The following is a 137,290-nucleotide window of genomic DNA, read 5'->3' on the forward strand; positions in this document are numbered from 1 at the left end:
TCTCACATCCTTCAGGATAAGACCTAGATATGTTTGATGTCGTCAATCATGAATGTCTTCATCCAAAGTATGTTGTGACTAGAATCACGGAGAAAGTTAATATTACGAAAAGTGTCCCGCGGTAAACAAATCAAACCGCCATCTTTGGCTCAGTGAGTCATACTTATTAGTTTTGCAATTTCTCATTGGCCCGCACTGTTGTAAACACATGAAAAGTATGGAAATAAAAAAATATTATTATTATTATTTTTTTTTTGCAATCAAATCTAATCACTTCAGTTCAAAACACAGAAAGAGGAAAGGAAGACAAACACACTGATTGGTCATTACAGAGTAAAAGAGAGACAGGAGGCATCCATCCTACCATGCACCATGACCTGGCAGAGAAGTCATAACACAGCTGCCACCTTTCCCACGCCATTCCACGCTGCCACACTGCCTCCCGCGCCAGAATCCTCTTCTTGGGGCTTCGGATAAATATACGAAAATGTCAACAAAGTCAATAAGGGTGGTGAGGGTGAGGAGGGGGGGGGGTGGACTCTGTTTAGGAGCTGTGTTGGTAGGATGCTGCTACAGCTTAAGTGTTAGAGTGCGTGTGTATGTATGAGTATATACTATATGTATGCTGGGGTGTGTGTGTGTGTGTGTGTGTGTGTGTGTTTGGCGGGAGAAGGGTTACAGACACAGAAATGCAACAGAGCCCTCTCCAAGCAGCTGTGCCTCTCGCTTTGCTGGTCCAAATGCTTCTTCTGCCATGTGCTCTCTTGCCGAGACGCAAACCCTGAACAAACATTCTGAGGTTCCCTACTTGGATGTAAGCTGCAAGACATACTCTACAAGAAATATCTTTTGCAACTTTTAGATACTTCAGCGTAGGACACGGGAAATTGACGACTCACACAATTGTGGACAAAATTACAATTTGCCATGTCCTACGCTGATAGACTATAAATGCTCAAGAAGGCCTCTAGCCAAGCTCTCGTGCCAACAGGCGAACAAGCAGATTCTCCTGGAAACGTGTTCTGTAAAGAATGGAAGAAAAAAAATTTGATCAACCTATGTACGAGCGTATAATTAATTTTTGCGCACAAAAAAAAAAATATCCAACAAAACTTAAGACTCTTGACTCTTGTGTGTGCGACCTGGGCACTCTTCCGTCATCATCCCTCGGTCCTGATTCATAAAATAATCGTCCTGCATCGTCGTCCGTCCTTTTAAAGCGCTTCCATCCTTTCGCGAGTCCATAATCCCATTTAATTGCTTGGCAACCTGTTCAACTCTCAATTTGCGGCATCTCTTAAGTTTTCCATTCTGTGCACGGTATTCAAATTAAATTGCTTTTATTGGATTTATTAAAAAGTGAAGGCGAAATCACATGTTCCTTCAAAGTAGCCTGTATGAGCATCACTGGCGATAATTTACGCCTCAAGTTAATTTCACAATTAAAGTGTGCCATATTGGTATTCTCATGCCTGATAAAAAAACGCCATGATTCCTAAATTAGGGCCTCCCTCAGACTTTACGCCACTTTGATGGTTAAGCACATGTTTCCTGGGTACGCATGGTGGGTGTCAGAAGCTCAGGCGGGAGAATCGCTCCATCTTGAAAGTGCGCAAGAAACGCGGGTAAGGAATTGACTAAGCGCCAAAGGGAGAATATACCCCTAACTTTATAGTTTTCTTAATAAATGAAAAATAAATAAATAAATAGAAATAAATAAAAATGAATAAAAATAAATAAATAAACAAATAAATAAATAAATAATAAAAAAATAAACAAACATAAATAAAAATAAATAATAAATAATAAATAATAAATAATAAATAATAAATAATAAATAATAAATAATAAATAATAAATAATAAATAATAAATAATAAATAATAAATAATAAATAATAAATAATAAATAATAAATAATAAATAATAAATAATAAATAATAAATAATAAATAATAATAAAAATAAATAGATGAATAAATAAATAAATAAATAAATAAATAAATAAATAAATAAATAAATAAATACTTCATAAATGTAAGTAAGCATCTGCTAATGATGATATGCACATTTCAAATATAACAGACAGTTTTGACATTTTGGGTTTACAGCCCCTTAAAGAGTTAATTGATTTAACTTGGTTGTTAGTTTGTTTGTTTGTTTTTATGCTGCAATTATATAGACGCAAAATCACATTTACAGCCCAAGTTGATGAAACTCAGCCCTGAAGCTTCCAGTTTCCTCTCTCTTGCTTATATGCATTCAAAGCGGGAGGAAATCTGTTGCCGATAAAATAATAAAAACAAACAAAAAGTCATTTTCTACAGTGGTTGTAAACAGTTAGCGGCGGCACACATGGACTCCATTATTGTGGATTTGATTTAGTCAAGCTTGTTATAGAAAATAAAGAAGAATCGTCTGAATCGGTTGGCCCTTTTGTTTGTGTTCGTGTGCTCAATCCAACGGCTCGGCAGATTTTATCTAATGTGTTGTTTCGATTTGATCACGTCGCCTTTGTGCTTGCCAGCAGCGTGTGTGCCTCACTCTCTGACTTCACTCTTTAGTACCTTATTCCCTTTGCCTATGCCGACGCGCAGCTGTATGTTTATGTATGACTTCATTAACAAACAGCTTGTGAAGAGAGGGCTATTATCATCGTATGTATTCCCAAGTGATGAGTACATGTTGCACTCATCTCTGTGTTATACATCCGCGGCGGTTGAACCGAGGTGATGAAATGTGTGACGAGCGGCAATTAAAAATGACGGTTACAGCCCGATAGCCGGCTCAATGTGCCACTTTTGGCACGCATTACCCTTTTTAAAAGCGCAAGATGACCTATTGGGTGACCCAGCCCATTTCTCCGCCTTTTCCTTCCACACTTCCCATCAGTCTCTAGCTTCCAGCCATGATTCAGTGCTGTTTTTAATCTTGCTAGGCCTCAGCAGGGTCGAAACGCACCGGGTTTGGCGCTGTGCCCGGATGACCCGCGGTAATATGGAAATGGATGGAAGCAACCCCACTCACTGCCCCCCACGGACCCACTCACTCACACCAAGGCATATACCTACATTAGCGCACCATCAAACTCATTTGCAATCAGAGCAATTTCATCTCAAAATGTATGATTTCCATGGAGCAATTTTGTTCCTCAACATGCAGCTCGAGTTCTTGCTATAGTTATGTAACAGAACCAAAATGCTGTGTTCTTTTGGACTTGAATTAAGTTTGCACTTTGGGTTTCTGTGTTTATGATAGTTTTTTTTGCTTGCCGTGTCTGCCTGCAGCTCAAGCATGTGATCTGCCTTGTCCTCTTGTGTCCACTTCCAACCACTTGTTTTGTCTCTCTTTCATGCTCACTTGTGGCTGGCATTTAACCCTTGTCTGGCATCTCTAAATTATGTCTCCTTCAATCTGTGCCTTCTTTTCCCCTGTGTCCTGTGTACCTGTTAATAGGCTAAGGCACGTGCACAGATAGACTCCAGCACCACCCCTTACATCCTGGGTGAGAGTTTGTGATGTCAGATAATCAGATTTATGGTGCCCATCTGCTGATACGCAGTGCCCAGAAGCCCCTGCGATTTGACCAGGGGTGTGTAGACTTTTTATATCCACTGTAGCTTACCTTCACATCCTTTCTAAATTGGTTTAACATCAAGGAGTTGTTGAAATGTTTGAAGAGATGGCATGAAGATGACAAATCTCATGGCCAAATTATTAGTAATCAAACATCTTTTCACGTTATGCATTATGTTTCAAGTCCAATTAAAATGACCATTTAGAGCAGAACAATCAGCACAGGCTTTCCAAGTGTTTGATTATTATTATTAGGAACAAACCTAATTGGAATTTAACACTTTTTCACAAATAGGCGGACTACAAAAGATTTATGGGGCTGTTATTGTTCAAATTTGACACGTGGGCAAGCAAGTATTCCAGAGTACGAATTCATGGCATTTCAATTAATTTCCATGAGGAAAACTGATATGGTATCGGAAGAAAATTGAGTACCTCACATGGTCATGGTACAAATTCAATTTAAAAGTTTAAGGGGAAGTCAACCAAAGAAAATATTTGCAATATTATGTTCTATGGCATTCTGATGAATATTGCGTTTATGGAATATGGTCGCAGGTAATATTGGTCGTTACCTGAGCTCCGATCAACTGTGATGTGATTTATAGTTGACAGCAAGTGTCAAAATGGCCGCCCCTGAGCTGTAAAAATAACCCAGAAACAACCGCGTTTATCAAGTGTGGCGGCATTGAACATATTCTTGTTAAGAATTTTTTGGGAGTTGACATCCCCTTTAAGGTACTCCTGGAATTGTACACACAGAGTCCATTTTCCATTAAGTGTCCACTTTGATTAAACAACTTTTTCTGCATAATTGCAAAACTTTGTAGAATCATCAAAAGCTTCTATCAGCAATTTTTATTTTCTTGATTGTTGTATTTGACAATTTATTTTGACATCCTTATTAAAGACTTTTATGGCGTAGTAACGATGATATGGTGGTAAAAATTTCATTTCATCATTTCTGAATGAAATATTGCCCCAAACAAAATAAGTACTAAAAACTAAAATAAAGAAAATAAAGAAAATAAAGAAAATTAATAAATATAAAATCATCATAAAAGTCCAGCTCCACTTAAACTGTCCTTACTGTTTTTTAAGTCACTACTGAAGAGTTAAAAGAACAAAGGATACATTGTTTCCTGAGTGGGGCATCCACTGCCTTCACTTCTCAGTGCGCATTTAACTGAGATGCCGTCCAAACGACCTCGGGGTCACAGCCGAAGCATCGAGAAGTGAAGAGAGTTGCAAATACTGTAAGACACATGTGAGTGACCCAAGGTAGCCTTGTGATCAGGCTTCAGTGCATTTGTTTTTATTATCAGCAGCATCCACGCTGCTAATAAGACTAAAATGCGTGTCTGTGGGAATTTCATTTTAGTTACTTTTGTTTCTTCATACAGACAATCATGGCTGTCGTGACAAAGTGGTTAAGATCATAAATTTAAGTGTAATTTCGTTCAGTAGTCATCTTGAAATTTAAGTGGACAACATTAGCAAGCTATTGGAACACATTGTACATGTAGCATAAAAGTGTAGCCAACGTTGGCTACCGCTACGCAATAATGCTATCTAGCGCTGCAATGTTATGTAAAATGCTCAGTGTCTATTTCTTTCTTATTTGGAATATGGGCATTATATAGGTCAACAAAAGAGAGAAAATACTTTCGTACATTGAAAGTTTAGCTAGCATGTTACGATAGGTGTTGTGCATCTGTATACGATTGTGTTCCTTTAGGTTTTTGCCAAAGTTAACGGCACACACTTCATAACACAGTGAAAAGAGAAGCACATAGATTTGTTGTTAGTTTTCTCTAGCATTAGCATCTTAAGACCACAGAACTTGAAGTGCCTTCTTCTTGATTTGTTTTGACAGCTGGCAAGAGTTTGAAATCGCGCTAGCGTCACAAACAGGAAGTGGAACAGCAATGTTTCAAACATACAGTGTGAGCTGTCGAGTCGTGACTCTTAGTCCGTCTGGCTAGTGTGAGCACATGTTAGTTCGCTTTGACTTTAGCTAACAGGCAAATCACTCATACAGTGCGGCTGGGAATTTCATTGTATAAAATTGTGTTTTGTAGTGTGTGTGCCGTGAAAGATCAACACAGGACTTAATACACTTAATTGCTTCTAAAATGTTTTTTTATTACAAATATAGAAGGTTAAGGAGACTATTTTACGACGTGTGTACCTCTTTTTTGTCCAAATAGTGTATATTTACCACAGTTGCATTCCAACAGCAAGAGTATTCAAATGTATTTTTTTTTTTGTTTTTTTAATTTTTTTTGTAATAAAGTTACACAGCCATGCAGTGTTTGAATACATTAAAATTCACTCAAGACTTCATTTATACCGGGTTGTTCCAAGGTGCAAAGTTTACGTTCTTCTCTGCTCTTCCTCACACACACCCGTCGTAATTTGTCTACCCACTGGTTTCACTTATTAACTTTCAAAAGGTTTCTGGGCAACGTGGCTGGAGAAAGGGAAAATAAGGCACCATGGCATTTTTTTGGCACACATTTCGGTCTGTCTTGCCCAGAACGAGGAGGTTACCATGGCATCGGTGGGCACCTCATAAAGCAGACCATTGTTGGCTCTCCTGTGTGTGTGCGTGTGTGTGTGAATGTGTGTGTGCGTGCGTGTGTGCCAGATAGAGTTGCATGGCAACAACTTCTGGGCATCACCACCAATAGCAAGAAGCTCAAATCCTGCACAGGGCAGTCAGACTTCCACACACATTAGATTAGCTCTATTTGGATAACCTGTCCGCGCAAACATTCTATTTTCGGATCAATGACCAATTATTCCCAAATACAAAAATCAGACAGATGTTAGCAAATGAGGAATTACTTGGTGTGACTTTATGCTGTGCATGATTAAAGTGAACACAGATTTTCTCTGGGGCTCAACAAATGACTGTTCGGCAACGCATCCAACAAACATGGTCCCCACAATTAGGAAATGAGGCCACAAAAATAACCTTGGGGAAGAAAACGAAGTCCTTTTATTTTATTTCATTGAACTAGTCGAATCCATTAGCTGGGAAAGAGAGTCATGCATGTTTATTTGTAATTGTTTCAATTCCAAATATTGGGGGCCGAATCACCACGTTGGCTTGCATGCAAATCTGAGTACAATTTATGGTTACTGTCCAGGGGCTGAAAAAAAGGAGCAGTAGAGCAGGAGTTGTTTTTTTTTTGTTTTGTTTTTTTGGGGGTGAAATGCGTGGGTGACAACACATTTTGACAAGTGTACAATCAGGCTTGCTGCAACCTTTGTGTTGGCGTATGGCTTGAATGAGTGCAGTCTTGCTGAACGGATCCAAAGGCCAGACATGTGGGTCCTCTGGTACACTCTGCTGGTGCCTTTTGGAACACACACACACACACAGTCAGGCGCCTTTCTTTCTTTCTCTCTTTTTTTTTTTCACAATTTAATCTTGTCATGGGAAAACAAAACCCAGTCTTAACAGATGGATAACTAATGAATGACCTCTGATGATTCATGAGAGCTTCATGAAATTAATTACACAGACATGGAGCCATTGTGGCTGTGTGATTAGTTTACATGTAATGCATAATCAATCAATGATAATTAAAGCACAGTTATACGATATATTAATAATCTCACAAAATTGACTGGGATGCAGAGAATCTGGACAGATCATCATTGGGTTACAAATGAAGTTAAGGTTGGGGCCCCACATAGGAGACGGACTCTTATAATCTGTTGTGACAAAAGAAACAACAGAAAACAAATAAAGTTAAGAAAGTGGAAACCCTTTTGCCCAAGTCAGCTGAGATGGGTTCCAACTGAAGCGCTAGGAAATGGAAGCATGGATATTTAAAAGTAACTTTTTTTTGTAATTTCTTTTTTTTTTAATCAAATCGAATATCTAGAGTATTTTTTCTTTGTTTTAATATGATCACATTCCAAGATGATTAGATTGAAAAATTCACATTTAGTCCCCATAAATTAACATTTGATTTGAGTCCTTGCACAACATGCACATTATTTCTTCTGAGATATTTTTAAGTTGTGCCCTCTCACTTTTCCACTCCACTCCATGTGGCTTTTAATTTCAGTTGTACTTTTTTTTCTCCTTCTTCATTTCCCCCCCCACTTCTTGTCTCTTACACAATGACTTTTCCTACAATTTTTTTTATCTGTCTTACATTTTCCCATGTTTTTACCACTGCCACGTGGTTTTGGTGTCTTTTTTCCTTTGTGGCACCATCCATTATTCAGAAAATGACCAAAACTTCACACTCACCCAGACCAATGCCAATTTTTCTTTAAATTGTATTTAATTATATGTATATGTAATAATATGCACTAATTCTATCAGGATGATTGTGGAATGTGTTGTTGTAAGATTTGACTTGAGTATTTTAAAGCCCTGGACTGGATGCCCATCATCTGTATGGATAAACAAACATTCACATTTATATTCACATTTATTTTTTTTTGTTAGGTTTTTTTTTTTTTAGTTAAAGACAAATATTACTTTAATATCAGATGTGGCAAGTGTTTTGTGAGATCAGAAATGTTTCATCCTCAACAAGCCTTCAAATACATGAGAAGCACGGTATTAGAAAATATAATATCACTATTTTATTTATTTATTTATTTTTTTTTTGCTCATTCAGTTATTTTTTTTGATGAAGAATGAATGTGCCATGATCGTCGTAATTCACAATTGCTTATAATAAACGTGCCCGAGAACATATTGTTCCACACGATGTTACTGATTACAGACTCAGGCCACTTTCAATTTGTATTTCATTATTTTCAGTTTATGACTCTTTTCGGAATATATTTGATTGGACAACTAGGCATATTGAACAGTAATAGTAACAAACAACAATCAACTCACGATTGGCTGTCAACATGCAAGGACGTGAAAGAAATCATCGGGACATGATAATGCAATTACATGAGTCTGCAGCCTAGTAAAAAAAAAAAAAAAAATCACGAATGCAACAAAGTGATCCAGAGGACGTTCTCTGTGAAGCATTACCCCTCCTATAGGACCTACTGTCGCTCCTGTATAGCCCACAGAAAGAGAAGCACAGAAAAAAAAAACATGAATGAATCATGGAGTGCTTTGCAAAACTCTATCGGCAATAATGTCAAACAGTTGTACTGTGCGCTAAATGCACAGTAACGTGAAAAACAGTGACTACAGCTGTCGCGAAGCGCTTCTCGTGATCCATCGTACTGCAAGGAAGCAGCTACCTGGAAGAGACACCCTCGCTTGCCAAATATAGGCCACGTTTAACCTCGGCCTGGCTTGACTGCTGTGAATGTGATGCCTTAGTTGTGGGCTATTGTGTCCCACAGATTAACACTTTAAATGAGACACTTTTCTGTTGTGAATGCCCCCTCTGTTTGCTTACACGAGCCTGGTGAGACAAAGTCGACGTGGTTGTTTTTGTATCCTCTCCGGTTCAGATGGGCGCATCCTATTATGTCTGAAAAGCTGAAGGAAGGCATAGTCACAAAAGGTTAAAACCTGAGAGTATCTTATTTTGGCTTCATGTGAACTATAGGCTTCCCCCCCCCCCCTTTCTAGAGACATGTGGAAAATGGCCCCAAACAGATTTGAAAGTAAAACAGGTGCCAGCTCCGCCATCTGTTTTCAGTTTTACCTCCCTCTCTGTCTGCTTACAGCCAATCTTTGAATGATCCCAATTCATCCTGCTCTTATTTTCCACTTTCCACCAATCAGACCAGTGTGACACTATCATGTGCTGACACGCACTCTTTAAGTACCAGTAAAAAAAAAAAAAAAAAAAAGGGTCAAAAAATGAAAAAGAGATGGATATTAACTGTAGGTATGACATCTTTATAGAACATTCGGGATTAACTGTGATGGCAGATGGATTGATGAAGTGGCCAAAAAAAAGTCCAAGTCTAAGGGGAAAAGGGGTCAAGGAGTTCCAGGACGAGACTTTGAAGAGGCTGCCAACAAGATCAGCTCAGGCCTCATCAACTCTTCCTGCTCTTTATAGCTGCATGAGCCTAGTTTTCCACAGTAACTTATCTTAAGACACGCACTGAAATTAATATAAATCAATATAGCCTGTATAAATTTCAAAAATAAAATTAAACGGGTCTGCTTAAATTTTTTACTACCATACTGTAAAATGAATCAAACATCTTTAAAATAATTGTTACCATGCTGCCATAATTATCCATTGCACCAGCACACTCCGGAGACAATTTCCAACGTGATGGGGAAAAAAATGAGATAATATACAAAAATATTATTGTCATAACATGGAAAAACAATATTAAATTGCATCACAAGAGAAAATACACACATTTACTTAATAAATATTTTCTATTTAGTGAAACTAAAGTGGACGGTTTTCTAAGTGAAAAAAAATGTGAAAAATATAAATATGTTATTATCCTTGAGAAATATATTTAATTTAATCACCTCAAATAATTCCATTGCATGACATGTATCCTACTGTTGTAATACTTTGCATATCAATGTAGTATACTAATATATATTTTGTTAACTATCAATGCGCAGAAATAAAGCGGTTTCGGGACAGGCTGCCAAGTGACTGTAAAGCTTCAAGCATTTATATTAAGTTACATACTAAATGCTCGTAAATATACATGCTTTCACGGTATTTCACAATGAAATATAGACCTAGCATGATACTGGACATATTTGGTCCTGAAAAACATGATTTATGAATGTCTCAAATTTTCAAACGCATCTGTGACTGACGACAACCATAGCAAATAACACAACAGAAATAAATTTTCAAATTCAGAAACAGCTGCAGTAAAAAACACACACATTTAATCGCAAATATATTGCGCTATGGAAGAATTACTGTACATAAAAGTGAAAACATACTGTTGGCTGGTCTTGATGCATCATCCCTACAAAAAAAAAAAAAAAAAAAAAAAAAAACAGCAAGGCCTCATTTAAAAACGTGGCCGAGGCGTCAGACCCGCTCGTCTTCGAAATGTGGGCCTTTAACCTGGTGGTGCCGGGACGAGCTCTAGTGAGCTCATTAGGAAAAAGATATATTTGAACGGAACGGAAAGAAAAGTAAACAAGTCAGCGACAAATCGCTAGCGTCGGGGGTCCTGTCCATGACTTGGAATTTGTTTTTTTATCCTGTCAAGCGGAGGCAGTAAAGGTTGTAAAGAGTTGTTGAGACTGGAGTTTGAGACTCTTATAGCATGCAGGTGCTCTTTTCAATGGAGGGTTCGCTCCGCCAGACACTTCTTGGCCCGTGCTGAATGCTCTCAGGGTGTTTGTTTGCCTTCTTTTTTTTTTTTTTTGTATACACTCCGTCTAAGGCAGCTTGATACCTATTGCCCTTTTCCAAACACTCTAAATTAGTGTCTCTATCATTTTTCTTTCACGCTGATGCAGCATTTAAATCTTTTCTTCTTGTGTTGGCGTGCAATCTTTCGGCGCATGTGTGTGCACATCCATCAGTGTGTCAGATGGTTGCGCCAGGCAACAGTGGTGTGTGGTCAGTGCACAGTGTGTCCTCTCAGCTGTTGTTTTCCAATACACAACTAATTCACCCAAGCAGATGGTGGTGAGCTTCCTATATGTGAATGTGTTTTTTTTGTTTTTTTTCTGCTTAAGTGTGTGTCCACTTCATTGGAGAGGCAGCTGTGGCAAAGCAGAATCCAGCTTCCTTCCAGTAACAAAAAAGAACTACCCCGTGTACAACTCACCAGTGTGAAAGATCAGAAGGTTGCGAAGCTTCGTGGAAAAAAAAATAAATAAAAACCAACAATGCAAACAGTTAGTTTCATCAGTGTATAATCCTTGAGATTATACCCACGCATGATGGACAATGAACATATTGTTGTGATTTTGTTGTCGTAATCCAGCTCAGCACCATGTGCAATACACAGCAACACTACAATGCTGACATTACGTGGACAGCTCTTTGCAAAACTGTCCACTTGCTTCCAACTAATTGAGGCTGAACGTATGACAAAAGTATTGGGATGCGACGGTTACGACTATAGTAATTGAAAATGCAAGAAAATAAGGAGTTCAGATTCAGTGGAAAGCTTCGGCACATTTTGATGGGACACGATGCATAAACTCCCTTCATAGCTCCACATTTGGGGGGGGGAGTTATTTAAGTTTCCTGTCATCTTGTGGAAGCAAAAACGTCCAAGGTCAACCTTCCACAAGGCCGCAGCATTCAAGTTGGAGAAAAAAAAAAACGGCAAAAGGCTTCAAAGAAGAGCAGACATATTTTACCTCTGCAGTGTGAAGCCATCGTGCTCACCAGTTGTCCTTGACGAAATTAAATTGAGTAAATTAAAAAAAAAAAAAAAAAAGAAAATCAGTAGGTGTCATTTCCCTGGGCATTCAAAGACTTCAAATAAGCCAACATGGATGTTTTGGTAGCACAAGGAACAAAAAAAAATAAAAACCAGAACCTCAGAACATTAGCCGTAAACCACTGCCCCAATTCAAAAGTAAAATACTGCAGTTGTGAAATATGTAAAAAAAAATGGTAAAATGCCAACTCCAACCGCATATGCAAACTGTAGGTATTAAAAAACAGGATTGAGTTAAGACCTCTTTTTTTTTTGCAGCAATTCAAGCATGAAGCAGGCAAAAGAAAAAAGCCATAGAAGCCAAAGGACGACCAACAGAGGGCAAATGATTATTTGGTTATTGGAAGACATGATGACAATGTTGCCGGAGGAAGTAACTCTCATATCTAATATGGCTCTGCAATCCAACTGATTCACCACAACACCATCCGTCTAATTGGTTTTGTTCTGGTGAATCACTCCAGGTTTCCTTAATAGAAAAAGCAAACATACTGCTGTAACATTGGGTGACAAGGGCACCTTGGGTGTGCAGATGTTCACGCAGATGACAGATGGTGGTGGCACGGCGACGGGAGCAACGGAAGGATGCCTGCGCCAGGCTAGTGCCACATGCACCCCCTACCTTTTAATTTCCCCCGTTGTACCCAACACACAGTCTCCAAACGCAGGGTGGTGTGATGTCTTTATCTGTGTGATGTAAACATACTGTGACTCAGCACCTGGTGGTCATGAAAGTCTGGACATCATTTCATTTTATACAAGAAAAAAAACAGAAAGAGACCATATATATATATATATATATATATATGTACACATAAAAAAATTATATACCCTTCAAATATATTTCTGTCCAATAAATACCATTTGTTACGATATAATTTTAAATGGAATGATTTTTTTTTTTTTTTGCGACAAATATGCAAATATGGGCATTTTTGGATTGCAAAATAAAAGCCGTCCAAAAGCAGGGACCAAGGAAATAAATTTCAGTAATCATTATTAGATTGTTATTTTGTTTTGGGCAGGGGAGGGGACGACTATTACACTTCACTCTTCACTCAATGAAATACAAAACAAGTGATCAAATTATTGATAAAAATGTATCTATTATTTAATATAAGTCCATTATCTAATTATTATATAATATTAAATGATGTTTAAAGATGTTAAATGGGAATCAGACCCAATCACGGGAAGGCCCTCTGTCAACGTTATTATTATTATTATTATTATTAGTAGTAGTATTATTATGTTGTTTTTCCCCCCATTTATTTATGTATTTATTTATTTTGTTGTTGTTTTTTTTGTCACAGTTACTGGGTTAAGTGTCATGAGACATGCATTAGAACAACACATTACGGGTGGTCTCCTCGGTCTGATTCCAATTACTATTAGGAGTTTGTTTCATATGTTACCCCCCCCCCCAAAAAAAAAAAAAATAATAATAATAATAATAACACAACAATGCATTGGACCAAGTGCGTTAGTCTCTTCGCGAGGCATTTTTAACATGACAAAAACAATTGTGTTGAATTTGTTCAGAAATAGGTGCAAATTCATCTGGTTGTAGTATTAAAAAAAAAAAAAAAAAAAAAAGTCTGCATTTTGTGCGGACTGCAATCAAGGCTGGATGCCCAGGAAGCTGGAGAGAAGAAGAGGATTCTTATAGCCAGGTAGAGGCGATAATTACCTCCATTCATCTTCACCGGACCCCGGCATTGTTTTATGATGGTGCATGTGAGGACAGACCCACTTTGATGAATTTCCCCTTGAATTTAGCGGTCACCAGTGGATCTGGAGCCTCCGTCACTCTGTATGCTCTCATTCATCATCTCATTAGGACCCTGCGCTGGGCTGCATGGGTCTGTGGACTCCCAGGGAGAATGGAGACACTCTTAGCTCCATCATAAACATTATAGGGATGCAATCATCACTGTTTACTAGGCTGTCTAATTGGGCAAATATCCGTTCTTTAATTGCAATCTGTTCGATTCCCTGAGCCGTTGGATCATTCACAGGCTAAAATGTTAATACAGTATACGTTATTATTAGCAGCGAGTTGTTTCATTCCGCGGGACTCTCAATTGCCATTACTGCGTAGAAACCAAATATCAATACTTACTTGTGATAACATTTCCACTTATGGTGTTTACAAATGAAGATTTGTGATGCTAGATAATTGTGTTAAAGTGTTACAGCTATTACATCAGTGCCTTTGGGAACCCACAACGTCCCACTCTAAAAGGTCTCGCACGTCCCCAAATTCCATCTCACTTTGCCATCATCCCTCATTGCTATCGTGGTTAAATCTTCCAGAGAGCAAATTTTGGGCCACTTTTGCCAAAATATCACAAAGCAGATCCATTAGTATACAAAACCAGCCCAAATCCATCCTGCCTGGCTCCAGCCTCCATACAGCTTTGAATTGGGCCGAGTCCAAGTTGAACATTAGTTGGCATCAGTTTGGGCAAGCTGCGTGAATGAGCGCAGCTGAACCTTACAGGGCGGTAAGAAAAAAAATAAATAAAAAAAATCAACACGATGATTCACAGCGATTTTTTGTGATGTTTTATTTTTTTTTTCGGTCGACCGCAAATGGAGCTTCAGTAATCCCTTACAAAGCTTCTATTTTTACATGTTTGAAGACAAGCTCACATTGTCTGTGGGTAATTAAGGGGATGAAGGCCTACCTGTTGCCAAGGACAACGTTTGTTTGGAATATTGATTTCTGGGTGATGAGAAAACTGTAATCTATCACAAGTGCTGCGTGGACCACAAGTTTCTGTCATTACCAGGAAATTCTGATATTTTAGGCCTCAGCACTCTTTTAGTTGGATTTTGTCCTCATCCCCTTTTCTGGGTGTCAAAAATCATATAGTCCCTGCCAAATTGTGAGTAAAACATCGATTCAGGCCAAGAAGAGTGTTCAAAATTAGACTGGATTTATTATCATTTCTTCTTTGCGTCAGCAAATCGTAATGCTGGCCTGGCTAAATTCTTCATTGACTTGGCTTGCTCTCGCTGTGTGCAGGGTGTGAGGGTGTTAGGGGGGGTATTGTAGTACAATCATAAAATTGGAAAAAGCTGGAATGGTACTAAAAATGTTTCATAAAAACCAGTGTGTATTACCGCCCTAAAGCTCAAACCAAGAAAGTTCCGAAATTTTGCTGGGTAAAAAGTAAGCAAGCAAATTTACTGATTTACCAATATCTCTTCTTGTTTTGACTTCACACATGAACACACACTAAAATGTTCATAAGAAAGACTGAGTGGTCAAATTATTATTCAAGTTGTTAACATCTTAATTCTAAAATCGTCAAACAACTCCCAATTCCAACAGTATTTTTGAATGAAGGGGGAAAAGAAATGAACTATTGGAAATTATTCCACCCAACTAAAATCATTGATTTTATTTTTATTTCTGTTGCGGATAATAATTTGGTACAGCACATTTCATGTTTTTTTGTTTGGTTTTTTTTTACAAAATAATATTTTTAGCATCGGGCGCTTTGTTACAAAACATTTAAATTACGTTTTAATATTTCATTTGCATCATCTACCAACCTCAGAGGAAAATATTATTTGCATAAAATTTTTGAACATGAGTTGAATCTTACTCTGTGTGCATGCGAAGGCTTTTATTAAAATGGGGAAGTTGAACAATACAAATAAATGCTGCTTGAGTTACACCGCCTTTTACTTATAAATTATACTGGATGACAGCCGATAGTATCACTACGTATTTATATATTTGCGGTCAATAAATATTTCATTTTTGGACCAATTAAGTGACTCTGGATAAATTCACTTGGCACACGTGATACTCTCACAGCACACTAATGTGCCGCAGCACAGTGGTTGGGAATTCCTGGATTAATTGAAGACTCTAAATTGTCCATAGGTATGACAGTGTGAAAGGTTGTTCATCTCGACAGCACGTGCCCTTTGATTGGCTGGCGGCCAGTCGAGTGTTTTTACTCTGCCTCTGACCCAAGTCAGCTGACACCTAATGAGGACAAGCAGTTTCGAAAATGTATGGCTGGATTATTTTGTAGAACTTTGCAAAATGTGTTCAACACAGCACACAAACCTCCGATTTAAGCACCCAGAAATAGATCTGTCATGTTGCCACTATCCTCCCTCTGTCTAAACTGCTAAGGAGCCTTTTTGCCTTTGACTGACATTGATATGAGCCCTTAAGCCCCAAGCTTGGCACCAGATCGCTCCTAAAACAAATTAAGCCTGTGTCATGCCCACTCCCACCTTCAGCCTCCCGCTACACCCAGACCCAAGGAACCTTAAATCTTTAATGGAGCTTTTTAAAAACTATTTTATTTGTTTGCTCCCAGGACACAAAAGTGATAACAGCTGCGTCGCTATGAGCAGTTCAAAGTTTTTTAGGTGGTGGCTTCTCAAGGAAGATGAAAGTGGAGCAGACAGGGGGGGGGGGAATAAATCAATTATTTTCAGGTCATATTTTTTGTTGTCGGAGCCTTGACTTGTGGCCTTTATTCATGTCACTTGTATTCACATATACACGACTATTTTTTCCAAATCAAAAATGTCAATAGTAAGAGTCAAACACTGCCTTCCCTTTACTTCAGGTGACCCCCTTGACTGCACAACACTTGACCTCCTCCCATCCCTTGTGATTTACTGTAGTTCATGTTCAGCCACAAGCAGAAGGATACAATGTTAAAAGCTTCCTCTCTGTGATTTAATTTAGTCCTTAAACCTCGGGGATTCAAGCAGAAATGTTCACGTTTTTTTTTCCAGGCCAAATCATTTTTTCCCAGCAGGGAAGGCCAAACATTCAGTCACTTTCTTATACTGGGTAGTCTTTTCCCACATGTTTTCATGTCAAAAATATTATCTTGGCAGCTGAGAATTAATTAATTTTCTGTTTACGTTTCAAATGTTTCAATCAAATCAGGCACATTTTTTTGCTCTCTCACATTCATAACCTCTATAAAATACTTTGATCAGACCAAATTATAATTTAGGTTTTCACGTGTTTATTCTTTCTACGGTAGGTCAGTAATTCCCATCCACTGTGTAATGACATGTTAGTGTGCCTCAAGAGATCACAAGGTCTGCCAAAAGTCTCAAACAAAAATGTTTGTTTGTTCATCTATCTATGCCAGCGACATGACAAGCAGAACAATTAAATGCTCTTCCACTTGATGGCAAAGGGTGCAATTCATTTTAAGTACCGGATGCCATTCATACGACAGAGAAAAAAACATTGTTTTTAATTAAACAGTCCAATATTTCACAGTGCATTTGTGAATAAATTGAAATGTGATCATCATTATGTCAGTATACATACTTTTACTAACATTTTGGTCTGATGTGATACTTTTCAAAAGATGAATATTGTTTTTGCTCAAAATTGTGGACACTGTTCTACAATGTAGTTTCATTGCACAAAATTAGCTATGAATATTCAAAAAGTAATTTTTCAATATTTACTGTCCTTAAATACTAAAATTTTCACTGAGTAATTCTATTCAATCAATTAAATGTAGGAATGGCAATGGAGCACATCTGGAAGGTCTTTTGAAATAATTGTATAGTATTTTATTAATTTTTATTAAACTAAGTTGATTAAAATAGCAAGGACATTTTTAACTGTTACACAATAGAACAAGTTTGAATTTTTATATAAATTATTTCCTTTCTGAGATTTCATGTTGTATTCAATGTCCTGCAGTCGGCCATATAATGTATTAAAATCGTGCGGTAAAAAAAGTCTGTGGAAACAGGCACTTTGAAAGCCACCTATCAGGGGTCCTTTGTGAGGTTACAGCAAAATGGCCGCGTCCGTTCTCTGCAGGAGGACGCGAGTGGTCTGTAGCACATTTAAGTGGATTTCAGCACCTAAAACCCTCAATTCCGCACGCTATCCGAGCGGGATTATACTACAGACGGCATCGTACAACCCAAAACCTCTTAAATTGAATATTAGCCGTCCTTACATTCCAGACAAGAGCAGCGAGGAGACGCCGGAATGGCAGAAGACGAGCAAATACGACGCGAAGCTGTACGGTCGCTACGGCTCGGTGTCCGGTATCGACCCCGCCTCGCTGTGGCCCAGCCACGCAGAGCTGGACAAGATAATCGCCAATGAAACGGAGTGGCATCCTCCGTTAGAAGTCATGTTGAAGAATATTGCGGCCAAGCAAAAAGAAGAGGCTGAAAAACGCATGGCAAAGTGAGTGATACTAAGCGGAGGCAGTACTTCTATTATCGGACAGTGGATAAGCGCAGTCCTTATAATTGCTCTCTTCCTGTCACTTTAATTGATAGTTAGCCTCAGGGAAATGCCAAAATGATCGCATTCCTATGCATTACCTGCAGGCAGCTCTTGTGAATGTTGAAGGTAAAAAAATATTTACAGAAACGTACAAAAATCTCACCGAGTATGGCTCTTTGAATCACAACACTTTTGTAATTTGGGTGTTGTCTTTCAAAATGTGTTTACATGTATTGATGAACTCAAAAATGCTGCTATGACAGGATGCTGTTAAGGGCATTGGCGCAATTCATCAAAGAGCAATTGCTATCATCCAATAGTTGGATACATTTACTACTCTGAGATTGTTTGGTTGACTGTCGATCAAACGAGGACCTCCAGTAACGTCTGTTCTAATGATCGTTTCTGTACCCCGTCACAGGGAGAAGCTCATCGCCGAAAACATGGCCAAAATGCCCAAGTTGATCGCAGACTGGCGCAGAGAGAAGCGTGAAGCTAAACAGAAGCTAAAAGAGGAGAAGGCACGTCGTGATAGGTTGCTGGCTGAGGCCAAAGAGCGTTTTGGCTACTCAGTGGACCCCCGCAGCCCCAAATTCTTGGAAATGGTCGCCGAAATTGAGAAAGAGGAGAAGAAAAAGCGGAAACTAATGAAACGCAGACTGAGAGAAGAACAGGCGAGAGTCCCTGTCACTCCTGTTGCCTCCTCGTAAACTTGGACTCAGTATAGATGTAATTAAAACATTTTAGTGTGTATACCTAATGAGCCCACTTAAATTCTCATTTTGTTTTCTGATGCCATTTGGAATTACAAAGAGCTCATTTTCTCAATTGAGGAGTTACTTTCAAGTTTATTCTCCTTTCTCGTCTAACTGTCATTGTAATAAATATTTCTGTGCAGACCGCATTTTGTTTTAAAGAAAGGAGTTTTTTAGTGAGGCGTTAGTGGACCTCAAAAGTCTGGATGCGCAGTCCACACCCACAGGAGAAATGGTGCTTTTCTCACGGACTTCTCTTGCCTGCCTAAATATATACAATGATCTATTATGAGTAGAACAAATTGAAAAAATAATGAGTTACAGAAGGCGGCGGCGGCAGCTGAGGGAAACTGGGCACGTCCGCCTCACAGCACAGAGGTGCAGGTTTCAGTTCCGGACTCCAGCCTTCCTGTGTGGAGTTTGCATGGTTGTGCGGGTTTTCCCCGGGTACTCCGGTTTCCTCCCACATTCCAAATACATGCATGGTAGGTTAGAGGAACACTCTAAATTGGCCCTCGGTGCGATTGTGAGTGGTTGTTTGTCTATGTGTGCCCTGCAATTGGCTGGCAACCAGTCCAGGATGGATGAGTTCAAACCAAAATAAATAAATAAAACATATATTTTAAAAACACTTCCATTGTGGACTCTTGCAATTGTCACCACAGCTTTTTAGTGTTTCACATTTGGTAATACCTTCTAACACCATAACACATTTTGACCTCAGATTATGTCGATGTACAATACTTCTCTGATGTTAATCCAACAGAAAAATAAATTATCCACTTAGAGTGGCTTTAATCACCAAATGAGGCATGTTATGTAAACATGGTCCACTAAATGAAATGTCTTTATACATAAGTAGTGCATTTCTATTCCAAACTATACAACAATTTTCTTTTTGATGGCAATCGGGTCTTACCTTCATCAAATGTCAAAAAAAGACAACCCGACTATAAACCCAGCATTTACTTGATGAAAAGGTACAGAAGTATAAAACTGGGCGTTGGCTAAAACGACTGAAGTGCCACCACGACGGCAGTTGAAGAGTGTCTCCAGAGATAAAACGTCTGTCTCCCTATGGATGAGTTTGGTCTTCATCAACAGAGCCTGCTTTCAATTTGGCCAGAGCGGCATGGATCCTGAACTGCGTACGAGATTCCATAGAGTATTCTTTGTAGTTGTTTCTAAAAGTCAAAAGAAAGACTTATAAGTGAAATGGTTACCATCACTTCATTTCAAGTCTCACATAAGTAGAGCAACATGGCATTTATGGCTTGTCTTAAACAATTGCAACTTTTAAATCCTCCCTGGCTGAAAAAAAAAAACTGCATAGACAAGCATGGTTTTGTTGTGTTTTGGGGCTGATGTCGCCAGCAGCAAAGCAAAACATCCAGAGTTCAAACAGCTGAACCTTTATCACTGGGCAACCCGCTTTTTGAACAGCGCCAGAGCCGCCCAACAGTTGTAGCGTGTCGCTGGGGTCCTGTAAGAACTGGTGATATGGTGACCAAGACAAGCACGAAAACACAAGAAAGCCATGCTGGTCTATGCTTTTTTATTTTTTTATTTTTATTTTTAATTCTTTCATGCAGGGCTGCCACAACACCTTTTCGACTCTTTATTGTAGTTTTTCCAAAAGTGTCTCAATGCAGCAGAGGTCTGAGTTAATTTAGGGTCATTAATGCAAATGTCTCCTCATACAAAATGTGTAACATAATAATCCGTGCTCCTATAGCAACAACTTTTTCTGTTCCAAGGAGTTACTCCGATAAAAATGTGTCAGGCAGACACTGCCCTCTACTGTTCACTAGTGGAACTGTGGAACCGCAAAGCACAGCCCAAAGCGGCAAACACGCTCATTTTGGAAATACACTATCAGAATTAGTTTGTGAACCTTTAGTGGGTTGAGTTAAGTAGTTTTAGTTTTATCCATTTAATATTATTATAAGCCACTGTACATGTTTGAACATTTAATTCAGTGATTATTTTGTGCGTCACTAGAAGCATCCCACACTTAGCTAGTGGTACTCATAGCACACTTTAAAAAACACTGTTCTGAAAAGCATTGTGCTTATGACGATGTTATTCTAATAAACCGCAAAACTCGATAAACAAGAGTAACTTACTTGGCCTTGTGGAGCAGTTTGATGGCCTCGTCCCTTCGGCCTTGTTCAATGTGGAGAAGACCGAGCTCAACCATGGAGTTGGGAATGAGGTAGTGGTCGAACCTGAGCTTCTTCTCACTGAACAAAGTTTTAGATTCATTTGAACCCTTTTAAAAAATTGTGGCTAGCAAGCTTAAAAATCCAAAGGCTTTCTCTTAATGTGGTTCAACTCTTGTATGAAGCGCACTGGTTCACAACTTGATAAGAATTAATTGCCGGAGTATCTCAGGCTGGTTCAAGGCAACTTTCTGTGTGCCATACACTGCATACAATTCTCCACAGTACAGTTTGTTATTCTGTTCACAACAGAGATTAAAATAGCCCTCTCGTTACGGTTGTCTGGTTTCGTTTTATGTGGTGAGGGAGAGTTAATTACCTGCATTCGAAAGGAACGTAACAAACGCTCACCTGGAATAAACTTTATGAAAGCATTCTTCGGCACCCTGAAGGAGCCCCTGGTTTTTCAAACACATTCCCTTCAGCAGGTGGATTACACAACGGTCATCCGAGGAATACTCGTTCTCTGTGGAGGCGCGAGAAGACAAACAGCATTGATGTCATATTTGGTGTTCCACTTCAATTAAGGGCACATCTGAGGAACCTGGAGCCTCCAACAGGGTGCGCTCAGCTTCCACTAGAGTCTGGATGATGCCTTCAGTCAGCTCCGGTCGTTTTTTGATCATACTAAAACCATTCCACATGTACATCATCTCCTGGAATCAAGCAGTGGATACATGTAAGGGGATTTTTGGTGTCAGTTCCAGAATATGTGTTTTTGAAGTCTTACCAGGACTGGCACCAATAGCCTGACGGGGCAGTCGGCTTTGTAGCGACGAGCTTTGCGGATAGCAAATTTTTCTGTGGGGGGAGACTTCCCTGCTATCTTCTGCTTGAAGGCAGGCACTTGTCTAAACAGAAGAGGGCGCCATAAGCCGTGGGTTTGAGCCGAGCCAGCCCAAAGTATATGCAAAATAAGCAACCCCTCACTCTAGTGCCCCATTACCAAAACGAAAAAATAACCAGAGCTGAGCGCAGTCCGTCCCAGGGCGACAATTTTTATGACGGGTCGAGGCCGGAACCGTATCGCCATAACGGCCGGAGGGCGGGCGACTGACAAAAAAAAAGGGGCAAGTGCCCAGCTCTCTATGGCACAAGACTACTACTACTACATATGCAAATAAATGACTTTGCGGATCATAAATAAAATAAAATAAATAAATAAAGGTAAAAGTCTGGATTAAGGTAGATAATTTTTGCACATTGCTGTTGGATATATTTTTTTAAACGAATATAAAATAAAACAATTATATTTACAGTAAATGCATAGTATAATTTCTCATGTTTTTACCTTTAGAGCTTTATCACTTGTATTATTGTTTAGTTCAATCCCAGTTGTTTATGAAAACGTCATAATTAATCAAGACTGCCCGTGACACCACTGATCATCTCCCACATGCAACAGCACACTTAGGGTGGAAAGTCAACCTGGTTGGGAGTCACTAACCTAAATAGATCCACCTCATCCTCTCCAAAGGGACGTTCCTCTTCTTTTGGCAGCATGCTGAGACAAGCGGCTTTCATGTAGATGTACATAGCCTAGAAGAAACAAATTGGATTCTTATATATGCAGAACATCCCACTAGATGTGACAGTCACAAGCACAGGGGCCAACACGTGGTGCCCGCAGGTACCAGGTATGCCCGAAAAACCACCAGCAGCCTGATGGCCTGTTCTAAAAATAGCTCAACAGTGATGGGAAATTGTGATTTTTCTAAGAATGTTGTTTTAGTGATCATTTGAGAAAGTAAACACTGGCAAATATTAATAGTAGAAATATAGTACTCCATATCGATCGTTATTGAGTTCCTAATTATAACGGTCAAGAAAATTGTACATTCTTTAATTAACTCATTCACTACCAGCCGAGTAAAAAAAAAAAAAAAAAAAAAAAAAATGGATCTTTGACGTCTTTATCCGTCAATGGTAGTAAATGAGCAGGTAAACTTTAAAAAAAATTTTTTGCGCTGATTCTACCCTCATTTATTTCTCGAACACATCAGGTTTTAATAATAATAATAATAATAATAAAAACATTATAATACACATAATATAGTTAATATATATATTAGTTAATATTTGTGAATTGAGAGTTATGTTCAGCAACAGGTGGAATTTTTTTCAGAGACGTTCTCGCTAAAAATAAAAAGCACGGTAAAATCCATATTGCGCAAACTTTTATGGGTCAAACTTTAAAAAAGAAAACATCTCAAAAACCTTATGTTGACGAAAACATTAAATACATTACTGAAATAAGTGTTGAAAATATATTTAGGAACACAAATCCATCTCTGATGAAAATTTGCATTCGACCTGTGTTATTGTGAAAAATCAGTCTTCGCATCAATGAATATCAATAATTATGATAAATATTCCTGTCATTTCAAAATAATAGCTCATACCTGTCGAGCAGGTTATAGCAGGCTACAACATAACCCCAAAAACATATGCAGTTATAACATATGTTTAAAGGTAATTGGAGTAAATTTGTTATTTCAGAAGTGTTTACGAAACTGGTAGCCCTTTGCAAATCACAACAATCAGTATCCAAGAAGTAGCATAACTGGATAAGAACAGAAAATGTCATTTCCATTATGCACCTTGGACCAGCGGCTTTCCTTGCTCAGTAAGTCTGCATAGAAATAGGCCATCTTCCATGCTCGCTTATAAGTGAAGCACCACATCAACTCCCAGTAGCACATGTGGTGGAACTGCTTCCATGCTTGCTGGGCCTTGCAGCCCTCTTCGAATAGAGCCACGGCCTGGTGACACAATGACACCACCGTAAGGACACGCAACACTTGCAAAAAAAAAACCACAAAGTACGTTCAACTCATTAAAATATTCACGTTAGCCTTGAGCTGTGTGCGGCTCACATAATACCAGCACTCGAAAAGCTGACATTCATGTTTCATGTCTACCTTTACAAATAAATCATTAAACCATTCACGCCTACACATAAAGAGCCTTCAATTAGCCTACTATATTGTACATATTTTGGGGATGAAAGAGTACCTGCAGAAAAATCATGCAAACATGAGGAGAACCACTAGAGGCGGCACAGTCATTTTTTTTTTTTAATCATACTTCTCATACTTCCTAATGTGCCGGTTGATGACTGGATTACATAATGCAACAGTTGTGAGAACAACAGACTCTTCGCCACACAGGAAATGAACAAGAGGAAATGAATGCAAGCATTTTTTTTTTTCCCCCCAGAATTGTTCCTGGAAGATTTTATGACAAAAGCACACGTGTACACACACCTCATCGATGTTTCCTTTCATCTCCTCCGCCCTGCCAGCAAAGAACAGGAATATTGCTCCCTGCGCAGAAAAAGAGACGTATGTTTAGCAAGGCTGCTATTTTACTGCAAGCTCATTTCTATTTTATGGCATTCACAGGAATTTGTACACAGTGTGGTAAGTTTGTTCTGCGGGATGGGCAAACATGTATGCATTAGGTGGGAGCGGATACAAGGATTGTGAAGTCATGTGGCATGGAAGGTGTGGAAATGATGTCATGATGCTCATCATCCGACTACAACACATTAAAAAAAATAGAAAAATGTCAGTTTTGTGTATAATTATATTTATTACTTAATTTGGTCATTTGACAACTAGAAATGAGTAATATCATGCAAAAATCCTTTAAAAAAATAATTATTGAATTAATTGAATGGATAATAGAAGGACATGAAACAAATTCAGCAAAATTCTGATTGTATGTTTTATTTGGATATACACGCTCAGAAGTTGCAGAACTCTTCTTTGATCCAAAAGTGGATACTTTATGTTGATTATTGTTTTGTGGATCATTACAAATGAAGTTTGAAAGGTGCTAAAGTTCATTAAATCAGACACTGATGGCGTGTTTTAAGTCTTCTTCTTCTTATTATTATTATTTTTTTTTTTTCACCCAAAAATGCTTTGCGCTGGTTAAGGAGTACTTGGCTGAAAAAAAAAAAAATTCACCAGGGGTACAACGCTGAAAATAAGTTTAGAACCGCTGTATTAAACAATAAAAATATGATGTTTATTTATTAATTTTTTTGTGTGTCTCAAGCTTTTTGGAATTCTACAATCTACTCACCCGGGGATAGCGGAGCCGGAATATTTTCAGCAATCTTTCAGCTTCTACCACATGTCCCTCACCTGTTCCTGAGAAGTGAAAAACGAACAGATCACTCAACGGGAGTGAGTGATCAGTCGGATATATGTACAGAGAGGAGCCCTACCTAAAATGAACGTGAGAAAGGTGTAGTAACAAAGCAGGAGCAGCGCACACAGCATGGAGCGCAGATTCAAGGCTGTCGCTCCATCATCGAGTAGGGACAAACCGTAATCCTTAAACACGGATGTTGATGAGATCACTGTGCATAGTCATGAGATCTGAGACATGCGCTGGACTTGATGAAATTACACCTGTCACATACCTTATCACCTGAGAAGCCTGCAAACTCTAACACTTTTAGAATCCGCGGCGGAAATAAAGAGAGCGTCTAAAGAAAATGACGGAAAATAACGTTGAGCAGTCAAATACGTACACGAGATCTTAGTATGGGATAGTGTCATGGTACCAAATTAAATGCTCCTATTCCAAAAGAGATGCCCCCCTCTAAGTGATTGTGGCTGGGTCCTTTGAAACACGTTTGAGATTTTACGTAGGAATGCAAGTCTCTGGAAGACAAATCAGGAAAAAGGCTTTTAGGAGACAAATTTGACAATCAGAAATCTGTACAATGCAACCTCATTTATTTCACTTCCTTTCTTTGTTTGTTTTTTTTTTGTTTTTTTAGAAATTAGACTTGATCTTAACTAACTAATCATGTGACCTAATGTGGAGGTCGCAATACAAAGTTACATTGCACATATTCTAAGTAAACATCACCGGATGCACTGCATTGAGCGACTTACTTGTAAATCAGGTAACTGTTTCGTACTTTGATCCCACCTTTGATAAAACTCACCATATTCTCATCCTGCAAAGAAATGTTTTGTGCTGTCATTTGGATCTTTTTTGGTGTTGTGCTGATTCAGATGCATGCAGACATCACAGCAGAGTGTCGTCTTACTCTACCTGTAGGAAGGTGAGAGCAGCTCTTTGGAGTTGGCATTCGGCGTAACACACTTCAGCATGGAGCTGCTCTGCAAATGCACAGAAGAATGTTATGCAGTAATTGACAGACTAATTAATTTACAAAAATTTTCTAAACAACCTGAGATTAGATGTTGGAAAATTTTAAGGACGGGAGTTGGACGCAAAATGGGTCCGATATTATTGTGCAAGTTTTTGAGTCAGTTGTACTGATACTGAAATCACACCTTCTCGGACAAATGACATTTTTATTAAAAAGGAATTAACAGCCATCAATATATTTGGAATATAACTTTATGGTCTTAGTCAAACGGCGCACTCTAGCAGCTTTAAATTTGACAAGTGTCCTTGAAGAAAATACTGCTCCTGATGCTGCATCGTCAATCTATTCGCGCTAACTTCTGTTTTCAAGGCAACCTTTGAACTTGCAAGGAGAACGAGCTTGAAATGTTATACAGAATGTTCAATTAAGTGAAATTGAATCATTCGCTCGGCACACCTTAAAATCTCTCACGGCACGTATGGGTATGAAATTAAAAATAGATCTTTAGTTAGTCGCCTATTTTGGTAAAAATATGTTTTGTGAGCTAGCCGTACTAACACTTGTTGATTTGTGACATCACAATATGGTTAAATCTGCTTTGCACAGCCACATTCATTGGCCGTCTGCATGGGACAGGGTTTCTTGCTACGGAGGGCGTCTCAGAGTCTCCACTCACACCACTAAAGGAGCTACATTTGTCTCTCATAGCTTAAAAAGTCAGCTAAAAAAAAAAAAAAAACGGCGACACTGAAAAGCTGCTCAATTCGTCTTTTGCTCAAGCTGAGCCCGAGGTCACCATGATAAAGAACGACACGTTTGCATGTTTAGCGTGAGACAGAACCAACACCGCCTTTAAAAATTAAATAATGAATTAACGTTTACCTTCGGTGAGCGGCTCCCCCGTTGACTTCCCTAAATTTGGTGATTTACGGCGAAACCTGAAAGAATATTTAATATTTATCTTACTATACGATGTGTGATAGCAGGCAGATAGTGATAGTAACCATGCAATTATTCCAAATAGCAGTGAAGTAACAATAAACACACGAGTACAATTTGCTTTTTATAGCCTATGGAACAATATGACGACGGCTCTCAAATATCAGTCAAGTTGCGTGTTTGTGATTGGAGTGAGGTGAAAAACAGACCTCTGACAGAGTTCCTGAGCGCTCTTCATAGTCGCTCCAGCATTGCATATGTCTTCATGCTGGAAAGTCATCATGGCCTGCATTTCTAGGATTGTCGCATAGATGAGAGCATGGTACATACTCTCATCCACTCTAGATAGGAAACATGGAAAGACATTCGAAATGCATTTCAGGTGGGGTACACTCCAAATCGGTTAGTCAAGGTTAGTGAAAGCTTATTTGAAACTTTTTGGGGGATGAGGAGTAGTTTTCTTTGAAGGTGTCGCACCATCGCTACTATTTTACAGCGTGTTTATTTAACAGGGCTGCCAGTCTTTGGCTGTTGAAACAGTCAGACCTCGGGCGTCAGCTTCAGCAAACACAGAATATCCTGGAGAATAGAAGCTTACCTGAGCGAAAATTTTAAGTCATTTAACAAAAGGCACATTGTTTCAATACTCCACTGTTCTCAGCATCACTTGTGACCAAAACGACGGACCTCTTCTTCTAACACATGATTATGACGATTGTTCCCAAACCAAAGTCAGACACTAAAAAGATCAAAATCGGTTTTTGTTTTACTTTGACTGCAGCAGCTCCAGACTTTCGTTGAAGTGATTGTTTAGGAAGAGATCCAGGGCCTCCATACACTCATCCAGGCTTTCTTCTAGGGTCATGTGGGATGAGTTGCTAAAATATACAAAAAAGGGGGACATAAGAATGGGTAGTATGAAATTAATTTATAAGTGTGCGGATATGTGCACTCAAGATAAAGACAGGAACCTTTTCCGGCCACAACATGGAGTACAAATGAAAGTGCAAGAGCTGACATCATGCTCAATTTTCATTGGAACTGCAGAATGCTGAATATGTAATCATTAAAATGTTACTGTAGCTTTCGCACCACCATGTTTGCAGAATTGTTAATCATTAAAGTAAATAAAAAAGAATAAAATAATAAATTATAGTAAAATAATGAATAATAATAAATAATATCATTGTAAGGCGATGTTTTACTAATCACGGGTGCGTCTAGAAGAGGGGTGTCCAAACTTTTTGCAAAGAGGACCAGATTGGGTGGATCTGAAAATGTGTTTCCGTTTGCTTCAATTTTTCATGGCATTTGTTCCCAGTCACCTTGTGGTTGTTGCAAACTTAATCTGGAATGGGATTTATTGCACGGCACCCTCTATCATTTTTCATTTTCTCTGCTACAGTTTCCATTCTAGAATTGGGCTGGAAAAGGTCACACAAGGGTCATTTAGCAAGGGGTGCGTTTTTAAAAATTCACTGAGGCCCAACACGATTGAAAGTGGCGTGTTCGAAGAGGCGCACTCGTAGCATAAATCTGAAACCACGGCCCCAGGTTGGATGCCATCTTCTGGTGAAATCTCTCTTTTTTTGTAAGTAACTATTTTCTACAGTGGTTAACAGTACTGATGGGCCACGCATGATTAATTTCACTCCAGAGGCTGCGGGCCGGTGGAAATTGGAACTCGGGCCTCAATTGGTCCCCGGGCCCCACTTTGAACACACCTGCAGTCTGAAACATACCCCAAACAATAAACACAAGTTCACTATAACTGTTCACCTTTCAGTGCTTTTACTTAATTACATTCAAATACAATAGAGTGTATTCTTGGAATTATTACAATAGGAGGGGGAAAAGATGAGGAATGATACATCCAAAATATCAAGGAGGGCAAAACACTAGTTTCAAACATACGGTAACACACCAACATATTTGGAAGCATATAAACGTTTTAAGGCGGATTACCTGGCAAGAGAAACACGTATTAAGAAAGAAAAGACTGACTTCAAGATAAGCAGGAAACAGGCTTTTGTGGTTGAGGGTTATTTAAGCAACTATTTAAACAAGTTTTTTTTTTTTTTAACTTGCTACGCTGCAAGTGTGAATGCCGCGACTACTTTACACAGTTTAGAAAAAAGTCGAACTTTCATGTATTTTTTGTTTTTGTTAAAACATATTTCCTTTTGGGTTGTACTCACTTCTTAGCAGCTTTCTCGTCTTTTCCATTGGACATGTTCTCTCTCAGCTGCTACACCTGCTCGAACCTGTGCAGTTCTCACACGTCAACCGAGGCGCATTGACCACTTTATCTTCACCTTAAAACCAAACTCCCGAGTGGGTCCAAACGCAGTCCGAGTTTTGGCATTTATTTCCGTCGTTTCCTAAAATCGGAACGAGCTCGAGTCGGGAGTACAGGTATTCAATAGTGGTGCGTGTGAAAGTGAAAAGAGTGGCGCACCTAAACGCCTCTGCTTCCATTGACACGCACATTTGGAGCAAGGCAAAGGAAGTGAAGGGGAGGAGGAGGAAAGCCAAGAAACAGTCGAACGTGTATAACGTCACCGGTCCAGTGTGGTCCGGTCCAACCGGCTGGCCGCACGGGCACAACGTTGGTGGAGGCGGGAGACATTTTCAAAATAATTACCTGAGAATTGTATTCATAAAGTTTGTCACGATAAGCGAAAATATGGTGCGGACTTTTTTTTTTTTTTTTGCTCGCTTTTGCACTCCCAAACACGGCATCCAGACATAAGGTATGATTTCACATTCGTTTATGTTTCATATTTCTCAGTGTGTAATAAAATTAGAATTTGAAATTAAAAAAATAAAATAAAAATAATGTTTTTTTATATATATATATATATATATATATATATATATTTTTTTTATATATATATATATATATTTTTATATATATATATATATATATATATATATTTTACATTGATGATTAATGTACACGGCAATTTTCTGAGCAGATTGGTTGGAAAAAAATGTAATCCCTCTAAACACTCCCTACACCGCAGCATGAGACAGTGGACAATAGCACATTTAGCATGATTTTATTTTGAAGGTCAGATATTACAGGATAGGTTAAGCCAAGTGTTGCCGAGCAGACAGACGCATTGTTGCTTTCAGTCATCAATAAAAAAAAAATAGCATTATAATATGCACCTTGCCGTCTGTGGAACTCTTTATAGCAGGGTTGTCAAACTCACTTTTGTCATGGACGGCATCAGCGTTTTGCTTTCCCACAGAGGGCCATTATGAAGTGATAAAATGCCGTGGCAGTCAATCTTTATTCAACATACAAAAAGCTCCGACAAGAACGTTGAGCCATACACTCTTAGTTCAGGGTTGTGCGTTGGCGCTCCATTGCATTTTTAAGAATTACAGGACTGTATAATCTTCGTTTGGAGGCGGGGGAGAGCATACAGGGATCAAGACTCAGTGTTACTGTCACATTAAATAATCACTGGCATAAATCTGCAATATCATTGATAAATGGTATAGTGAAATAAACTAATTTCCCTTTACTATCTCTAAAATGGGTTTGTTATTATGTCCCTTGTCTTCTGATTGAGCAGATTAAACATTTCTGTACAAATATAAGAAGTCTGGTAAGTCGAACTTGTCCCGGTATTAAAATGATCCTTCTGGAGCTGTCGACCTTTGCTGTCAGGCTGACCTTGAATTGATCTTGCAGTAAAGGATCATGGACACAATCATGGCACATAACTGCGGAGAATACACATATTACTTGATAAGAAGAAGAAATAGAATGGAAAATACTATTCCGTATTGAGTTAGGTTATATTTAAAGGGCCTTTGCACAAAGGTGTACTGTACAGTACCTATTTTTTAACCCCAAAAAATGATATATTGCTCAAGTTATTTTTAAAATCTTATTGGATCTTGAAAACTGTACAAATAGGTTAAAGAATATGTGGCCTGCGATGACCTATAAACACAGACATCAAGTTTATTTGACACACAGAAGTGTACACTTTTGGGGGAAATGTGCATCATTTTGATTTGAGCTGCTTAACAATATTATTTTTTTTTTTTTGCAACCTGATTGTTAACAGTTGAAAGCAAAAGTTTCTGTACTTATAATGGACGTTTACACACTGACTACATGTGGAAGGTAAATCTCAATTTCTTTGATTATAGTGGGAAGTTCAATTTTGTGAAATGTATACACCGCCACAGCAAAATATTTAACATTTTATTCTATTTAGCTCGTTGTTTTTTTTTTTTTTTTGATGATTAAAGCTTATAGCTAATGAAAACCGCCAAACTGACTAGCAATGATGATTAGAATTGTATATAATAAATTATCAATTTGAATTTTAGCACAGAAATGAGACAATCTGAAAATTATTTCCAGAGTATGACTCACTTTTTGCATGCATTTGTAACACACTGTAATAATAAACTAATTTCCAATATTCAAATGTTGTGCAATGCACAGGTACTTTGCATGTGGGCTCATTTAGCGCTATATAGTAATATCCAGACAATTTAAATGGATACATTTGCTACACAAGTAATTGCCCAGATGCCTTTAAATGTACATCTTAGAAAGAACTTGTTCATACCTCAAGTGCTGCAATTCCCAGTGCCACAGCTATAATTGCGACTGTATTGTCATTAATCAGCTGCGTGAACTTTACGAAGCAACCTGGCATTTCCTGAGAGGAGTAGAGAGGAGTGGTCAACACACAACTGGGTAATACTGCCGGTGTTATTGTTGTGTTCACGCTAAGTGGAGCTCATACCGTGAAATTGTCAATCACTGTTTGATTACACGGCTTAGCATCTGGACAGCACGGAGGCGGGTACTTTTCGTTGTTGGCCACGTAATATGGCGAGCCCACGAAGTTTGAGGAGTTGTAGATCCCACAACATTTTAACTGAGGAAACAAAGAAAAGATATGTTCAACAAAACTTCAGTCTAACAAACGCAGACGGATGTCGATCAGCATTACGCACCGTGTTCATTGTTGTATCCCACAGTCCAGTGATGTCGGAATTCTCCCCGTAGTCCTTCTTGATGCTCTCCACTGCTGCTGTGCCGAACCTTTCAAATACGTCTTCAGCCTGTACAAATATTTAGTCACTTGCCCATGCAGATACGAAAGTCCACCGAGAAACAAACTCCAGTATGGCAATGGACTAGTGTAAACTTACCAAAGGTCTGAATACCAAAATCACCACAGCTCCCGCGACCTCTACGAGGAAGACGAGTAGGATGATGATGAAGAACTGTAGGACAAAATATGGATGTTATCGGCCACGCAGTATTGGAATGGTCATAACACCTTCATTTTATCTTGAAATAAATACAATAATAAGGGAATTGGAAACTTTGTCGTTGCTATGGTGACCTAAAGATGTGTATTACAAAAATGAAGCTACTGCTGCCACGTTATGTAAGGTTCAACAAGCGGGATTGAAAGGGATTGACTTTCTATAAACTTGTGCAAAAACTAGTGTGATCTGAAATACTGTAATTTGTTTAATGACATTTTGTGTCCAACTAAATGGTGTGGTGCCATCAAGTGGTTGACAGTGAAATTACACCAAAAATAAACAAAATAGTTGTAACCGTACAAAAAAAAAAATTTAAATATGCTATAAGTTTTGAAAAGTTACTTAAACCCTCAATTGACTTAATACATTTAAACAGTTCAGCAAAGCAACCTAAAGCCAAACAAACATAGACTTAAATATATAAAATACAACTAGAACAAAGCTATTCTTTATATTATATTATATTTTTAAAAATAAAAACAAGAGATAATTAATAACAGTAATGCCAATGAGGAATCCACATAATGATATCATGTAACAGCAATAACATTTAGCAACTTTTGGCAACAAAACAGACCCGCCTTTTAGCAACATCGCCTGAAAATGAATTGGCAAGTTGGATGTGACCACTTACCAGCAGCAGCATGCACTTGCTCTCTCTGATGGCGCCGCAGCAGCCGAGAAAACCGATAATGACGAGAAGTGCTCCGACAGCAATCAGCAGGTAGCCCACATTGAGCACCTGGCTGAGCTCCGGGGGGGCGTTCTCAATCATCCCCAAGAAGCCCAGGATGGAGCCGCTGTCCACCTTCACCCAGATGCCAACACCGAGGATGACTGCACCTGCCAACTGTGGGGCAGTTAAGTGGAATAAGAACAAGTTATGGGCTCCAAGGTTGATTTTGTGTTTAGTCATTGCAGCTTTTGCCTTTCAAATAATCTTTGAAAAAAATCACACATTTTCCCCTTTGTTATCATTAGCTAATTTTTATTTATTTTTATTGTTTTAGGCAGTTCATAATTTTGATCGCAGACAAGCCTGAGTCAAAGCTAGCTCAATCGTAAAAATAGAAAAAAAGGTTTTGTCACAAGTCATCAAATCAGGTATTGTATATAATCGTCACACATTTTTGTTTTACTTTTGAGTATGTACTTTTTTTCCCCTATTACTTAAGTAGAAATCAGCAATAATCAATATACATCTTTATCACATTTTAAGTATGAAAAGTTTCAACTTACAAATATAATACCATTGAAAACAAACATCATAAACTTGAGGAATCCAAAGCATCCCATTTTGGTTAGCCGCCGTTGTGTCCAACCTGCAGAAAAGAAAGCAAATAATCACACTGACCAACCATCATAAAAACGGGTTTGTTGTGAGCTTTTTGCAACCGCTTCAATAAGTTCTTTCAACACTCCAACAATGTATTCCTGTATTCTTAGCATAAATATTTTGGAAGTTTTTTCACTTCACATTCAGCACATTAAAGAGACCGTAAGATCTTTCAAGTGCGAGTACTGAACAGGGGTGTGGCTCAAACTCCAAAATACACCTGCTGTGTTTTTTTTTTTTTGCACCATCCTTTATGAACATAATGACCTTTGCTACTCAAACATGCTTTTCAATTCATCGACATGACATTGAACAAACACGTATCGGCTTACGTGCATTTGTCTGACGGCTACGTTTGGTTTAAAATTAAACCGACGAGGAAGTGTCCCTCCTGAATTTCGGGGAAAGTGTTTTTGAAAAATTAGTTACCCAAAAGACTTAAACATTAATACAGTGCAAGTGATTCATGTTAGATGTATTCTGTCATTTCGTGTCAGTTAAATTGGCAGTCGAACGAGGTGTAATGAAATAAGTTGGACTTAAAAATACGCTGAAAAAAAATGGCTTATTGAATTCATTCAATTTTATTTTGACAAATGGTTGCGGGAAATAATATCTGGATCCAGATCCATTTTACAAGGAGACTACTATTCTCCTTAAAAATTGATTCAGATGCTTTTATTTAATTAATAAAATTGAATATTTTCAACACCATTTTCTTCCGTGCAAGTCAAAATCAAACAAAAAAAAGTAAAAGGTTTATTTTATATATATATATATATAAAAAAAAATATGTCAAAGATATATTTCAGTCCCTTGAAAAGCAGCATCTTTAATTTTTTTTTTTGGCAAAACATTGGACATAATTCTTGCTTTTCATTGGACAGCAACAATATATTATTCAGTGCCCTCATGAAACCAACTGCTGGAATTTGACCAACATTTGTAAAATTAAGTAAAATTCAAATCTAATGACATAAATCAACAAAAATGAAAATTTAAAAATACACATATATAGTCATTACTGTCTTACTTAAAAGATGTTTTACAGTTACTAAAGGCTTTATAACACGATTTAATCAGTTTGATTTGAAAGTTTAGCACTGGAATGTCTTTCTGTACACAATTACTTAAGAAAATGAAAAATATGAACAAATTGAAGTTACTTTAAATTCTATAAATTATATTCTATTTTAATGAATTGCTGCAATGTACTTGAGTGCCAAATTTGGTGGAAGTGAATTGGGATCTTTTGATCAACAAACAAAAGTGATCGTTTTCCATCTTTGCCCATCCTGTCCTGACATCCCATCTTGTCTCGATGGTACAAAAGTAACAGATGAGACTTTGTGCGGCGTTAGACAACACATGAAGTGTTATTCTTGCAGACAATGACAAAAGACAACCTCTTTCTTTGTGAGTGATCTTATTACTAGAACTTCCTCCACCTAGTTTTGTATCACTTCCCCCTCACTCGTAATTGTACAACTCACAAGAATAATTAATGAAACAAAAACATGAGAGAGTGTCAGCTCAGAAAGCCGGCTGGTCCACATCAAGTTAATCATACATTTAGGGATTAGAGGTTAATGGCCTGGACGCACATCAAGTTGCCTTGACTCCCCTTTTACACTTCAACTCTCATGTCGTCAGGCTGCATGAGATTGCGATCCCATGCAAATGAACGATATACACACATGCAAATGTTCAAAAGCAAATTCAAACCGGTCATCTTAAACCAACACTCCAAAGAGGGATGTTGAGCGAATCCGTGGTGGATTTAAGAATCCAATGCAAATGAACACAATTCAAGTGAATTCGAGTCAAGCTTACCTTTGAGAAAAACAATCCAAGGGAATGCTCTGAGCTTGGGTCAGGGAGTTTCTTCCTTGCCTCCAGTGATGGAAACAGTCGCAGAGGATTCTGAGGCTAAATAATTAAAAAAAAAAAAAAAAAATTCCAATATGTTGCCTGTTCCTCTGTTGCATCTGCAAGAGCTTTAGATGCTTTTCAACAGCTTTTTTAAAGCAGGCAGTTTATTTGGAAGGAGAACTAAAGAGGGAGGGGGGGGGGGGTAGGCGTGACCAAAGCGGCTGAGTAACACATCACCATGGAGCTGGACTGGTGCTTGTTACCCCCGGGGGAGGAGGCTGCGGGATCACCTGGGTGGAAACTTGGAGTTGCGAAGATTCATTTTGAAAACAAAAGATTTTCACGGAGCCGATGTAAAGCCTTCATTCTTTGGGCGGACTTAACCTGAGGGGAGAAGTAAAAGGCTTTCAAATATAATGCATAGTTTAGTTTCATGTCGTGGTAGATACAAAAATATGTTGGATCAGTGCAGTGATTCCAACCACGGTGCTGTGGGAGATCATCAAGTGTGGCGTCAGACGTTACCCACTTTCACTTACTTGGATCAAAAATGAATATTTATGCGCAACAAATAAAGTATCATATCCATCCCCCTTGACAAGCGGAAAAATTACAAGTTCTACTCGAAATCAGAAAGTACAGTACATATTGTGTGTCAACCTCTTACCAGTAATTCCCCGTAATAATAGTCCTCAACTGAACAGATCACCATTTTGTACATTTATGAATGAATTACTACAAGATTATTATTTCATTTGATATTTTCATAATGTCAAATAAATATGTGACTTGGGGGAATTAGTGCCACTTGATACATACCCAAAGAGTCTTTTTTGGCATACCAGTATTTAAATTCATTTGACAACTTTGGCGGAGCCGGTCAAGCTAAGTCGTTCCTGCCCTCGCCTATCGTACCGAGCTGTCGAGCTGCGGTAGGTGAACGAAAGAACGAGATCCCGAATGAGAGCAGCTGAAATGAGTTTTCCCTGCAGGTTGGGCTTTCTCCGTGTTAAGAGGAGCCAGATGAGGTGGCTCAGGAATCTGGTTATGATGAAGGCCTCCCTGGTGAGGTCCCACCGACAGGAGACTATGTCCTCTGAGAATGCCTTGGGATCCCCTCGGAAGAGTTGGAAAAAGTGGCTGAGGGGGGAAGTCTGGGCGACTGACTCTGTGACCCGCCCCTGAATAAGTGGTAAAAAAATAAGTGGGCAACTTTGGTATCAATTAATTAATTAATTAATAATTTGGTACATTTTGTAATCAAAATGGACCCCCAGGCATCAATGGAAGGCAGTATTACCATTTTCCACAACCAATCAAAAGAGAAAACATAATTATCACAATTAAAATAGTATTTTTAAATATAAATCAAGTGTAATTTTATAACTGTATATCTCTGTTGCAAGGGCTATAGCAAGTCACTATAGAAAGCAAAACTAATGTGCAAATATTTCTGATGGTTAAATTAGTATATTTTCAAGTATTTCCTTGAGTGGCTAAAAGGGTGAAAATCAGTTTTAACTATTTAAAAAAATTATTACTGCATTTTTCTAATTCTTAATAAAAATGCTGTCCATTGTTGCAAGTGTCATTTTACAAGAGGTATAACTGCACAATCTAATGAGCTGCATGGTGAGCACACAATAATAATATATTTAAAATAGGAAATGACAGAGTCAATCCAAACGGAACGTTATCTTTGCAATAGCAGTGTATGAAAAATAAAAATAAATGTGGCTGCAGGGTCTCAAAGAGAGTGCAATGCCCTTCAAACTTGGGCAATGTATTTCAGTTGGATAACTGACGTTCACACCGATAAAAGGAATTGAGTGACGCATGGAAACCGAATAAACTGGGAAATGTAAATGATTAATATGAGGGGAAGACTAATTCATTTGATTCATCATCTGCGATTTGACATTTTTAAGTGGGGTGGGCAGTATTCACATTAGTCGCTGTTAACACACGTATCATAAGACCTGTCGAATGTTCTACACAGTCAAAGGTTCAGTATCAGTCACTGTATGACTATGTGTCATGGCTTTTGTCCGCACCCACACTTGATCACAAACACTTGAGCGAGCGCTTTACGTAAGAGGCACGTTGCACATTATTAACCACTGATGCTCGGCAAATGTCATTTGGTGGTTGAAGAACGGTTCAGTGTTAATGGAGGCCACATATTTTAATGATTCATCGGTTGAGAGGGATCAAAAAGAAGAAAAAGTGCTTTTGCTTAGAAAATATAACACACACCGTACAGAAGGATGATAACACAAACGGACACACAATTATTTCCTGAGAGCGAGTTATACAATATTGACTTGTAAATAAAGCTGAAAATAAATCAATAATAAATGAAGATAGTGATTCCTCCGAAAAAAGACATCACTTGCTGAGGCAATAGCGGAATTATTTAAATCAGAATGCTGTCACTGCCTTTCGCTATTATTTAAATTAAGCACTTTTGTTACTTTAATGAACATATATATTTCCGTTGTAATCAGTCTTCGTAGTGTGTACGTCCAAAATAGTACTCAACATCCACATGTGTTTCTTCTTGAGGGGGAAAAGTCAACCCCAATGTTTTCTTTACAATATGTTCTATGCGCCGCCACTAGTCTAAACCTTCTGTTTAATATTGCGTTTGTGCAATATGAGATAAGCAGAAAAATCCACATGGTTTTATCCATCTCAGGGGTCTGCCATTTTTGCCTTGTCAGGGCTCAGGTAACGAGCAATCACGGCTCACCTGTTTTCTAAAGCTGAGCCATGATTGGTCGTTTCCTGAAACCTGAGCAACTTTGATGTCATTTCCAACAAAATGGTCGCCTCCTCAAGGATGAAAACGGGTGGATTTTACAGCTTATCTTAGGTTTCACAAATGCAATATTAATCAGAAGTGAATAGAAAATATTGTAAAAAAAAAAAATAATTAAAAAAAAAATGGGGTTGACTTTCCCTTTATTCACAAACTTAGTGACATCCATAAAGGTGAAACCTACTCAGAAAAGGTCTAATTGCAATTTTCTGGCTGGGAATTCCAAAAGCTAGTTGCACTTAATTACATAAAGTCATAATAACCAAGGTAAGTGTCATTTAAAAATATTAACAAATAGTAAAAAAAAAAAAAAACAAAAAAAAAAAAACGTAACTTTGGTTTTGGAACACAACAAGAGTCATATAATCCTCTTCTAATATGTTAAAAAAAATAAATCACATATTTAAATTAGGCTTTGGGGTCTTATGTAAAGGATAATAAAAATAATAATTTGTGAGCCGAGAATTGGGGGATCATTTGAATCAGGTGTGTTGCAACAGGGAGAGATGGAAAAGGACAACGGACCTGGAGGAACAGGATTGAAGAGGATTGCGATTTGCTGTGACCTGCACAGCTGTTAAAGCGAACGCCACTTTGGGGTTGTCTTGACAAACAAAACAAATCATCAAGAGTCCTCTTGCTTTTATCCGCAGTGTGAACCCCTCAGGAGGACAGCTTCTCGGGGTGGCTCTTCAGTTTGTGGAATTTAACACTGTCCAACTTCTCAAACCGCTTGTCGCAGAACTCACAGGTGTAGTTGTAGTGGGCCTCTGGAGTGTGTTTCTTCATGTGCCAGTTTAGCGACGCGCGCTGACGACACTGGTAGCCGCAGATTTCACATCTAATGCACGACATCGTAGGAAAAACGGAAAGACAAAAAACGATGCAGATTACGGATCGTGCAGATTTTTTTTTTTTTTTCCTAAGCATTTTTAATCAGAGGTCTGGTGAGCAAGCAGTGCCACTAACTGCAATAAATCCTTTACAATGTGAGTTTCAAACTGATAACAGTTAGCAGGCCCATTCGAAATTTCAGAGAGAATTTTAAGATGGCTATTTCTTCTCCGACTGACCAAATAAGAATGAGATTATGTCTATTTCCTAGGATGGCAAAAGTAATACAACAATCTTTTTATTTTATTTTTTTTTGCTGTAGCTGCTGGCGATAATTCATGTTTTTGTGTTTGAGATGAAAACATCCGGTTTGGATGCTTTCAGTTTATGGCACCCCATTAACATAAACATCTTACTGTAAAGGCGTTTCTCCCGTGTGAGTCCGTCTGTGAACTTCCAGGTGATTCTTACGCTTAAATGATTTCCCACACGTCTCGCAGATGAAATCTCGCACACCTAGAAAGAAAAATCCCTTTTTTTCATTTTTAGCAATTTGAGAAAATAAATGGATGCTTTATTAATTCTGATAGAAATTCCCAAGAGTGTCTTTATGGGCCCACCTGAGTGGATGATCATATGGCGATGTAAGTGGTTGGACAGGTAGAATTTTTTCCCACAGCCTGGATGTGGGCAAACCTTTGTCCTGCCTTTCCTGTGAACTAGGTTCACATGATTCTACAAAACAAAGTTTTGAAAGGAACAAAGTGCATGACATGAAAGCTGAAATGCTCAAATGGAATGAAACGGGCAGTCTCACCTGGAAGCTGCTAATGGCAACATACACTTGACTGCAGCCCTCGTACGGACAATGGAACATCTTGAGCATCCCGTCAGCCTCAACAACTGGGCCTCGCCTATTTCTCTTTGACCTGAAAACAAAAATGCGTTCTTTACATTCTAACAACATAGCTCCACTTTCAATGATGCAGATTCTTTTTTCCCCACCCAACAAACCTGCTCAGACTCCTCTGCAACTCGTGGTCGCTACTTAGCTCCGGAGTGTCAACGGTTGGTTGTAGTAGCTGCGTGTCACTTAATTCTGTACAAAACAGAATACATTGAGATTTAAATTGTACCTAAACACTTAGCAGTACTAAAAGGGAAATTGCAAAATGAATGCATCCCATCATTTCATATTTTTCATCTGATTCAAACCAACTCATTTCTAGATGTTCAGCTCATTCGACACTTAAGTGTCATGTAGGGCATAATATCAAAATCAACTTTTTTTTTTTTTTTTTTAATCAAACTGCTAATAATATCAGTCAGCCTTCACACTATAGCAGGCACTGAGGTTCTCAATTAAATTCATGAGACACAATAACTTGTTAGCGTCCTATGTGTTATCATGCTAGATTTTAGCATTGTAAGAATTTTTTTTTTTTTTTTTATGGGCCAAAGCTCCCAATAAATCTCTGACAAATCCTGTGAGACAAATTTGCACTGACTTAATGTTTTTAATTGTTGTTGCTATTTAAAATAATACATCTGTAAGCTTTAAGCCACTTTAAAAACGTATCGTTACAAAGCAAAGGGAGTAACTATGGCTCATAAACTAACTAAATAAAAACCCCAAAAATGTATGGAGCTGGTTCTCGCTGTAACACACCTGTCATGCAGTCGTCATCTTCTGTTGCTTGGAGTTTTGATTCAGACTCTTGGTTGTAGGTGATATCTCCGATGACAGTGCAGGTGTCTTGGGCCAAATTACCACCACCCATGTTCAGTTGAATTCCATCCGACGCAAGAGCCTCATAGGTGGGGCCAGTTATGATAATTAGCTATGAACAAAAATGAAAGACACCCTTATACGGATTCAATAATAAAATAATTCAATAAACTCCTATTTATTGCAGCTCATATGTTATGTTTCAGACACACTCGCTATAGATGAAAAACTACCCCGGAGAGATCATGCACTTTTTTTTTAAACAGATTTACCCCTCTCCCACTTGTTTAAAAAATATTTGAATTAGAAGTAGAATACATACACATACTCATACTGACCTGTGAGCCTTCTAAAGACGTCTGCTGGTTAGGAACTTCACAACTCGTCACCACCGTCTGCAATGTGTGCGGGTCAAAATGGTCCCCATTCTCTTCGGCCCGAACGGGAGACGAGACCAACAGCTCCGGTTGGGACGGTGGGACGGAATCTCCTAAGTCATCACCCGTGTTCCTCAGTTTTTCAGCAAAAGATGTTCCCACAATAACACACTCATAGTCACACCCAATTTCTTGTTGTTGTGCGTCTCCAAGTCCCTCCGTCACACTTTCATCTTGGCTTCTCCTGACATCCTCGCTCTCCTCTTCTGAGGTGAGGGGGTGAAACATTTGTTCTGGGGAGCCACGTGGTCGCTCCAGTACTATCTCCCACACAGGTGGGGCACTCAGGGACACATCATTGGAGGTCTCCACACTCGCTTGGTGTGTTACAGCTTGAGTGTGTTCTAGTTCATTTGCGGTTACGTGCTGGACCTCAGAAACAACCGTTGCTCCGAAATCTGTAGAACGCAGAAAGAAATATGAATTGACAGGAAATTACGAATTTTGCTAACTCAGTAACAAAATTTTTAATATGCACCTTTTAGCAGTGTATTTGTTTTTCTCTTCCGACATGATAACCTTTTCGGCACCAGTAAGTCTGTTTTAGCAGCATTTTCACCACTGCCTTCTCCGTTTTCTCCCTCCTCCTGCTCAGAGTCACTTGCCTCCGACAACGGGGAGAAAAGGTGTTGCACAAATGAATGGTCGGAGTCACATTGCCAGATGGCAGCAGTAGAGAAGTTGGGCTGAGGCTCCAGAGCTCTGAGTTGGGGCTCATGAGGGCACGAACGTAAGTGCTCCTGGTACCAACACACCAGGCTATGGAGAGTCGACTCGCGCTCACTCTTAACTGGTAAACAACACCCAAAAGACATATAAGAGGGGACAAAGGAATGTATTATAGGTTAAAGTGGCAGTATTTGCTCAGGATTGTAACTGTCAGGCAGAACGCCATTTTCCATCATCTCTGGTGAGTGTGATATATTTAATTTTTTTCATAGTTTTTTCCACGTTATTAGACATTCTGAACTACTCCAGATTATGTACATGGTACAGTTGCATGCTGTTAAACTATGTTTTTGTCTAGTATTGATTGGTTGTATGTGTGTTTAATTGCAACGTGATAGAGGTAATGTTAATAGGTGGATTAAGTCATACTGTTACCTCACCTTTTCTCTCATGCACTGAATCTGCTGCCTCCTCTGACATAGTGGTTTTCCTGAAATATATAAGATTGGTAATGTTATTTTGATGAATGCATTGTCCATTTTAAATAGTTCACAGCTTCATTTACAGAAAGGATGGGTAAATGCATGCATGGCAGTGCAGAATTTGGCTTCTTGTGCATTGGTTAGGGTGTTATGGTGTGGGGGAAAAGAAAGGTTTCCAAATGAACCTCAGGGACGCTTACTTTGAGTTTTTCTCTTTATATTTCTCTCCAAATGTGGAATGAAGTACGATTAAATATGCTGCCAGCCCGGCATCACTCAGACTTGTGCGCCTTCGGAGCTCACTCCAGAGCTTGTGCGACTCCCCCAAGTACACCCTCCGAATATCGTACTTCTTTCGGGATTCAAGACGTCGCTGAGCTCGGTCTGACTCTGTCAGCCTAGGTCTCCCCCTGCATCGCCTTAACACACCCTTCCCTCGGTCCCCAGCCGGTTCAACTACTAGTGGAACCTCCGATTCTGCCAGTTTATGCGCCATCTTGACAACAACAGCTGATGCTGTTAACATCCGGAAGTTGTGCTGGAATTAACCGGAAGTATTCAGGGAAAAAAAGCTCATAATTCTGTTTTTACTTGTACGTATCAAACCCATGTTCATCATGTCCTAGCACCTTTTTGAATCTGTTTGTTAAATTAAAATAGTCGAAATCAAAGAAAACCACAGCACAGTCAGCGCAACAACATAACGGAAAGTATATGAAGCGGTGGTTTCCACACGGAGCAAAATAACACGTGTACTCATGTGCAACATGTAAACAGACGCGGGAAACGTCAGACCCACTTTTGCAGTCAACTCATGGTGCATCTTCGATCATGTCAGACGTTTTGACGCATATGTTCACAGAATTTATGTCACAGGCGGACTCAACGAAGGATCGCAATGTGATTCCTCCAGCACCGGCACAATGCAGCGTGCTAATAGTCGGAGAACAAAATCTCGGACGCTCCGTGTTGCTTTTAGCGGCTGTTACAGCTGCCTGTAAAATGAGCATGAGAGTGGTGTTCTTCGCCCAGACGCAAATCCAAAGCTTGCCAGTGTCTTTGCAGAAATGTGTCCCAAGTCTGAGCCCGGACAGCCTAAAGGTATGATATGAAATCAAGTAAATGAAAACAAAAGTGCACAACAAATATGTTAAGCACTACAAAGCCTTGGTTTGAATTTCAAGACTGTTCATGCAGATTAAGCAGATTTTCTTTAACACCAGTGGCTCAAGTGAAAGTATTAATGATTTTGACATACCCTGTCCTTGTTAACTGCCTGACTCTGCTAATTGTGTTCTTTATTTTTTGCAAGAAAATCAAATTCTGCTATCCGAGGACATTGGATGAGTTGCTGCAGCAAGTGGCAGGCCTTCATGAACCAACCAACACGTTTCCCATCCCTCCATCACTGATCATCGTTGACAGACTAGAGGACTTTCTTTGTGACAACCACAGTGGGTGTCACCCCGGTGAGCCGTCCTACGCTGCACACCTCTCAGCGTTGTTGTGTGATACGGCGACTTTTCTCACTGGCCTTATTGAGCAGAAGACATCAAGCTCTGCACCCTGTCGCGTCATCGCTTCTTATCAGCCAAAAGAACACAGTGGAGAATCATCTGTCTCGGATCAAGTTGTCAATACTTTAGGCCGCTACTTTCAGGTCCGATGTACTCTGGACCAAGACAGAAGCTACAAAGCGGCAGCAGCTGGGCTGCAAGAGGTGTGGCACATTTACTTTTCTGGAACTGGTATCACCCTTGACCTTTGCACCGAAGACACTGAAGTCAAGACAAGTTTAGCTCAGGAGTGGCAGTTGTCAGTGTATCCCGATGGTTTAATGGAGTTTCAGTTAGTTTGAGCACACTTGCATTCATTAGGGATCAACTTTTTTATGTTCAACCATATGTTGTATATGCAATCCACATGTACGGTAAAATGCATTAACATCAAATAAAAGCTGGCATTTTTGATATATTGCCTCATATTCATCTTTCAATATCAAAGCAAAATGTTTTCATTGTACAGCAAAAATATATGAAGTGGCCTTACTCCTCAGTACTTTTGAAAGGGTCAGCTGTGTATAAGAATGATTTAGATAATCGTCAGGAATATACAAAACCATTATAACGATCGGTATCATATTACACTTATTCAGATAATACAATTGTTGATGGCAATCAATTCAATATCTCAATTTCCCATTTATTTCACACTAAGGCCTTTCTTTAATTAAGATTTAACATCAATAGTGAGGTGACATATCACACGAGTGGTTGAAGTGTCAGTTATTATTTGACTTTTTCCATCAGTCCATATTTTTCAGGATATGCCTTTGTCAGAGAAAATACAAAACGCAAATATGAGTTTGGTAGAAATGTCAGCTTTACCTGTTCTGCTCTTCAGATAGCCATCGTGAGTAAAAACACCTGTCATTGTTTCAATTCTTTGTACGTCACCACCTGTATGGAATGACTGCTCCACTAAAGTGTCAAGTACTTTATTTAAGAAGAATTGGAAAAAAAAAACAGGTTATCCATTTCACTAAAGTGTTTAGTGCATCTTGGCAAACATCCACATGCTAATGCAATGAAGTAGTATTGGGTGTTTCTAATCAGTTGTATCAACCAAGCAGGGATGGTCATCATCAATGAATTGATTCATGATGCCTTGAAGCAATTGAGGCAAAACTGAAGTGCACTACTTGGCTGCTCTGTTCATTCAGTCAGAATAAAATAGTTTGCGGTCTTTCGAAGAGCATCATGGTTGGTTGAGCAACTTCCATGCAGAGAAGGCTGATGATCCAAGCAGTCTTCTACCTAACCACACCCATCCGCCGGGGTTAATGCCTTCCCAGAAGTCATGCCGGACAAGTGACTGGATGGAAGGTTCATCCTTGAGCCGGCATAAATAATCTGCTCTACTCACGGGACTGTATTCCATCGAAAACTTGTAGTCTCTTGTCCATGTCATTCAGGTAGACAGTCATGATTTGTGTACTGAAGCTGTGTTACAGACGCAGATCAGTGAACTTCAGACAGCATTGTCTTTTTAAAGGCCAAAAGCGCCTCGAGGGGCAAAGAATCCCCATGGGTGTGATAGTCTTGGCTGTGGTTGTTCCCGGTGAGGGTGACATAAGTATCCTGAGATTCCAGGAGCGATGACTGAGAGCAAGGCATAGGGCGTTGGTTCTGCACCCGTAAGTTGTCCATCAGCCAGCGATTATATGGCATTTTTCTCAGCGCCAAATCCACGCCGCTTTGCACATCCTCCTCTGTGTATTGGAGTGTGGGATTGAGGGACATTTTGGGTGGTAGAGGTGGAGGGCGTTGTGGGGGGTTCAGGGTTAGCTCTGAGAGAACCTCCAGAGAAGTAGGGTATTCCTCGTTGTAAAATAATGCAGGGGTTGACCACAAGCCTCCGTTTGTATGCTTCAACCACTCCTGTGAAAAAGACAAAAGCGACTGAATGAAGAACGCGCCACTGAATTTTCTGCTCCGAGTCCTGCTGTTCAAGCTATCCCGTTTTGGTTCAAATGAGCCTTCAAATTCCGACGAATTAATTAATTACCAAATAAAATATCGATCTGAAATCAAGCAGTCATTATTTAAACTGTGAAATTCTTTTCAGAATCTCGCTTTGTTCTCACCTGAAAGTCTCCGCCGTAATCGGTAAAAAGGCCTTGAAACTTGCTATCAGGAGTTGGAATTGTTGGCCAAATCTTCTTTCTCAGAAACCTGAAAAGAACACAAACGGTAAAATGTTTCCCCTCACTTCCCATCAACGGATACTGGTCGTACTTTTTTTGTGATAGGAAAATCCTGACCTGCGATTGGACATGAGCACAGTGAAAGACAACACCATTAGGATGAAAGACATGGTGAGGATTAGGAACACAATGAGTAGGTTGAATTCTGTAAAGAATCATGGGGAAAAACACAAATTATACATAAAACATAAATAATTAAATAAGAGTAAATCATGTTACAATAGTTTCAATATTGCCCCGTACAGTAACTTATTTGTTATTAATATCACAATATTGAATAAATAAAAGCCTGTCTCTCTCGCAAAGTCAGCTAGGGTAGGTTTCAGCTCACTTAAACTGAAAAAAACGTTTATGAATTTATAAAAATTGATTTAATCAATTGGTTGCACAAAATACGTTTATCTGCATTCAGATACATTTTATAAGTAGACTACTTTGAAACATATTGCCACAATCTCAGATGGATTACTGTAATGCATTTAATTTTGGAGTCAGCCAATCCTCCATCAAGTGTCTCCAGTTGGTCCGAAATGCTGCTGCTCCCTTCTTGGCCGACACCCGTAAAGGGGAGCACATAACTCCCACTCTGCCATCCCTTCACTGGCTCCGTGTATTTTTAGAGTTCTTCTTTAAAATTCTATTATTTGTTTTCAAATCTTTAAATGGTCTCGTTCCACCTTAAATATTCCACAAAAAAATAAATAATTAAAAATCTACTCGATCTATGCCGATAAAATACCGTGACAGATTGAACAATTAAATGCCTTTGCACTAAATGTCAGAAGGTTATGTGTATACACCTGTTGCCATTCATACAACAGAATAATAGATTCCCATTCAAATAAGCATACACACATTTCACAGTGACCGAGTGGGATTTTTGTTTGGTGTTCTGCTATGATATATTAAAGTAAAATATGTGCCTTGGCTCAACATTAGTCTACTGCATAATCACAATATTTATAGTCAAACTACGCTTCTATACCTGCCAACTGTCTTTGACGGAATTACACAATTCAGTTGTGTTAATAAATGCAGACCTGCCAGCGGTGTCTCCATGAACACTGGATCACTCCACACACTCCAGTAGCCATTATAGCTAATTCCATCCAGTTTTACCCGAACCCGCACCTTGTACTTAGTGGCTGGCTGTAGGCCCCTTAAGATCATCCTGGAACTGGCTTGTATTTTTTCTACCTGCAAAATCAGCCACCAGATCAGTAACAACGTATCAATAAAATAGAAGCAAGAAAATAAGCCATACCTGTGCAACATGGCTGCCGGCCATTTCATATGAGACCTCGTACATCAAGCTGTCATCCATGTATCTGAGAGGAGGAGGTATCCAGCTGACATTCAGCTGACCTTGCTGACCAATGGGACTCATCGTCACATTAGCGGGAGGGTCCAGCAGAACTGTTGAATAATCACATGATTTGGATGGCGATTAATGGAATGGTATTTCTCACAACACGTCACGTGACACATGTTAAGGAGAAATGTTTTATGACACACCTACTACTGTAATAATAATAAAAAAAATATTAATTTCCTTTGTACTAAATTTTCTTTGGTCATCTATCGAGGCGAATGACGTATAATCAAAGGAAAACAATTAAACGCTCTTCCACTAGATGGCAGATGGCGCAATTAATTTATGTATCACTTTGTTGCTGTCCATGCAACAAGACACGTAAATAAACCTCTGAAGATGAATATGCTGTGGTTCGATGAGTATGCATTTTCAAATTGGTTTTGGAGCTCATAGACGTTGGGTCCTTTGAGCCCAGAGGAAAATGACCATCCTGATTGTTATAAGCAGCAAATTCCAAAGTTAAATTTGGTTAAAAACGCCACTGGCTTCTTCTAAGATCGACTGACACAAAGTGGAAAAGTGTTGTGTGGTCTGACGAGTCCGCATTTGAAATATGTTTTGGAAATCATGGACGTTGTTTCTTCCCCACGAAAGAGGAAAATGAAAATGATCCAATTGTAATCAGTGCAAAGTTCAAAAGTTAGCGTTTGTGATGGTGTTTTCGTGCCCATGGTATGGGTAACTCAAATTTTGGAGCAACATATGCTGAGAAGAACCGGAACAGATTGGTTGGATGGATAATAATAATAATAATAACTTACATAAAAGTTCCGCCAGAAGGCTGCGATTGTGGATCAGCCTTCCCTCTCGATGAATTTGAATGTCCATTTGAACAAACATTGAAGCGTGATTCAGGTGGCACATGTACAGCACCTTTCCCAGCTGAGTATCCTGGGCTGTTAATGGGCATTTGCTGCTGTTTTCATTTCTATTAAGGGCACAGAAAGGCAGACAAATGGTTGAGAACACAATTGTTGTTAGAGTTTCACTGGTGAAGAATTAATGACCTGAGTCTATTTTGTAAAAGGCTTGTCCTCATTAAATGGAACGGGTGAGTTGAAGTCTATCATAGCTGACTTTGGACACCTTCGAACGGCCAATCACTGGACAAAGTGATCACAATCATATTCACACCTATGGAAAATTTTGCATCCTCAATTCAATGTTTGTTTTTGGATGTAGCGAGGAAAAATATTTTCGATTTCGATTAAGATTGCATGAGAGCGTTTTAGTCATTTGCACAAACAGAAGCGTGGCATTTTCTTACTGATAGGCGTAAGTGAAGGAATACTGATCCACTGAGCCAGCTCTCTCCTCATCTTCTTCCCAGAAGCAGGTGAAGTCCTTTTTGCTTTCTGCAAAACATTTCGGTGTTTCTGGCTCCTCTTCCAGCATAAGAGAGACTGTAAAGGTGATATTTTGGTGCCACAAAAGAAGGTTAGCATCATGGGAAAAATTGTTTCACTCAGTTAGGTCAGTCATCTGGTACCTTTCTCCTGGAAATGTCGCGTGCCCGGGACGCCGGAAGCCACCCGCATGGCACACGCAATGATGGAAAGTGCTAACAATCTTCTCAAGTGATCACGTGTCATCCTCTTGTCTTCTCGGTGAACAAAAAGACTGGTGCTGTCTTGCCGTGCATAACATGAGAACAACCTGAACGACACAAGCGCGCTTTTGCTGCACTTCTCTCCCAAGGGGGGCTTGTCCTGTTTTGGCTTCAGATACCATGGATCGCGCAACACGGTTACAAGGCTGCGCCTGACTGATAAGATGTGTTCAGAGCTGTTTACTTGTTCCTAAAATCAGCAAAGATGCCGAAGAGGAGGGGCAAAAGCACATGCCAACAACTTTTGGCTTTTTTTTTTTTACTCTCCTGTTAGTAGGCGGGAATTGGACCCATTGACGATGTAGGACTAGATGACCGTCATTAGTTTGGTGTGGAAGAATTTAAAAGCCCTCATCCAACACTCTAAAAACAGATTGTTTGAAAAAAAAAAACTGCCAATCTAGGTTGATTAAACTCACGTCGGTCAGAATTTGTTATAGGACTACCGATTTTATTGGTTAGACAAACGACCAATGAATTGGTTACAGTGTGTATACTTCACGAGCCAAATTGTTTGGCTGTATTTATGTGCAGTGTGTGGTATAAACATGGAGAACAATTATTACAACTAATTGTAATTTAATCAATTTGAAGCTGAGTGGCTTGGTTGGATGGATTCATTTATTTACTGGTAATTGTAATTCATATCTTTAATTTCATTTAACCAATGAAGCCTTGACGTGTAATTTCCCACATTCCATAAACATGCATGGTATGTGTTTTTTTTGGGGAGGGGGGGGAAATGAACCAATTTATTTGAAAACCAGACGCTTGAAAACACTACCATTATAGATTGGTTGTTTTAACCCAGTGCTTCTCAATTATTTTCTGTTACGCACCCGACCCCACCACCCACTCTCCGCCGTAACTATAAATAATAGCATTTACGTTGCAAAACAAACGTTAATACTCGCTGCACACAATGGGCAACGAGAGCGCCACTGCTAACTACTGGAGTGGATGTGCAATTACAGTTTATTGTACGGCGGAAAAAAAAAACCACATGCTCCCAGGGGTCACACACGCCCCCCCCCTCAGCATCACCCCCCCCCTCCCCACACACACGCACACAGTTTGAGAAAGACTGTTTTAATCAAAGGACTAAATAACTACCAACTACATTTTTCAATTTTTAGTCAAATTTAACCAATTAGTTTTGACGGTGAAGCAAACACCTTTGACAAGAGACACATCTTGTAGGTAGATACTTTAGATATATAGACCGACAGACATAGATGTGCTTTCAGTAATTTAAAGAAGCAGCACACCATTTGCTGTAAGCGGCAGACATAAACGGTTTCTTATCATCGCTCAGCACCCTTGTTGTCTTCGTTTGACCCCCGTTATCACAGCAGCAGACGTGGCCGTTTCTTAAACCTGATAGGTAGCCGAGGACGAATTCTCAACCAATCCTCGCTTTTTCCTGTGAAATGCAATACATCATTTGAAAGAAGGAGGGCAACTGCATTATATTGGCATCTGTACTGACAGAAGAAAAGATGGCAATCCTCAGTGATGGAAAGGAAATTCAAGCTGGGCTTGAAACTGGATGCAAACAGTGGAAACAGTGACAGGAAAAGGAAGAATTGGAAATGTGCAATGTTGAGAAGGACAGTGGCAAGTGCGGTTTTGCTGGTTCTTTAGATAAAACCCCCAAAATGTGATGTTTTGGTGGTAAGAAAAACACACTTCCTTTCAAAAATCATCCAGTTCTGTCAGCTTTGAGAATCGCTAGCACTTTCTGATTAATGGATTTAGGTCTGGACTCTGGTGGGCCATTTCAAATACAATTTTTTTTAATGAATACATTCATTTGTTAACTTTTGTACCTTATTTTCTTGGGCCAATTCTTTCTTTTGCCGTAGCAACCTCCGAAGCTTGTAACTAATCATTAGGCTGAATAAGTCACACCTGCAAAAATATTTAATTCAATCAATATTAATTGAATTAATATAAACACACTTCAGAATATGTCTCAAATGAATTAACAGTTTAACTTTGTATTGTATGTATTATGTCCGCTACACAAGCAATGTACGACAGGACACAGGTTGAACTAAACACAAATATTGAACATTTTTATTTCTATATGCACATTTCAAAATGTTCTGTAAATTCCTGCGCACATGCAGTTTCCACCATGCCGCCATGAAATACGCCCTCAACCACAAATAAATTGAATGATGGGATATCACATTTAAAAAAAAAAAAGACCTATGAAAGAACAATTCTGAAGCTTGGTGTTTCTAATGGGGAAACAAGGTTATTTATATATATATATATATATTATAATTATTTTTTTTTCCAATTAAAATTTCCGACTGCAGCAAAACTAGCGGTATCATCGCTCAGCGTGACTGACAGTTTAAACTCAGAAGCGGTTATTTCTGAAATGGTTGTTTTTCTGTTCGAAAATGGCTAACGGCAGATCAAGATAACTTAGTGTCGTATACTGCATTTCTTTAAAAAAAAATTGTAGAGCTGAACATTTCAGTTCATACAAGTGTATAATGTAATACAAGCGTTGTGTTGCAAGTTAGACATCTTATCCATTTGAGTGGTCTGGAAACGGATGATAGCATCAGCAACTTGATTTGTGTGAAAGATATTTTTCAACGCTCACTGACCAGAGAGAAAACTGAGGACAATGAACAAGTCATCAACTGTCAAACCAAACATGGAGATATGATGACAGACTAAACCATAGTGTGTTGCTTTCACTTAATGACAGATAGACAGGTATGCTTAACATCAAACACAAATGGACTTTTACCAACTCTATTGGAGTTTAACTTTAAGACCTTAAAAGTCCCTTCTTTAGGTACATAATCCAATGTGACCAAATACAATGGAGTGCTTGCTGAGTGTATTTCATATCCGCCAGCAACAGTTGTCAGAAAAGACAGCATTGGTATTAATCTCTTATAGTGACACAAGTACCCACGTTTCCTTTTCTTGAAGGGAGATCGTTGCACATCTTAATACGCACACACACACAAGCGCGCGATATGATTTATCACTTGATTTATCACCCAGCGGTAAGTCAGTGTTACAAGCATATAACGACTTCCTCACAGGGATCAACAGCTTTTATGCCTCATTTGCTTGCGATTTCAACTGGAGAAAATATCCCAACAGCCAAAAGCAAAAGGCACATGTTGAATTAATCTGGCAGGTGCTTCACTGTTAGCAACAATGGCATAAGGAAACCTTAAACTCAAATTAGATATTTATAAAAAAAAAAAAAAAAAAAAAAAAAAATCGCACTTATAATCCCCTTTAAAACTGAATGAAAAAATAAAGATCATGGCAACTCAAACAAATGCAGTGATTGGACAATATGGTAGGTACGCCTGCACAATTTAATGAAATCCAATAAAATGTTCACAAAAGCATTCATACCTCGGTGCTAGTGTTGCCGTGATTATTGGTCAGGTGGTTGTCTTCTGGCTGGAAATAGGACAAGAAACTGGCAAAAGTCTTTAAAGGGGAAGTCAAGTGAATTTTTTTCTTTACAATATGTCCTATTCTGCCTCATTAGTCCAAACATATTTGGATTAATATTGCGCTTGTGGAATATGAATCTAGCAGAAAATCCACCAGTGAAGAAAACAGTCTTTATTCAATATACGCACGCTTAGCAAGTGGCAACGCAAGATTGCCACCGTTGACTTCAGTTCTCGCTACAACGAGTAGGCCACATTACGCATCCAAGCTATTTTATAAATGTCTGCGCCTAAGGCACTATGACGTCATTTTCAGTCGGCAGCAAGTGGTAGAAAGAGGCAAAACAGCAGACTCCTGAGATTAACAAAAACGGATAAATAATTTTTGTTTAATTCATATTCCACAAACAGTATTGATCAGAATATAATGTTTAGACTCGTCGGGTTGTAAAAAACATGTTATTTTCGGGATTTTTTTTTTTTTTCAATCCGACTCCCCATTTAAGATGTTTTGCGATTTAGAGACATCATTTGACATTCATTGCATTCGGACATTCATACCTATGCTAACTTTGAGTACATTTAGAAAATTTGATATCTACATTTTGTGAAAGGGAATGAATATGGATGTCATTCCAAAAAAGATACCCATTCACCATGAAAAAAATGACTAACTCTTCAACATTTTGGAAATGATTAATTTTGAGCTGAACAATTTGCACTGCAATCTCACTGGGGTCTTTCTAACGCTAAATTTAGCTTATTTTACTAAATAAAATTTCAAATCATAGAACCCTCCCTTCCAAAATGCACCAATAAACGCTATTAAATTCAAACTGTACTATTTTAGCATTCCAAAAACTGATGCAGATGTCTCATTAAATTGTGTACGTATATAAAACAACCGCCACTGAACTTAAATCTCTCAGCACAGTGGGTCAAAGTGCTTGATGATGGTCGCAGATTTATTGGAGGGCAGTCGTTAGCGAAATATCAGCCCAACACAAAGCACGTTGTTGGCCTAAAAAAAAATAAAATAAAAAAAACGAGCAGTGAGGCCTTGACTGAAGAGGAAGGAGGGACTGACAGTGATGATGATTAGCTCAGCTGCCTATGGTGTTGAGTGTGGCTACAGAGAACAGAGGATGAGGAGCAGCGATTCCCAGAGAAGTAGATTATCAGTACTGTGTATGTGTGCTCGTGTGTGTGTGCGTGTGTGTGCATGCATGCAAATGTGCGGTTCAGCATGCACAGTTCCCTTGGCTTTCGGACACCGAGTTTGTCAGGCCCTGGTTCCTGTGGTTGGGCAGTACGTTTATGTCTCCCTGGCTCTCATTCATCTTCTCGCAGATGACATCGACGAGGCGCTCAAACACCTGCTTGACGTTGATGTTGTCCTTCGCACTGGCCTCGAAGAACTGGAAACCTGACGGCGAGAGATTGGGAGAGTGTTGATTTACAATGGATAATAAAGTCATAGCGTGGATCTCAAAACGGTTTTTTCGCACCGAGGTCCTCTGCCAGACGCTGGCCGTCTTCTGTTGGGATGAGTCTGTCGTCTTCTAGGTCGCACTTGTTACCAACTAGGATTACCTGAGCATTGTCCCACGAGTATGTTTTAATCTGTGTCGCCCTGCAAAACAGATGACAAAGGACTGAGCTGGAAATCAGCCCCATGAAAGAACACCTAACGTCTGACACACATCAAGCAACATTTATTGTAGCTATCAATTAAAAATTCATATTTATTCAATTTAAATAGTGGCAGCAAAGTGGATACTCATTTTCCATCCATTTAAGTACCAGTTTTCACTGACAATGACGACATGAAATGGCATAACATTATTAAATACGTACCAGTCCTGAACGGCATTGAAGGACTCCTGGTTGGTGATGTCATACATGAGCAGGAAGCCCATGGCGCCTCTGTAATAGGCCGTGGTGATGGTCCGATAGCGCTCTTGTCCGGCTGTGTCCTGCATTTTAACACAGAGAGAGTACGTCAACACAAAGAATCCGCTTTGCTATAAAAAAAAAGGAGCTTCACTTTAGCTAGCTGCTTAAAATGAAAGAAGCTGGATCGAACAACAGCACTGATTGTAGTGTAGCTTGCCAAGCTAATAAGTGTTTTTTTAAGGCATATTTTTGTCCAGTCAAGTATAGCAATGGCGTTTATTTGTAAGGATATTTGATTCCGACTCACTCAAACAAACAGCAAGACTTTATCACCACAAGGGGGCACTATTGTTCACACTATCATCATTGTTGCATTTCTGCGCACCGGTCCTGTGATTCCCAATCAGGATCATCAGTGATTCGAGGTTCTTCTCGGGTCTCTTTTTTTCCACCTATCTATAGCAGTGACGCATACAGATCAATAAAATGCTCTTCCATGAGATAATAAAGTATGATTTATCAGCGTGACATTTGAGTTTGGTGGCGTGCCAGGAGATGGTATGCACTGTATTTCGTGTTGTATTAATATCCATCCGTCAATCTACTGTATGCATATTAATCCAAATCGGCACAACGACTGTCTAACAAGAAAGCACCTACTGCCATACAACTATTAATGTGGGGAGGTTTGGTCATTCTGTAGTTTAATTCGTAGTACCTTCAAAATAATAGCTACAATAACTAAGTGCATTAAAAATGAAAAGTGTTTTCATATTAAAGACAAACGAGATAAACCAGAGCAGGAATTGGTTACTTAGTAACATCTTTCATTTACATGAGGGTAGTGTGTGTTTGTGTTTGTTTTGTCTGATGTTTCCTAACACAGTGAAGAGGACAATGTCGTCCGGGTAACCGTGAGGACAGTCCGGGTTATGAATGTTTGGTTACAGTAAGGACTACATCCAAAAAATATCACCGTGCAAAAAGTCATCCCCTCCTCGGAGACACCACTACAGATTAATTCCTCATCCTGGGACTGTATGCTTGTTTGTACTTCCCTCCAATATTAGTCCCTAACGGAACCCAATGAGTCAGTGGCTTGTTTTTCTTAATCTATTTAAAACTATTCAACTAAAGATGACCAAATATTTAGCAGTAATCTAAAAGGAAACATTGACACTGCTCAAAATGTGCCTCAGAGACTCCTGACGTCAGCGGGATCCTGATTGTGAAACATGCGTCACTTTGTGTTTTCTGGGAAGCAAAGCAACCAAAGGAGATCGAGCAACCATGCACTCATGCGTTATACAATAATTCTGTGTTTTTAATGAATGTATTTTTTTGTCTAATATTTTATGAATATGTGTATTATTGTGTGTGCCTGTAGTGATGTGAAATTCAACCGCATAATATAATTTACTGTAGCTCAGTTTGTAGTTAAAGAGGAAGTCAATCTAAGGGAAATATTTGGATTAAAATGTTCTATGAGCCTCTAATACTCAAAACGTGGCATTCTGATTAATAGTTCGTGGAATATGAGTAACGCAGGAAAATCCACCTCTTTTTAGCCATCTCAGGGAGCGGCCATTTTGTCACTTCCGTCGACGTAAAATGACATCACATCTGCTCAGGGCTCAGATAACCACCAATCATGGCTCACCTGTTTTCTGTCGCTAAGCTATGATTGGTTGTTAGCTGCTTCCTGAGCAACCGTGATGTCATTTTCCGTCAAAAGAAAGTGACAAAATGGCCGCCGGAGATGGACAAAAAAAAGAGGATTTTACTGCTTAACTCATATTTCACAAACGTAATATTAATCAGAATGTCATGTTTTGATGAGTACTCCTGCACAGAGCAAATCCATGTAAACAAAATTTGTGGTTTGACTTACCCTTTAAATATTGCACAGCCCATGTCAGAAAAGAGAACATGTCAGCCATTACATTTCTTAAGACGTACACAGAGGTAAAATCTATACATGTGATAGCAGATTTAAAATTAGAAAATTGTATCTATTCAAGTGACGGTCAGATCTAGATGACGGCAATCTACTGCATATTGACAAAAACACACTATTACGGTAAACTATTTTTCTTAAAGGGGAAGTCAACACAAAAAATGTTCTTCACAACAATATATTCCATGCAGGTCCATTATTATGTTTTTAGGGATTAATGCACTTTTTGTATTGGATTTCGTTAATCACAGTGGGATGCATAGCGGTCATCCACTACCATGCGATTCGAGAAATCCTTGTCAAGACAGCTATTATATAAAACGTTGCTGTTTTTGGCCAGCAGCTATATGTTCAGTTTACACGCTGTGTGTGAAAGGTGTGTATTTGCGCAACGAAGAGAACGTACATCTCCTTGCCAAAGAAAAGGGATTGTGTGCGCAGTGTGTACGTGTGCTTGTACAGTACATGAATCCCCGGTGCAAGGGCCATGTGGTGCATTATCAGTCACGCCGGTTTCCATGATGCACAAAGGGTAGCCTGGCAGCTGGCAGGGAGGGATCAGCAACATATAAAAAAAAATCCTTCAGATGGTGTTCGGTGGGAATTACCATGAATTTGATTGTCAATGGGTTGATAATTAACATAAAATGTGTACACTAACTAGCGAGGACACCCTATTTAGCCCTTTGGCACCCTTTGCATACACAGTATATCTTCGTTATGGGTCCACCACATGTTGATAGGGAACTTCCTCAGCTTCCTGAACTTAGGAAATACCGGTCTGTGTGCCATTAAACAATTGAAACAGGACCGGGTAGACGAGTAAGGCCACATTCTGAAAAATCATCCTTCGAACACATTATGCAGCCGTTTTTTGGAGAATTCTTTGCATGTGTCACATTTAACAAACGCTCAGGTTCAAGGAAGCGAGTGTGTGTTTTGGTGTGGGCTCCTTGGCTGGGTATCGTTGCAGTGGATCACATATTATTGGTTTAAGTGAATCAGCTGTTTGATCAGTCTTATCGATGTAAATCAACAGAGTGGTGAGGGACGTAACACGATTGAAATTAACAAGGAGATGTCATTTATCATGAGGTGTGTCTCAAGTGTTAACTAAGGTCGTTTGTTTTCAAGAGGTGACATCAAGCGTTGAACTAAAAATGCACCCTGAGGGAAATTTGAGGGGGACTTACTCAGGTTCATCTTCATGTATTTTGTATGCATTAGATGCCCGATAAAGGTTTAGCGTAAGAACGACTGTAAAACCTCAAACGCTTGCGGAATTTAGAGTGTTAGTTTTAGAGGATGTTGGCTTTTAATGTTACTGACCGACTCAAAATGGTTTAAGGGCCCGTTAGCTCTGATCTGATATCATTTAGACATTTCAAGTTGCTCAAAGTCTGCATAGTTAGAACTAAAATACTCAGTCTTATCGAATCATTTTAATTAAATACAAATTACAAGAGCTCCATCCCCACCAAGAATCTGAACGTCAAGCTTTTTTTTTTCTACGGATGTACACTTCTGTGCCTTTCTGTGACTCTTCCAGTGTCCCTGATGCAACCTGCTGATGACACTAAAAGCTCAGTCACCACTTCCCCCGTTTGAAGCCTCGAAATGCCGCGGTACTGTTGATTGTCTCATGGTGTCGAAATGTGAGCGGCATGATGAAAATTGTGGTTTTCACACAAATTCTGGTCCATTTAGATCCAACACCTGATGTGAATGACGCTGTTGAGCTTCTTGTTTAGAGAACAGCAAGTCATGCAAAAAGTACTTAGAACAGTTGGACAAAAAGTACAAAAAATGTCACATTACTGAGAAATCATGTGTAAATATCCCTAACTTTTCGTGAGTCGCGTATTTTCAAACCGAATCATAAGCAGAGACTCCACATTTTAAATCCCAATCCAGCTGGTGCGTTCGTACAAAACTAGAGCAGAAAATTCTCACCCAGATCTGCAGTTTGATCCGTTTGTCATTGCGGAAGACTGTCTTGACTTTGAAGTCAATGCCCACGGTGCTGACGAAAGCTGAGGTGAACGAGTCGTCTGCGTAGCGGAACAGGAAAGATGTTTTCCCCACACTGCTGTTGCCAATGATCAGCAGTTTGAACATGTAGTCAAAGTTCTGGTCAGCTGCATCCTTCTGCGACGGCGGCTGTTGGAGGCGCGAGTCATTTGACGCCATCTAGAGAGGGACCAGAGAATTAAAAAAATAAAATAAAATGGTGACCAAGTAAAGTTTAGCATAGAGACTTGAGATCAGCTCCCACCCGTTCAGTTATGTTAAATGAAAAAAAAAAAAAGTTCTCATGTTGCCTTTAATAGTACGTCATTAAAACAGGTAAAAACCAATACGCACCATTTTTTTCCCCCTGAAATCGCTGCAAGTGTTAACATTTGCATATGATCGCCTCTACAATATTCCTAGGAAATCACAATGTCCAATCATGGGTAGCTACTTTTAGAAGAGGCCCACAAGTTACTCATATGGTTCTTGGAAACCATGTTTTTGACCCCTAGGTATGCGGCATGTGACTTCTTACAATTGTGCTAGTATGTCCTCATGTAGTGAAGCGGGCCGTGGGGAAATTACACAATTTCACGTAAATCGTCCCAACATTATTAGTTATTTACTATTATAATGTAACATCATGCTTGACTCAATAAAAGTTGGGGAAACACTGGAATATTTGCAAGACCTGGACATCAAATGGCTTTGAAATAATAAATAAAGAATTGACCGATTCAAAACAAACATTGTTATTGATGTATTTCCTAAACTGAATTGAAACCTCAATTTACCGCTCGAGTCCAAACATTCAAGTGCATTTTAGATTTGGCTACAGCCTTATCATGCAGGTGCAGATGTTTGTGAAATCAAAATGGCAGTTGCGCTCTCAAATTACAGGAGGTTGAGCCCATCTGTCCGTCAGCAGGCGCTATTATGTGTGCCGTGTGAGGAGGGAGAGTATCTGCACTGCTTATCATAGCTTCCCCCCCCCCCCAAACACACAAACGCCGCTGATCAATCCTTGTGGCTCTTATGAGACTCGTCTCCGTGGCGACTAGACTGGGACTCAGCTGCCAGCAATACCCATTAGCGGTCAAAGCAGTGAGTTGGTTGAGCTTTTAACTGGCCAGAAGGAAATGTCCATCGGGAGAGTGATGTCTATATCACACCAAAGTGAGAAACTAGAGCTGCCAAAACCATTTAGTGTGCGCTCGTGGGGTAAGCGCACTTATTACAGTGGCCCTGCGAAGCACATTGAGAAAATACGTTGACATGATAGATTGGCTTAATTGTCCTGTGATTGACCCATTTATGAAACATCTGTATTTGCAAGTTGTGCTATTAGATATATAATCAATGTTCATTTTTTTTCTGTTTGTGTAAACACACAAGCACTCAGGCAATGTTGTTCTTTTTTCTACTTTTTAGCAGCTATATGTGGAAATGCAAATTTAAAATGAGTTTATCGTGGTTTTAGTTTGCAGTGGGGCAGGGGCTTGAAACTTAACAGGGGCAAAAAAATAAAAAACATCTTAAAACTGAGAACGACAAACTGAGAACGACACTTGATTAATTTAAAAAATAAAAAAGAAATACTGGAAAAAATAAACTGCAAATATGCAAATACGTGGGTGCCGGACCACCAGTAGGGAAGGTTCGAGTGTAGTTTTGAATTGTAATAGCACCATTCACCACTAGATGGCAGACATGGCTTAGTTGTGCTACAATGTAAGAAAACGTCATATTTTTTGTGGATAATATGTAGAACAGTACTTCAACCATATAATAATTTTGAGTGAGTTGATTTTTGTGCAAAAAACGTAAACGTGTATTTCTTTTATATCCTCACACCTAAGGTTGTGGGAGGGATTGACTGTCTTTAGTGTCGTTATTCAACAACTTTCCACACACACCAACCTGTGCAAACCTGTGCACTGTGTGATGTTGAAAAAAAAAAAAAGCAGAAGTTTGCAAAAATACGATCAAAACGACACTTTCAGAAAATCAAACTAATACGCAAACTATAAATAGTCACTATAGAAAGAAAAGGATTACATAGAAGTTACAGTTCTTAAGTCTTTGTAATCTCTAAAGACATTTCCCAAGTCACAAGATGCCTAAGGGTCGCCGAGGGGCCGCAGCATTGATCCGCCCACTTTAAAACCACCCGAGGTGCTGTATAAACCCAGTCACGTTTTTCATGTTGACTGTGTAGGGATCCCTGCAGGCAAAAACATTTCTGTCCACTTTTGAACATTTATGAGACGACTTGCAATCAGAGGCGGACCACGGCCACTTGGAGCCCTGAGCAAAATTGGATTTTGCCAGTAATATCATTTGCTGGTCAGTCACTGTTCAATTTCCTCTTGAGCGATGCCAATGAGCAAAATTATTTCAGAAAGTTACTAATTCAGAGGAGTGATTAGTGGGGATACTGAAAATAACAATCAAATAAGTACGATGCATTACACATGAAATTTGTTGATCACTTATAAACACGAGAAAGCATATTATTAAAGAAAATAAACAGTAAATTTTCAAGTAAATACTGAACAGAATAACCTGGAATGTATATACGAGGACAAATAAATTATGAAATATAAAGTTAAATAATAAACATCTTAAACCTGTGTAAAAATATGAAAAAGCTTTAGTTAAATGAATAAACAAACTGCATCAATCAAACTAACTTTTTAATTTACTTTGTTATCCCTTTCTACTCCAAAATAAAGGAATAAAAACATACTTTAAATGCTCTTGGGCGCCCCCAGTGGTTGTGGAGCCCTAAGCAGGTGCGTCATTCTCGCTAAAAATGTGTGGAGAAAAAAAAAACACTCAACATTGAGTAAAGTGTCCGATACAGCACCTTGCCAATGAGAAAAGTCAAGAATATTTATGATTTCCCTCAAAGAGCAGCTATGTTTGTCAAACCATTTAAAATGTATGCTTCATGATATAATTACATATAGATGACAAATTGACGGAAAACTAATTATGAAATCAGAAAAGATCCAATTATCCATTATCCGAACCGCTCATCCCGCAGGTGTGCTGAGGTCAATCCCAGCTGTCTACGGTTCGGGTGTTGCCAGCCAATCGCAGGGCACACACAGACAAACAAACATTCATGTGCACAACCACACCTGAGGAACATTTAGAGTGTCCAATTAACATACCATGCATGTTTTTGGAATGTGGGAGAACATGCAAACTCCACACAGGAAGACTAGATCCAAACCCACAACCTCTGCACTGCGAGGAGGATGTGCTAACCAGTCGACCTCTGTATTTCAATCCATTTTCCAAAGAGAAAAAAAAAAATGCTTTTACAAATGAAGACATTTTGGATGATGGTGACTGCTTCCTGCGAATATCATGTTTGCGTTCTGGCCTCCGCGTCACAGTCGATATGCGAGTAGTCTCAGAAGCCGTTATCATTATTTGGGTTATCATGGAACAGTCGTGGGAGGGAGCTCCCAAATCAAATTCTGTTTGGGGCCAGCACTGCGGGTGCGCTTGATTTGCTTTTGCAGCCATTTAAAATGATGTGGCGGGCCAGATCTGGCTCTTGGGCCTTGGGTTTGACACCTGGGATCTGCACCGAGCTGCAGCCAGCGCTTTAAGGTGCACTGGAGTTGCATTATCGACAGCAATCAGAAGCCTTTGTTAAATAAATTTAAATGTTAAAAAAATAAATGAAATATAAAATAAAAGGGGGGGCAGGTGCACCCCAGACAGAATATTTGTTTGCAGAGCCAGGGAAAGAAGCAGACTGCCTTCCACTAACCTTGAGGACATGTCCATCTAATATTACTGATTTTGTGTCAGCTGTCGCATCTGCTCCATGTCGATATATCGTATCGTTGCACCCATTAGGCTTTATTTTCGTAGCCAATCTGCTCACTTTTTAAGCGGTGGCGAAAATTGTTCGAACTCACTCAAATGTGCACACAAATGACTTGGTGGGAGACAAAGGAAGGTGCAGCAGGAAAATAACACAAGGAAGGAAACAACGCACCTTCATACGGAAGTAAAACAAACTCGGCGTCTTCCTATCTTCGCTCCAGCGTTGGGCGAGATGCCGAGTGTAAGTTGCAAAAAGCGAACCCCCCGAAAGTTGTCCTCAATCCGGGGAAGAAAACAGCAATACGAAGCGGGCTGCTTCCGCTCCCGGATCTCAGCTGCTGGAGCTCCTTGTTCGTGTGTGTGTCACAGTTGGTGGAGAAAGTGAAGCAACAGTCAGCCACCTGAGGCGATGTGTGAGATCGAGCGCGTGAGTGAAGCTCGGCCGGTTGCTTCACCATGCGTGTGCACGAGAGCCACACGCGCATGATGCAAAACAGATCAAGCTGTCTTACTCCGGCCAAGCAGTTTGTAAACACGACTGGAAACTACTTGAATAGTTTATTTCCACTAACACTGAGAATTGTGTTGAATTTTTATTTTGCCCCACTTTCACTTTAGTTGACTCGCTTGAGAATTTAACGTCATTTTCTTGGTGGTTTTGCAGTGATATGATGGATTCATAATATATTTTTTAATGCATTTAAAGTACTGTGTTCTCTATTTATAGTTTTATGGGTTGAAAGCTAAGCCTACGTTAAGTCCTAATACTTGTTTTTTTTGTGATGTCAAGTGATTACAATTTTTAACTAATTAATCACAAAAAAAAATCCCATGATTAAAGGCGATTAATCCCATTTTTCAGCTACTATTTTTGTGAAGCTTGTAATGGATATTTACTTGAATAATATCTTGGAACTAATGCAAATATTTCTTCCCACTCTTAATTTCTGTTTCCAAATATTAGCCCACTATTTTTTTATGCAGTGCAGCATAACTCTCCTGAATTGACACTTACAAATTACGCCCAGATTTACACATTTGACATGACAGAAAGATGTCTCCACGTCTCTGACTAATTAATTCAATACACCAGATTATTTTCGGGCTCCAAAGCAGCATCACTACTTTTATAGATTCTGTCATTCAATTTTACCTTATTACTGATGTGACTTTTTGTCTTGCACCCACCAAAATCCACTTCCTTGTGTTTGGAATGAGGATAATGTCACAAGGAAATAATATTCTTTTGTGTCTGTACTTCCTCTTGCTCACACACCCACACTTACAGATTGTTTTCTTTTTTTCCCATTTTCTTTTTCGCTTGTGCTTTCAAGTGAAAGCTGTCTTTTCTTGAGTTATTATTACCAATGGATCTATCATCTGTGACCCTGAGAGAGTATCTGATATGAACACATGACTCCCTGGTTTTTACTCCTGTAAACATGACTTAATTACTTGACTAACTTGTTCTTAGCTTAACGATGGTTAAATTCCTGACTGCAGCATTTCCTGGAAGGAACAATATTTGTCATCTTTGCTTTTTCCCCTAAACAAATCTGCTTTACCTAAATAAAAAGAAACATACAAATACAGTGCTATTTTATGTATTAGAAGCAAAAACCTTAAAAGAATCAATCATCAATTAAGATCATGGCATTTGAACAATTAAATGTAAAATAGAAACAAAGCAACAACAATCAATCATACATGCAAACCAATTTATCCAGTAAATGACTCAATTACCCAGAAAAATATACTTGCTGGAAAACAAGGTGCTGTCTTCTGTAGTTTTCTCGTTTTAAAATGTGAAATGGCTCATGAAAGTTAGGTATGATTTTACCCATGAGCATCAGGAGCAATAACAACTGAAAACAATACTTTCCATCATGGCAAATTAAATAGTCATGCGAAAAACGCGCCAAGCTTCAACATTTATTTGAAATATAGTGAATGAAATTTAATATGATCTTTCCAGAAATTTGATTTATCGAGAAAATGTGTTTTGTCATTTTAAAAAGTGTAAACACCTATTTTCAAACAAGGAGAATAATTATTTGCTTGTTTGCTAATTGACACGTGTCTAACCATCGCCCCCTACTGGAGATACATGCAAGTGACAGCCATGGACCATTTCTTGCAATAGGCTGTTAAACCACTAAAAAAAAAAAAAAACAGTTAGGGATTTTCATTTTTTTGCCTATGCTAAATGTGATGCCCCACCCCCGGAAATCTCAAGTCTTTTAAGCTTTTGTGAGACTGCTTTTAAACAAATATAATTAAAAGTGTTAAATGGACAAAGAGGGAAAAACTGTGGTCACAAAAATATGACAATATATACAGTAAATAAATCAAACCATATACTCTGTATTTCTCTAATTGCAATTAGACCCTGACACTTCAGCTGTCTAAATTGTAACTAGATTTAGAGCAGTGTAGATCAAATTAGTTGTGGTGCAGATGACCCCTATTAGGTTACAGAGGCTGGACAAACCGTGGTAGCGGCCGAACATTCTTTTGTAGGCTTTATACTTGGGGTCTTGCTCTTTGAGTTTGGCATAACCTTCCTTTTCGGCGCCCAATCCGACCTGGTTTCCAAGACCATGCTCCGTCTCCACCTTCCACATCAGGAACATAACCTCAGTGGCTGCCGGACCAAACCACTGAGCATTTAGACCCGCCATCACCAACGCTATAAAATACAGAGCCATCTGCAAAAGAACGTAATCCAAGACCATACGATGAATATTTGCAAAATGAAAGTCCAAAGAATATTTGCAAGCATAATAACGTAGACTGTCTGGGGACCACTTGCACATTGAATGAGATCCAATTCAAGAGCTGTATTTATTTAAAAAAGTCACTTTGAGTATTGATTTACAGTGTAAAGTTTACACTGTCATAGACAGCATGTTTAGTATTGTGATTGTCATGTGTCATCTAGTTGGTTAGTGCAAAAAGCTCAGGAGATTCTATTGTGGAGAGCGGGGAAAAAAGGAAAGCAAAAAGTGACAGGACATCAAAGAAAAAACTACTACAAGTGTGTCCTGAATGTATGTTGCGTATTTGGACCTAGACCGCAGGATCACTTCCATTGCTTCAAAAACCTGTGTGCTTATGTGATGCTTTACCTGCACCATTTCATGTGTGTCCAGCAGCTCTCTTGGATGATACACTGCATAAATAGCCAGACTGACAAAATGGCTTCCCAGCAGACAGTAGAAATAAACCGGGAAGAGTTTACTCTGCACTAGGCCGAAGGTGTGCCTAGTCACCTGCCGCACCAAAGTAAAACCTGCAGACACCACAAGTAAAATATTAGGAAAAGGCGAGTGCAGTGCACTAAAATTTCTAAAGTTCTCTGCCTACTCGTACCTGCAATGAAGGAAACCCAGATCTGCATGCCCCAGGAGAAGGAAAGCATCAAGAGGTGTAACACTTTGACCAAGTCTGAAGGATTCCCTTCGGTTGCCATGGTGACACTTCAACGTCCACAGCACTCTACATACAGAGACAGATAGCTCATTCATCCACAAGGGATGGAAAACAACACAGCCAAGCTAAATATGTAAAAAAAATATTAATGGCACTATCCATACATACTGTAATATCATATAATAATAAAGTCTGATGAGAGGCTACATTTTGCCATTTATTTTAAGTGAAGGGGTTCGTTAGTGTGTACCCCTTCTAAAACTCATGATGTTCCAAGCTGAGAAACTGTTTAAATGCTTAAGATAAAGTGTCTAACCTGCAGGCTTGTGCTCACCACAGATAAGGATGGGCTGCATAGTAAAAACAGACGAAGCAAGACGCACGTTTTTGACCGAGGAAATGCATCCATTAGATGCCAAGGAAAAGCAGTAAACCTACACATTGATATCCATTCTAGCATTGGAATAAGTTGACTAGCTAATCACTTCGTTAAAAACAATGGAGTTACATGACCAGCAACAAGTCGTTTTATTTGTATTTCATAAGCAAAGTACAAATTCTAATAATGATTCTTATTATTTATGTCAATAAAAAGTCAGAAAATACCTTATTTTCTTGCGGGATCTGGAGTTCAATAAAGTGTTTTTTTTATGTTATTAGACCAAAGTGCAGGCGAACGACCACTGCCTGTGACTTCCTCCTTGCTCCACCACCACGCCTCCAGGACTGACGCCGACCAATCATATTTTTGAAAGCTATTTGAATGACGCCCATTTGTTTTGCAACCGTTTGCATAGTTGGTGCAATTAATTAATCACCATTTAAAAGAGTTACACTTATTTGATGTGTATAGGAATTAGTCACAAGACGAATATTTTTATTAATATAACATATATGTAAATATATTTCAATTGATAACACGTTATATAATCAGTTTCATAGGAATTTGCGTAATGGGATTTGTGATTGTTTTATATTTTTCTTGAAAACATGGTCAAATAAAAGTGGAATTTAACGACCTTTACGTTGTGTATGATGCGTTTTCGTGTTGATATACAATGCTCGGAATTTAGAGACTGTGACGTCATCACGGGAGCCTGGTTCACCAGTTAGCAGTTGGTAAAAATCAAGATTCAAAGAAATTTCCTGTGTTGTAGTGGGTTTCTCAAAATAATCAGGTTAAAACAATTAATACCATACCCATCGATCAACATCGTTAAACGAGGAAAAACATTGTCGAAGGTACGTTTGTTTCTCATCGTATTTCAAATGGTAAACAATGTTGCTAACTAGCGCTCACATAACGGAGAGTTTACTGGTGTTAGTGGGTTAATGCATCTGTGCATATTATTTTCTATTCTGCATTTTCTTAATACAATTTAGAAGCCTACATAATACCTACAGAACAAGTAGTTGTGCTTACGATCGCGCACGATAGCACGTGAGGTTATCGTAACGCTACTGTATTGTTTTCCCACATTCTGCACGAACCATTCACAAATAATTGGCTCACTTCAGTCCCAGCTTTTATTTACAATGCACTCAACTAAGGAACAATCCAAACCTCCAAAACATCATCATCGCTTGCATATTTGCAGCCGCTAGCGGTTGTGTCTTCCGTTTGCTCACTAAATGTGGAAAATAGCTCAATGGTTGTATTTTATTGGGTTTTTGGACCGTGAGTTTTAAGAGAAACAAATAACTTGCAGTAATCAATTCTCATTTATCATCGTAATGAATACAAATGTGACGTGACTACAGTGGATGTACAGTACATTAAACACTGTGATGTCGTCATAGTCTCGCGATGTTACTTGAGCGAGTTTCTCATTCAGTTCACGTCCATTAATGTAAAATGTTTGAATTCCACACCCTTATTAAAATTATTTTTGACTGAGGTGGATATTTAAGATATCTTGATCTAATAACAAATAAAAAATAATTACTATACATTTAGAAATGTTTAAAGTGTAGCTCATTTATATGCTTGAAAGGTCAAATTTGTAAAATATTTTTGTTTTTATTTTTTCTTCTTAATTTTCCCTATTGTAAGTTTAGTCATTTTAATTCATAACTCTTTTTATGTTATATTGTTATGCATGTATGTAAAAGATGTATTAGTAGATATGTGATTATATATTCTGTCAATTAAAAAAAATCACTCAGTACAATGCTGTATGTGCATGAGTCATTTTGCACTAGTATCTCGAATTGCATTAGTTTGTTGTACAAAAAAAACATTTTTTTTTCAACTGACACGAACCAGTTTAATTATTTGTCCAATGTTCCTATGTTACAACTAACTCCAACCAAACTTTAACAAACAATAATAAACATTAATACATTTCTGAAAATGTGAATAAACAAATATTTTTTGGGAGAGGCAGTGAATGCATAATATTTTGACTCATTTTTGGTTTTCTTTTTCAACTGTAGGACAGCAAAAATGGGGCGCAGAAAATCCAAGCGAAAGCCTCCACCCAAGAAAAAAATGACAGGCAACTTGGACACCCAGTTCACTTGTCCCTTTTGTAACCACGAGAAATCCTGCGACGTGAAAATGTGAGTTCAGCTCAAAATGCCTTGAAAACACAGTGTGAAGCATGTGTTGACATATATTCTTTCTTTCCAGGGAGCGGACACGAAACACGGGAATTATTTCATGCAGCGTTTGCTTGGAGGAATTCCAGACTCCTATAACCTGTATCCTTTTTTTTTCAAATGCTGTGTTTTCCAGATTTTCAGGGGAAATGTTAAGTTCCTTTGGGCCATTTTATAGTATTCATACCAAACTAATGTACAATAGGGCTGAATGAATGAATTAATTAATAATTCAATTTAAATTGATATTGCAATGTAGTTGAATGCAATTTTCTAATCACAAAGGTTGCAATTTTATTCACATCCAGTGTCTAGATAAATTCAGTACTTAACGAGTGCAGTCCACATATTTACACATTGTTCTATGAAAAATGAAAAGCGTTTAGTACGTAGTAGTAAGTCGATAAATATTATTTCATGGTTCAGTTTTCTGTATTTTAGCCCAAGTCAATAAGATAAAAACATTTATATGTAATAAAACAAGTATTGTTTGTTGTAATACAGATTAATTCATGCTTGCCTGGAGTGGCGGCAAAGCAATACTTTTGTCCAAATGAAACTCACCATACTTCAACATAGTTTTAGGTCATGAAGTTGCCACAAGATTGTGTTGTAGCAAATTAGCAATACTATTATCCAAGTGAAATTCCTTAATTTTTTTCTTTCCAACAGATCTGTCGGAACCGGTGGATGTTTACAGTGACTGGATAGATGCATGTGAAGCAGCCAATCAGTGATTATTTCCTCACCCCTCATCTGGTACAACTAGTTCTTGTTTTGTTAGCACCATAGATATGCAATGTTTTTTTACGTAAATGCCACCTTGAATGCTGAATCATACGTCAACTTTGTCGCCATATTGGAAGTGGAGCGTTTGATGAGGTTGATTCGTTTGCAACTTGAAGTTGTTGTGGTACGCTCAAAATCAGATGTCATGGGATTACCTTTCACAGGTGAGACTGAACAGTGACTTTTAATAGCATTTGGTCGCATTGTCAGAATTAGGTGAGAGAAATTGGTCAGGCGTAAGTCAAATTTTATGAGTAAATGAATCCCTCTCACCCTTGTGAGAAGCGGTATAGATGATGGATGAATCCCTCTCGCAATCAACTGCTCCTCTCTGTAGTGGTTTGAGATCTAAACAACGAACTGTCAAAATCTGCTTGAGGTAAACCACATTGGCTAATTGTCCTCTGAAGGAGTGTGGACGGAGTCTTGCTCAAGAGCACATTAGCAGTAGCTTGGAGACAAACGAAAATGTCTCCAACAACCAGTTGCCATATTTTTATATTTGTCCACAGCGGCGGTTCGAGTTCAACTCCTTACATAATCCAAAAAAAAAAAAGTTGAGATGTTTTTGGTGTCATTGCATCAACCTGCTCAATAAGGCATCTATGTATACATCACATATATATATATATATATATATAGTTACGTAGTCAATTAGATTCATATGTACTTAGTATTTGCTATGTGTTTCTTAAGACCATCATTTGACATTCCTGTATGTTATTTCACGCAGCTATTTTTTTCCAGTATGTCTTATTTATCTCTTTGGACCGAATTGACATTTCACGTGATATTTCCATTGTTGTTATGACACCTTTTTATGCTCTCAACTGGTTTATTTATTAGTACGTGATCTTTTGTAGTGTATTTGCTTCCAATCATTGATACATATTTTACTGCGTAATACCTGCCAATGTGTTGAGGTGAGTGGAAGTGATAACTAAAGGGGAACAAAAAGATTTGGCACTGCAGTGTATACTGTAATTTGATCATTCTTTTTAGAATCATAGCATTTCAATTTTATTGCATTTGTTTAGGATCATTGCAGTAACTCAGAATGTTAGTTTTCAAGTGTTTTTTATTGCACAAATGTCATGTTTAGTGAAAGCCAGAATAGAAAAAAGACATTTTAAAATCATTGAAACACAGCCTACTCTTGAAAGGTGGAATTTTACCAATGACTCAACATTTTAGATCAGTAAATGCACTGTAATAAATGCGTATCTCCATTGCTAAAATTCATTTTATTCAATTAAAGGAATGTTAAATAAGTTGGCTGACAACTTTGTTCACATGCTTTTTTTGTCTTGTGTGACACTTTTAAAACACTAGATGGTGCTCTACTGCAAGCTGCAAGGTTACCACTTTTAGCACAGTGACTGTAAATCTCAACAATATGAACCACACTGTGGAACTCTATCTGAAATATGTCCTCCAACACTGGTGGACTTGTGGCCATTAATTCCTTCCTTAAAATACGTTCTCAGCAGCAGCTCGTGGCACGAATAGCAACATTACATTCAAGACATTTGGTGAGGTACAGCAATACAATATGGACTCTTAAAAAGGAGAAATTGGTGTGCATTCTTAAAGTTATGAATCGGATTTTTGCACACAAAGGCAGGTAAAAAAAAAGAAAAAGTAATTGGATCAACAGCATCAAGCTGGGACAAGTTCACAGGCAAAAGGAAGTTATATGCATAATAATTAGGTGGCTATATTCAAATTTTGAACACTGTCTAATTTGTACTGTTTTGGTCATTTCTTGCCCCGCTCTGTTGTTTCATTACTTTTAACAGGCAAAGTTTGAGGTAACATTCCACACAAACCACATCAACTGTAATAGCCTTTGCCAAAAAATGATGGGTAATTTGATAGGGTGATAAGGCCAATCAATGGAGGTGCTCACAAGAAAGTAACCAAATATTGTAAACGTATTCGTCCTGCATCCTCCACTCTAGTCAGTCAGGGCCAGAAGGAGGGGATTCCTCCAACCAAGTTTCAATGTGGACATGGACTGCACTCCAAAAGGTCAGTAGCACCAACATGGTAACTTGTCCATGACAAAAACAACTGTCTTGCCTTACAACATATGAGTATGTTCTTAAAACTGCACTCCGCAGGATTTTGCCCCAAAATATCTTTACAATAGCCTATTCATTTGAGCATGGGGGCGGGGGGGTTGCCTGACTAATGAAAAGCTACAACAAACGCAGATCAACTGAATTTTCATGTGGTCACTATGGTAACACAACCGACACCACGGAACTATAACGTGCGACACAAAAACGGGTGGATTTTGTAGTTGAGAGTTGTAGAAATCTACCAATATAAGGCACCACAGAACAAGTCTATGAATATGTATAACTCAACATAACGCTTTATTAAGAGCCGTGTGCTGCACATTTTTTTGTTACCAATTTAATTAGCTGGTGGGTTTTACATTTTTCCGCCTCGAATAATAAATAAACCGGAAGTACTGATTTTTTTTTGTCTTTCAACTGTGTGGCCAGGTTCAAAGCGGCCCGCTGTCCGGTGGTTGGTAACCTTTGAGTTAGAAGGTGCATGTGCATGCGAAGGGAGGTGTGCAATTTTCATTTTGGCCACAGGTGGCAGTAGCTATTAGAAACTCAAAATCATGTGAAGTGCAGCTTTAAAATAATCTATAAATAGCACAGATATTGAATATCAAGTGGGCGTGAGTGTCTGGGTCACTCTAGCAGTGATTAAATACCGAAGTGGGCCACAATATGAAAGTTAGGACAAAGTGAACACTATTGTTATACCCATGGAAAGAAACATTTCCGAAGACTAAAAAAAAAAAAAAAAAGTGAAGGAAAAAAACCGGGAATGGAGGCAACAATGACGCCAAATCGGTGTTTAAATAACAGTCTGTGGGTGGGTGTCGCTTGTCACAAAGTCCTGGTCGCTTGTCTAAAGTTTAGCAAAGAAGGAGTGGGAGGGGGGTTGGGAGGCATTTGAGGCTGCTTGTGGTTTTCTTAGTCAGAGTACTGGTTGTAGCCATCAAACTCTGCCTCACTCCCGTTGTTGTAGTAGGTCTCCGTCGGGTTGGCGCAGTACTTGTTGTCGTAGACCTGGCGGGGGAGGCCATAGGTGGTCATGCCCTGCTGGGAGGCCACTTTGTTGGTGCCCATCTGCAGCGATATAGTGGTGGTGTCACAGTTTTCCAGCTCCAGCTTCTTGTCGAAGATGTGCCTCCTCGTTCCGGGGGCTGTCATACCAGACTGGAGAGGGAACATGCAAAAGTAAATGAGGGAGCTAATATAGTAGTTATTTCTACAACTTGTGTTAGTTGATATTGTTAGACTGTTCCAACAAAGACTGCCAGACGAATAAACAACTGACCTGGTTGGCTCCTTTGTTAGTACCCATCTGTAGACTGATGGTCGACTGGTCCATTGGGCTGTCCATGCACATCTTGGAGTCGTAGAGATGGCGTCTTGTGCCATAAGAGGTCATACCTTTTTGACTGGCAAGCTTATTGGTGCCCATCTATGATGATGCAAAATAGGTTGTTTATGACTATGACCAATATTTTATTGTGCATCTGCATCTAATATAAATTTTTATGTTAGAAATCAGGAATCTACAAGCTAGCAAAAATGAGTAACAAAAATAAATATTAGACAGGTTCTTTGAAAAAGGGGAACAAGTCAGATCATGAGACAGTTGAAGAACCTGCAACTTCTAAGAAAAAGAAAGCTACATTTAAAAGACAACGGCCGTGCTACTTAAGGTTCAGGTTGATTGCAAGCGCACTTGCTCGAAATTCACTTTGCAATTGAGGCAACAAAGCCATCATGATCACGTCGTGACATGGAGCATTAGCACCTGGCATTAAAAGACGAGCCTAAAGAGTTTTTGAAAGGGAAAAAGATCAACTCGGCATGGCTCAAACAAACGCACTGTTTTCAAAAACGACATTCAACATAAGAATGAGTTGGCGGGACCAGGACCAGGACCATGGCACAAAAAAAAAAAAAAGGTTGGTGACCTGACGACTGGCCTAGGTAATTCCGACCAAGTGTGACTCATAAGAATGCTCTGTAGTGGACAAACATGGGACACAGGGAGGCTGATGTTGCTGCTGACCTGCAAGCCGATGATGTTACGTCCCTCCCTGAGCTTCTCTGGAGCAAATTGACGCTGTTGTTTCTCAGCATACTTGACCCCTATGTCATATTTGGAGTTGAACCCTTTTGACTTGGCCTGAGGAGAAGTAACAGGAAGGAAAAAAGAATATAATTTATGCATTTTCTACTTCATTTTATTTGTTTACTGTACTATGAGATGTGTTTCGTATTAATGTTAGGTTACACTATTGTCTTAATTTCATGTAGCTACGGAATATTATAGAAGAGTAGCACAAAAATCAAACATTAATCATCATTAACAGATGATTACGAAGAATTATTGCAGAACTCGTGATATAATGCAATATAATATAGCGTTGTCCAGAAAACGGCAGGGAACACTTCCGCAGAGGGAGAAGTGAGGCAACATTTGTTAGTCAAAGATGTGTCATCTGTAACCCAAAAGACTTCTACAGTTCTATTTTTTTTTTTTAGGTATGGAGTCCCTCTATGTACGCCTCTAATGGGTTGAGGTGGTCACATGGTTGTTTCTGCAGTCTTTTTGATCCTGGATGTCTGTTCCAGGTGGCAGGGATCTTCTCTGTACTGCCCTTACGGGCTCGCTGAAGGATTTTATCTAAACATGGCATACCATTGCAGTTCAAACACACTAAAACCCTCAGACCAAAGCAGGTAAACCTCAAAGATAAAATCCAGAAAAGCAAACTTGGTACTGCTGATTATGAAGTGCAGTGTAGTGCGGAGTGCAATGACCTCCACATGAAGAGGTCACCTTTACACAAGCACATGACGCAACATCAGCGAGCAGCTCTTTGGGTCCAGCGTCAAGAGTTTATTTGCATTTCAAAAAGAAAGGACAGCAATGTCCACATCTGAATAGGGAGCACCACTTATTTGAAAGAGGTATAAAAGAAGCTATGCAAGTCAAACTAAATAAGCCATTTCTAAACCGAGGTGGAGAGGTTTGAGGTATCTACTATAGTCTGATTATAACAATGTCCTGATATGACCCCGCTCCTCCCACCAAGATTGTCTCATTCCACAGGAAGAATAGTCCTAATGAGTTGTTTTGCCACCAGGCGAGCAAACTACCGTTTGGTATGCAGGGTGGTCGTTCACCAGCCACGCTGGGCAATAACAACAACAGCACACTTGCTGTGACCTCCCGCCTCATCAGAGGCATAACTAGGGATGCGCCACACCTAAAAATTTAAAGTCTTTGGATTAAAAGTGAAACATCTTTAACAAATAAGAAAACTCCAGTAGCCCCGATTCAACCTTTGCCGATGTACCATGACCAAGTAGCAGTATAATAATACATTTTAAAAAGATCACAATGTCTGCCCTCACCATTCCCGCCAAAGCGATGAGCGTGGACTGGACCTGAGTATGGTTGACATTCTCAAACAAGTCGTTGGCTTCAAAGATGTCATGAGGTTTCAGGCCGTACTCTGTGATCGCACGGACAAAATTTCCAATGTTTTCCAACTGAGGAAGACAGAGCAGGTTAGAATTAGTCGGGAAATTAATCTACACTTTACGTATTGATAATACATTCAAAGTTACAAAGTTTCATTCAATCCATTAGTGGGAATATGTTCTAGGATTTTTTTTTTTTTTTTTTTAAATCATCAACAGTAAAAACATGTAATATAATATTAGACAATAGTCTGGCGGTAATAAAAGCTAAATGATCAAGTCAAATACTGGATTTTTAAAATTTTTTTTTAATCATATTTTGTTTTGAACCAATTGAAGTTAGTGTTTTGTGTATTAAGATTTCCCACATGCCAATAACTTCCAATATGTTCTGTCCAGAGTTGATCATGTTAATTTACAAGGCTGACGTTCGAGACAGGCCACATGACAACTCGGTCTGACATTACCTGGTGCCAGTTTAGACTGGAGTGGTTGATCTTTTTCACAGAGCCAGGCTGGAGAACATTAATGAGTCTACAAAGAAACAGAGAGACATTAACAAGGTGTAGATAAAGCTGAGAGTATTTTTCTCTGCGTTACTGATATTCTGTTTTTGTTACTATTGTATTGTAGGAAAAAAAATCATTTTCAGCCTAAGCCCCTTTCAGTCATCGAATACAGTAGTTTGAGTTTTATTGTGGGTAATAGTTTTCAATGTTTGTGATGTTGATATGCTTATATTGCATTTCCGCACACTTGTGGCATGTCAAACAATAACTTGGGGAAACGTGGGAAAGTAGGGATTTTGATTGACTGACTAAAAAAAAAAATATTTTTGTTTTTACTGAAGACAAATTATTTTAAAGTTGTCATTCAAATGAATTGTACATATATGGTCATTCGATTTGAATTCCGGCAGAGCATCAAGGGAGTCGAAGAACACAGCATCCACGTGGAAATGGCAGAAAAGTCGCAAGTATTAAAATCTGCCCCCGATGTGGGACGAGAAACCACACTCACTCGCAGAGCAGGACTCCATCTTTCAGACTCTCCATGAAGTTTTCTCCTATCTTCTTGCTGGTAACATCCTGAATCCAAAGCCTTAGCGCCTCCTCCATATGAGGGTCATACTTCCCTGCCAACTGAGGAGAGAGCAGAGGCTCAAACAACATTATAAGGACAAAGCAAGCTTCATCGAAAGCTCAAATGCCTCATGTTGCTTAAGCGTTAAATTATTTCACCGATCATAGCTGTACTGTACATTAAAAAAAAATGTTTGGCTGACCTTTAATTGTGGTCTCTATTATTAAAAATGTACTTGTTTGCAAAAGTTGAGTTGAAACGACTTAAAAATGAATATACAGATTTAAATGGAAAGGTCAAACATCCCTCATTTGATCTGCATCTGCTTTTGTTTTTCCACTAATTGCCTCTAATTGAGATGACTGCAATGTTTATTTTAATGTGGTTTTAAAATCCTTTTAATCAACAGTAATCCTGCGTAACGTCGCAAAATTTAATTGACTTTTTATGCAAGATGATCAAACAGAAGAACAATTTGCAGGGGAACAAAAAAGAGGATTCCAAATGTCCTTTGGGTGTCCATGGAATTACTGAAAAGAACAGGTCGGGAATATAATAAGAAGCAGTTTACACGTCAATGCACACGCAGACAAACAAAACAATCCGACCAATATTTTTCTTTTCAAATACAGCAAATGGCACACCACAAATATTACTCTCCCTAAAACTGTTGACATGACAGGAAGGAAAGCGTGAAAAAGCAAGAGGTCTGTCGAGGCTCGTCTACTTTTGTCCCCTTTTCCTGACTGTGTCAAAGAAAAGTCCTGATGGTCTGAGACCAGTAGCCAACACAAGCAACATTTCCAAGCTGCAGGGATGGGGATCGTGTAGCTTCCGCTAGATCACACCAAACTTGGGAGAAACCGCTTTCCCAGACACTCCACCATCCTCCCCCCTCGCGCTGACTAACCTACTCTCCCTTGTCGACTGGCCAAGCTCATATTTCTCACTCCTTCTCTCTCAGTCTGGCTTTTTGAGAGTATTCCCTTTTACAGTGAATGGCATTCAGCCTGATAAAGACAAGCCAACATGGAAAGGTTCCGCTTCTAGCCGAGGTGCTTCATTTGTATTGTTTGAGCTGGTTTTATTTGAGAGTGCAGCAAATGAGTTGGATCAACATCATCCTTCTATGAAAAAAATAAAATAATGTCCATTTAAACCTGTGAAAATATAAAAGCGATCAGCACAATATTTTGCATTTTATTGACATTCATAGGCGGGGGAAGAGCTGTCCACATAAATTTTTGCGTGAAAAATGGGCCACCACAGCCAGATGATCCTTTTAAAAGGAACTCATTTGCGAAAAGGCAAGTCATTACAGCAACAATAGGAGAACGCTGGCAACGAAAAATCCACACATTCAGAAAGGTTTGCAACTACCTATAGATGCAAAAGATGGCGGTGAAGCACTTTTTTTCTATTACACAAGGCTACGGCCAAGCTAAATTAAGTTCCTGCCCTCGCATAAAACAGTTCCTTGGCACCAAGATGCCACAATGGCATTGAAGGAATGTTTTTATTTTATACAAGGCTTTGGATTGAGAACAAAAACAGCGAATAGGAGACTTTTTTTTTTTTTAGCAAATAACAGATCCTTCAATTATTAGCTGAGTAACTCAACTATTCAGTGCAGAATTACTTTGGCAACGCATGGGTGCCAAGGAACAATGCTGATGCAAATATAGACGCTTCATTTAGAAGAAAATTGTGTTTTGCCATCATGTTGTGTCAAGGACTCATGTTAGAGTATATTAAGGCGTTTCGGTGAGACAAAAGTAGTTCGTTGTCATCATCTTGAGACAATTATAAAAAAAAAAAGGGCTGGTAATTACTTACGGCAGGGCTCTGTCCCTATCCCTAGAGGATAGCGGTGTACTGTGAATTTGGTAAACAGGCTGATAGTACCTCATGGAATTCAAATTAAATGTTGAGGGAGAAAAAAAATTCAAAAAGCTAACAAGAACCGTGAATCCACTTGAAATCAGGGTATTGAGGCAGAGCGACTTTTTGATCACATTCATCTTTCAGTGTGGCTTTTTGTCCCCCCCATATTTGGTCCCTTTTTTTTTTTTTTTAAATGTTGGTAATGTTTCAGAAATGTAGAAAAATTACATAGTTAAACATCACTTGCACAATAGTTGAAGTTAACTTTGATCGTAAGAACTGATTAATTCAATTTCCATCAATGTGTTGTGTTAAAAATCAACTCCAAATTGAAACAAGTCAAATAGCATTCAGGATCATAAAAGTACACAACTTCCGAGAGTCCACCGCATCTCCTTTATCATTCCGTACCTAAGCTGCTTGGCACTACTTGGTCTTGATGAGACAAGCTGGTGTGTCCCGCTGCGTTCTATCAAGACAGTGTTTTGTCATTCTTGACTTCCATGTAAACTGTTTAGGCTAAACACACTTTCTCAAGTTCCGAGCGAGGGCCCCGGTCACTCCTTAAAAGGCCATTTGTTTATGACTGATGTACCTGTCAGTCTCCCGGCTGCATGTGTGCTCCTCCCTGACATCACCATGCTGGAACATACCATTCGAATGTCAAAGGAGGACTACACCAACGCAACAAATAACTCTGACATGGCGACAAAGCAGCTATAACCCTGGAACGGAATATCAACAGAGAACAACAATATGGGGTTTTTACTGTATGGGTATAATGATGATGGGATTGCTGTTGGAATAACTACAGTCTGACCTTCTGCACAACGGAGATGAGCTCCTCTGATTCACCACAACATACAATAGCCAACTGAGAGGGAAAACAAAGCATACTGCTGCATCATCAAATCCTGTTTATTGGAAGTTGATGACAGTAAATGATTGGAATATTCTTGACAAATTACACAAACGTGTCGCTTGCAGGTTTGGTGTTGGTTAAAGGTTGCTAATGCTCATTTAACTGTCTTAAATCAATACTCTATATGCAATATTTATGTTTTCATAACAGACTGTTTTAGTAAAATTACACAAAAGAAAAGTATGGAAACATAGTTGACATTCCCTAAAAGATACTACAAGAGTTATAATAACAAAATGTAATGTGAAAGAGTTCAAAGGAATCACAACCTGGCTGGATTCCAAGGGAAATGAAATTTATTGTAAAGCGCTTTGTTACAGCTGCAAGTGTTATGATATCCACTATACAAATAAAATTGCATTGTACTGGTCCCGCCCTACAATTAAGTAGCAAAAGACTGTTGCAGTTATTTTTTTTTTTTAATTATTCATATGCCAGACCACATCTTGAAGAGCTCCTTTTTTGCCATTTATGGTCATTTGTAGCATAATCCCAAGACTTTCTAAATTATCCCAATTTAGAACAATGCATGTTTTGAAAAAGGGTAAGAATAATTTGCGAGATGGAATGTCGATTGTATTATTTATCATACAAACACATTATTTGGTGGCGAATGGCTTTTTGGCCCGTTTGTCATGGTATTTTTTTTTTCGTATGCTTTTATTAGTATCCACAAGAAGGGACCATGTTGCTAATTTGTATTTAATTTGTCAAACCATGCGATATAAATCACTTCTAATACCACACATTAAACAACCAGTGATGAAGATTGTTAACTTCATCACAATTATGGTTCCCACTAAAAAGTGGGTATGCAATCAAAAGGGAGGACTGTGTCCTAAAACCTGCAACTACTTACCATAAACCTGTAAATGTTAGTCAAACGTTTTGAGAGCTTCTGGTTCAACTTTTGACAGTTACTGTACCCAGAACCACAACAGAATCATCCTTTGGATCAACGAGGAAACGCGCATCATTGGGTCAGTAATTTTCGTTGACGAACTGTTATCAAACACTCGCTGCGTCCAAGTAAACTCACTTTTAACAATGGTTAAAACACAATCGGTTTACCTTACTCTTGACCTCGGCAGAAAGTCCGAACGCTGGTCCACTCCTGAAATGTTGTGACATGGTGCTGCTAAGTCTATTTACAATGAGAGCAGGGTAAAGCTTTAAAAATGGACGCACTCGTCAGAGTTCTGAGTCCAGGACAAAGGAAGCAGGCGGGAAAGTCCCCAACTAATCCGCAAGTATCTTATTTGATTTGGAGTCGTTCCGTTTGGATCTGGTGCTGAAGTGTGGAAGCACTTTCCGACACTTTTCAGAATGTGTTTTAAACGCTTCCCAATTGCGTCACCTGTGACTGACCGACGCTGTGGTCCAATCACGACGCAGCTTCCTCATCGAAGCTAGTGATGTCATCGCTTTGGTATTATGAGCCAATCAGTCACTTTTTCCACCTCCCGGCCGCTCAGGGATGCTTTGCACTGATGTAGATGAAGAGATATGATTTTTTTTAAAGTTATGTCACTATCTTACGTGGTTTTAAAAATACATAACTATATATTTTTAAATCATCAGTTATGTTAATTTATGGGAAGGAAAAGTCAACTGTGCTAAAGATACAATTGTATTCCGTTGCTAGTGAACCATTATATAAACTCTTGCAAATATGGTGTGTCCATCCATTCGTCCATTATCCGTTTTTCCTCACTCGTTGTATTTAAAATTAACAAATATAAAAACAAGTATGGATAAATAAATAAATGGCTCGAACTTGCGCCTCGCAGTTCTGAAGTTGAGAATTTAAATCTGGGCTCCAGCTTCCAGTGTGCAACTTACATGTTCTTTTGTGCTTGCTTAACTTTTTTTTAAGGGTAGTCTGCCTTCCTCCAACATTTCAAAAACATGCTTGTTAGATTTATTGAAGACTCTACTGCAGACTTACAGGCAAAGAACAGCCCGAGGGCATCATTCGAACCATCCACAGTCTCTGACCGGCCCTCTGTTACTTTGTTCATAAAGTCAAAATGAAGTGTAAAATATGTGGTACTTGTAGTTGGCTAGTTAAAAAAAAGTGATTAAAAATAATGCTAAAGTGGTCCTCATGTATTTCCTGCACGGTGACGGGAGGTAATTTACATATCAACAATGTCATAGACTGTTTTTAGATCATGTAAATTAGGACAACTGTAAATGAGAACTAATCATTCCTCACCACTGATGATATGATATGTGGACATGAGAAAAGCTTCCTGAATGACAATCAGAAAAGGCAGATGATGAGTGCAGGCCTTCTTCGGTACATACTGCTTCAAATTAAAGAAAAAAAGTTCAACCTTTGTCCCACAGAGTCTTTTTTTCTCACAGTCTTGGAGTCCGGGAGGTGTTTTATGCCTCTCACTTAAGAGTCTCCTGTGTGTCCACCCACCATGAAGCCCAGATTAGTAGATGATTGCTGTCCTGGGATTCTCTCTAGAACTTTCTCTCTCTCTCTGGACACACAAGACCATCCATTTCTTGGTCACCATTCTTTCGGAGGCGCTTCTGCCCCTGATTGCTTCTATATGATCAACTCTGGGAAGTGTCTTTGTTGTACACTTTTGGCAGTATAAAAACGATAGCAAACACTATAGCATTGGAAAAATTTAACATAGATTTGGGGGACTTTGGAACTCTTGTCAGAACAATGGCTTAAATGTGCTTTTTTTTTGCCTTTCCAAATCATAGTCAATCCATTGACTTTAAACAAGAGGACTTGAATCAAGCAAACGTATTATAATAAATCAAGATACATCAACTGATCAAATTTAAGTTTCTTGTCTGAATACTCAAACGCATGCCCACCACTCTTACTATTATAAGCTAATGCGGGGATGTCAAACTCATTTTTGTGGACGAGCCGCATCATAGTTCCGATTTCCCTCAGAGGCCCGTCAGATGGAAAGCCAGTTTTGAAATCAGAAGCCAGTTAGTAATTTTAATAAGTTTGTTCAACAAAAGTATCGGAACCAAATGAATGGCAATGTTTTATATGTCTATGTTGATGAAAGTGTTCTAGAAACAGGAAGTTGACGCACGTGATTTGCCCTTTGCGGGCCACATAAAATGAGGTCAGGGGCCAGATCTGGCCCCCGGGCCTGGAGTTTGACACCCGTGTGCTAATGTAATAACCTTTGGAATATCATAGGATGGAGGTCATTTATAACAGCTTATTTGAACATCTTACTCTTCATCGCATATTATGCAGAGGATCTTAATCTCTTACAAAACATCGGTACGAATGTGTAAATCACTTTTGATATGGCTCCTACATTCGTATTCAAAATGTCCAAACATGAAGTTCATGTTAATATTAATATCCACACTCACACCACTAGGAATGCAGCAAGCCTGATGCTTGATTTGACGTAGAAGTGACCAGGCAGAGCCTGACATCATTCACTTACGTTATGTTTCCTCTTTTACACCGAGTAAGCCCTCTCACCTGTTTTCTCTCCCCTGTGTTTCATGCACACACACGCACACAAGCGGATGACAGTGGAAGGAATGCAGCAGATTCAGGGGGTTTGTGGAGCAGAGCGACAGAGGAGGTGGCTCCCCAGAGAGAACATGATTCACCCGCATGCTCTCTCTTTTGTTTCTGTCACTAGCAGACACACGGGCGACATGCCAATCTAATGGAGGGGGAGGACAAAATGGACAGATGGTTCATAGAAAAATGAGGGTGCACTCAGGCACACACACACACACACACACGTAATGACCTCAAATGATATGCTGCGGCAGTCTTTCACTAACCTGTGAAGTTTCGCTGTTCACTTACAACACATTTGTCTTGTGACTGAACGACTTGAACTCATTAAAAATTACTTGCAGCTATGTCCAGCAGTTGATGGATGAGCGTGCAATGCCGGATGACAACATTTTGTGTTTAGGGGTCTGTTCTGGTGTTGCTATGATTAGTGCCGTCTTTCAGTCATGTTTTCTCGGTCAGCCACTTCTTCAATTTGTCGATATACACCAACTCTCTAAACGCCAGCAGTCCAAACATATTTACAATTGACATCTATGGTCAAATCTCAGGCACTGGTTGGAAATAGAAATTTTGTTAATATTGTCTGTGAAAAGTGAACCATCCCCTGAGCGAACAATACTCTGTCAATGGTGTACCTCCTTCTTCCTGAGTCAGATGGATTCAAACCATCCATGTGACAACCGATTCGAATGAGCTGTATAGGAGATGGGCTGAATAAAAAAAGGTTGAGCATCATACGTTATTCACTCATTTATACACCCATGACTCACACGTACACACGCGCACGCACACACCGACCGGAGTGTCCTATAAACATTTCAGATAGAAGAAGAGGCAGCACACTTGTGGAATGGACACTTTATTTGGGCATGACGGGAGAAGCGAGAGGCTCTGCCGACTGAGAAGTAATGTCTTGTGAAAAAGGAATCCCTCACACTAAAAATAACAGACTACAGTCTGATATTTACTGTGCGGTGGGGTTTATTGTTTATGTTGGCTACGACTGCACCTGACGTCTAATCTATTTGGCTACTTGTGGCTACTTCAAATGTGTTGCATAGTATCGCACGGAGCGTGACTGGTGAGTAATAAGAACTTGTGTGAGGAAAAGAAGTCTTTCTACTTTATTAGTTTGAGTATATAAAGTCAAATGATAATGGCAGTTGTATTCATAATCACCCGATGCTACTTAGCCACTGATGTTTACACGTCTGTGTATTTCAAAAGCCTAATTTGGAAGACATGAACATAAACAGCACTAAAGCTGTTTATATTACTCTGTGATAATTTGCAGTTTTTCCTTTCCACTGGCACTAAAATACATTCGCATGGCACATTCCAGAAGGAGTATTTCAGAGCGTTCAGATACATCAGTGGCTGAACACCTTCGAAAAGGCACTTGAAATGGTTGGGGAGCTCCAGATTAAACACGGGATGAATGAGATTGCAAACAAAAGGGTGCAGGGAGTGAAAGGATGCAAAACTACTGGATGGACGATGGAGAGGAGATAAAAGGGGATTAGAGTAGTTTCAAAAAGTCACTTTCCCCACCCACTGAGAACCCCCCCCCTCCGCCCCTCACTCCGTTCTGCCTTGCTACAGAATTTATGGTGGAAGGCCTCGAGATCCTATACAATTTAGTGGAGGTCTGAAGGCTGAGTTCATGGCATCATAACTCCTACCCGCGGTTGAGCTCAGACAGGAAGCATCAACAAACCTGGATTTGGTCAATAAGACATCAAAGCTTCGGCGACTAAATCTTCAGGTCACATGCTCCAATCAACGCCTACTTTTGACAATTTTTTTTATTTATCTTGTTCAGGGTCACTGAGGGGCTGAAGACTATCACAGCTGACTTGGTGTGAAAGGCGGGGTACAACTTGGACTAGTGGACAGTCAATTACAGGGTGCACTCACACTGGGCCAATTGAATCTTGCTAGGATCCACTTGAGACCACTTGGTATGTGAGTACATTTTGGCTCCTCTGGCTTGCCATATGCCGACACTATTAATGTCTAAAATGTAATGAGTAATGCAATTTATTTTCAGCGGTGCTATGATGATGAAAATTGTGGCCCACTGCAGCATTTCAATCGCCCATACTTGATTTCCAAAGACAGCTGTGCAGGCTTGTGCTGACTTTGGTTAGAAGGGTGTAATTAGGATCAAAATCAACCCGCATCTTTGGCCACTAAAGATTTCACAGCTAATTCGAATGGTTACTCAACAAACAACCGTTCAGTCCTGCAGAAATGCATCAACATCCAAGTCAAAAGATACTTGTCAGGAGTGGGATTTGAACCCACGCCTCCATTTGGAGACCAGAAGGCCCACTGGGTAAAGGTCAAACTACTTGAGTCTGGCGCCTTAGACCACTCGGCCATCCTGACATGGTCGATAATTATCAAAAGTGGTGCATTCATTGGTCACTAAAAGTACCAATACGCAGTAAAAAGAAGCACACTTTGAATGGAGCAACTTAAAACTCTTCTGTATCTTTTTAAACAATTCAGTTGCGGGCCACCAACTGGTCAGTGAGAAAAATGCCAGAAGGGTCACCTCTCACATCTTCAACGCACACTTCCACTTGGACACAAGTCCTGATTTGCTGCAGAACCACTCACACGATAAGAGCGTTAATGCTCACGTACTTGAACCAAGCTAAATTTCTGAAACATCTCACGTTGTCGGCAGGATTTGAACCTGCGCGGGGAGACCCCAATGGATTTCTAATCCACCGCTTTAACCACTCAGCCACGACAACCTGACTTTGGATGTATTTATGCTAATATTAGCATTAACACCAGGATTTTACGGTGCCAGGAGGATTTGAACCTGCACAAGGACACCCCAAATTCCTTCAAGCCTGAAGACACAGATGCCAAACTCCGGTCCTCGAGGGCCGCTTTCCTGCCTGTTTTCCATCTATCCCTGCTGCTTCACACCTGATTCAAATGATCAGCTCATCAGCAAGCTCTACAGGAGTCTGATAAGGCATTCTGCTCTAGTCAGGTGTGAAGAAAAGGGAATCTACGCGCCGTGAACATTGGCTGTCACTGGCACCGAGATGGAGGCTGACATCTGTGGCAGAAAGATGAAAGGTGAACACGTTTTTTTCCATGGACAATCCGTAGCATCCACTGCATAGACTGAGGATATATCGACTTGTCATTCATTTCAAATAACGTTTTCATTCTGCACTAACTCTTCAAGTGTGATGGCTCCTCCTTCATTTTCATGTTTTACCCTTCCCATGACTTTTCACCTGCTTTCACCAGACACACTTGAACCCATTATCATCTTTCACCACCTCAGCTGGCATGCTTCCATCCTTTCTACACACTTTAGCCCCCTCATCGCGACTGTACACTTGAGCTGACTCGGCATTCTTTGGCATCCTAGCTCAATTTCTTCAAGTAGACAACTATTCAGCTTTCCCTCATCTAAATCCTACTAGAATAGAAATGACATCATAAATAGTTGGTGCGCAGTTTGAATGGCAATGAAATGACTATAAAAAGACGACGCACAATTCTCAGATGCAACCAAATATGAGCCAGAAACATGCTTGGAAAAATAACTGAGAAATGTTCATCTTGCCCGATCGTTACATAAACCATCTCTGAATGTAAAAAAAAAAAACTGTTCTAATACATAAATAAGTCTGCTAATTCAAACTCAATCATGTGATGAAGGTAATATCTGTGAGCTTGCGTGAACTTCAATCAGTTGCAATTGAGGAAAAAAGGAGGGACTCATTAGACATGCTTGATTATTAACATTCACACAATAAGGATTAATGAAAATTGAAATTTCATAACAAAGTGTGTGAATGCCAAGAAGCCAATAGTGAAAAAAAAAATTGCTACAATACGTAAAAATCCACAGATATCATGACAACAACAAAAACAAGCTAGAGTTCAACCAACATTTAAATCTTGCAGCGTTATCAAACCTTAATAATATTTGATTATTGTGACATTTTGAGCATCAGATTGACTATTTTGCTTTTTTAATTAGATGTAATGGCTTTCAAACTAGAACTTAAATTTGGAGTCAACCAGAGTTACCCAACAGAATGTAGTCCACTTTTGAGGTTCCATTCCCCCTGATATTCCTGCCTGCTAAAATATTTAACATTTCACATTTTTTTTCACCGAATATTACATGTCCAGTAATGGAAACCAGACCAACATTTGTGTGAACGCTTACCTTTCAGCTTTCACACCATGAATGGCATTTTTAAGTTGCATGTTGACTTATTTGCATTCCAACTGCTCAGCTGTTGAAGAATTTCAACTATTAAAAATGTTTCCACAACAAATACTCTTTGGCCAACATGTTTTTTAAAAATAAGCCGCAACGAGTTTAAATTTGATGACATGAGGTAAAGTTATTTTGGATCTCAATAGGCAGGCTGGGATGGGCTCCTGACAGAAGAAATCTCTCGGGTGAGGTCGCTGATGGCACTAAGGTGCCACTCGTTAACAAGCCGCTCTAAAAAGTTATTTCTATCAAATGCCAGGCGGAGGGTTTAAGCACCTTGTATAAAAAAAAAAATCTGCTTGGTTTATTGCCACACTTATTTCTGGAATGTTGATCCTTGATTGTTTTTGTTCCTCAAAGCCTGGGAAAGATCTTGAACATAAGTTCCTCCTGAAATAGACACATCATTCTGATCCGTTTGTATGTGAAATTAATTGCTGCAGTATCCTATAAAGCAGGTGTGGGCAAACTACGGCCCGGGGGCCACATGCGGCCCGTTAAACGTTTTAATTTGGCCCGCCGAACTTGAAAAAAAATTAAATGAATAAACCTTGTTAATAGTTTATTTTCTAAATACTGTAGTTGGTCAAAGACATATATATTGTTGGAATGCTTTTGTTCACTCACATTTAAAATTAAATGTATTTTTTTTTTCTCCGATGAGGTGAGGTGACCAAAACACTCCAGCCCCTCTGTCAAATTTTAGAACCCATTGTGGCCCGCCAATCAAAATGTTTGCCCACCCCTGCTATAGAGGCTGCTTGGTGCTCATAAAGCCCTGATTCAAAACACATATTAGAACTCGTAAATGGGGAAAGAGATGACTGGACATTTATAGAGATGTAAAGTCAATTCAATCTGCCTCACAAAAGTCTGCTTACACAAGGCTGCAGCTCACGTTTGCAGAGATTATGAAAACATATATGTCGCTCTTAAAATGTCATCAAATTAATTAATCAGTGTTGATTATGGAGCAACGATTGTATTTTTGTGCATTAAGTACAAGTGCTGGTGTTCCTGTGGCGGCACACTCTAGTAGCAGGAGAAATTCTCATTGAGTCTCTTGTTACTGTATGTGACCATGTTTGGTAAAGCTCCTCACACTGAATTCTGGCCGAGCCCCTTAAGGCCGCTCGCAGCTCTCACGTGCACACACAGCCAAGATCGCCTCAATCTACTGAGGCTCACCCTTACAGAAAGTTCACGTTTCATCCTTTTCTTTGAAATATATTAGTGTAGTACTGTACAGTAACTAGTCGGTAATATGGACAATTTTATGGTGTTTAGTGCGTCATTTTAAAAGATAATGCTAATGGTGACAGGTAACACGTGTAAATCCTTGTTGGGGGGAAAAAAACTAGTAAGCTTTATAAGGTTAAATAAAGTTCAGAAGTGTTGAGTCACAAAGAGAGACATGAGCAGCCATCTTATTTTCGTCTTCAAGTTTATTGAAGAACACTTTCAAGTAAATCTCATGATTTCATCTCTACAATTTCATGGTTATTGTAGATAACAACCATTATATATCCACGTCATAGAGAAATTACCCTCAAAGAAGGATCCGAAAAAAAAGCCTCTGTGTGGTCTAGGCTGGCTCACTGAAAAGAATAATAAAAAAAAAAAAAAAAAAAAGATCCGGAGGTACGAACAAAACAAAAGACTAACAAAAGGCATTCCGTAAAAAAAAAAGGCGATGGGATAAAAGAAAAAACAAGACACGGTGGTAATTCATTAAAAGTGTTAAATTGATTTGTCTATGATATTTCCAGTTATAAGGTGATCATTAAGGTTCTTACAAATGTCCTGATTGTGACTTTGTAATTCAAGTCCATGTCATCAACTGAAGACAAAAAAAAAAAAGAACGGTCTATAAACCATGCATAATCTCAAGTTAATTGAAGTACCGAACTGTGATACTGCTTTTTCAAACTGTACCAAATCAACCCTAACCCAAAAGGTCAGGGTGACAATTAGCATCCGGTTGAAATCATCACAAATTAGGACGGTACAGTAATCTATTCATTTTAGATCCATGTATATACTGTAGTCCTTACAATAATTCCTATTTTGTTATAATGTTGGCCTCCTCAAAAGAAATAAAGGCAAAGTGGTTTTCAAACCTGATAAAACAGTACACACACTTAACATCATAAGCAGCCTTCTGGAAACAATTCATTTTTGACCAGTCCCAACACGTGCGATAAAGCACAACATTTGCAGCTGTTTTATATTAAAACAAAAACACAGAAGAAAAGAAAGAAGAAAAAATAAATAAATAAAACCCTGACAACAACAGTTCCAACAGTCCGGTCCATTAACAAGCAGATCTGGTTTAATCTTGACTTTGTGCACGAGCCAAAATCCCAGCATGCCACAAGTGTCCTGCCGACCTCAGGAAATCGTCTACTTTTGTAGTCCTTGACGGAACGCTACGAGTTCTATTTTATTCACAGCTTTGAGGAGGCTAATGACATTAGCCTACCGTTTTCATTATCTCATTTAAAGATCTCATGCCCGAAAAATAAATACATCTTGATTCCATTCCTCATCACGCTGGATACTGTTAATGCCGCTCATTAAACCCATGACAACATTCATGGAGACGTGGCCCTGTCTGTCGTCAAGAGGCCAACAGAACAATCACACGACAGCCTCCCTGATCATCTTTGGATTATATTAATACTTGGCCGGATTAATCATTGTGCAGGCATATTATAAAAATATACAGTATGCATTGAGTATACAATACACATGGAATACAGAGGAGTACATAAATGACAATCATATCAGATGATATTCGCATTAGAAAGCTCATGCTTATCAAAATGTGAGTCCACGTTTCTGTAAAAGGCACCGGATGTGTCAGCCTCTCCTCTGTGGTGACAAACAGAAATCCAGGAGGTCAAGAGTTATTGCTCCATGGGGAGTGTGCTTTTCTCTCTCTCTCTCTGATTTTTTTTTTTAGTTTGACAGCAAAAAGTCCAACATTCTGCCACTGTCCCGTCCACTGAGAAATATAAAGACCTATATAGAAAAGGAAACATGCAGAGGACTTCCATGCCTGCCCGTTAACTCGCTCTGGTCGTGCGGCTGCACTCAAATCTGAATCACTTAACTTCATGTATTGGTTTAGCCACACGGAGTGAGCACCTGTATAGCTACTGAGAGTGTAGAGAGACATGCAAGGGCGAGCATAAAAGAATCTTACAAGTGCATGCATTCACTATGTTCAGAGAGAAAGGTGAAATTTATGTATAGATGCCATTAATCGATACTACCCCTCTAAGCCTGTGGTTCCCAAACTTTTTTTTGCAGCGCCCCCACTTTGGAGATGAAATTATTTTCAATCCCCCAACCACCCCGCTTGTCTCGCAATCTGGTGACCGACGGTGGTTGTGTTGGCTGTTCTATGCCATCTTTACTTGGCTGTTGAACAGTTGTAAACAATTCAGTCCACTCACAAGATACTCCAACTTCCTTGCACACAGTTAGTTCTGCTAGACTCAGTCATGGCCGATAAAAGAAGCTGGCTGTATTGTAGGTGTCTCGATCCCAAAGACGGCAATGATATTGTTGTCCCACATTGGTTTAAATTCACCGCAATCATTGTGTGTGAGTAGTTTAAAAAAAACAACCTTTATTTGGCTGTGTCTCCTTGTTCATGTGTATGACGTGTGGACGTCGGCGATGCAATGTAGCCGTATTTTCACCTCATCCTGGAATGGGCAAAGGAGCAAGATTTCAGACGGGGTGCGGGTCATGCAACCGGTCCTGACTGAGCGAGCAATGTTGACTACATATGGAGACGCGCCACCGGGAATGCTGAGCCCGCCTTTGGTCTGCACGTAGTATTACTTAACGATGAAAAGTGTTCATGATAGCACCGCCCCACCGTTATAACTCCGGGGCCTCTCTTGGGGGCGCGCCCCTCAGTTTGAAAACCACTGCTCTAAGGCATCACAGAAATACAATAGCCTCATTTCCACCTTCCTGTACCAATTTCCATTGAAATGGGTCCCAGAATATTTCAAAAGAACCGTTTCACTTTTCAGTATTCTTGTGGGGTTCGGTCACAAATGTGTTGATTGGTTCGCTTCTTCTTTCCGTGTTACAATGGAATGAATTGAAAGCACCATTAAAAAAAAAATTCTGAGTTATTCTTCGAGGAGAATTCATAGCTGTGTTCCTTGTTTATCGTTACTGTCAGCACTTCACAGTGCAATTCTGCCTTTGTTTTATTTTCTTGTTTAATTCACTGGCAAATTCTGAGCTCCTGTTTCAATGCCAGATCCTAATTGAGTAGAATAACATTGTGTCGTAGTGCAGCTCAAACTCCAGAAGCTGCGAGTCTGGATTTACTGATCCGAACTGTACTGTGGTACACTGTATCATCTCGTTCGGTGGGAATGAGGCTAACGCTACCATGCTATACAGAAATACAGAAATGAAAAGACCAACCATGTTGAATGCCACGTTGCCTCTGACAGCATTCCAAGAGAGTCTGGCTTGGTTTTAGATGATACATCAAAAATTAGAAACCCTTGATTTTTTTTCTTAAAAGACATCATATTGCTTGGTGAAATTGAAAAATAAACCCTAAACAATTAAAAAAGGAAAAAACAGTAGGGCATCCAATAAAAAAATAGCGGAAAGAAAAGACAGTTCACCCACATTCATCTAATTTGCCCCTACTTTGATTCCTTTTGCAGAGTTACTGAGAGATGAAAGCTGGAAGAATTCATTTATAAAATAATAAAAAAAAAAACTAAAAAAAACTTCCAGGGTGCACCGGCTCCTTCAGCACATTTTCATGCCACTGAGTTGCGCTGCATTGGCTCGGACAACCTTTACAGATGGTTGGCTCGAAAGACGGGTGAAGAAAAGCTCGGAGGCTTTCTCAACTGGTGATATCACCCGATATATCATTCCAAACTCTACATTCACAGTAGATAGGGGGAAAAAATTAAAAGCTTGATGATGTTATAAGGCAGGGGTGGGGGGGGAATGAAACGATGGAGATGGAACAAAATTAAATCAAATAAAATCATAAAAGTTCAGGCTGGACAGTGAAGCCCAATCCAGTGAGGCAAAAGATGTGATGCGTCTAATATGGCCTTGTTAGTCAGACTGGCTTAGGGCTTGAAGCCATATAAAATTAGAGCACAAAGACGGCTCCAAATGGACAGTTGGACGAGAGGAGCCAAATAAAAAGCGACTAATGCCCGCTATGATGCGTCTCATGTACGATGTTAGCGTTTTCTTTTGTTTTCTGGTCGTTCCAATTGGCGTGGCTAATGAAGGCCATTCGCTGGTGACTGGTACAAAGAGGCCACAGCAGGAAACACGAGAGATGAGGCATTGCGGTGTTGTTCCTTTTTAGTTGAGGTCTGGTGTGTTTAAGACAAGAGCCCTGTCAATTCACAAACTTCGAACGCGCCTCAAGTGCTACATCTCCTGCAATTTGGACAGAGTAGAAAAGTGGGAGTTTTTAAATCGGTTAAACTGCGGTCTTATTCAAGCATGTCTAGCCTATTGCTTTCCTGTCGTTCACAGGCACTTCAGAGGATTGGGCTTTGGCTGATATGGGAGGAGACTCAAAAGGTGGAGATGAGGAGCTGTAATGTGAATGAAAGCAGGGAAAAGTGTGGAGAGGGCGGGGTTAAAAATGTGCTCGTGAGCGCTGTCTCGTCATCTGCAACAAAAAAGCAGCAGGATGCTAATCTGCCTGCGAAAACCACTGAGGCTGCGAAGGCTGGTGCTTGATTGAGTCCCCAATTCTTGTCGCCGGGATCGAACCTGAGGACTTACAGCCCCTTCTACTGGCCAACTTGAGGAAGATCGAGGGCTGAGGTTCAGGATTTGAGGGTGGAGACGGTCCTAGACGTGCAGCTTCACCCACTTGCTCGTGTCCCTCTGTATTCTTTCAGTCTGTGTGGTTGTTTGCATGCTTCTTCTTGTCCGAGCAGGAGGACGCCTCCACTTTTTCTTTCTCTTTCTGCGCTTTTGATCCAGCCAGTACTTTGTAGCAACCTCGTGTGATCTTAAACATCCAGATAGTGTTCAAGATATCCAGGGCCACGCAGGAGGTGATCCAGGCTACCTGCGCACCCAAGCCCAGGCGCTCAAAGTCTTCAGTGCCAAATGTGGCAAATACGCTCGCCCAATAGGATGGCATGACGACAATCCGCACCAGGAAAAAGACCACCGTCATCGCGACGCCATTCACTACCACCATCCTGTTTGAGCGGGGGTATTTTAATGCTTCAAAGAACCACCTAGAAACAAAAAGAGTGATCAGCCACATGCAAAGAAAAAGCGACAACTAAAATAATAACCCTGAAGATTTATTTTTAATTATTTGTCACATATCGTCTCCACTTTAACTAGTCAATCATTTAATATGACTTATGTATTTATTTATTTATTGTTTATTTTTTATTTATTTTTTTTATGAAAGGGAAAGCAAAATCAGTTTTATGCCACCACACTTGTTGAAACACTGCCATTGTGATTAACATTGCATTTTTGGAATATGAATTAAGGAGCAAAATTCAACTTTTTTCATCTATCGCAGGGGCGGCCATTTTGCCACTTGCTGTGTTTTGAATGACGGGTCTATAGAATAACTTTATCCAAAAAAAAAAATCATAACATATATTTAAGGATACAAGGTTACGTTATAGATTTATGTATAATAAATAAACAAGGATGACTGTATGCGACTTTGGTTATGGTTTCATTGAAAAATCAAAAATTGCCATAATTATGGTTGTCAAGTGACACTTCCTCACAGATGCAATCTCAATAATTTAGCACGAGTATGGTTATATGACTAACATTGTGCAACTGTTATGAAATGTGCTATGCAAATAAAGTTTTATTGTATCTAACATGAGGCGAATGTGATTAAGGACAGCAGTGACAAAAAAAAAAAAAAAAGGCCATCGACATCGAGCCACCCCCACCAACTCACCTTTGATTCACAAAAGGTGTCGATAGTTCTGAGATGAGACGGAAGTTGGCAAAGTAGGGCAGCACACCACGTGTCTGAAATGCCCCAAAGAAACAGGTCATAACAAATACTAAAACTGAAAGTAATTCCAAGGGTGTTTCAAAGGAAATTGAGTGCCATTAGTTTAAATCATGAAGCTTTCATCCAAAAATGAAGAGGCCTTACCAGCACATATCCATATGCATAGAGCGCCGCCAAGTGGTGACAAACAAAAAATCTGTCCCCCATAGTGCTCCAATTACATGCAAGCAGCAATAAATCTAGAAAAGAAGGTGAGATATTTTAGTCGAGCTGACGAAATGGCCTGGTGCACATATCCTCCACATAAGTAGTGGCTATTGGAACTACAAAAGGTCAAAACAATTTGCGCACAAAGCAAAGTGCATGCAAGACAATACTTTATCTGGTGTTTTATATCATCGGTATAGATTGACCCTGATCGAGGACAGATTACCAACAGTTGATAACAAAACAACTCACCATACAGTAGGTAGCCGCAGGTTATGGCTACATTTAATTTGACCATACTGGGGTCCCCCCTGTAGAATGGCATAGAACATAGTGTTAAAATAAAAAAAATAAAAAATGTGTCTCACTGAAAAGAGAATACTTCACACAAATAAAAAAAAAAAAAAGAATCAAATTCAATTACATAGACTTAAAAGGAACACCGTGTTATTAAAGCAGCGATTATGTGAAGCAAGAAATATTAAATACTGAAATTCTACATTTTATGTAAGCATCGACATCACTGACAACAAAGAGCAACGACTTTTCTGTACCCTTGCAAATACCATCCGTCCGAAGCAACAACGAGCCCTGCAAAGACATCAGATCCTGACAGCAGCCGCAGTGAGGTGTCGGATAGCAAATGAGTGCTTTGTGTAATCGAGCCCTTTATTTGCACAGACTTTAATAACATGATGGACGCGAGATCATGTTCACCCGTAGATGACCTCCGATTCAACCGCCAAATTCAAATGTTATGCAATTGTCATTTTTAATTTTATTGGAGATTTGAAATGTAGCAAGCGGCATTGTGAGGAGAACTTCATTTATTGGAAACTGTGTGATTATGTCATCCGTGCGTGCGTGTCTTATCCGGAATTGCTTTGCGGCGAGATAAGATTTTCTGAATCAGGATGATAGATAAAAACAATAAATTGGCATAAAACTCACAGCAACAATGAACGCCCGCTGACCCAGTGCTTCAAACTGGTTCCCAGAATAGATTTTAAAATTCCACGACTGGTTTAGAAATCACTGGAAGGTTTGTGTCCAGATTTCATTCAAGGCAAATTGAATATAAACCCAGCCCTGAGGTCTGCAGACTCGGGTCAATCGGTGGAGCCCAGGCTTCAAAACAAACATGGTGAAGCGGCATTTAGCTGTTGTGCTGCACGCAAATGACATCAATTGCCCCCCCCCCTCCTTCCCAAATCCTTTGATTACGTTTTTTAGGGCCTTTCTAAAATCAAGTTCACCATACAGTATCTCTGTTATTCACAAAGCTATTTTATCTATTGTAATCAATTCACTTACCAAGTTATCTAACTATGAAATCATAACATTTTATTTCCTCTACTATTACTCACTTGAGGTGCCTATTGAATTCTCGTTCATACGTATGAAATACACATTCAAAAGTTGCAATTGAGAGCATTTTGCTCAATTTGTTTCTATCCATTTTCTATGCTGCTTAGTGTCACGTCAATACTGAAACAATTTGCAATTATTGCATGTTTGAAAGTCTTCTCGTAAATGGCATTCTTTTGGGTTTTTGTTTCCAGCAATAGCAGGTAGAACAATGCCACTTTTTGTACTCTGGCTCCCCGGATTGGCTGAAGGATTATTGCTTTCACCAATGAGGTGTTGCAAGGATATTTTGTCTGTACATGTGGGTAGGAACACTGAGAAATTCAACTCATGAAAGTCACGGACTATGTTGCAATATGCAAAGCTCAAACTGCAACACTTAATTCAAATATTTTCAAAACAAAAATCCCCTTTTCCTCGCCTCGTGAAGGGAATTAAAATCAAGGATTCCAGTTCTCAGTGCAAGAGCAGATGCAGCTTGGTTCCCCTTTTTTGTCCCCTCTCCTTCTTGACCAAACCCCCAGTTCCCATCATACCAACCCCCCCCCCTTCACACTATAAACCACATTGACCGCGTCCAACAGAGAGACAATAAGAGCGAAGGAGGTGTGTTACATTGATTTGACAGAGATGTAGGGTGTTGCAACGGACATTGAGACAGACAAGGCTGGTCGCGGGGACACATGGGGAGAGGGTGCAGAAGATTAAGCTGCGATGCCGTTTGCTATGAAAAGGAGCCTTGTTGGCAGGACTCAATTGTGTGTGATGGGAGAAAAAGCGCTGGGAAAAGAGAGGAAGGACAACAGAGGAATGATGCGAGAAAGAATTTTCAAGGTTCGATAATAAATGTTTTACTTGGCTGAATACCTTCACAAAACTTACCAGACAGGATTGGTGTTGACCGCCTCATCGAAGCATAGGATGTATAAACAAAATAACCCCACAATCAGAGCGTGAACTGTCGACACCAACCTGGGACACAATACATGTAAAAAAAAAAAAAAACAAACAAACAAAAAAAAAAACAACATGTAGTAAAAAATAAAGACATACAATATATTGAAAAAAAATGAAGGCAAAATACTGTCAGTGTCAAGAATTGGGCTGGGTATGTTAAGAACATGATTCTATTTGATTCCATTTTGATTCTCAAAGGGGTGTCAGCCCCAAATTTAGTTTTACAAAAATATGTTCTGTGCAAGCCAACTAATCTAAACACAGAATTCTGAGTAATATAGTTTTTCCCCTTTCGTCACTTCCGTTTCTTGTCCAGAGCTAAGAGCCAATCACAGAGCTCATTTCACCCGACAGCCTGACCCAATTGTACATTTCGAATCGTCCAAAGACGCCCCCCAGACGCCCCAACAGCACTGCTGTTTTTTTTGTTTTTTTTTTCTAGTTCTAGTAAATAATGTCTGTACCACGAAAACAAACAATCATCTCCTCCTCTGAACATCCGACAGCGTTGGATTAAACCACGCTCTATCCACAGACCAATTTGAGCTTCACAAGAATGAGCGTTAAAAAAAAAAAATTAAAAAAAAGATGAGTCAATTAAGCCGCGAAAAGTAAGGAACAGAGAAAGAAAGGACGAGGGCGACGGTCAAAAAGTTGACATGTTCATTAGACATGCGCCTCTTTCTTTGAACACACTGCCTCCCTCCTTGCCCTTAAGTCGTGGTTACGTAACAAACAAGTTGAACACTGTCTGGTTATGCAACGGTTGGCCGCTATGCAGTCATCCGCCAGTATTGCCCTTTAACTTGTTGTGGGCTATCGGTAAAAAGCACCCCATGCTTTTAAATATTAACTGGGAGTATTAGTAAGAATCTAATAATGTGGAGTCAATATGAGGCGTTATGCAAGTATACAAATTACAGCTTTGCCCTCTGAACTTCACCCCGATGTTTGTCCCTGCAGCGTATGGAATAATTCGGCTCTCCAACAGAGCAGTTGCTTCATCAAAAAACACCCTGATTCGCTTCCAGGGGCCAACTCAAATACAAAAAAGGTCTGGAAATCCATACCAGTACTTTCATTTCTATGCAGATATCGGTTTGAAAAAAGTGATTCCATTTCCACTCTTAGCCTAAAAATGACGCTGTAGTTTCACTCGTGACAAGTCAAACAGCTGTTTAGAATCCATTTGGTTTCTTCAACTTACCTTGAGTTCCACTCTGTGTGTTTGGTGGGAGGCAGCAATCTATAACTTGGTGAGACGGCTGAAGAGAGTAAAGGACTGGCCACAGAAAAGAGTAGCTGGAAACCCACAAAGCTACCAGCTACCACAGTCAGCTCTCTCATCTCCATCCCTCACCTAGAGACAACACAAGGACGGAGAGATGGGGGGGTGGGGGGTACGGAGGGAGGAGGTCAACACTCAGGGTCCAAAAAGGCTTTCCAACACCAGAACGCCTGCGAAATTCATTCTGTCCTCAAGGAACAGATTCATGCGACAACATGAAACCAAAAGATGAGGATCACATAACATGAGTGACCAGAGAGCTTCTGACAAGCCTGGTGCTTTGTAGCGGTAGAAAGAAGACAACAGAAGAGCCATTAAGGGCCTACGAGGCACTAAAAACACATTGGCAGAAACAGGAAAATCGTTTTAGGGACTAAATAAAGTATGCAGGCTGGCGTCTTGAATTAGAGTGGAGAGCCACATCGAGTTGTTTCCAACACAAAGAAAAGACTGGAACACATTGCGAGAAGATAATTCAAAGATTTTTTTTTTCCACAAATGGGTAGGTCAAGTCGTCAATGGAGGAAACGGTTTTGAAAGGATTTATATTGGCCTTGTTCTTTTTTTTTTTAAATCACAAAAGCCTGGCATTTGAACAGGGGCACGTTGAGTTTTTAATTCCACTGTCCTCGTATTTAGCAACACACAGTGTCGCAATAGGACTGATCCATTTCACGTAAACAGTATACAAGAGTTCAGCCAGTAATCTAATCTGTTTTCAGACTTGCTAACGTCGTAAACACACGTGCAGACACAGTTCTCAACTGTTCCGGGTGGCTGGCCTCCCTCACCAGATTAAATGTAGAATTGAGGGGCTTCAGCCGATGATTACATTTTTCAACTTGGAGTAAAAGTTTAGAATTAACATGTTGCAACTTGCAAGTACTGTTGTCTACAAAAGATCTGGCCTTTATCAGCGATGACAAAACCTTTGACCCCTGCAAGCTTGGACTCTGACCTGATCAATTCTGATTAAACGAGTGACTTTATGCAAACCATTTAAAGCACCAAGTTTTGAGACATGATGATTAGGCTTCTTAAAAACATACAGATACAGATACTATCATTATCATGTCTTTACATTGTGTTTAGAGTACTTAAACACTTTAATATTTTAATAACAAGTACTTTAGAAATTAAATGAAAAAGATAATAAACAGAAACTGCATTTAAACAAAATTAAAATAAGAAGACAAATAAAAATAAAATTGACCCCTCAATAATAATGAATACACCTTAAAACAAAGGTGTCAAACGTGGGTCGCCGAGGGTCTCAATATTGCATATAATAGAGGTAAATATAATAATAACAATAATAAGATTATTATTATAATTAACAATAAATTATCATTATTATTAATAATAATGATAATTATTATTAGCATCATCATGGTTAACATGTGTTAAAAGCCTTAAAATATATATACATATTTTCTCTCATCCTGGAAATTGAAGAAATAGTTGCCCAGGCAGAGAATCAAGATCCTTCCATGGCCATTTCAGTCCCCAGACCTCAACCCCATTGAAGCACTAAAGAGAGTGCAGAGGAGAGGAGAGGACCCAGGTCACTTTAGAGCGGTTATGCAAAGAGGAATGGTATAAGAACAAATTTAAATCCTTCCTTCCATAGTATCCGATTTTGTGAAATATTATTGAATTGAATTTAAGGTTAGATTTTCCACTTTAAAAAATATTTTGGAAAAAAGATCATTTATTAGAAGTTAAAAACCAGGGTTGCCAATAATTATGGAGGTCGACCTGCTTGCATATTGCCAATACTATTCCGATTGGTCTTTTTTTTTTTACCTCTTTGTCCATTTGAACTATTTATGCTCTCATATAATTGTCATTTTGATCTACTACGATAAGAATACTGTTGGAGGGAACAGTAAGCTATTTTGAATTGATACACTAAATAAGGGTGAAATCTTCATTAAAATGTTGTGAACACAATTGGAGCCAGTCTGAGCCAGGAAACTCCAGAGCCCAGCCGAGACGACTCCCGATATTAAAAAAAAATACATTAAAATAAAATGGCGTATTGTGTCATGAAGGGCATATGGCATAAAAACTGTCAACCAAATCACGAGGACTCGCTGTGGTGACCTCTGAAAGGACAAACCAAAAGTCACAAACAACAACATTATTGTTTGTATCAAATATATTCCATTGACTATTACAATAAAATACATGCGACAAATAAAGACCACCGCAAAAATAAACACAGTATCCCTTGCTTGGTACTGTTTAGTGAACAAACAATGGATGAGAAAAAGCACACAGAAGATCTTATCACATCCCTAAAATGATGATTAACTCACATGACCCTATCGCGTCCCTTTTCTGTGTGCAAAAAAAACCCTTTAGTTCAGCCGCCATGCAGCGCGTGACACTTGAGGCATGTCGACTGCTATATTTACACTAAAATGGCCTACGTCATGGATGCATACTGCAAAATAGATTACCAGGAAACAAAAGCACGAGATAGGGCATTCCTTTTAAAGTCCACTGGCACTTTCACTTAAGAGTTTCTCAACTTAAAAGATTATTTTTATTTTTTTTTGTTAGTTGTTTTTTTTTTCCCCGTTTATGGGAGCAGAAATATGAGATATGAGCGAGTTTCAGATATGCTGACGAGGGTGAAACGAAAACAAATATTGATCAGCTGTAGTTGTAGCTGCTGTGCTGTGCCTGAGTGCTGTTAGTGATAAGAGAGACAGTGTGTATTTGCTACTATCGAAGACCACAGCATTGAATTTAATGAGCAAGTGATGGAATAATTGAGTTTTGTGTCATTTTATTTTCAATTTATAGATTTATTCCTTTTTTTACATTTAAAAAAAAAAACGCTCCAACACAATAAACACTGCATTTATCATTGCGTATGTGTGTGTGTGTGTGTCTGTGTGTGTAAGCGGAACTTCCGGCTGACACATGAAGAGACATTGAGTTTCATGCGAGGTTTTGGGGTGTTCACAGCCAACCGTAACCTTTAACTCGCTATCGCAATGAGTTCCAATGTCGGTTAGGTTAAATAGCACAAGCAGCACAGTACTGATCTTTCTGCTCATCCAGCTGAGACGGTTCGCATAACGAAATATGTATGTAACCAAAGGGATATTTTCAAAAAAATATATATTTGTAACCTGAAGCTTGTATTTGTATTCGGAATGCCACTCTACCATACTGTTTTCTCACAGTACATCGACGATAGGGGAGGAGACAATTGCAAAGATAATTGAACTTTTGCGGCTGTATTTTGTGATATTTATGATACATAATTTAACTACCTTAACTTGCAACTAATTTGACTATCTTAATATTTGCACATGAACTTGACATGTTCATCCTGTGCAATTTTAAAGTAAAAGTATTCGGATAAAAGACGATTTGAAATGTATCTTGATACAGGCGGTGAGGTAACATTGAAGAAGGGCACATTTTCAAGTGGAATGATTCCATTTAATGGGATCATGATTCGATTTTATATGACGGCCTTCAGCCTCTGTCATATTAATTTATTTGTAACATGAAAGCTCTCCAAAGTCCAAGCTATTCAAGTTAATTAAATTCAAAGAAACAACAAATCATCAGCGACACCGAACAAATTTAGACGGATCCACTTCATATCTGTTGTTAAACCATGAACTGTCGTGTTAGGGGCAAAAAAAATTCAAAAGATTTTATTGATGAGTATATTTTATTTAGAGTTCTTAACATCTATTAAGAGTGGGTCACGACTTGTGCGACAATAGAAAATGCAGGTCCCAGGGTGACAACAGTCGAGAACCACTGAAGTAGAAAACTTCAATAGGCATGACTAGCTAACACACCCAACTTATGTGACTTTCCGTTGTCCAAACGTGCAGCAATTACATTTTATAAAACCTGTGCTATTATTTTTTTAAAGACACAATTTTCTTTTTTTCTGGTGGAACAGAATTGAAATTTCAATTCAATTCAACGGGGGGAATTCTAACTTGAACTAATTAAATTTAGTATTGGATGTAACGATGAAACATCACATTTAAATGCTGTAATGCAAGTTACACCAGACACCAATGAGCCATCCTTTATCGAGCTATTCAAATGCACCATTGCATGGTGGAAAGTAGCATGTTCAACCCCAAAAAAAGCAGAAGCATGCTTCAAACTCGGAGACGACCACCCCCAGATCCTTATTGTCTGGCAGCGGTGCACATTCGGAGGCCACGACGATCGTATGCTGCATGCGTCTGAATAATTCATGGGCATTCTTCACCTGGCAAGCTGCTTCGCGCACAGCACCCCGGTGGGAGGATGCAACACGGATGCTCCACTGCGGCTGACAGTCAAGATTGGAGATCCACTCCCCACGTCCACATTTGACCTTGTTCCACATGACTATCCTGCCGCTGTCAGCAAATTGCCACTCGTGATATATCGACTAAACATAAATAATCGCGGTTCAATTTCATCCGCCTCGCTGGAAATCCAACCGAGCATCCGATCATTGCTACACCGCACCACCAGTCTCTCGCTCTGCGGATCAGGAGTCAAAATAATCAGCCAGACAAATTTTAACCAATGTCTTCGTGCAGCGTCGAGTCGAGAATTTTATGCTGATTCATGGTTGGGAATGTATTACTTCAGACAGATAGGTCGCGTCGAATATAGTGCAACGCAACACACCGATATGAAATCATTCTCCGGCGGCGCACCTGTCATGTGCATTAGCGTAATTCTTCACAACTAATATTTTCTTGGCAGGTGGTGCGAGTGCATGTTTAAGCATTGCGGTCAATGGAGATAATGATGCAGGCAGCGGTTATGTGTTGCTGCACTATCAAAACAGAACAGAGAACAGAACGTGGGGAAAGCAGTCAGATAGGCGTGGAACGAGCTGCAACAAGGCACCAGCTTGTAAAGCAATCCGTCTTGCAACGGGTAAAGTTGTTTTTTCTTCTCATCGATGCGTGCTCCTGCTGTTGCTGCAGGCACTGGCTAGCCGGGAGAAGCGCACAGCCGAAGATTTATACGGAAAGCCATCTCAAATTGGACGTCAAAATAACCACTTACGCGCTGGCACGTATTGTGTTTGACGTGGTGGTCGTAAGAGCGGCCTTACCTTTTATCCGTCGCATAGGTCTGTGTCGATCGGATAGGCTCCACGTCTAGCCGCCGTCTTGTCCACTTTCTTACAACTTGACGACAGCTAGCAAGTCGGCTAAACTACAAGCTCGCGAGCTCGTTCGTGCGACCCACGGAGAGGGGGTCAGAAATAAATAAATAATAGAAAAGCCTCCCGTGCCACGTAAACAAGTCACAGCCACCATTGCAACACGGTGGTAAAGCTTTTCCTCTCGGTACTTTGTCTTCGCTGCGATACGTTTCCAATAATGAGTTCCGCGGCGTCAAAAGTTAAAACTGGCTTTATTTTGTTGACAGGCAGGACCGAGGCGTGACGTCATAAGGTACACGCCCCCTGCGAAGGCAACGCCCTCGCGGAACAATGGCCACAGGAATCTTTGAATTAGCAGCAATTGATACGTATGAGAACGAATGTTGCGGCCTTTTCATAGTTATAGCGCATGATTTTCACGTTATCATTTTCAAATAATACATAAGTAGATATCAAATATAATACAAAATATTATCAATTTGATGGAGGACTTTCCACTCATTCTTCATGGGGAAATTCAATCTGATGTATTCAGTCTGTGCATTTGTGTTGCGCATCACATAGAGAGCCAAATCACAGAGACACAGGCATGCAAGGAGAGAGGAAAGGGGGGCATGAGGAGTGTTAAACCCATTGAAGTAAGAGTGGTGATGGGCGGTGCACTCAAGGGCACTTCAACAGTAGTCATGAAACAGACAGACGAGCATCTCTCGCCTCATTGCCGAGGGACACCAAACCCTTTAAAAATGAGTTACAACCTCCCCAAATGTATAAAGAAAAGCATAGCATTTAGTTTTTAAACCTGAAAATTAAATGTCGGAAATACAACTTAAAAAAGGCAGAATGTCAGTGGTCGTTCTAACACTTTGTCTGACATTGTGACATTGAAATTTGTGTCAACTCGTGTGCTTCGAAACTCCATTGTCACCTCATTGACATACTCTAGGCTTAATCCTAAAACACAAGTCCATCTGATAGCTTTCCAGATCAGTGAGTGAAGGCATCTGCAAATAGTCAAATTGCTGAAATCATCTGAAAATGGAGAGTCTATCTTCAAACAAGAAATACTGTTCCACAGAAAAATTCCCTGTCTCCTATCACCTCACTGTTATTTATTTATATAGTCACATTAAACTGCTGCAGATAAAGACTGGAGAAATGTAAGCGTTGATAATATCGTAACACTCACAGATGCCACTCAAAACAAACCGAAACAATATCAGCATATTGCAATCAAAACTATTTAGTCTGTCTCTCCAGGTTGCTAGTGAGCCCTAAGATACTTGGAGTACACGCACTTTATTAGTAGCTTTTGTGAGCTACTGCAACAGCGCTGCCATAACCTCTGCATTTACAACAATTACAATGTCCAGTTGTTGTAATAAATTCAAAACACACAGTTTAGGTCTATGCAATGAGGTCTGGAGGAAAATGAGAAACCTTGAGAAGGGAACCCAGATGGGGGAATCCCCCTTCCAGGATGATCACGCTGCAATGGATGTCAAGTGGGCAACATTTGACACATATTATGATGCGATACAATGTCATTTGAAATAATGTGACAGTCAATCAAATGAAGCGCTGCAGGAAGATGACTTCAGTGGAGCGGGTCCTCGCCCAGTTGATCAGAATTGTAACCTCCATAGCAGCAACTCCGAGGATGTGGTCAGCCTTCGATCTTGTCCTGGTCAGTTTCTGTAGAATCAAAACAGCAACTTCCAAATCCGTCACCATCACCTAATCCCCAAGATTCCGGGGAAGAATATATAAACAAGTCTTGAGTCGTGTTTTGAACATTTCAACTGACTACTATAGTCGGTGGGGAGAACAGGATGAGCGGAAATACTTTTTATTCCTTTGTCTTTCATGATTGTTGATATTTGGAGATATCAATTTAATTTCTTCCCTGGAGATGCTTTCACATTCACAAGCTTCAGTAACTGACAAACACTCTCTATTTGATTCAACGGTCACCGGCAAGTTCAGCCTCCAAGTCCAGGGTGAGGTCATCCCATCGATCGAGGGCGACCCAATAAAACGCCTTTGTAGTGGTTCTACGCTTCACTGATGGATGGCGCTAATGTTGCCGAGCCCGTAAAGCAGACAAGGGAATGGCTGAAGATCGAAAAGACCAACACGGCCTCTTGCCTTTAGGCTCCTTTGGCGATTCGCTGTCTATGAGGTTCCCATGACGACCATCGAGGTCATTGAGAGGAACGACAAGAATCTTCAAAGGTGGCTGGGGTCGTACCTCGAGTTTTTCATCGTCGGTTCATACGACTCTAATTTGAAAATTGTGTGGCCATTTGAAAGATATTTGTCAAAAGTACACAAGATTATCATTTATTCTTTAAGGAACACCACAGGGTTTGGAATTCAAATATCTGTAGGAGGAGGATAGTCTTAGTGGCAGTTTAAGACTTGTTTGTCTGGTTCTACAAGCTTGCAAGATCAACTCATGACCGGACAAGGTCTTTCGCAGTGTCTGTATTTTTGGGTTGTTGCTTATATGCGGAGTTTTAATTCACTCATTAGTCATAAATAAACGACAGAGTTTTTTAATGTTTTTAGCTCAATCCACCATGCAAATATGAATATGAAATAGTACTGATCAGAATCGGAATCAGCGCGTGAAACAATGAATGTGATCCCTGTTCTAACAATCATCGCTTTTCAAAAGCCACTTTTTTAATTAGTGCAGCTCAGATGCCAATCAGGGAGTTAAATAATGAGACTCGGTGAAAAAAAAAACAAACAGCAATTAATATGACAGGAGCAAGGATGTGAGTATTTATGTCTTCTGGTGCATCAAGTTGGAAAGTGCAGCAGCATTTTCTGTTCTGCCGATCAGATGCTTTGAAATATTTGCATTGCTTGTTAAATGATACTGGATCATGCCGTATGTTCTCAAATCGTGACTGCGGCTCAACTAGTCGCCGGGCCTTAATTCATCACTGGGTGTGTTATCAACCTAAACAAACAAATGCTTTAGGCCTACCCAAAATGAATGCATGACACGGGTGTTTTTATGTGTACTTGCTATACTATATAAATAAATAACAGTGAGATAAAAACAATTTGTTCTACATGTTGGTAACTTTACTTCATTATTAACTCATTCAATACCATTGACGGCTAAATACGTCAAAGATCCATTTTTTTTTTTTTTTTACTGGGCTGGTAGTGAATGAGTTAAACATTGAAGAGGACTGAAAATCAAATAGAATGTGCTCAAATAACAAAACAATTCTATGTCATATCAATGCTTGTCATCTCTGCAATCCAGTCCACAGAGACAACATAGTATTTTTTTTTTTTAATTAAAGTACCCCGAGTTGGTGGTTGAGTGGTTAGCCCCATGGCCTCACAGTACAAAGGTGCAGGGTTCGATTCCGGTTCCGGCCTTCCAGTGTGGAGTTTACATGTTCTCCCTGTGCCTGTTGTGGGGTACTCCGGTTTCCTCCCACATTACAAAATAATCATGCATGGTCTAAATTGCCCCCAGATGTGAGAGTGTGTTTAGTTTGTTGTTTGTCCAAGTGTGCCTTGCAATTGGCTGGCAGTCAGTCTAGGGTGTACCCCGCCTTCTACCTGAAGACTGCTGAGATTGTCACCAGCACGACCGCGACCCTCTTGAAGAGAAGCCGCTCAGAATGGATCGATATCCCCTCTCTAAGCACCCCCCTATAAATCTTTCCGGTGTGAGTGGAACAACCAAATTCAAGACATTTACAGTAGCTGAACTCAGTGTCTATAAACATTTATACACACCTTGCTAACTTTTTTTTTTTTATTTTGCACTTTGTGGTCACATGTAATTACTCTTAGAAAGATTGTTGTTTTTATAGACTGCTGTCTGTGGAAAGTCAACTTTGCATACTCAATATGCTGAGGATGGCTATCAGTGATTTTCTCCTTATCGTCTCTCTTTGTTTTCTTCAGGCCTGGTCAGCTAAACAATATCACTCCACATCAGCAGCTTCTTTACACAGTAACCGTTTGCAAGATGCTCTGCACTTCTATTTTATACTTGGCCTGATTTGCGAAGCCAATTCGACTGTGGGCCAAATCAGAAAAAGAGCTGATGTGAGTAAAAAGAAAAACAAAAAAAGCTCTTAGATGCACAGTGTAATGCCAAAAATGATTCATGCAGCTGACTCACACGTTGTGCAGGACACCGTCCTAGATGTGAATATTTGTTTGTTAGAAATGACTCAGATGTCATTTGTGTTGATTGTGATTATGGAGGGGCATTTCTCCACAAATTATATCGTTGTATTATCGTAATGTTTTAAAATCAATCGGATTTTAAGATATCTTTTAAAATGTTTCATGATTTTAAATATATTAGATTCATGATGTAACCCTTCCAAGAGTTTAAAGAATGTATGTATGCTTGTTTTTCATCAAAAGTGCAATCAAGTTGGTTTAGTGAATTGGTGCAATACACAAAAAAATCCAGATTTATCATTGTTTCAGGAGTTGGCCTATTTTGGTTTATACATTAGTTTCAAATTCTAATAAATGCCACTGTATCATATTGTATCAGTTCATGTCAGTCATATTTGCTGGAATTTATGAATTCATACAGAGAGATATTTCAATTGTACATCATTTTTGTGGTCTACCACAAGGGGGCACTCTATTACTTTCCATTTCTCAAAATAAGTATGACTTTATGCTATCATGTCTGAATGAATGCAGGTTGCACGAATGACCCCGCCAAAATATAGGACAAATAAAACCAAAGTAGCAGTTTGACTTCTAAGTCAATGTTTATAGGGCAAGTTATATTTTCAAAACACTTTCGATGCAGGGCGTGGTTATCCATGTCATAGCCTACTCCCAAAAATGTGCAACTCCTTCTCTCTGCATCTTTTATTACGTGACTGATTTAATTAATCCACCCAGGCCCTCTGAACCAATTTTTAATTTACATTTCTCAGCATGGAATTTCATGTCCCAGATGACCTGCTGTGATTAACCTATAATGATTATGGTAATGAGAACAACAATGGCAGTGTTGTATCAGCAATGTAATTAAATACAGCAGGCTACGTCTTCTCTCTGCAATCCTGATGGCCGTTCTCATCAAGATGTGAGACTCTGAGGCAGGACAGGCCCATTCCGAGTTGTGCAGAAACCTGTTTGCTTGAGTCTTGGGGTCAGATTGTCTGGTTGTTCTGTTTGGATACACCATAAAGTCTCTGAGCGGTCCATTTAGATAGAAAATTGTGTTTTTTTGAGAGAGAGAGAGAGAGAGAGAGAGAGAGAGAGAGAGAGAGAGAGAGTATGAGTAAAGAGGAACAGAGATCTTTCTGAAACCAAAATTCAGGTCTAAATTGATGGGACGTTGTGTTTCTGTAGGAGGCATATTTTAAAGGAACAATCTGAGCAAAGAAATCAAAGAATCCAAATCAGATGCCTCATTAAAAAGAATGATAAAAGCCAGTCTGTTAAATAAATATAAAATATGGTTATTTTTGTTTGGTCCTCATGTTCCTGTGAACAGTATTAATTGAATCCTAACTTGGCAACTCAATGTTTTATTTTTGTTGTTGTTGTAAATGTAGTTGTTATTAAATTACTTTTTAATTTTTTTTTTATTTTATCACTAAATTCAGAGTAGAAACAGGTCCTTTGTCTGCTCCATTTCATTCTGCATATTTCTTTTTTAAAAAAAATTAATGAAATAAATGGAGGAAATGAAAATTACCTGAAATTATCCTAAATCTTAAAGTGGGGAAACTATGCAAAAAAAAAAAAAAAAAAAGAAGTAAGAATTTGAGAACAGGGCAAATTTTTTTCCATGCCACTGTCTGTGGTCATTAATTCAGTAATGCGAAACAATAATTAAAATAAAATAGCTACATGAGTAATCCCAAGAAAAAACTCAGCTAAATAAATCATTACCCTGGTGTCTTTAGTCAATTACAGTAATTATTAATCTCCCTTGGGCCTGCTGTGCAATGTTTGAACTTGGCATGTCTTTCCATGTCCAAATATTTAATTATCCCAGGAGGAGTCTAATTAGCATGCAATGCTGCAGGTAGCTCAAGCAAAAACAGTTTTATCTTTATTCTCAGACAAAGCATTCAGCAGAAAGTTTGTTGAGCAACGGAATCAAGTAGAACTTCTGCTTTTACAGCAAGGGAGCACGCTAACTTCCATTGCACATGAAAATGTTTTGAGATAAATGCGTTAAAACTCCAAACTGAGCCGACGCTGAACATTGTGGCACAAAGAAGCTTTGGAAAATATTCACTTTTGATGGCATTTCAACTTTGAACATGTTTTTGCACTAAGCTATGCCACAACTTGAGGTTATCACATATTTCGCAACAGAGGGGCTTTTTTTTTTTTTTTTTTTTTAATTTAAATGAGTTGGCATCCCAGAAGTTTGTAACATATTGATAGCGGAACCTATTAGACCATCTGACCATTCCACCGGCAATGCGGAATGCGTAACATAAGGCGCATGCATTCCTGAATAAACAACTTTCTAAAAACTTTCTTGTTTATAAATCTTTATATCACATTTAAAACACAAAGCAAAAATACACTATTTTGATTTTGAACAATTCATATGTCATTGTGTATTTTAGGATTCCCCCTTCACTCAAGTGTGATTAAAAAAATGATTGGAATATTTGATTTGAAATGATTGAGAAACATTTCAAGTGGAAAGAAATGGAGTCTTAGATGAGCAAATTTTTAATGCTTGACGGAATCTCAAAAGTAATCACTGATGCAAAGTGAAGAATTACGCATTGTTGATGAGTATTGAAAAAGAACATAAACTCCGGGGGGAGCCTGTTTGCAATGTATTATTTTGGGGGTTGTTTAGCAGAATTGTTGACTCATTATTCAAGATGAACCTCCAACTACTTCCCAGAAATGTAAAAAAAAAATCAATAAATTGATCGCCTTAAACAAGGGCTACATTTTTTTTAAAGCTCAATTTATGTTATCCAATTTAATGACTGACCAGATAATTTGCTTTTTACTTGTTTTAAACATGAAATATAAATGCAAAAGGGGCTAAAATCATATTCTCTTGTTTTTCTTTTCCTTAAAAGCTCTGATTGCCCTTGATGCAATTGCATTGATTGGAAAAACTAACAAGCCATTAATTAAGTCATTGGTTCTATTTGAAGTTTTCATTTCTCCTCATTCAAACATTCTTTATTTCCAAAATAGTGATGAAAACGAATACAAAATCCAAAACAAAAACATTTTAAGAATTTATACATGAACTTTTAACATTAATTGAGACAACAGCGCCCCTGCTGGCTGCAGAGTGCACTACATTTTGTCTCAATTACTATCCAATGACGACAATTTCACGCAATCAACAGAATTATTTGCATTCAATTAATTGATTCCTCAATTACTATACACGTCCCACGAGATAATGCACATAACAAAGTAAATGAAGGTACAACGCTCCATAAAGTGGAAATCGTTTGAAACCATTTATAGTTACGTAATCTGCTAATGGACAACAAGATGGCAGACTTGATGTTCCCGACTAGTCACATGACTTCATTTGTCTCAGAAGGAGTAGCTTTTATTTTTTTTTCTTCCCACAAATACTTCTTCTCGTTGTACAGTGAGGCAAATTATTGCAGCATTTGGTAGCATAAGGAGAGGAAAGTGAGCAAACAATGTTAAAACCAAAAACTCTCAGTGGACAGAAGCGACTTCAGCCGAGCCAGATCGTAATGCAATTTGTTGTAATGTAATGTCGGTTTGAATCTAAAGCAGTCTGACGAGGGCGGGCGGATTTTGTGTGTGTGTGAGGCATCAAAAAGCGGAGCGTTAAGTTTGTGCTGTGCCAGGCACTTGTGCTTCTACACCCACACAAGCAACTACTGACAAACTACAAACTGGAAAGAAAAGCAACTCATGGCAAAACGGTGCAGACAGACAGCACCACAAGCAGATTCGCACATTCTGTTGGACGAGTCGCTCCTCCCTTTTTCACGACATCAGAGCGTCTCAGGCCTTCTGTGTTATGACTCGCTCTGCCACACGTGGAGTGTGTGTCGTTGGGCCTTTGACGCCACATCTGGACAGCGACGCTGCTGCCGCGTCTCGACAGCCTTGTGCAGACACCTAGCTGTCACTCCAGGTTTCCTACAGTCCACCTCACGGTTCGAGGTGAGACTCTGGCGTCCACAAAGCCACATCTGCAAGGACGGCGTGTGTGTGTGTGTGTGTGTGTGAGATTTTGGGTACATGTTTATCCTCAGGGCTGGGGCTTTGCTCTTCACACCTCTCAGATAAACACACATCAGGAAATACACACCAAGTTCCGAGCCAGACAGTGTTTATGGGTCAAATGCTAACACCTTCAAAATTTGGATTACGCTCCCAAAATGTAACAACTGAATGTAAAGGGGAGAAATAAATCACATTACAAATTATTCATATAATATATTAAATGCAATATCTTATGTAATGTACATTTTTTATTCGGGTCATTCCGGAAATTCCAAGATGCATTTTCTGTCCTACAAAATACATTGTTCTCACAAAACTGTCCTTGATCGAGGATATGAACACATTTAAAAGTGTAGGGAAGAAAATGTGATAAAATGGAGATAACGTTTCATTTAGTAGCGGTACAATCACCTGACTTCTCTGTAGGCCACGTTGTGAGTCAGATTATTACGATTAATTAATTTCAGTAGTATTTAAAGCATTATGTTTTTTAAGTTTATGGGGTTGATAACAATGGTCAATAACTCCCTGAAGTGGACACCGATTGACTGTGATTGTTTTTAACCGAATCTGATCGGCTCCTATCAGGCAAATTGAGGGCGAGTTGTTGGTCCAAATGAATGGTAAATTTCAATTTAAAAAATGAAGGGGAAAAAAATCATTTATAAATGTTGAGCGATGTACTTTCTCTATATGGAGTTTATTATCACAGAAGAGGCTCAATTTTAGTCGACCCCATAAACGCAAAAAGCACTGAGCGGCAATCACTGCCGCATCAAACGATAGCAATGAAGATGCAAATGTAGCGAGCCTTTGAAAACTGAACTCAAGCACACCCCACCTGTTAGCAAGTCTGAGGGATTAACAGGGGTGTTGCAAACAGCGTCCAATGACCCACGATGATGGAAAAAAGAAAAACAAGTGACATTTTGGTGGAGAATACACCCAACTATGTTGCTATAACCAGAATCGCTGGACCTCTAGGGGCAACCACGGCTATTCACTGATGGTGAAGAGAACCCCAATTTTGCCCTGATCATCATGAAAACAGAAACCAGGCGATTTGCGGCTCGACAGAAATTTTGTAAGTGAGTTAAAGCTCAACCCTACGAGTACCACAGAATTTAACCAGCAACAAATATAAATGGCCAAAAAAACTGTAAGATACCATAACAATGTATTTAATTGGGAAAAAAATAATATATATATATTTTATTTTTATACATATATTTATATATATATATATATATATATATATATATATATATTGTGCAACTGCGTAATTTTTCAAACATGTGAAACAAAAAACAAACAGCCTTATACTACTCCCGACTGGCTTTGAGAAATTTTAAACAGAGTAAATTTTTAATGAAAGGTAGAAGTCGGTATTTGGACCTGTGTTACGAATGAATAAAGCAACACCTCTGATGCAACGCCGGTGTCGAATAAGATAGATAGATAACGAGTGAGAGAGAGAGAGAGAGAGAGAGAGGGAGAGATGGGCACTTTACCCTATTTTGCTTGTCCGTTCTCCGTCCGCGACCCGGGCAAACTTCCGTCATCGTCCCTCCATCCCTGTCCGTGAACTAGACTAATAGTGGGAAATAAATTTGAAAGTAATTCATCTTCGTCTTATTACTTACTTTCTGTGCTTCCGCCTGAATGCCTACTTCTATACTATGCTGTAGTATGGATCTCCTTCCGTGCAGTTGTGGACCTTCAGATCAGTGCAACATGCATCTTTCCCCGAAGCACTGCACCACTGAAGAATCTCTATTCTAATTAACAGAGATTACAGCAATTAGCAGACCATTAATCACACCCTTATTATTTTAGCTGGGCAGGGAGAGGGGAAGAGTGAAACGCGGGAAGAAGAGGATTTAAGTGCAATCGGATGGGAAATAATAAGAGGAGGAATGATTGTGGTGGCGGTTCTCCTCTTTGCACTGAGATTTCATGCTTTCTTTTCAGGAGTAAAAACAATGTATCGTTGAGAAAAGTGTTGATTGTATGATTTTATAAGATATGTGATATGTGAGACATGTGATTTAGTCGAAAATGTGTGGAAGACAGCGAGTGTGTGCCTTATGATGGGATTAGTGCTGCTATGTTAAAGCGTCAATATGTGCTTGTGTGTATCGGAGTATAATCAGTGTAAAATGTGTGTGTGTGCGTGTGTGAGTGTGTGTGTAAACTGGGGAGCTGAGGGCACGGGAGGCGGGTGTGTGTTAAGGAAGTGAGAGCGAAGCGGCTTCAGAGGATGAATTTCTAAACATGCTCCTTGTGATACCATCTTCTTTCTCCCCCCCCCACCCCTACCACCTCCTCCACCCCGCACTTCATGCACCACCTCCTCTACCACCACCACCACCCCCCCCGCACCGACTCGCCTGCTCACCCCCCCATCAGCAAGAGGGGTCAAATGTTATTCCCTCCTCGTTGTCACGGTTGCCAATCACCTCACATTCTGTAGCAACTGTTTCCAAGGCAACGGAGGGATCTGGTTGCCAGGCACCGAGAGCAATGCAAGTGATTGTTACATATTTATTTAATTCTATCTTTATCTATTTGTTCATTCTAAATGCGTATGCACTCCAAGGGTGAATGCCAGACGCATACACACACAACACACACACACCCACACACCCCCACACACACGTACACCCCCCCCACGCCAAGCTCCTCTCGCCCTCCTTCTCAAGCCTTTCTTTATGCACACGTCCATGAACTTTATCTTTTTCTTCATTTCGAACCACGCTCACATATGCATATGGATCGACCACACACCGACTGCAACAAACCCCCAACGTGAACTAACCAACTCATCTGCATGTACCACAGGTGTGAAACGTGAGCACTGGATGACAAACAGTCATTATCATAGCAATAAGGATCCTAATCTGGAGTCGGCTCTCCTCTTCTGGCCTTCTGTTCCCTCCTCTCATCTGGCTCGTCTCGGCGGGGCTGCACAGTGATAAAGACGGGCCCTAATGAGAGGCCACTTATTGCACTGTGATTTTCTCCCCTCCATCCCCTCCTCTCCCCCTCTCCCTCACCCATTTCTGTCAACCTATACCTCGGCTATCTTTTAAAGCCATCCTTCCATCAAATCCCCGCGCCCCCCCTTGCGCTCTCAGCCTTTTGTTTGCTTGGATAAATATTTCAAGGTAATTGTAATGGGGTGACCCATCAAAGTGGAAATTATTGCTAACACCTATAGACCTACTTATTTATTCAAAGTCTATTGTCTCAGTTTGCTTTGGCGCTATAGGGCCATTAGAGTGGGTGAGGACCACTCTGACTGAGGTCGCTTTCAGCCTCGTCTCACATAGGAGGCATGGACAATTTGTCGCTGTGTTTTGTTACATTCTTGTTTGCTCTGTACGTGTAAGGAATACGATTAATTATGCTCATTTATCCGCCCTATGGCAGGCAAACAGTGATGAATTATAGGTGAATAGGCAGCCAGCATGATTATACAGTGCAGTACTGCAGAAATTGTGCAGGCAGTTCGCTTGATTATTCATTATGAACAATGTAAAATTGGTTTGAGAAATCAGCGGAAATATGTATACTGTATACAGCGCTCATCAGCCTTAAGGTTTGAGCTATATGATTCAAAATACCTACATCTTGTCTGGATTATAATGCTTTTGTTGGACTGATTCCTATGAATGAATGAATTAGCATCGTTAAATATTTTGTGTTAAGCTGCACAGCAACAATTCAAGAGGTCAGACAGGTAGGAAGATTGTTAGTGCCGGTTCATCCAAACGGTACACTTCACTTGACTATTCAACAGACAGTATATATTTTTCCTTTACCGAGTGTAATAATTATTTTTTTTGTGTGTAACTGCAAAATTAATGACTCCCGACGTAATTAGTCATTAAGTGGCTGAGGCCTTACTTTCATCTCGACTGTAATATGTCAAGTGGATGCTGAATTAACAAAAAAAAAATATATATATATTATATTCATGCGAAAATGACTCAAACTGAGTTAGAAAAACAACTACCGGTATAACAAATACGTCAATGCCTTCTGTCTTTTTTTTTTTCAAAATAGGCTATGCATAAAATGTTTTTTAAACGATGATAATCAGTTTCTGCGAGGTATTAATTTACTTTTAATTTTACGCTAGTTGTTGTTTGCAGCATTGTAGAACTTCACTACATTAATGCTGTTGAATTTTATGATATTATATTATATTTTGTATAGCCGGGTCAAATATTCCACACACATAGATATATATATATAAATAAATAGAGGCGGAAATTCCGTTTAAAAAAATCCATAAATAAATAAATAATAATAAAAAAATAATAATAAAGTAGCTTCACATTTTTTTTTTAATCATGCAAGTAAATTATGTATCGACAATTACATGTAAAGCCCACAAAATAATAAGAGGCGCTCATGTTATTGTCTCGGAGGTCTGTAATCATCATGAATGAATTAAGAATCCAATTCGCTGAAAAAAAAAAAAAAAAAAATCAAACTGGTGAGGCAAGTTATCAGTGTATGCAGGGAAATCAATTAGATCTTTAATTGCTGTGTGGAGGGGGAGGTAGAAATATTGCCTGCACATGCACACACACGCGCGCTTGCACGCTAACGCACACACTGCCGGAGACAGTGGCACTGGTGTAAGTGGAGTCTCTGGGGAGTGGCGTGAAGAATCCTCTTGGCTGGGATTTTTCAGGGTTTAGCACTCAGACACAGCTGCCGTCAAAGGGCCTTTTACATGGATGTGCCCCACTATCACATTGGCCCACTGTGAAATAGAGGGATTTGAATAATCTTATTACACCCCATTACAATAACACTAATATGATCCAATGCCCTACAAGTCAATGAAGTCGAGCAGATAGCGGCGATGTTGAGCCTGCGGTGAATCATGACAAATAGTAAATAATATTACAGTTTAACGTGTGCATGTGAAAAATAGATTTGACAACAAAATAGGATTTGATCGCGGCAGGGTTTTGTCTCATTTGTCACTTTGTCCCATTAGTCTCTTTCTCTTTTAGCTCTCCTCCTTGCAGAGCATCCTAAAGTAGACTAAGATTTATCTCTGACTTTCTAAATGTGTTCTGCTCGTGCCCCCACCTGCCCGCCAGCCTGTTTGCCCGGCCGTCTACCCGCCAGCCAGCCTGTCGCGATATTGCATTTGCTCTTTGACTGTGACCTTATACGCAGCAGCAAGTGCAACTGCTGGACCTGCTGTCCTGTCGAGCATAGTCGTGTCTCGCTGCCATCAGGGGCCCAGACTCCCTGCCATCGCTGCCCTCCACCAATTTCCCAATGCCCCCTCACATGCCCCCCCCCTCTCTCCCTCCACCATGTGCACTTATTGGATTCCCCTCTTCACCATGCACTCTGATAAGGGCATCTGTCAAGCGGATGAACAAGCCAAGCTGAAAAGGTGTGTGATGCACGCTTGGAAGGTTCTTACTTCCTGCAGAGGCCAGGAGGATGCTGGGTGGAGGAGCGTTGCCAGCCTGGGGACCACAAGCAGGACTTTAGGAGAACAAGAATCATGCTTCTTGCATCAAGACCACTGGAGGAGACCGTTGTTGAACATCCCATCAGGCCGCTGGAGGAATATTTGCGGCCGGTGACAACGGCTTCCGCTCAGCTACGCGTATTCTCAAGCAATAACATCGACATCTGTATTATCAACCCAAGAATACCCGTGGTCGAGACGGGAGCAAATGGTCGAGCCACCTCTTTCCTCTCCACCTTTTCTCCGCTCTATAGCGCCCTCTCCCATCCCCCCCGCCCCCCACTTCTGAGTCTGACGCCATATAGCAGGAGAGAGCTGGAGGGAAGGGTGGGGATTTCATAAGCTGCGGAAACTGACCAGGTCCTGCAGAAAAGGGGGAGACAAAAAAGAAATGTTTTTGGTAATGAATGTATTAAAAAAAAAAAAAGTTCGTAACACCATATAAGATAAGCAACAAGATTGTGGAAGGATTGCCTATTGCATTTGAAAGTCACATATATGTTTTGAAATATTAAAAATGGCAGATCATTTAGTACCAGTACATTGTGATATAAATAATACATTATAATTCAAAATCCACTTATTAAGTGACTCCGTTACATAATGATGTCATTTTTTTTAAACTAACAGAACTAATGTGCATCAGCAACAAACTTTCCTCTCTTGCGTATGCCTGAATTTTGTCCTTAGGTTCCGTCCATTAATTCATGATAATTTAACGAGAATATTTTGCAAAGTTAACAAAAGTAAATAAATAAATAAATAAAATAAATAAATAAATAACTAAAACTAAATCCTTATTCCATGCTTCCACAAGAAATCATCACCTGTTGCATTATCTTTCAAAAATAAAGATTAAAGGCATGGCTCGTTTTCTGTTTTGGTAAAACCTCCGTTTTAAGGGATGGCCTACATTTTCCTCTCTAAACTATAATCGCTATTTCAGTCAGCACTAGGTCGGCCACAAGACAGAGTACATAAAAAAAAAAGAAAATGTTGACTGCGGAATTTGATGGACTGCTTTGCTTACACGAGTAGTCACTTTGCCGTGGTGCACAAGGGTGCAATAACGTTTTTTTTTTGTTTTTTTTTAAGCCACGGAACCCTGACTGAGTGCGAGTAAAGAAGTGGGAGATGTGAGCATCTCCAGCCCTGTTTCTGAGTTTATCAGTAAGCACCACAGTTGCACGCATACATCTGAGGCCGTCGGGGCTGCCCCCGCAGTGCGCTGAGCTCGGGGCCCCCATGCTGAACACATGAGAGCAAATAAGAAAGCAACCGAGCAAAAAAAAAAAAAAAGATGAAAAAAAGGGAAAAAGTAAGACAGGACGAATGAAAAGGTGGAGAGTGTGCGGATGTGTGATTTCATGTACACGAGTGAGAAAGAAAAAGAAAACGCAACATGGCGGCATCCGAGCAGAGGATGGAAGCTAAAAAGCAAAGAGAGTCAGAAATGTCAGCAAGCCAAATGAGAATGAAAAAATAAAAAAAGGGTGTGCAATTTCAAAAGAGATGAAAGTGAAGAAATTGATAGAACAAGATGGAGTTATATGTGCCTATGTGTGTGAGAGAGGCAGGGAGGAAAAGAGATGAAAAAAAAAAAAAGAGGAAGGGGGTATGTATCAGCTGGGTTCAGACTGTCATTCTACAACATGATTGGCTGTGTCAGGAAGAGATAAGCAGTCTTCACATCCTTCTGCCCTCGCATCTTCAAGGCCCCGGAATCAAACGGCGGAGAACACTGCGGCACATTCCTCCGCACTGAAAGAGACTACATGAAAGGAGTAATTCCTACTATTATTCTAAACACCTCTGCATGTGAAATAGCAGACTTTTTTTTTTCAAAGCAGGGAAAGTGGTGAAAGTGATGAAAAAGGGCGAAAACCACACCGGAAAAGGGTTTGAAAATATTAGCCTTCTTCCAAAAGGAAGTAGCACCCTCGTGGAACCGGCTTGGGATCTAACACCCGCTTGCATCTTAACAATTCTTCCGCTTCTACAGCTTGGCCATAATCTCGTACATTAGATGGCATTAAGAGAAGACCAACCGAGTATCCCCTGCTTTGTTTCACTTCCTCGGGGGACGACATCCCTGCTCTTAAAAGTCCCGCTGCTCGCGTGCAGCTGGTCTCCGCTGACCCAGTCGAGCACACGTCATCGAAGAGAAATCCCTAAATTAATCCTTCACACGTTACTCTAAGCTTTGACACTCTTCTATAGATCTACAGGATTACAGAATAGGTGGGTATTATGAGGCATTAGTTTCTTTAAGCAGCAGCTTAAACCCCCACGTCGGAAGGAGTTTGGAAACAATAATTCATACGAGTTGTTCCTCGCCTGCGCACACCGGAGGGATGATGTAAAAATTCACCTCCCGAAGCTTCCTTTTTTAAACCTGTTGCTTTATAGAGCGACGCAGCGAAGCGTTTGCGAGCCCTGGGACACACAAGTGTATGTTATAATGTGAAGACCCTGTGAGAGTCGACCACATTCAAGGATTTGCCCAAACAGACAGTTGCGTCTGCAAGGCAGCATAGGCATCACGAGCAATCTCCTGTGTGCTCCAAACAGCTCCCCACGATGCGCCGCATCAATTATTCAACATATTTATCTATGCAATCTGACGGCCTCTCCCCTCTAAAGCTCTGAACAAATTGCGGAAGCAGCTAATATCACTTCTGGCGCTGTGGCTCAAATCACCACGCTAGAAAACCCCAGGGGGCGAGCAGGAGAGGCTGTAAACAATCACTTGACACTTAGCACTTATATTTTTTCATCTGTCGAGCTAAATGCATGCTGTGAACTGAACGCACCTCCGCTCGGGGGCAATGCATCAGTGGGGTCTTCTTTCATGAAAGAGACAATGGCAGTAAATGTGTGCACAAGAGACCTGTGGCGCTTTCACAATACCAACAAATCACGGCTTCCCTTCCCCCAGTCAGACACCACAATCATGCATTTGCACACTAACTCACGCGCACATACCCCCCCCCCCCATCACCACCCCTCATTTCTTTCTTTTCCCCCTTCTTTCCACCAAACCGGCATTTAGCATGACACACGCTGAGGAGCCAGGGTAGCCAATTATCAAACAGATGTCAATGTATGCGTTGCAATACTAAGGGGAGCCCAATTACCGCACAGATGTTTTGTTTTTCCTCCTTTCACTCCTTGCTTTCTTAGCCAGCATCCCCTCTGCTCAAGGCCCTCTGAGGATTCCCCTCAACACACTATCAGCACTACAATAAATACAAAATAAAAAAAATAAAAAATTCACCCTCACCCTCCACCAATCATGGCCTCAAGGCCTCAACCGTACGTACACACCGAGCTTAAATGAGAGCATGTCGATGTCAATCAACGGGGGGTGGGGGCGTGTGGTGGGGGTGGGGGGGGTTGATTGTGGCTGATGGAGAGTCTGGAAGAGGAAGAAGGCCAGATCAGGACCAAGGACAGCTCCCAATAGAGCCATATGTGCCGCTTTGCTACGTTACTAAATGGAAGTCTCCCTCATTCAGCTAATGTGGACCAACACACACACACACACACACACACACACACACACACACCCGCGCACGCGTACAAAACACAAACACTCAGTCTCATTCAAGCACACATACATACAATGAATATGTATAATCGCGCGTTCCAGGAAACACAAGCACATGTCGACACACACACACACACACATACACATCCAAACTACAATTTGGTGACCAACTGTTGACGCGCAACTATTCTCCATCTTCCCTACTAATGGGTTTGGATCTTCACTCCTCTTCATTTGGTCCATTTCTTCTTCTGTTTCTCCTGCTTAAAGGGGGAATAGCGAAGGCTGTGAAAGACGACGCTCACTCAAAGCCCGCATGAAAGCGGGGAGATGGAACTTCATGTCTCTCTATGCTGCTTGATCAATAGGAATTTAATGGACAAGGATTGAGTTCAGAGAGTTCATGCTTGCCAATGTGCCTGAGGGCTGAGCACGAGCACACACTGAGGCAAGGCGGGCGGGAGGGGCGACACACCTCACACACACACACACGCACACACGGACACTGAAATTGATGTTCTTTCTTTAGACGCACACGCTCATACACAACACAGTGCCAAATGCCCCACACATGTTGCCAAAGGCAGAGATTGAATTCAAACTGATCATTTATACATGAGAACTATTATTTGATGCGTGCATGATCATGTAATTACACTGTTCCGGGAGGGCTACTGTTGTTTTGTGTCTATAGGTGAAAGCTTAAATATTTCAGTGCAGTGAGCTAAAGGCAATCAATTGAAGAGGACGGCTCATCACGCCAGCCCTTGTGGCAGAGAAGCTCTTGCCTCGAGGAGTTAAAGTGCAGTGTTTTGCCCACATATACATGGAAAAAAATAAGAAAAATGACATACGCTGTGGAACGGAAAAGTGAATGAGCGATGATGGCCTTGTGAACCATAAATATATCAGCCTGGCAATATTAGTAGTGTATTTGTCTTGCAACATCAAGTGGAGCATCACACAAAACAGTTGAAATTAAATTCCATTAAAATCTATCGCCTAATTTAGCAGCATGTCTTTTCTTAGTTTTTTTTTTAAATCATCTATTTATTTAAAAAAAAAATACACAGAGAGCTACCTCAGTGAAGTCTGAATAGGGAAACAAGTGTTCACTGCAAATATGAGCAACAAGCGTCCAACTCTATAATCCCATTTTTTTTTCCATCACTCAAGATGAAAAAGACACCCAAAACAAAAACAGGAATTGCCAACCAACCAATACAAGGATACATAAAACAATATATAAAGACAAAAATAAAAGCATTATGTGGCAAGATTATATATGCCATGACAGCACTCTTGGCTTTGAGCGCCTCTCCCTCCCTACACTCTAACATCCTGTCGCGAACAGGCGACTATTTATGCTGGTCAAATAATGTGAACTAACCCACCTGGCATGGCTTGACAGCAGTCTATACAGCGCATTGTGAACGCATTGGCCGCGCGCATTTATGCGTGACTTGCGCTTCTGCATTAATTCTATTACACGGCATTGAAGTCGCGCCTGCAAAAAGGATGTCAGCGGATGGAGTGAATGTGTTCCATACTCACTCCATTGTTGGAAGTCTGTTCACTTCTCCCCGCTTGCTCAAGTCGACGACATAGTGGATTTTAGCAATATGTGAAAATCTCACTGAAGGGGAAACGCCCCCTCGCTAAGTCTCTCTTTTTCTCTCGCTCTCTCCATCACCCATTCATCCAAACACACACACGCACACACACACGCACACACACACACCCCTGCAGGAGGAAAATGAAGGTAAAAGGAAGGGGAAAAAAGATCCGAGAGGCGCCGTTTGTCCTCCCTGAAGATACTGGAACATATCTCTCTCTCTCTCTCTCTGTTTCTCTCTCTCCCCCCTCTCTTCTCTCTCTCCCGCACTCTCTCGCTCACTCTCTCTCTCCATTGTTGTGGTCAAAGGGGCACGGCGGAGGCGCTCCAAGATTGAGGAATCAGAGGAGTGTAGGAAGCGATTCAGGCTCACATATCACCATGATGGATGCTCGCTGTGGTCAGGAAATGGTGACAGCTCAGATACTGGGGGATTTATTGGGTGTTCAACTAATAACTACATGGGATAATAATGCACGATGTGTGTCGTGTATTTATGAGTCTCTATAATTGTCCCTGTATAACTTATACATTGTCAGAAAAACAATTCTGACACCTCAAGGTACAAGCAAAGTAATTAATAGGTTGGTTGGCTGTGCTGTTTGTCTGACTTTGGAGGCCTGGTGTGTCTATAATACTAAAAATTGTTTCCATTGTACATGGTAGGTCAGCAGCCATTTATAGATCCTGAAGCAAACACAAAATGGCAAAGATGAGAAAAAGCTGAATGGCAGATTGAAAAACGACGCACAGAGCTATTACACGACAAATAACGTGGGGGGCACCAGTAGCATCAAACTGTGATCTCAAGGAGGGAACTGCAAAATATAACCCTGGGGGCCACTAATGGCCCCCGGGCTTCAGGTTTGAGACCGCCACTGTACAAGTTTGACAATCACTGCTGAGATCCAAACTGCACATTACACATTAGCATTTGCAGCTAGCTTCTTTGCTTGAGCGATCACTTTTTTTTTTAAATTGAATTAAATATGACATCGGAATACTTTTCTTCTTTTATCAAAACTAAGGATAGAGATGACTAAACTGTGGGAACAGATTAGTAAATCGAGGGTAAATTTTACTAAACTGGGGTCACTCATACACACATTCTTCTCCCAATGGGAGGGAATTAGGGCTCAGTGCTCAAGGACACTATGACACGGTCATAAGGTTCAAACCCGCAACCTCCTGGTTGGATGATGGCCACTCATTGATCCATGTCGCCCAAGATAAGTAGATTGGGAACTGATTAGTAAATATGAATAATATTTTTCTCATACCATTGTACCAGGGAAACGCTGTAGTTTAGTTACCAGTGCAATAAGGTACCAATATTTTTTTTTTATTAATTTATATATTTTGAGTTTTTAAGATAGTAGATTTAGTGCAGCCAAAATTCAGCCCCCTGCCATCCTAATGTCTTAATTGTATTATGGCAAAATAAGCATATCAAACAATATTCGAACTAAGGCTTGGAAATTATTCAAATGTAACCTTCACCAAAGTGTTCAAACGCTAAAACTGCACACCGGGAGACACTCATTAGGCACTGGCAGCCTGCCTGGAGAGCTCTACTTTGGAGCCATTTGCCCTGAACATGACCGCGTTGCACATTGGGCTAATTAACTTTTCAAAATTACAGATGGTCGCGTATTTAAATTCTGGCCGTAATGACTGATCGACATTTCCTGTTATTAATTCTGGCCTCCACCACCCCGCCAGAGCGATTGCGCACAAGGCTTTTTTGCTCGGAAATAAAACACTGTTTAATTAGGCGCGCAACGTACAGTAGGAGCTGATGGACAATCTGTGTGATTCCCAGGTATACAAGACGTCTCTGAGCCAACCCATTCAAAAGCACATCTGTGGCCTAGTGTGAGGATTGTTCCTCCCAGCCAGCCACTTCTCAGTGACTGGCTCCATTTCCAACCTAATCCAATCCCCCAGGATTTCCAAGCGTTGAATTTCCTCAGCAGAGGACTGGCAGTTCCAGTAGGATCTTTGCTCCCCAAATCTCTCCAAACTCGCCTTATCCACCAGAGATTACACAGCTCAGCTTCCCCAGTGGAAGTAAAGGTTCTCTTTTCCATTGGTAGTGGAAGTGCAAGTGGGCTTGCTCGTCGTTGCATAACAGTTCCTTATAGCAAAGTGGGCATATTGTGAGGCTGCACCGCCATTCATCTTGCTTTTATTATATGTCAAACAGAATCAGGATACAGGATTTTACAGGGCTGTCAAGGTGGCGGGATTTACTCTAAATCAAAAACAGAGCGTACACACACACACACACACATACACACACACACCAGCTATATATTCACCAAGTAACAATACAGTGGTTTTATATGCAGTGTTTTGAGAATGTGTATTTATAAAATTATATTAATGCGTAGAAATAAGCCTTTATGGTGCTGTTTTTCTTTTGTTTGTTTTTTTTACAGAAATATTGTCTGTATCATTGCCGATTCTCTGATTCGGGGCACAGTGCCATTAGCCCCTAGTATGCTGTTCGGACAGCTGAGTGGACATGGCTGGCAGGTCACCGCTTTTTAATTGGCCTATGGGGCAGTTATGATTGAGCTCTGTGAACCCTGCCTAGAAGCAAGTGGCCACATAAATTCTTACACAGATTCGGAGCGTCTGTTATTCTGTCAGCGAGGTGAGGAACAAGTAGAACTGAAAACTAACTTGGTTTCATGTTCTGTATCTGTTGCTGCTAGTCAAAGGGAAATTCTAGACAATACAGCGTACCTGAAAGTCGGAATTGGCTAAATATAGTCTTTGCTTTTTTAAACCACATTGTCCGAATTAGGGAAAAGTGAGGATTTTCATTGCAGATATACTTGCGAAGCAATTTTCAAGAGAAGCTACGTCGTGCAACACCCAGTAGTGCGTAAGTCTGTGTATTATTTCTCCAGTCGTGGCGTTATAAACGATGGTGTTATGAGAGGGGATTCTCTGATCAGCGCTTTCGTGTGATTATGTTAAAAAAGATGAAGACAAATACAAAAAAAAAAAAAAAAAAAAAATGATAATGTCGTATGTTACGCTGCTATGATCACACTATTTATGTTGCTAGCTGACCTGCTACTTCCCCCGGAACCTCCTGCTGGATGAAATATCAAAATCTACTAGTACAATAATACCCATGTGAACGATTGAGAAAAAAAGGGATGTGCTATCCAAACTATATGGTATAACACACACATTATATCTTTAATGGTATTAGTGGTAAAATCTAGATGGAGTAAAAAAAAAAAAGACTTTTGGTTCTCCCTCTTTTGCAGTCTGCTCAGATCTCAGTAGTATGAGCACATTTCTCATTCCCTCTCGTTCTCTCTTTCTCTCACTCCCCCAAGAGTTCTGCTTTATTAAACAGACGCTCCCTATCGTTCATTTTTTCTTCACCGTTCGACCCCCCCCCCCCCGCCCCCATCACATATATCACACTGGCTTAGCATACATCACTGTATTACGCGTTTGTATTTACCTCTCAGCTAGAAGCCCACCGTGCTCCCTCTAGTGCGAAAAAAAAATATGTGTAATAGTGATGCAGATAAAATGGATCCTAATTTTATTTATATTTTTCATTCTCCGCTCTTTTCTTCCCCTCCCTGGTCTCTTTGTTCACCCCCCCACATTGCTTCCTCTTATATGTTCTCCCTCCATGTTGTGCATCCTCCATCTTTTGCAGACCCGGGGGCAGCTATATTTAGCGGCAGGTTAACTGCTACTGTCAAAGGTCTGATTTGTATTCTTTGCATGCAAGTCTGACTCTGGCCTTGCAGCAACACAAACAAAAGCCCCCCCCCCCCCTGCGTATGAATATGCACTGAGCCCACTAGCTTAGGAATCAAAGCCCTCTCTCTGCCCCACTGCCAGTGGTGCCACCTGCTATGGAGGCGGAGGGGGGGGGGGTCGGAGAGGCGTGGTCATTGGAACTTCAAATCAAGCCCATTTCAAACACATTTACGCACGATGTACCTCAGACTGGCTGACTTGTGGGTTTGTTGCACTCATTGTGCAAAGTTTGCGTAAATTGGAAATAAAGAGAGGGTCATCGGCTTTTTTGAGTTTGTGGCCTTGAGCTGGAGAATACGTGTGAGGCAACCTGCTGTGTGGCCGTCACATCTACTGCTTGGTCGCGTCTGGTCTTGCACAGGCTGTTTGCGAGAGCCTCGAATCATGAGATAAAGTTACATATACTGACCAGGGGGCTCAGATTATGACATCTAACGTAGCGCAGCACGTTTCGTAATTACTCGCACAGCTTGGCAACCTTTAGTTACCGTTGCTAAGCAGCTCATGCTTTCTTTCAGAAGATATCACATGTACTGTATGCAGGGTTCAATTTTGTTCTGGAATAATGGATCCTTGATTTTAAAAAACAGAGCTTGGAAAAAAAAATGGCTTTTATTGGTACTATAGTCCAACAGTTTGGAAATGCAAAAAGAATAACCGGAGAAAAGGAGGAGAAAAGTACTGTGAATACAAATATACAAATATTATGTCCCTAAAAACATAAAGAGGAATATTGATAACTTCATAACATTTTCATAGTACTGCTTGTCCAATTCTTACTTGTAGACCATCTTTGGCATTCCTTTATGTATAGCTTTCATAACTTTTGCCGCCCGCCAACAGGGAGGTTTGTGGGTGGGGTTGCTCGCTGCATTTAGCAGAGCGGGCTTGGTATGTGGTTCGAGTCAGATGTAACGGAAAGAAGTTTTCTTTCCAAAATAAAATATTGTAATGGAATGGGTTATAAGCGTTGTTGTGGTAAGAGTTGTGTTGGTTATTTCCGAATTTTCTGAATGCATCACGCGACTCGTGGGACATGAGGGGTGTGCGGGTGACAGAAGGGAGCGGCCAGAGAGGGGAGAGAGAAAGCTTCGTGTGACTCTTGACTAAAAACAGTTGTTGCTCTGTTTTTAGCGTCGGCTAAGGCCCACAGCTGTCATAAGCAACGAAACTAACTTTGGAAGACCTTACAATATTTCTCTGGTACTGTAAGTTTTTTTTTCTTGTGTTGCCCGCCGTCCGGTGCCGGGCCGCACCCCGCAGATTGAGGACCACTGCTCTAGCAAAAGGACATCTATTTTCCTTGTGTGTCGTATTTAAAATGTAAAAGAAAAAGTACCCTAAAAGCTTCCCGGTGGATGACCCTTCACATATAGTTTGTATTCTGCTCAACGTCATCACTAAAAAGCAATCAAGAAAAATGAGGCAGAAGTTCCAACTGGTGCAGAACTTGCAAGGAACAGGTTTGACCTGCCAGGGAAAATTAATGGGGATATGGGAGTGAATAAGCAGTTCCCACTTACTGTATATGTGCGTATATTCTGTATTCTTCACGAGGTGCACCACATCCCTCCGATCTCTCAGTAGGTACCGGAATGCTGATTAGGCCTCCCTTGTTTCACTAATGCTATGTGTGTTTTGTGTTTACCACTGCGATGTGTGAATGCAAATTTCACATTTACATGTTAAAGGCAAAAGAGCAGGGTCCTGCCTGGCTATAGGACAACGGTTGAAATCCTTTACATGTTGAATACAAACAACAACGCATGAAGCAAAATAGCAGTTTGAAGTCAAATGGAGAATTCTTTTATATTTTACTGTCAATTTTTTTCGAGCCGTTTCAAGCCGGGTTCACCTTGTGACTGTCAGCAGCGTCCTGAATGAATTATGAAGTTGTCTCGTCGTGATGAAGCCATTATAAATATACAGTAGATATGCTCGGAAGCAGAAAGTAATTTGAGGCTACGCTTGTTGTTGTAAGAGACACTAACAATTCTATTTGAGGTCATTTGGAATGGGGTGTTGGGCAATAAGATTAATGAGCTGCTCGCCAGTTTTTGCCGGCTTGTTCTGCTTGACGTTGTTTTGTGCGATATGAGGAACACAGAGACAAGGGCAAGTGGAAATGATACAATATGCTTACAGCGTATGAATGTTAACACATCACTGTCCAGAGGAAGCCAGTGGAACAGAACAGAACAGGACAGAAGCAAATGCATTCTTAATTGCATTTTAAATATTGCTCTTGGCCTGCGTGATTTTTTTTTCCCCCTGATCGAGTAAATAACACAAGAGCAAACCACCACTCCATGCAAGTATAAGAATCACTCATCTAGAGTTTGATTGCGGGATATGCAACAGGTCGATTATCTTTTTATATTCAGCTGCAAAATACTAATTTATAAAGCATTTATTAATAATTCATTTTAATTTGATTTATGAGGTTTTCTTTTTTTGACCCACTTCCATGCCTCCTATCTATTGAAAGTGATGGCAAACTATAACTACAGTAAAATGTTTTTTTTTTTGTTGTTTTTTTTTAACCAATAAGAATCGCACATCTGCTGTTGCCATAGAGACAGATCACCGACTTTTTCGTGTCTTAACTCTAGCAGTGGTTCTAACCTTACTGTTCAGAGTTGTATATAGTGCTGTTTTTCTTTCTCGAAAACATTTAAGTGCAGAAGGAAATGCAGGAGCAGTAAAACAATTTTCCCAGCCTGTAGATTTTACTTTGAAATGAAATAAAAACTTTACCAAATTACTGCTTAGATTACAATTCATAACTACACTGGAAAGGTTGACTCAGCGACCACTGCAAGGAAAAAAAAAAATCTCACCATAATATGTCACCGTTTATGTCATTCTTTGCCGATGAAGGTGTAATAATAAACATTATCAATGCTCAGTGCTTTTTAGTCCAAATCTGTGATATTGGCCATAAAGTAAATATTTGGAATGCAAACACCTACAGTGCGTGTCCAGGTGTTCTCACTATAGGTTCAAACAAACAATATCAACTTTATTTGAGAGCAGATGTGTGTGCGTGTGTGTGTGTACGTGTGATTTTAAGGGGACGTATTGAATGTAGTTGAATAGAATACATTTGAATGACATGTCAGTTTCCAACAAGTGAAAATTGGGTTTGAATAAGAGCCCTATGCCATGAATACATTTCTTGGGTGACAGAACCACATTTGAAAAAAAAAAAATCAGACTGAGCTGCACGGTCTATATTTTGCATGCACTTAAGTAACCTGAATGCACATAAATGTATCCCGTGAAGGTGTGACTTGTTCTTGGAAAACGGCATAACTTAACATTCAACATAATAATAAAATACTTTAACTGCCTTTATTTCATATTGGTCAATTTATAGTTCAAAGTGCTTCAAACCACAGAAATGGTATGAATGGATGAGTGGCTTCATTTTGAGATCCACCATGGTGCTGATAGTGTCTGAGTGACACTCTGATGCGTTTTGCTATCAGTGTGAGGTTAAAGTGGTTTGCGGATTGACATATCTGTAATTTTGGTGCCTAAAAGTCAGACGACAGAGCGGTTCATTTTTACAATAAGATTGAGCAATTATTCCCACATATGAGATGACATAGCTTCAATTTTAAAAGGCTAAGTTACTCAATGGTTTTCTTTTGAATAAGGACATGCCATTTTGAATCGCGATTCCTTAAAGGGGAAGTCAACCCCTAAAAAAAATCTTTGCACTAAAACGTTCTATGGCATTCTGATTAATTATGAGTTTGTGGAATATGAGATAAGTAGCAAAATCCACCTATTTTTATCCATCTCAGGGGGCGGCCATTTTGTCACTTAATTGACTGAAAATGACATCACAGTTGCTCAGGGATCAGGTAGCGACCAATCGCGGCTCAACTTTTCTGAAATTTATCCATTTGAGAGCCCTGAGAAACTGTGATGTCATTTTCAGTCGACAGAGGTGACAAAATGGCTGCCCCCTAAGATGGACAATAACATCATTGTTATTACTGTTTAATTCATATTCCACAAACGCAATATTAATCAGAATTACATTTTGTTTAGACTCCTGGGCCTAAATAGAACACATTTTTGTAAATCATTTTTGGGGTTGACTTCCCCTTTAAGAGCAGTTTCACGTCAAGATATAATTTGGATTTTATTGAACTTGTTTCATAATACGATTTTCATGTTTTAGTGTTATTAAGAAACGTGTTGCTTTGAATATCAAACAAATAAGTCAAGTGTAGAAATAAACGGGCACATTGCCACTTATCCCTCGTTTTAAAATGCCACTGCACACGTGCTGCCATCGTGAGTTCTTCTCGTTCAGTCCACAAGGAAGAGATTTAAATAATGGACCACCAGCGGCCAACCACTTCAGAGTGGGCACAACAAAGAGCCATTCCTTACGGGCGCCTTCGACACAATTGATCCTCAGCAAACACTTGAGAAAATTGCAGAAGTCCAGACCACAGCTGCTGCCTCCCCTCACATGATAAGGGAGATCACTTTCGATAGAGGAGGGCCCATGTGTGCAGAGTTGGATGGCCTTGTCCACCCAATGGAGTGTGATTGATGCCAGGAGCTCATTGCAGGCCTTTCCAGGGACCCTCTTTACCATAACATCCACTGAAGGCAACGTGCATTGACAAATGGATATTCGCAAGAAGTTGGGATGGATTGAATTCAGCCATGAAATATCGCTTTATGTTCCGGCCCATGATTTTTCTTTCACATCCAATTCTTGCTAGGTAATGAATAAATAGACAGACGAGCAACGTCTTAGGAATACATGATTTTAGTACCCTTAAACATTGGGGAATTTTAATGATTAAAGCTTCTACTAGTGAATAAAAGTATGCCCAAACTGTCGTGCAATGATCGTGTTGATATTTCATGCAGGTGCGTAAAAAGAATGAAAATCATAATATTAATCACAAGTGATATATTTCCATCCATCCCGAATACAAATAAAACGCCAGCCGCTGAAAATCGCAGCTGCTGATGTACCACGACCCTAAATATTGGGCGCTACATTGCATCTTTTCAGCATTCCCTTGTTGGACATCTTGTGCATGAGATAATCCGATTGAATATTTTCCGAAGATCTCAACACTGAATAGTGGGCTCAAAAGTGTTGTCACGGTTACCATCGGAAAAAATAGTTACTTTACTAATTATGCGCTATTGAAAGTAACTTAGCTACTTGACTTATTGGATTTTGAAATAAAAAAAAAAAAAAGTTAGATTACAAGTTTTTTTAATTGTTATATTCAGCAACATAAAATTGCTGACCGGTTTTGCCAATAATTTATTGGAAATTAAAAACAGCACGTATCGCCTTCACCTAAAGAGGACTATTGATTGTGGGTAACCTATTATCATTCATAGGGTTAGAGATATAATAACTTTGATGACATGAGTTTTTAAAACGGTCATATATAGCGTAAAAAAATGATCTGCTACATTTTAGGACCACCCTGTGATTTGAGCCATAATACACCAGTCCAATCAAGCCCCTCCCACAAAAGCATGTGTATATATTTTTACTTGGGAAATGACGTAAATAATAAAGTGCGCTGACTTGCTCTGATTAATAGTCTGGAAATAGACCAGTAACGCGTTAGATTACTAATTACATTAAAAAAAAAAAATAAAATTTAAAATCATATTTTGGAGTAATGCATTGATGTCACCGGTGCTCGCTCACTCTATCATGTAAAATTGGTGGCGGCCGCCATATTTAAAAGGGCTTTGCTTCGGGATTTTTTTTCCACATCGCCTCTGCTTTTGCTTCCACCTCCCTTTGCGACGATAGCCGCAGTCATGGTTACGCAATGCAGGGCCGGATACTTAATGACGCAAAATCAGCCATCGCAATTCGTGTCAGGTTGGATAAGTCATATTGTGCATGCTAAATACATCTATTTGCATACTGCATCCTCCACCTAGAATGAGCAAAATAAACTGTGCGGCAAATTTGCCCATTTGGAACACGTGATCCGGGGTGCGCCCAGTTTGTACATCAACCGCCCCATCTGTTTGCGTGAGTAATCAAGTTTGCACCTGTTATTACACAACCTTTAGTAAATCAGGCCCTAAGTCTTAATGGGGACATATGGTTGAGTTACCCGATGGTGGCTTTGCACAAGCATGATTCATTTGCAATCTGGACAAAGAGGGATGAAGATCTGCTGGACGAAAAGGAATTGCAGACTATCCACAAGTGTCCAATAACACCACAAAAAGTCACCAGAGATGTTGCTAGTTGCTTAAAACAAAAAAACTAAAGTGGTCAGAAAAAAGGTTTAATTGAATTTTTTTCAAGTTCGGCGGGCCGGATTAAAACCCTTAACGGGCCACATTTGGCCCCCGGGCCGTAGTTTGCTCACGCCTGGCCTAAGCACTTATGTTTGCCAACAAAGAAGAGGAATATGACCGGGGAAACAAAAAGCAACAATGGAGGACATCTTTCGATTGTTTGGCAAGTGAAAAAATAAAAAATAAAACGGACCGAACTCAAACTGTACCCGCTTGGTGGAAATGCCGACTGCTCCTGGTTGTATCCGACTCTCACCAGCTTGGTCGGGTGATCACTCGTCATGTCAGTCAACCAAAGCGCGATTAGAAAAGGTTGTCACGTTCATCGGCAGAGAGTGACATTCATGCTTTTACATTGTTCCTTTTAAATGCTTGATCACACACAATTACGATTGTGATAGACTTGTTTTTCATTTATCCTGATAGCTAGGTTAAAATGTGACAGATGCAACTGACTGTACTTAAATCTATCATCCTGGCCAGCTCACTCAAGGGGAATGTTCTCATTGTCTATTAGCTCAGTGTGTGTCCATATGTTCACGCCTGAGTAGAAAAGGTCCTGAGCTCGCCATCAATCAGATTTACAACGGCAGCAGCAGGTAGGCAGCGCTTTTATAGGTGGCGCGTCATGTGAGAAAAGATGCTTGGGTCTGACTCCCTCATAATGCTTACAGGGGCATCCGGAGGTGAAAAACAAGCGATGCATCCAAGGGCCAAAGACTGACAAAAGCACTCGCAAATATATTTTCAATTTGCAAATGCCTGGCAGCCCCCTCTTTGCCTTCTCTGGTCTTTTCATAGTTTCAAGTCTGCGGTTCTTTTCAGGTTAGCGCTCCACCCTCGACCCACTGATGATGTCTATTCTTGATGATGTCATTGTATCGATTGGCTGGGCGTCTGGTGGAGGATTAAATTTCCGTGTCTGGAGACAGAGCAAGCAGAGGGAAGACAGGGTGGAGACTTTTGCTTATATATATATATATATATATATATATATATATAAAATAAGTATATGTATGAATGAATATATGGGAGTGCAGCGGGTTGTTTTTATGGATTTGTGTCCTCTGGGTTTTGGTGCGATGCCTCGGTAAAGTGCAGCACCTCCATCAATTTGACAGTCAGTCAGCGGGCTGAGCCATGCGTGAGCTGTATTGTCGGAGAGAAGGCTTGTACAGTACAGTTAAGCTGCAGCTGCGGAGTACGGACTCTCAGGCTTTGCCGTGTGCTTTACTGAGGAAGTAGAAGAGGAGAAAAAGATTTTTTCCTTCACCACCTCCTCCTCCTCGTCTATATCTCTCACTACCCGCTTCCTGGAACCAGCCCATGCAATTGGATTTTGTGTCCTTGTGTGTGCTTGGTTTGTCTCAACCCACTCACTTGATTTCTCCTCGCGCTCCCCGCCACTCCGTTCTTGCTCTTCACTGGCCTCCTCGGCTGGTCTCTGCATTTTAATTGGACGATAATGCATCCAGTGTGGTCCAAAACGACAACACTACATGATAGTGCAACGACAACTGTGCTTCTTTGACTGGCTAACTGTGTATTGAGTTTCTGCTGCTGGGTATGCTCAGTATCGACGTGTGTGGCTCTGATGTTACAGTCGTTGTTTGTGTTCATCGAAGAAGGCCGAAAGAGGCAGCTGGCGTGGGGAATACAGCTATACGCTTCATTGTTTACCTTTATCAATCGCACTCCCACACATTCCCTCATGGTTACGTTCCTTGATTTTCCTGCTGAATTCATTCATCTTCATAACTGCCCAACAATCTGCACACAAACTTCTCCTTTTCAAGGGGTGTCAAACTCATTTTTGTAGAGTGCCTCGTTGTAGTTTCTCTTGATGGGCCGGTATTATTGTGAAATCATATAAATATTTAATCACCTCTGTGTATTATTACATAGAGTGCACAAGAAATAGAAATAGAAATCCCAAGTCAAGAATGGTTAGTTCAAGTTTCGTTTAAGCTGTAATAAGGGGATTGGTAAGAAAAAAATGCTTGGAATACGTCAAGGTTATTTACTACAATATATCGATATGATTGATTTTGCTTTCGCGGGCCTCATAAAATGATGTCATGAGCCAGATATGGCCCCCAGGCCTTGAGTTTGAGAGCTTTAATTGAGTGAAATTCAACATAAAGTACATTTTACTTTTAGCTGAGTATTTTTGTTACGAATAAATCCGACTTTGACTCTCTTCATCTGAGGTTCATTCTGCTCACCACTATAATTTATTTGTCTATAATTACGTGTGCAATTTTGTTCTGTTTTGTCGGCACTGTCAGATGGTTCTGTTTCACCAGTCCAATGTAACCGCTAGTGATGTTTGACTCCATTTCCGGAGTTAATTGAGGCCAAACAATCATATAAGCACAAACGAAATCTTCGTGGCACTAGACTGAAGCAAGTGACTAATCAACACAAAGCGATGGTAGAAACGATTATGTAAACAATGGGATGTGCCTCCTGTGCTCAGTTTAATAAATTTAATCATTAAAAGATATATTTATTTGTATTTTTTATGTATTTAAAGAAATGTTTAATTTACCTTATTTAATCAAAATTTAAAAAAATAAAAGTGATATTTTTGGGCAATATCTGAATGATCAAATTCCTATATTCCTGATTTTTGTCCCGTGATTTAAAAAAATAAATAAATCAAGTACTTGCATAGTTTTATTAACTTTTATTTGAGTGATACAATTCGAAATAGAGCTCTTAGTTCATCACAATTCTTGGCAACTGTAAAGACCTCTGACATGCACATATAGTCGCGCTTCGCCTAGAAATTATTTTAATAATCGATTAATCTGTCAATTATTTGGTCGATTATTAGGTGAATTGGAAAAACATCTAATAATTCCATCCCTTGACCCTAAAAAAATATTTTGAATTGATGGTAAAATGTACAATCGTATCATTCATTTCCTGGTTTGGTCTTTACCATGTCAGAACATTGACAAAAATGTAGATTTTTTTTTCCCTGTAAAAGCAGATATCTGCAAATCAGATTTTCATGTAAGATTACTGAAATCTAATAATATATATTGAGATGCTGAAATGCCGATAATTTGAGCAATTTCAAATCGAGAAATATCTCTCATCAATAAATTGATTCTGCAAATAATTATGGATTCATTTGATAATAAGTATTGCTTATGTATGTACTCACTCACACACACACTCATACATACATAATCAAGTTTTTCTGTTGGTATGTATATGGGAGAGTCACATGACAGCTGAGCACGTGAGTCGCCAAATGTCATTTATTTGCCATTATCCAATTCATTTGTTATCCAGTTAACCAATGATCCTTCTATTCCATCCATCCATCCTCTAATTATCCATTAATCCCCAATACATAACCAGTGGCCCAACCATCCTTCTATGCGCACGCACACACTGCACAAGGCCCTCCCCAATCTGAAGCCACCGATCGAACCATCTCTCTAATCCATTCGCACAACATGCTCAACAATCTATTCACATATTGTTTCAATTGTTCATTTACTAATTGATCCAGCCAGCCACCGAGCCTCCATACGCTTCACAAAAACGCATCGTTGCCCACCCGAGATCTACCTACCTATCCACCTCATACATCCTTCCATCCAATCCATCCTCATAAGCGTTATACCTGACCCTTTGTACACTTATCGCTGTAGCCGTTGCCCCGTGCTGCTCCCTCAGCGTCTGCTCCGTGTTCAGCTGGGGAGAGGCGAGCTGGCTGAATAATGGCTGTAGTATCGGCCTAATAACATTACAGCTGCCATGAGGATGGGGAGGGGTCAGGGAGGGTAAAACAAGGGAGAAGGGGGCTTGGGGGATTTACGTATAAAGGGTGAGGTTTGGTTGAGGGGTTGTCTCGAGGATGGGTGCTGAGAAGGAGGGAGGGGGAGGGGCAGGTGCATCACTAATGGCTTTTTAAAAAGGTTACAGCATGTCGCTCCCTCTTCATAATGGGGCCCAGGCTGTGCTGGAAATGCAATTTCCGGGAAAGATAATGCAAGGAGTGAAGGGCTGCTGTTGGAAGACGGGAGGGGGGGGATGGGTGGCTTGCTCAGTACCTTACGCTTATATTCAAGTGAGCAGAAAGAAAGACGGAGAGGATGAAGACAGAGATGAGGGACATGTGAATGGGGATACTGAGAGGAAGGAGCAGGGGCCAAAAGAGTAGAATGCAGGCGTGAAGATACTTGACGGTGATGGGGAGGGGAGGTGGTGCGACGGTAGGGGGAGGGTGACAGATTTCTTTTTTCCTGAATGTTTGAATAAAGCAAAGAGTGGAGGAGAAAGGTGGAGTGGATGCAGCACATATGCTGGAGGAGACGGCACGAGTGCAGTATGAGGGTGATCAATAGTTAATGACAACATTATCGCCGGACACTGCGCCTGTGTATCGAAACAAACATTATCCTTCAACCCTTCAACTTCCTTTGCGGTTGGTTAGAGCCAAATAGACTAATTAACCCCAACCCAACACACTCCGGTGATGGTCGCCGCAACTTTGCCTGATTGAATCTCCCCGCTTTTGAACGGGCAACTGTAATTGCCAGCCGTGTTAGAGGGACCGTTTAAGCGGTATACATTATGTTCTTGTCGACACAGCACACTTGGCTCTATGCTGGAGTAATACTTTCAATTTATTTCACACCCTCTGCGCCGAACACAAAATCAATAACTCACGGTTATGTGTAATTTCTTCGTGTCAGTATTTAGTTCTGCCTGGGCAATTATAATCTAACTAAATTAATATTGAGCTGGAATCTGTGTGCATGTGATCTGCATGCATGTATGTGTGTTTGCGCAAGAGCAAGCAAGCATTCATTTTTATGTTAGCCGAGAGAATGGACAATAGAAGGTAAAGCTGTGTGGAGAAAGTAATAATGGCCTGTACACACACACACACACACCCGCAAACACGCCTCTCTGCCTTCTACGTCTCTGTCTGTCCCATCATGACTCATCCAGCATGTCTCTCCTCCTCTCCGCCACTTAACCACAATGATGACATGTGCTACTTCCTCAGTGGAACGCCTCAGCCGACTGCGCTTCGCCTCCAAACTGTCAGGGGGAAACTGATGGCCCAAACCAACAGCACCTGCTTTTAAAACACAGGCCCCGCATCTCTCAGTAAGAAGACAATAAGAGCAATGGAATTTTAGTTTGTGAGTGGGAGTCCTCCACTCACTTGACATGTATTGTATGTCCAAAAGCACCACAAAGCTGGATGAATATAATGAAAAGATGTTTGCTGCTCTAACAGTCTAATTATGAATATCTACATTTTTTTTTTTTGTGGAGTGAATCATATATGTCATCAACCATTAAGGCCAAAACAATTGTGTTTGTGTTCAGAAATGGAAGCGACAACACAGAAGAAAGAAATGGAGACAGAGCTCACACTATGCAAGTTACAGCTTTCCAAATCGCTCAAAATGAAGTTATCATCAGCAGTGTTTGTTAGATTCGCATTTACGTCAGCGATTGGCACATTTGGATGTTTGTTAGTCTTGCAATGACGAGATATAACCGACATGCCTGCTTATACAGCGCCCAC

General features: G+C 39.8%; 11 protein-coding genes and 2 non-coding genes across 14 annotated transcripts; 3 read left to right on the plus strand and 10 right to left on the minus strand.

The window, feature by feature from the left end:
* The first annotated feature begins 17,698 nt into the window (after window positions 1-17,698).
* On the plus strand, window positions 17,699-19,561 carry gadd45gip1 (growth arrest and DNA-damage-inducible, gamma interacting protein 1). Its single transcript, XM_088317514.1, has 2 exons — window positions 17,699-18,133; window positions 18,597-19,561. Exons 1-2 carry the CDS (start codon window positions 17,733-17,735, stop codon window positions 18,883-18,885), a joined length of 690 nt encoding a protein of 229 aa, XP_088173640.1. The 5' UTR covers window positions 17,699-17,732; the 3' UTR covers window positions 18,886-19,561.
* Window positions 19,562-19,577: 16 nt separating this feature from the next.
* LOC148322737 (tetratricopeptide repeat protein 39A) lies at window positions 19,578-29,786 on the minus strand. Its single transcript, XM_088317513.1, has 18 exons — window positions 29,430-29,786; window positions 28,002-28,109; window positions 27,441-27,572; window positions 27,175-27,230; window positions 26,232-26,299; window positions 26,069-26,133; window positions 25,732-25,831; window positions 25,588-25,653; window positions 25,390-25,498; window positions 25,245-25,312; window positions 24,419-24,478; window positions 23,753-23,914; window positions 22,600-22,691; window positions 21,883-22,003; window positions 21,697-21,808; window positions 21,504-21,618; window positions 21,057-21,173; window positions 19,578-20,114 (listed from the first exon to the last, which is right to left on the minus strand). The coding sequence occupies exons 1-18, from the start codon at window positions 29,462-29,464 to the stop codon at window positions 20,006-20,008; spliced, it is 1,695 nt and encodes a 564-aa protein (XP_088173639.1). The 5' UTR covers window positions 29,465-29,786; the 3' UTR covers window positions 19,578-20,005.
* Window positions 29,787-30,380: 594 nt separating this feature from the next.
* On the minus strand, window positions 30,381-36,448 carry tspan34b (tetraspanin 34b). Its single transcript, XM_088316877.1, has 8 exons — window positions 35,717-36,448; window positions 33,787-33,869; window positions 33,182-33,397; window positions 32,425-32,499; window positions 32,227-32,334; window positions 32,013-32,147; window positions 31,833-31,925; window positions 30,381-30,969 (listed from the first exon to the last, which is right to left on the minus strand). Exons 2-8 carry the CDS (start codon window positions 33,841-33,843, stop codon window positions 30,910-30,912), a joined length of 744 nt encoding a protein of 247 aa, XP_088173003.1. The 5' UTR covers window positions 33,844-33,869; window positions 35,717-36,448; the 3' UTR covers window positions 30,381-30,909.
* Window positions 36,449-39,030: 2,582 nt separating this feature from the next.
* Window positions 39,031-43,341, minus strand: znf653 (zinc finger protein 653). Its single transcript, XM_088316874.1, has 10 exons — window positions 42,928-43,341; window positions 42,686-42,735; window positions 42,055-42,366; window positions 41,478-41,974; window positions 41,080-41,251; window positions 40,425-40,509; window positions 40,228-40,339; window positions 40,031-40,145; window positions 39,827-39,926; window positions 39,031-39,417 (listed from the first exon to the last, which is right to left on the minus strand). Exons 1-10 carry the CDS (start codon window positions 43,251-43,253, stop codon window positions 39,240-39,242), a joined length of 1,947 nt encoding a protein of 648 aa, XP_088173000.1. The 5' UTR covers window positions 43,254-43,341; the 3' UTR covers window positions 39,031-39,239.
* An 88-nt stretch (window positions 43,342-43,429) lies between these two features.
* On the plus strand, window positions 43,430-44,697 carry swsap1 (SWIM-type zinc finger 7 associated protein 1). The gene is made up of 2 exons (XM_088316876.1): window positions 43,430-43,828; window positions 44,040-44,697. Exons 1-2 carry the CDS (start codon window positions 43,559-43,561, stop codon window positions 44,583-44,585), a joined length of 816 nt encoding a protein of 271 aa, XP_088173002.1. The 5' UTR covers window positions 43,430-43,558; the 3' UTR covers window positions 44,586-44,697.
* A 511-nt stretch (window positions 44,698-45,208) lies between these two features.
* Window positions 45,209-50,146, minus strand: epor (erythropoietin receptor). Its single transcript, XM_088316875.1, has 8 exons — window positions 49,358-50,146; window positions 49,136-49,271; window positions 48,630-48,796; window positions 47,758-47,909; window positions 47,534-47,690; window positions 46,551-46,638; window positions 46,374-46,461; window positions 45,209-46,167 (listed from the first exon to the last, which is right to left on the minus strand). The coding sequence occupies exons 1-8, from the start codon at window positions 49,458-49,460 to the stop codon at window positions 45,748-45,750; spliced, it is 1,311 nt and encodes a 436-aa protein (XP_088173001.1). The 5' UTR covers window positions 49,461-50,146; the 3' UTR covers window positions 45,209-45,747.
* A 1,382-nt stretch (window positions 50,147-51,528) lies between these two features.
* rab3db (RAB3D, member RAS oncogene family, b) lies at window positions 51,529-63,145 on the minus strand. Its single transcript, XM_088316762.1, has 5 exons — window positions 62,811-63,145; window positions 58,730-58,966; window positions 54,781-54,899; window positions 54,432-54,556; window positions 51,529-54,349 (listed from the first exon to the last, which is right to left on the minus strand). The coding sequence occupies exons 1-5, from the start codon at window positions 62,814-62,816 to the stop codon at window positions 54,165-54,167; spliced, it is 672 nt and encodes a 223-aa protein (XP_088172888.1). The 5' UTR covers window positions 62,817-63,145; the 3' UTR covers window positions 51,529-54,164.
* A 1,081-nt stretch (window positions 63,146-64,226) lies between these two features.
* On the minus strand, window positions 64,227-66,795 carry tmem205 (transmembrane protein 205). The gene is made up of 4 exons (XM_088317222.1): window positions 66,677-66,795; window positions 66,011-66,136; window positions 65,767-65,930; window positions 64,227-65,346 (listed from the first exon to the last, which is right to left on the minus strand). The coding sequence occupies exons 2-4, from the start codon at window positions 66,108-66,110 to the stop codon at window positions 65,044-65,046; spliced, it is 567 nt and encodes a 188-aa protein (XP_088173348.1). The 5' UTR covers window positions 66,111-66,136; window positions 66,677-66,795; the 3' UTR covers window positions 64,227-65,043.
* Window positions 66,796-67,122: 327 nt separating this feature from the next.
* On the plus strand, window positions 67,123-70,743 carry elof1 (elongation factor 1). The gene is made up of 4 exons (XM_088317049.1): window positions 67,123-67,312; window positions 68,507-68,632; window positions 68,703-68,773; window positions 69,344-70,743. Exons 2-4 carry the CDS (start codon window positions 68,517-68,519, stop codon window positions 69,406-69,408), a joined length of 252 nt encoding a protein of 83 aa, XP_088173175.1. The 5' UTR covers window positions 67,123-67,312; window positions 68,507-68,516; the 3' UTR covers window positions 69,409-70,743.
* Window positions 70,521-80,217, minus strand: cnn1b (calponin 1, basic, smooth muscle, b). The gene is made up of 7 exons (XM_088317048.1): window positions 79,955-80,217; window positions 76,015-76,136; window positions 75,462-75,528; window positions 74,926-75,063; window positions 73,574-73,690; window positions 72,827-72,973; window positions 70,521-72,705 (listed from the first exon to the last, which is right to left on the minus strand). The coding sequence occupies exons 1-7, from the start codon at window positions 80,012-80,014 to the stop codon at window positions 72,460-72,462; spliced, it is 897 nt and encodes a 298-aa protein (XP_088173174.1). The 5' UTR covers window positions 80,015-80,217; the 3' UTR covers window positions 70,521-72,459.
* A 4,486-nt stretch (window positions 80,218-84,703) lies between these two features.
* Window positions 84,704-84,812, minus strand: trnal-caa (transfer RNA leucine (anticodon CAA)). Its single transcript has 2 exons — window positions 84,775-84,812; window positions 84,704-84,749 (listed from the first exon to the last, which is right to left on the minus strand). It is a non-coding gene; the product is annotated as a tRNA-Leu (tRNA).
* A 292-nt stretch (window positions 84,813-85,104) lies between these two features.
* On the minus strand, window positions 85,105-85,186 carry trnas-aga (transfer RNA serine (anticodon AGA)). The gene has a single exon. It is a non-coding gene; the product is annotated as a tRNA-Ser (tRNA).
* A 2,929-nt stretch (window positions 85,187-88,115) lies between these two features.
* On the minus strand, window positions 88,116-103,002 carry tlcd4b (TLC domain containing 4b). Of its 2 annotated transcripts, XR_015846662.1 has the most exons (8): window positions 102,649-103,002; window positions 97,461-97,613; window positions 96,179-96,268; window positions 94,181-94,239; window positions 93,866-93,960; window positions 93,662-93,735; window positions 90,581-92,963; window positions 88,116-90,064 (listed from the first exon to the last, which is right to left on the minus strand). XR_015846662.1 is itself a non-coding variant. In XM_088317280.1 (7 exons), exons 2-7 carry the CDS (start codon window positions 97,604-97,606, stop codon window positions 92,612-92,614), a joined length of 816 nt encoding a protein of 271 aa, XP_088173406.1. In that variant the 5' UTR covers window positions 97,607-97,613; window positions 102,649-103,002; the 3' UTR covers window positions 88,116-92,611. The 2 variants fall into 2 exon arrangements, 1 of the variants encoding a protein (XP_088173406.1); XM_088317280.1 differs by having other exon boundaries at window positions 88,116-92,963.
* Between the last annotated feature and the right edge of the window lie 34,288 nt (window positions 103,003-137,290).

The sequence above is a fragment of the Idiotropiscis lumnitzeri genome, chromosome 15 (genome assembly GCF_059441095.1).
Source record: "Idiotropiscis lumnitzeri isolate Australia: NSW breed Sydney's pygmy pipehorse chromosome 15, RoL_Ilum_1.0, whole genome shotgun sequence".
Lineage (NCBI taxonomy): Eukaryota > Metazoa > Chordata > Actinopteri > Syngnathiformes > Syngnathidae > Idiotropiscis > Idiotropiscis lumnitzeri.

Coding starts and splice junctions, on each gene's coding strand:
- gadd45gip1 (XM_088317514.1), top strand. CDS start 17,733: ATGGCCGCGTCCGTTCTCTGCAGGAGGACGCGAGTGGTCTGTAGCACA. Junction 18,134..18,596: donor GCTGAAAAACGCATGGCAAA/GTGAGTGATACT, acceptor ACCCCGTCACAG/GGAGAAGCTCATCGCCGAAA.
- LOC148322737 (XM_088317513.1), bottom strand. CDS start 29,464: ATGTCCAATGGAAAAGACGAGAAAGCTGCTAAGAA. Junction 25,832..26,068: donor AACAGTTACCTGATTTACAA/GTAAGTCGCTCA, acceptor TTTGTCTTCCAG/AGACTTGCATTCCTACGTAA. Junction 21,809..21,882: donor GGCTATTGGTGCCAGTCCTG/GTAAGACTTCAA, acceptor GCTTGATTCCAG/GAGATGATGTACATGTGGAA.
- tspan34b (XM_088316877.1), bottom strand. CDS start 33,843: ATGGGATGCTTTGGATTCCTCAAGTTTATGATGTTTGTTTTCAATGGT. Junction 32,500..33,181: donor GCAAGTGCATGCTGCTGCTG/GTAAGTGGTCAC, acceptor TTTGTCCTACAG/TTCTTCATCATCATCCTACT. Junction 30,970..31,832: donor TGGGAATTGCAGCACTTGAG/GTATGAACAAGT, acceptor TATTCTCCGCAG/TTATGTGCCATGATTGTGTC.
- znf653 (XM_088316874.1), bottom strand. CDS start 43,253: ATGTTAACAGCATCAGCTGTTGTTGTCAAGATGGCGCATAAACTGGCA. Junction 41,975..42,054: donor AACAAATACACTGCTAAAAG/GTGCATATTAAA, acceptor TGCGTTCTACAG/ATTTCGGAGCAACGGTTGTT. Junction 40,146..40,227: donor TTGCCATTAGCAGCTTCCAG/GTGAGACTGCCC, acceptor TTTGTTTTGTAG/AATCATGTGAACCTAGTTCA.
- swsap1 (XM_088316876.1), top strand. CDS start 43,559: ATGTCAGACGTTTTGACGCATATGTTCACAGAATTTATGTCACAGGCG. Junction 43,829..44,039: donor TGAGCCCGGACAGCCTAAAG/GTATGATATGAA, acceptor ATTTTTTGCAAG/AAAATCAAATTCTGCTATCC.
- epor (XM_088316875.1), bottom strand. CDS start 49,460: ATGACACGTGATCACTTGAGAAGATTGTTAGCACTTTCCATCATTGCG. Junction 47,910..48,629: donor CCTTCTGGCGGAACTTTTAT/GTAAGTTATTAT, acceptor ATTATTCAACAG/TTCTGCTGGACCCTCCCGCT. Junction 46,639..47,533: donor CATGGAGACACCGCTGGCAG/GTCTGCATTTAT, acceptor GATTCTTTACAG/AATTCAACCTACTCATTGTG.
- rab3db (XM_088316762.1), bottom strand. Junction 54,900..58,729: donor GGATCAAACTGCAGATCTGG/GTGAGAATTTTC, acceptor GTTAAAATGCAG/GACACAGCCGGACAAGAGCG. Junction 54,350..54,431: donor GCGTCTGGCAGAGGACCTCG/GTGCGAAAAAAC, acceptor TCTCGCCGTCAG/GTTTCCAGTTCTTCGAGGCC.
- tmem205 (XM_088317222.1), bottom strand. CDS start 66,110: ATGGCAACCGAAGGGAATCCTTCAGACTTGGTCAAAGTGTTACACCTC. Junction 65,931..66,010: donor CTGGGTTTCCTTCATTGCAG/GTACGAGTAGGC, acceptor TGGTGTCTGCAG/GTTTTACTTTGGTGCGGCAG. Junction 65,347..65,766: donor ACACACATGAAATGGTGCAG/GTAAAGCATCAC, acceptor GTTCTTTTGCAG/ATGGCTCTGTATTTTATAGC.
- elof1 (XM_088317049.1), top strand. CDS start 68,517: ATGGGGCGCAGAAAATCCAAGCGAAAGCCTCCACCCAAGAAAAAAATG. Junction 68,633..68,702: donor AAATCCTGCGACGTGAAAAT/GTGAGTTCAGCT, acceptor CTTTCTTTCCAG/GGAGCGGACACGAAACACGG. Junction 68,774..69,343: donor ATTCCAGACTCCTATAACCT/GTATCCTTTTTT, acceptor TCTTTCCAACAG/ATCTGTCGGAACCGGTGGAT.
- cnn1b (XM_088317048.1), bottom strand. CDS start 80,014: ATGTCACAACATTTCAGGAGTGGACCAGCGTTCGGACTTTCTGCCGAG. Junction 76,137..79,954: donor CTGCCGAGGTCAAGAGTAAG/GTAAACCGATTG, acceptor CTCTCTCCTCAG/TTGGCAGGGAAGTATGACCC. Junction 75,529..76,014: donor GATGGAGTCCTGCTCTGCGA/GTGAGTGTGGTT, acceptor GTTTCTTTGTAG/ACTCATTAATGTTCTCCAGC.
- tlcd4b (XM_088317280.1), bottom strand. CDS start 97,606: ATGGAGATGAGAGAGCTGACTGTGGTAGCTGGTAGCTTTGTGGGTTTC. Junction 94,240..96,178: donor GTCAACACCAATCCTGTCTG/GTAAGTTTTGTG, acceptor GCCATTCTACAG/GGGGGACCCCAGTATGGTCA. Junction 93,736..93,865: donor ATGCATATGGATATGTGCTG/GTAAGGCCTCTT, acceptor GGGGCATTTCAG/ACACGTGGTGTGCTGCCCTA.